General features: G+C 42.3%; 1 protein-coding gene across 1 annotated transcript; it reads left to right on the forward strand.

Annotated features, from left to right (window-relative positions):
* Positions 1 to 10,770: 10,770 nt before the first annotated feature.
* On the forward strand, positions 10,771 to 73,405 carry LOC124784628 (lazarillo protein). The gene is made up of 5 exons (XM_047254116.1): positions 10,771 to 10,918; positions 43,779 to 43,909; positions 59,083 to 59,314; positions 69,897 to 69,983; positions 70,926 to 73,405. The coding sequence occupies exons 2-5, from the start codon at positions 43,787 to 43,789 to the stop codon at positions 71,126 to 71,128; spliced, it is 645 nt and encodes a 214-aa protein (XP_047110072.1). The 5' UTR covers positions 10,771 to 10,918; positions 43,779 to 43,786; the 3' UTR covers positions 71,129 to 73,405.
* Positions 73,406 to 144,179: the final 70,774 nt, after the last annotated feature.

Here is a 144,179-nt window from a genome sequence, read left to right on the forward strand (position 1 = left end):
CAAGTCCTGTGTGTACAAGACAACAGACACATGGTGAACAGAGATGACTGAAATGCTGACCATTTCTGCAGAACATATTAATGTACGTGTCCCGTGAATATGAACATCCTGTCTCTAGTCGTTGAAGGTGCTCTGTTTTTTTCAGAACACGAGTGTACAAGAGAGGCGTTAAGCATCACGGAGTAGTCTACTACTGAAATTTCGTGAGAGTATGGTCCGGGACGAGCCGAAATACACATTAGTTCCTCCCACATACCCGTCGCGAGGTGACCACAACGAGGAATATCGAGAAATTACATCTAATACAGAGGTTTACCAACAATCATCCTTTCCACGTGTCATTTGTGAATGAAACATGGAAGGTGTTATCAGATAGTTGTACTAGAACTAACCTCCACCGCACACAGTCTGAGTATAGATGTAGAATGTAGTAGATGCCCTCTTCAACAGCAGAGTGATACCATTCCTGAGAGGGTACTACTACATTTTTCAGCCGTGGGACCAGCTCTTATACTATGCACGGTGACAATCTACACCAGCTTGAAACCGGAATTATGGCACCATGAGTAAAGCAGTATGTGCTGTTGGATAGTCCAGTACCACGCTCCTCTGAAGTTGACGTCGTGGTGACGATCTTCCTGCCTTCGTCTTGACTGCAAGCATTCGATAGTAATCACAGTGTGCAAGGGATGTCGAAGTTTGTGCGTCTTGTTACACGTTTTTGGCAAGCTCCTCAGCATATTCGCTGCCCCCTATCACCGATCTGATTCGGTATCCAATGGTAAGAGCCCAATAATCGCGGATCTTTCGGTGTAATAAGATACCGTACGACAGTGGTCGTCAAACTGCGGGTGGCAGGCCGCATACGGCTCTAATCGGGTATTCGTTCGGCCCGCGGTTGTCAGCGTTATTTATAATAACACGCGTTTAGCAACAACATCTGAATCCAAAAATGTCAGATTGGGCAAGCTGAACCAATATTGCTTTTCTTCAGCCACATATGTTAAAAATTTATGCACACGGTTTTATTCAGTTGAAAAGATTGAAACTGAAGTAGGTCCACTCATACAAAATGGAAGAGTCACCTAGATTCAGTCGTGGGTAAAGCGTATGCTAGACTTCGGCTCATTCTTAAGGTACTCGCAAAGTGCTTCGGTCTATAAAGGAGATTGCTTACAAAACACTAGTGCGACCCATCCTAGAATATTGTTCAGATGTGTGAAACTAACAAGGGATTATTGAACAAATATCCAGTGTGTTTAAAAATTCCAACCCCGTTTGTAGCCTACATGTCATTGTGTTGCCAGGGAATCTTCTTTACATTCGTCATTCGTCTGTACTTAGTGTGTCCATTACGTACGTATACTACAGGTAGTAAGTTAACGGAAAGCTTTCCGTTGTAACATGGAAAGGTATTCAATTCGTGAGTAGGTAGACATGGTTTTTATGTACGGCTGCGCGGATGGTAAGGACACGAGACTGTATGGCTGTGTCACGGCGTTTCCACACTGAAGACAGCCATGTTATCCAACCTTTGGTATTACATATCCGCAACACAACAGACTATTGGTCATACGTCTGATCAAGAAGAGTACGTTCTGCAGGCTGACGAAGAAGAGCGAGGTATGAGCGCAAGACAAGTGGGCCAGCCACATAGTGCATCGCCAACAGCAACATGCAGGATACTTCCCGAGCAACACATGAATCCGTTTCATCTTCAATGTGTGCAGGGGCCTTACGACTGCCAGTAACCCACCACGCGAGAACTTTTGCCGATGGTTTGCTCCATAAACTGGTAGTCCGTTGCCTGTCTCTTCAGTTTTGTTTACAGACGAGGCAATTTTTGGAAGAGATGGAATATCACATTTCCACAGCTAATACATATGGGCCGAAAACAGTCCTCATGCTACAGTACAGGCCAGACATCGGCATCTGTTTAATAATAATGTGTTTACTGGAATTCTAGCTGACGACCTGGTACGGCCATACATTTTTCTAGGTGCTCTCCAGGTGCTTGCTGTCTGTGGTGTCTAGGAAGCCTACCTACTCGGATCGCTAGATAAACACTCAAACAAATCCTATTCATGAATTTCATTACAAAAAGAAAATTGCAATACTTAACTTTGACAATATACAAATGTGTCGCAAGCAAAGGGCGACATACGAAATAATGAATCTTCTTCAGTATAGACACTTCCCGGTCTGTGCAACATAGAGTATAAGCGAAGTAACTATAGTTGATGCTGTTATAAAACTCGCTAATCTTGAAGCTTCTATTCAACTGGGCCGTCACCAATCGGTCGCGACGCTTATGTCCTCTTCACACAGGGGCCGCTGCCGTCACGTTATCGTCCTGGAGAGGGGTCGGTCAGCGTGCGATTGGCTGACGTCTTCTAACAGCCACCTCTTCTCTATTGTACTTGACTGGCGTGCCAGCGCTTGACTTTATGCCCTAACACTGACTACACGACTTTATTCAGAACATCCCCCAAGATCTCCTAGAAGATGTGCCCGCGCAAACAATAAAAAACATGTAATTTATGCGTAACGCAGCTCTAGAACATTTCAGTCTCAACGTACGAAATACACCGGCAGGTGTCTAGCCTCACAGATGGATAGTAGAGGACGACCGGTTCCATTGTCTGCAAGTTTTCTCCACCTCAGTTTTTCGGACCGTTATCTCTGGGGCACCTAAAGCAATTGATCCATGCAGCAAACCATCCGGATGCAGAAACTCTTCGTCGGTGTGCCATGAAAACCCGCGAAACCAGCCGAAACCGTCACAGAGTATCTGAAAGAGTGCAACAGCCCATGAGTCGACAAGTGCATGAATGTTTAGAAATATGACGACATTTAGAGCGTTTATTATGAGTTTGTGTGTTCATGACTTCCAGTCACTTAAATTTTAGATTTTCGTTAACAAATCGGAAACGAAAGATTTTCGAAAATATGTTTCTGTGAACTTTTTTCTTGTTTTGTTGGAAGAAATGTAAACGTGTTTTTGAAATACCCTGTACAGGTCATCAAGAATCGTCACAGATTTGTACAACTAACTGGAGAGCATCACGGAGATATTGAAAAAACTGAACTTGTAAACACTTCAAGATCGACGCAAACAGCCCCCTGACATTATTTAGAACTGCGGGCAACCGCAGCCAAATGTCCACATTTTCATAAGAAGGTCAAAAAAACTCCGTTATATCTGTAGAAAGTTGTTTTAAAAACCACCACCCGTTTCAAGCCAATTTAGGTGCATCATCAGGTGATCTAAGCAGGGTTTAGAAAGGAACTATTTTACAATCTGTCTTTTTTACACTGGCTTAGTAAATATTGCTGTATGGAGTAGTATAGTCCTGTGCATTAGGTACTTACACAAATCGTCTCTACAACATTATTTTACACGCCGTCCTGAAGCCTCTCCCCGTCCTTCATGCCACTGATAAATTAAAACTCGCTGGAAGCATTTGTCAAACTGATGAAAAGGGAGTTCCCTAAAACAGCAATATTTGGTGCGGAGAGAAGAAAATGAGTCCTACCAAGCGTGCGAAAATGTACATAAGCATCATTAAAAACACTCCATATATAGGTGATGCGGGCACGGAGATATTTTTGATTGAATAGGCGAATGTTTGGTTTCAGAAAACATAATTCTGGCTTATGATATTCCTATGAATAACTGCTAAAAATGTAAACAAATGGAAAGTATGCTTCGGGATAGGTTTAAGTTATCGGGTGCCTATTGCATCTCTTTTCAGCAATGTGTTGCCAAATATATAGGTCAAAGCGATAGAAGTTTTTCAATTCGGTTTAAGGAGCATACCAAGGGCGCGTGTTCACCGATCAGCAATAAGCGCGCATTTACGCGGTCCAGGACATCAGATCAGGGATATGCTCGACAGAATGCAAATCACATTTTTGGAGAATAAAGGTAACATCGTTAAATATTAGATCATTATAAAAACCTCCTGAGCTCACCTTGAATACCCACACAGAACTGAGGCATATGAAATATTTTAGGAAATTTTGGTTACCTAGAGAGACAGCCCATTGTTCGTGTTTTTGACAACTTATTTTACTGCACATACGAGGTATAAGATTTTATTGTTTATAAATTCTTTGCTGTTTTTCAAATTGTGTGATATAATATCCATTATAAACCTCAGTAGTCTGCATCATAGCCGGCCGGTGTGGCCGTGCGGTTCTAGGCGCTTCAGTCTGGAACCGCGTGACCGCTACGGTCGCAGGTTCGAATCCTGCCTCGGGCATGGATGTGTGTGATGTCCTTAGGTTAGTTAGGTTTAAGTAGTTCTAAGTTCTAGGGACTGATGACCACAGATGTTAAGTTCCATAGTGCTCAGAGCCATTTGAACCATTTTTTCTGCATCATATTGGAATTACGGTATTAACTCTCTGTCCACACACCGTCATGTTTTATATCACTTGCTAATTTAAACTGTAATTTATTTTTACAGAACCTCCCCCTCTTCCATGCTTCGCCGTTCGGTGCACTAGTCCCACATTCTCTAGCGCAATCTCGCCGGGTTTTCGGATACCACGGCCAATGCAATTGACCTCATGGCTGCTTGCATAGTTGTGTTCCTTATGGCAGTGCCCGCATCGGTTCGAGCCGATAAAATGTGTGTTTTTATTGGTGCTCATAAACATTTTCCTACGCTTTGTAGGGCTTATTTTATTTTCTCTGCACAAAATACTCGTTTTTTAAGGGCATCCACTTTTTATCAATTTGGCAAACGCTTCTAGAGGATTTTAACTTATAAATGATGGGTAGGATGGGGAGAGGTTTCGGAGCAGCGTAAAATAATGTTGTAGACACAATTTATGTAAGTAACTACTACACAAGTCTAGTTTACTACATATTTAACAATATTTACTGAGCCAGTAGAAAAAGAAATATTGTAAAATAGTTCCTTTCTAATCCCCGTTTAAGTCACGTGAGAATGCGCATAAACTGGCGTGAAACCGACCGTGGTTTTAATAGACAAAACTTTCTACAGCCAGAGTGGAGGTCTTTGCCATCTTATGAAAATATCCCGTGAAAGCCTACTTACAAATTTTAAAGAACGGGAGGAATCTGGAACTCACTACGCCTCGCTAAGACAAAGGTGGGCTAATTACCACAGAGATGTTTAAGAAATCATTCAACCCACGCTCCATGTTGTAGTAGCTCTGAAGTGGCGCGGTATCACAATGAGAGCTTGCCGCCCACACGATGCACGTGATACTGTAGTTAATTAAACTAAAGAGTTTATTACATCAATATTATACAGTGTTTGTTTGCTTTTACTTGTTGCTAGTATTTTGTGGAGGTTGGCGAACACTGAAGCCTGTATTTAGGGCAGCACAGGTTTATCACGTCGACGGCCTTTCACCACAAAAAGTAGCCTGAAGCTACACCACAGCTCCCACGGCGATTACGATCTGTCAGCGAAATAAAAGAATGAAATTTGATTGTAGTGTATGTCTGGAAGAATGTAATCCGTCGCTCACAGGCCACTCCAGAATAAAGTTCATTTTTTAGGGAATGAGTTCAGCCTTAGTATTACGTAGACTACCACTGTATATCGTTGGTGAAAATAAGCCCTATTTATGTAAAAAGCTACTATTAGTTGTATTATGCATACCACCTTATGTATCCCAGAGGCAGATTATTGCAGTTGTGGTTAATATGAAATTTTATACATGATAATGTTATTAAATTTTGAGAAATTATAAAAGTCAGTAGTATGGCTTTGGTTATACAATACTTCGACGATGTTATTTAAAAAAAAACATATTTTTGTATTACAAGGACATAAGAGATAGCAGCTGAATTCTGATGAAAATTCAAACAACTGCGAAATAATCCCATGGTACATTAATTTTTGAAATGTCTGAAACAGTGCAGAAACCGATTCACTAATCTTGTCAAGAGCCTGTTTAAGCTGCATCACACACTCTCTGCACGGCGGAGAAAATCAATGACTGAATTTTACGACAGCTTCTGGAAGTGACCAAAAAACTAAACTACGTCCGAACAGGCCATGAAGGCCCAACGGTACCGACCGGCCGCCGTGTCACCCTCACCGACGGGCGTCACTGGATGCGGAGATGGAGGGGCATGTGGTCAGCACACCGCACTCCCGGTCCTATGTCAGTTTACGAGACCGGAGCCGCTACTGCTCAATCAGGTAGCTCCTCAGTTTGTCTCACAAAGGCTGAGTGCACCCAGCTTGCCAACAGAGCTCGCCAGACCGGATGGTCACCCATCCAAGTGCCAGTCCTGACGGGAACCGGTATTACCACTGCGGCAAGGCCGTCGGCTCTGGAAGTGACCGTAGAAAGGAATATTCCTTTTCTCGCCATATTCTTCCTCAAACGAGACGAACCCACAGATAATCATGAAATAAATCAACGATATGCGGTCAAATTGTATGTACCAAATTGTGCTGGTAACTAGACAACACACACTCAGAATATCACGAACTGTACGCTTTACTAGCTTCACACAGGTAGCCGAAGTATCTATGGCTGGATCACATCTATATAATACAGTATGTAGTGAGGAGCAAGATAACGCATGACTCTCTCGATCAGAGTTACGTTACACCTCACTTTCGGTAGAAGTTTCCAAAGAGCGATTTAAAGCCTGATGTTCTCGAGCTGCAGCAAGTCTCTCCTCATGAACTTCGCTGGAGTCTTGTGGCCGCATAGTGCTCAGTCTTTTCAGGCATTGTAGGGCACTGAGGAGGACTCGACTGTTTTCTAGGCAGACTTATTGCTAAACAAAATTAAATAAAATTGTAATAATTAGCCATCCGAACCAGAAATCAAAGTCAATTAATTCGTTTTTTTTCTAGCCGAGAGGTCAAATATAAATAAAGTTTATCCAAAGTATCAAAGCAATTTTGTTAAGTTTTCAATAAACAATGTGAAATCAGGAAATAAGTATTTCCTAGGCAAGTAGATTCAGTGTTAGTTTGTATTTGTATATGTAAGATTGCTCCGCCTAATTCTCTTACTGACGCAGAGTACCGAAAATAGTTGTCACTGAGGTAATAAAACTAACAGCGCAATCTATTTGTTGTTTAGAGTACTACGAAACTAACAGTGTCATCTATTGGTTCTTTAGAGTACTACGAAAGTGACAGTATTATCTATTGATTCTTTGTTGTGCTACGACCTGGTGATTGTGTCAATGAGGTGAACGTTCGAACTAATAACAGGGGGAGGCCACGACATTGGGATCACAGATGTACTTCAGACTTTGTACACCTTTAGTAGGCCACTAAAACAACATAATATGCGCACTATTCTGGCAATTCCGAGAAAATCTCAAAAGAAATTTTACTCGTGTGTTATGTAACTGATGTACCTGTGCGTAGATGCTGGACGTTAAGAGTCCGTGGTGATCAAGCCGGCACGGCAGCTCAGCGTGTTCGGTCAGAGAGCTGGCTCGTCTCTGCAATAAAAAAAGCTGAGTCAACGAATCAAGAACGAACTTCAATGGATGTCATTTGATGTCCGCTACGACCTAATATACCGAAAAATAACGAACAAAATGTAAAAAAAAGGGCACATTCGGTCAGAGGGTTAGCTGCCCTCTGTAATAAAGAAATTGAGTGAATGGATTGACGATGTACTTGATCGGATGTCAAGGGACGTCCGCCCCGAATTTTTAAAAAAGAATTTGTTAGTGTTGCGCTACGTAATACGAGGCGACGGTTGGACTCTTGCTCAAGCTTAGGTTTTAATCTAAACTTTTTTCAGCACTGGTCATATTATTTAATTTATATGACATTTGACAGCTAATATAATAAAAAAACACCTACATTTCCTTGAAGTTTTAGTGAATTTTCGAAATTTGACTGCTTACTATTTTAATTAAATTTAATTATTAGAAAAAAACATTCACAACTATCGACAAGTAAATGAAGAAAAGTGTAGAGTTTTCCTGAAAATGTATACCTGTCATACTCTGCTGCAGACACAGAGGCTGCCCCATTTTGGATGATACCCTGCCTAACGGTGAGACGTTGCTAATGTAGCAATAACCAACGGTGCAGGTGCAAAAATTTTGAATATCACAGAATTTACACTTGTTCTACAAAAACGAATGTTTGAGTGGTAGTCGAACCGTCTGAAGGAACTCGAACCCCAACCAACATTTAAAAAAAAAAAAAAAAAAAATCTCATTTTGTCCGTTGTTGCTCTAACACGCTGAGCTACTGTGCTGGCTATAAACCACTTGACCACCATAGCTCTAACGTCCTGCCCCTATGCACGGCTACATCAGCTACAATATAAACGCGTAAAACTTCTCTTGCAAATTTTCTCGGTGTTGCCAGGGTAGTGCACTACATGCACGTTGTGTTGTTTTAGTGGCCTACTAAAGGTGTATAAAGTCTGAAGTAAATCCGTGACCCCAACGTCGTGGCCTCCACCCGGAAGCTTTTAGCTTTTAATTAAGATACCTTTTTCTCCCTGATCCGATTTTGATCAAATAAAGTCTGTATGTTGTCCCAAGCTATATTCAAGTAACTTGTGAAAGCTCCATGAAAATTCGTCTAGTGGTTTTGGAGACTTTTTTAAAAATAGTCTTAATGTATTGTGTTACACTCTGTGCATCATCTAATACCGGTTTTTGACAAATATTCTTAATGTATACACATGACAGTTTTACAGTTTTATTACTAGTATGGATATTTAAATCAACGTTTGATATTCAAAAGGGAACAATTTCACCTGAATATGTGAATGGAACAGGAAGAGCTCCAGATAAGTGGTACAGTGAGAAGTACCGTCTACCATGCACTTTGCAGTGGTTTGAAAAATATGGATGCAGCAAATAGGATGAAAATACGGTAAAATGATTTCTTTTGACGATTGTTTTATCAAAATGCGGATGACGAGGGTATGGCTGGTGCTAAGACGACGATGCCTACATCTACATACATACTCCGCAATCCACCATACGGTGCGTGGCGGAGGGTACCTCGTACCACAACTAGCATCTTCTCTCCCTGTTCCACTCTCAAACAGAACGACGGAAAAATGAGTGCCTATACGCCTCTGTACGAGCCCTAATCTCTCTTATCTTATCTTTGTGGTCTTACCGCTAAATATAAGATGGCGGCAGTAAAATTGTACTGCAGTCAGCTTCAAATGGTGGTTGTCTGAATTTCCTCAGTAGCGATTCACGAAAAGAACGCCTCCTTTCCTCCAGAGACTCCCACCAGACTTCCTGAAGCATTTCCGTAACACTCGCGTGATGATCAAACCTACCAGTAACAAATCTAGCAGCCCGCCTCTGAATTGCTTCTATATCCTCCCTCAATCCGACCTGATAGGGATCCCAAACGCTCGAGCAGTACTCAAGAATAGGTCGTATTAGTGTTTTATAAACGGTCTCCTTTACAGATGAACCACATCTTCCCAAAATTCTACCAATGAACCGAAGACAACTATCCGCCTTCCACACAACTGCCATTACATGCTTGTCCCACTTCATATCGCTCTGCAATGTTACGCCCAAATATTTAATCGACGTGACTGTGTCAAGCGCTACACTACTAATGGAGTATTCAAACATTATGGGATTCTTTTTCTTATTCATCTGCATTAATTTACATTTATCTATATTTAGAGTTAGCTGCCATTCTTTACACCAATCACAAATCCTGTCCAAGTCATCTTGTATCTTCCTACAGTCACTCAACGACGACACCTTCCCGTACACCACAGCATCATCAGCAAACAGCCGCACATTGCTATCCACCCTATCCAAAAGATCATTTATGTAGATAGAAAACAACAGCGGACCTACCACACTTCCCTGGGGCACTCCAGATGATACCCTCATCTCCGATGAACACTCACCATCGAGGACAACGTACTGGGTTCTATTACTTAAGAAGTCTTCGAGCCACTCACATACTTGGGAACCAATCCCATATGCTCGTACCTTAGTTAGGAGTCTGCAGTGGGGCACCGAGTCAAACGCTTTCCGGAAGTCAAGGAATATGGCATCCGTCTGATACCCTTCATCCATGATTCGCAAGATATCATGTGAAAAAAGGGCGAGATGCGTTTCGCAGGAGCGATGCTTTCTAAAGCCGTGCTGATGCATGGACAGCAACGTCTCTGTCTCAAGGAAATTCATTATATTCGAACTGAGAATATGTTTGAGAATCCTGCAACAAACCGATGTTAAGGATATTGGTCTGTAATTTTGAGGATCCGTCCTTCTTCCCTTCTTATACACAGGCGTCACCTGCGCTGTTTTCCAGTCGCTCGGGACTTTACGTTGGGCAAGATGATGATGTTTCTGGCAAATACGGCGATGTCAGCTCCCAGTAAAACGTGTGTAGCTGGGAAGTAAGTGTGGAGGCATGTTTCGTAGTTGTAAAAGTATAAAACAAGAAGCTATTTAAGAAATGAGCAGCGATATTGACATTTAAACCGTCGGAGTTGCATCTATCCGTTTGGTTTGGAGCCGCCCGCGACTACACAACCTAGCTTTCAGTTTCCCGTTGACTGTGATTTTTCAACCATTTGAAACTTCGTCGAGTAATTGAAAGTTTCAGATTTCTGTTATCGGCATATCCGACGAGGAAAGTAAAAAGCACGTGACGCGCAGTCATCCGGACTACGCACTTGGTGTCAAGACTTGGCGCCTGGTCGATGACAGGCGCCAGTCGACCAGACTTCCGACCCGAGCCGGCTCGATCCGACGCGACCCGACTGCGCCGACGGTCGCACCTCGGCCTGCGCGCCCCTCAGTCGCGCTCCGGAAGCCACAGGTGCAGCACGTGTTGTGCAACTGGTGCCACCTCAGCGCAACCGCCGCCCGCCACGCCCGCCCGCAGGAACGCTGCTAAAGCGCACAGGCCACCGACCGACTTCAGACCGCTCGGCCACCGTAAGTTTCGGAAGACTGGGCTACTTTAGCTAGTGACTAATGCAAGCTTACGTTCTGTCTGTAATAGCTTATGGTTAAAATTTTGTCTATGCCGTTCCAGTCATTACACAGTACGTGGAAGAAACTATTTTTTATTATAAAATATGTTAGCCTTTATTTTCCTTCCATTCAGGAATGGAAGGTGTTAAGACTGCGTGCCTACGTACTTTGTTATTAACGTAATTTGGACACATTTATAGTATGCAAACCACTGTGAAGTGCATGATTGAGGGTATTTCACACCGTACAACTCATTAGGGCTTTTCCCAGTTGCATTCACGTATAGAGCGCGGGAAGAAAGACAGTTTAAATATTTCTGTGTGTGTATTATATTGCTTTAGCGATCCCTAAGGGAGCGATGTTTATAGGAATGCAATACATTCCTACATTCCTCATATAAAGTAGGTTCTAGAAATTCTTTAAGTAGGCCATCACGGCATAGCTTACGTCTATCTTCAAGCGTCTGTCAGTTGAGCTCTCTCAGCATCTTCGTGACACTTTACCGTGCGTGAAACAAACGCGTGATCATTCGTACTGCCATTCTCTGTATCCTTTCAGTATACTCGGTTAGTCCTATTTGGTACGGGTCTCACACACTTGAGCAATATACTGGGACAGCTCGCCAAAATGTCGTATGCATTCTCCTTCTTAGATTGATTGCATTTCCCTATTAATGAATGAACCGCAGCCTGACACCTGCTTTGACTACAACTGAGCGTATGAGAGCTTTCCATTTCGTATCCATACAAATTGTTAGCCCAAGTATTTGTATGAGTTGACATATATCAGTTGTAACTCGTTGATATTCTAGTCAAAGGATACTACTTTTTTCCGTTTCGTGAAGCGTTTAGAACGAGTTGCGAATCTTTGCTCCACTTTGAATATTTATCAAGTCTCATTGATTATTTGTGATGCTTCTTCCAGACAGGGCATCATTATAGATAACTGCATCATTTGACCGAAAGTGAGAGGTTACTGGTCATTAATACAGAACACGAACAATAAGGGTTCCAGCACACTTCCCTGCTGGACACAGTTCTACATCTGTCGATGAGTCTCCATCCAACATAACTTACTGCCTCCTACCTACCAAAAAATCCTCAATTTAGCCACAAATTTCACTTGATACCTCATACAACTGTACTTTTGTTCAAAAACTTGGATCTCATGTTGACTGATATTCTTTTCGGAAACCCAGGAATACTGAAATACTGAATCTGACTGCCTGGTCCATGACTTTGTGTGTCATGTGATAAAAATTCGAGGTAGGTTTCACATTATCTGTGCTTTCCGAATCCATGAAGGTTGGCATGGAGGAAGTCCTTCCCTACGTGATACCTCATTATGTTTGAGCTCAGGATATGTTCTAAGATTCTACTACGGATGGATGTCAAGGATATTGAACGGTAGTTTTGTGAGTCACTTGTGCTACCGTTCTTTTACACGGACGTGACTTGTGCTTTCTTCTAGCTATTGGGCTTGGTTTTTATATTCGAGGGATGTAAGTAATAGTTGAAAGAGGGGCTAACAAAGCAGCAATTTGAGTACAGAATCTCATAGGCATACCATCACGCTCTAGAGATTTGTTTAGTTTTCGGGAACTGCCGTAACAGCATGTAAAGAACGCTGCATGGCTTATTTGAAAAATATCAAGTAACAGGATCTCTTTACCGGGGGGAATATTTCGAACAAAACTCTATTTTGAAACTTCCTATCAGATTAAAACTGTGTACCGGACCGAGACTCGAACTGAGGACCTTTGCCTTTCGCGGGGAAGTGCTCTACCACCTGAGGTCCGCTAGCACGACTCACGCCCCGTCCTCACAGCTTTACGTCTGCCAGTACCTCGTCTCCTAGCTTCCAAACTTCACAGAAGCTCTCCTGAGGAACATGCAGAACTGGCAGACGAGGTACTGGTGGGAGTAAAGCTGTGAGGATGGGGCGTGGGTCGTGCTTGCAGACCTCAGGTGGTACAGCACTTTCCCGCGAAAGGCAAAGGTCCCGAGTTCGAGTCTCGGTCCGGCACACAGTTTTAATCAGCCAGGAAGTTTCCTATCAGGGCACACTTCGCTGCAGAGTGAAAACTTCATTCTGAAAACTGCATTTTGCTTGTAATTTTTCATAAGATAAAATTTCTGTCAAGTGGTTCGCTTACTCTAAGATGAATGGTAATTAACTTTGCAATTTTAATTTGTGCTGTATTTTTTATTTTTTTGCGAGTTCGTTGGCTGTCGCACCTAGTGATGGTGCCATGAGAAGACACTGACTCACAATCGAGCGGACATTGGTTCAAACCACGCCGAGGCATCCACATTTGGTTTTTTTTTGTTTCTTTTTTGTTTTCCTAAAATCGTCAAAGACAGAAGCCGTGATGATTCGTTTGAGAAAGTTACGACGGATTTCTTTCCGTTTCTAATGATCCCAGCGTCGACAGAAGGATAAACTAATTTTCGTTAATGTGGTAGTGAAAAAGTGCTAGACTCGCATTTGATAGCTGGGTTGAAATTTGCGGCTGGCTATTCGGGTATAGTTTCTGGCTGGTTTCGTTGAATGCCTTGAGGGGAGTTTGAGGCAGTTTGTCCTCGGCCACGGTCGATTTCTTCCAGTTGCAATCTTTCCCAATTTAGGTCGCGTTCCATCTCCAATGAAATATCTCCCGAGATGCTGAGCTCTCAATTTCATAAATTCCTTTCGTCCTTATAAGCCGCTTCCTGCAGACACTGGGAGCGCGCAACTTTATTACCCTTTGTTTGGTTGCGTACCTGTTATTGAAAAAAGAGAAGATAAATTGACGAAGCCATTATGAGAAGTAAACCATATGTTAGAATGTGTTTTCCGCGAAATATTTTGCTGGTGTCATTAGAAACACGTAGCGTAAGCCCACACGTGAATAAAGTGTATCTCCCATTCGTCGGTCGCACCAGCGCATCGTTGCGAATGGCGTCACAGGATGTTCTGTGTGCACTGCTCAGGAAGTAGTTCACGGTTCCCGACAACAGGCTGTTGCAACTTCGGTGGAGTACTGACTAGTCATCTAACTTCCCGTTTGGAATAAACGTACCAACCGCCCGCAACTGCACGTTTACCGAGAGAGATGGCATAATGGATAGCACACTGGACTCTTATTCGGGAGGACGACGATTTAAATTCGCGTCTGATCACCCCGATTTAGGAATTCCGTAATTTCCCTAAATCACTCCACGAAAATGCGGGAACGATTCCTTTGAAAAGATACGACCAATTTTCTTCCCTATCCTTGAAACAATGCAAGTTTGTGTGCAGTCTCTAATGACCTCGATGTTGCGGGACTGTAAATCCTAATCTTAGTTACGTTCTGTAAGAGGTACCTGTGATGTTCTATAGAGACGATGCGAAAAAACTTGCTCATCTTCTAGCATCAGTTTATCGTATGTTACTGGGGCAGCGAAGGGTATCTAGCGACTGAAAATAAGCGCAACTCCTTCCCGTCTTCAAGAAAGATTGTCGAGCAGGCGCGCATAATTATACGTCTACGTCGCTGACGTTTTTAGACCTACGGAACGCGTTTTATGCGCACGGGTTATGACGTTCTTGCAGAACGAAAATCTCCCCCAAAACTTGGCCAGGTACGAGCAGGACTCGCTTACTGAGGGTTTCTTACAAACCTGATTATGTATCTAGATATTCCATCCATTCCAGGAATCGAGAATCGTGACGATTTTTGCCTGTTATCGACACTGATGCTGACAAGATATCGGTCCTAGGGATCTCAAGACTTTCGAGAATGTTTTACCTCAATGTTGGACTACAAATAACAAAAGGAGTACTTTTTTGTGCGATATAATTACAAATTAACAACTTTCAGATGTTTTTCCTTTACTTGTACTGAGAAACCTTTCTTCTTGCCAAATTTTATGATTCTACGTCAAGGGGAAGTGCCCTATTCGTTTTAATGAGTGAGTTTGCGAGCGTCAAAATATATTATATAAATGACCTAATATTTTGACTGCATCAACTTCGACACTTTTTATGCTTCTAGAGCACTATACGCCTCAGTATGTGACATGAATTTAAACTTGATACGTCTACTCACTCCTGAGAAAAAGTGGAGTTAAAGATGGAGGAACAGAGAGTCGGATAACAAATGACAAATAATTTTTTCCTGTGATATAATTAAAAGTTAACGGTTTCGGATTTTCCTTTTTACTTGCGCTGTGTAACCTTTCTTCTTGACAAATTTCATGATTATAGACGAACGGGGAGTAACTGTAGGTTTTGATGAGTGAGTTTGCGAAAATCAAACTATGACATAAGTAGCAGTATCTCTTAACTGTATTAACCCAGAGGATACAGTTATTTCGCCAAGGTACACAGACCTTACTACGTGATACAAATTTCAACTTGATATGTCTAACTACTCCAGAGAAAAAGGCGTCTTAACAGAGGGACGGCAGGCAGTCAAATAACAAACGTCGGTTCTTTTTCGCGTGATTTAAATAAAAATTAACAATTTTCGGATATTTTCCTTTGGTTTTAGTGTGAAACTTTGCTTCTTCGTAAATTTCATGGTTCTAGGTCAACGGGAAGTACGCTATAGGCTTTGATGACTGAGTTTGTGTTATCTTTTGATTGCACTGACTTAGAAGATTCACTTCTTTACATTGCCAAGGAATCGTAGACATCAAGATGTGACGCAATTTTGAACTTAATACGTTACCTGTTCCTGAGGGAAAGGGTTCTGAGCAGTCGGACAGACAGGCAGGCGTACGGATGGACAACAAAGTGGTTCTTTAACGGTTACGTTTTCACCGATAGAAGTACGGATCCCTAAAAATCAACATCTTACGAAAATGATGTAGTTCTCTCCGTTCATGGGATCCAGAGAAACGCAGACGAAAGGACTTAGTTTCATGCCGTGTTTCTTGAGTTCGGGCAGCCATTTCACAGTTCCCACACATCTTTTAATGAAAAGAATACGAGTATACCGAGTGTCGGACCAGAGTTGCGACTGCAAACAGGACTTGTTGCAGATAGAACTCAACATGTCGTTCTTAACGGAACAAAACCGATGGATGTAACGGTAATTTCGGGAGTACCCCAAGGGATGGCTGTACGGCTCTACAAACTACCACTTATATTCAGAATGAGATTTCCACTTTGCAGCGGAGTGTGCACTGATGTGAAACTTCCTGGCAGATTAAAACTGTGTGCCGGACCGAGACTCGAACTCGGGACCTTTGCCTTTCGCGGGCAAGTGCTCTACCAACTGAGCTACCCAAGCACGACTCACGCCCCGTTTATATTAATAATGTAATAACCGAGTGGATAAAGTTGGAATCTCCGTGTGGCTATTCGCGAACGAATTTTGTATAAGAAGGTTGCAACGCATGCGGAGTAAGGAAATGCAGGAAGCGGTCCAGAGGATTGACGGACGATAGGTGGCAGTTGACTCTGAACGAAACTAAATGCGACGTTTTGCACATAAATAGGTGAAGGGATCCACTACGGTACGATTACACTGTTGGCTACAAATCAGTGGAAACAATAACTACCGCAAAACCTAACCTAAATTAAAACAAATTGTACGAATAGCAGATGCCAGCCTGCGGTTCATTGGGAGAATCTCAAAGAAGTGTAATTCATCCACGAAATAAGTGACTTAATCTGGGTGCCCTTACCAAGGTGGACTAATGGAGGAGTGGACAGATCGAACGAAGAGCGGTGCGTTTCGTCACGGCATCGTTTAGTCGGTGCGAGTGCGTTACGGAGATACTCAACCCACCCCAGCGGCAGACAATACGAGCGAGACGTTGTGCAACGTGAAGTTGACTGTTGAAATTTCTTCAAGAGCGTACGTCCCAACAAGAGTCGAGCACCATATTACTTCTTCCTATACACGGCTCGTAAAATGATCACGAAGAGCAAATCGGGAATTTAATGTCGTACGGAACTTTCGGCATTCGTCCCACGCGTCATTCGCGAATGGAACAGGAAAGTGGAGAAACCAATAGCGGTACCAGAAGTACACTCCACGACACACCATAAGCTAGCTTTCGGAGTAAATGTAAAAGTGTAAGAAACAAAGAGGAACGGTTAATTCGCAGTAACATTAGCTACATACAATGTCATGTTGAAACATTCAAATAGTCAGAAAATGAGGAATAGCCTAATCATGTCTGCGACTTTTAATATCATTTCGTGGTTCCCGTGGGCCTACATACACTGCAGGCTCGTTCCTGGAGAAAATTTTAACGTATCTGTTACTGACTAGTTATGCGGGTTTATACCGAAACTTACGCTCGACGGCGTAGTTTACAACAGTAAGGTTGCCAGATCTCCCGTATTTTATGGGCCCTCCCGCATTTTATCCACGTTTTTGTACTGTTTCCCGTTGTTTCGACGTGTCTCCCATATTTTATTGGTTTTCCCTGATTTTACCCATCTAACGTCTTTCACGTTTTCCCTCGTGCTTCATACAGTTTTATTTATTTGTGCTAAATTTTCCGTACGTATGACATATTGCGTAGCTATGATTCTAAGAAAGTTGTTGTAATAAACTAATTGTAAGGGCCATGTACAGAGACGAATTCTTGTTAATTTTCAGTATGTTCTGTAATAGGTGTTTCAAATGTTCAGATGTGTGTAAAATCTTATGGAACTTAACCCCGTGCTAAGGTCATCAGTCCCTAAGCTTACACACTACTTAACCTAAATTATGTTAGGGACAAACACACACACCCATGCCCGAGGGAGGACTCGAACCTCCACCGGGACCAGCCGCACAGTCCATGACTGCAGCGCCTGAGACCGCTCGGCTAATCCCGCGCGGCAAAAGATGTTTCAATGTGTAATAATTTCTGGGAACAGTCATTATTCGTGTACATTTTATGTACAGTTGCAGATAACTGCCTCCTAAAGGTAGAAAATGCCGATAATGCCACAGTCGGCCTATTCCAATACGTCCCGTATTTTTAGCTTGAAAACCTGGCATCCCTTGTTTATGCTGTAATGAAAGTTCTTTGTTCTTTGAGAAGCAAAAATAATATGTAACTTTGTCGCACTTTATTCAACGAATGAACCATAAGAAAGCGTTTAGATTGTAGCATTTAAAAGAATCAAAACGTTCTGGAGACAGAAAAGGAATCAATTCCAAAAATATTTTATACAGTTTCCGCTTCAGTTTCCAAATGTCAGAGGAATGACGAAATAGGTTTAATAGCTAGTGATCATATGGATAGTATTCTGTAGTGCACTTCATGCCAGAGACATAGAAAGAAAAAGAAAACCAGTCATATCTTTAGCCGTATTACAGATCCCGCTTTAAACTATGAAGCTCATGTCAGAAGCACCTGAAAAGGATCAGTTGCAATTTTTTCGATCTCTTCATCTGTCCTGCCGCTTTTGTGGCTTGGTGAATCCACGTACGGCTTTTGTGGCTTAGTGTATCCGCAGTGAGACGTTCAGTTTTGACGATGAATAGGTTAAGAGTTTCTAAGAAGTGGGAGAGCAAAAATATTTTCCTCGGTGAAGCGTCGTTGCGAAGTCCACATGCCAAGAATCATCCGCTACGTCGTGAGTTACGTTTTAGAGTATACGTGCTAACGTGCAAATCATGTTCAGCTATTCAGCCTTGAGCAATTCCATGTCAGTATCTAGCAAGGTAGAAGACACGTCTTCAGATACAAGAAATGTGGTTCTCCTAACATGTGGTCATACGCCACGACTCTTTGTTTCCAATGCCTGGTCCTCTTGTTTTTGGCGTGGTACATTACAACATAGTATGCAAAACATCTACAGGAAACTGAGGCTCTTGTCTTTGAACCACATAAGCGCTATCGTCTGTTTACGAAGACAGCACTGGCATAAACTGGTACTGTAGGAAGGGAACAGAAAGAACGTAGTTTTTAATTGCCTTAATTGTCGCATGAATCTCTTAATATACACTGATGTCCAAAATCAAAGCAGCAGACCACTATTTCCCCGTCCTATGCCTAATTCACAATATAATCATACAAGCTGTTCACAGATATCCGTACGATCTTGTTCTGGACGGAAGATGACATTCCCGTCAAGGGGAAACCATGCCAGCGATGACGTCAGGGTACCTATCAAATCTACATATACATTCACACACCGCAAGTCACCTGAAGGTGTGTGGCGGAGGGTACCTTGAGTACCTCTATTGGTTCTCCCTTCTATTCCAGTCTCGTATTGTTCGTTGAAAGAAAGATTGTCGGTATGCCTTTGTGTGGGGGTCTAATCTCTCTGATTTTATCCTCGTGGTCTCTTCGCGAGATATACGGAGGATGGAGAAATATACTGCTTGACTCCTCGGTGAAGGTATGTTCTCGAAACTTCAACAAAATCCCGTACCGAACTACTGAGCGTCTCTCCTGCAGAGTCTTGCATTGGAGTTTATCTATCATCTCCGTAACGCTTTCGCGATTACTAAATGACCCTGTAACGAAGCGCGCTGCTCTCCGTTGGATTTCCTCTATCTCTTTTATCAATCCTATCTGGCACGGATCCCACACCGGTGAGCAGTATTCAGCAGTGAGCGAACAAGTGTGCTGTCACCTACTTCCTTTGTTTTCGGACTGCGTTTCCTTAGGATTCTTCCTATGAATCTCAGTCTGGTATCTGCTTTACCGACGATTAATTTTATATGGTCATTCCATTTTAAATCACTCCTAATGCCTACTCACAGATAATTAATGGAATTAACTGCTTCCAGTTGCTGACCTGCTATATTGTAGCTAAATGATAATCTTTCTTTCAATGTATTCGCAGCACATTACACTTGTCTACATTGAGATTCAATTGCCATTCCCTGCACCATGCGTCAATTCGTTGCAGATCCTCCTTCATTTCAGTACAATTTTCCATTGTTACAACCTCTCGATATACTACAGCATCATCCGCAAAAAGTTTCAGTGAATTTCCGATGTTATCCACAAGGTTATTTATGTTTATTGTGGGGTAGAGTTGTCGGGTAGTCTCACATCCAGAATCGCTGTGTGCAGTACGGCACAGAAGAGACACCTACCGGGGTGGGGCCATAGGAAATATGGAAGCTGGACAGTCGCAAACTGATGTGGCTCCATGGTTTAATTTGAATCGTTCTGTTGTTTCTCGGATGTGGCGACAGTTTATAGAGAACAAAAGCATAACCCGAAGACCAGGGTAGGGCTGACCACTTGTGACCTCAGAAAGATAGAATTGTTGTTTGGCTGTAAAGGCATAGCGCTACCGACTTCGTACTGCTCGGCAACTGGCATCTGACCTTGCAGCATCCACTGGACGTGTTGTATAGAGACAATCGGTGTACAGAATGCTTCGGGAGAGTGATCTTTATTGTCAGAGACCTGCTGTATGTGTACCTTAAACGCGTCTTCACAGAATGAATCGTCTAGAGTGGAGTCGTCAACAAGCCACGTGGACGGTCGCCACAATGGGCCAATTTTCTTTTCACAAATGAATCCCGATTTGCTCTGGAGAGTGATTTTCTACGGATTTGAATCTAGAGAGAACTTATGACACGATTTCGGGTCCAAATATTATGGAAAGAGACCGATATCGAGGAAGATTCCTATCGGTGTGAACAAGGATTATGCTGACTACTCGACCACCTCTTCATGAAATTGTACTGGTGAATCGGCAGAGTTTAACTGCTGTCAGGTGTCTTGAAGAGACCTTAGGACCTCGTGCGGTTGCTACGAGTAGCTGTGGACCCAGATTTTATATTCATGGATGACAATGCTTGACCTCATAGAGCACGGGTGCTTGATGTTTTCTTGGAAACACAAGATATCGCACACATGGCGTGACCTGATCGCTCTCCAGATTTTAACCCCATAGAGCATGTCTGGGATGCACTAGGGAGAAGGGTTGCATCACGTCAACATCCACCCACCACTCTACAAGACTTGCGAGCAGCTCTGCAAGAAGAACGGGCGCTATTGCCTCAACATGAGATTGATGACATCATTCGCAGTATGGCCCGTCTATGCTACTAGAGGTGGTCACACCCCATGCTCAGTACATTAACCAGTTGTCGGAATGAGTGTGAAAAGCCGTTGGAAAAAACGAACAACATTTTTGTCTACTGTTACGCATGTTGCAGTTGTCTGTTCTTTATTTTTTACGTTGTTTATACTTTACTGTTACCTATTTATACTGTTTCGTGGTAAAATAAGCACAACCTTGCAAAATTTCCGTTTGTTGCTTTAATTTTGGACACCACTGTATGTGGCGGTAAGTATTGGGACCTGCATGGTTCCATCCAGTCACTGGACTGTCACATCCGACAAATGTCGAATCAACTTTAGGTGTAAAAAGAATACAAAGCTCGTTGTGCAAAAGGTAATTTCAGACCAGATTCAATGGAAGAGTCGCCACTTGCCAAACTCGACTGACCAAGGTGAATGTGTCTAAGTAGACTGTACTGCAATATACGCACACAATTCTTCGCAAAACCTCAAGTGAAAGGAATCGAAAAAGTATGTTCGATTTTCAACGCAAACCAAAATTTAAAGCCATCGCTACTTTTCCGTCCCTTACAAGCACGTCAGTACATAAAGCAGCTTTGGTCATACGTAAAGTGATCACAACCTGCAGATTTTATGGGAGAGCTAAATCTCAACGAAGCACATGGCACGCAGAATGCACTAAATGAAAGAGGGTTGTAACTCTGCAAACATGGTAATTCGTTCGGATTTTGCCAGCAGGATTACAATAGTGACATCAGTTTGCTGTCACAACACGTACCGGGAAGTTTCAATGTGATTCTGTGCTCTGTTTCCAGAGATCGTTTGCATAAAAAGCAAACCATTGGTCAAACAGAACAAATACGGATAAGAAATGTTTGTTTGCAGATTCTGTACTTTTTAGAAGCGATATTCCAAAAAAATTACATGGTGACTTTTTGACACTTACACAAACGCACGCGCGAGGGTGTGTGTGTGTGTGTGTTTAATGGTAAAATAAGAGAGACTGAGCGGTTCCTTGTGTGTCTACTCTAATAGCAAACCGTTGGTTAACGTCCTCAGAATGGGGATGTGACCACCTCTGGCAACAGTACAGGCCTGACAATGACAGACCATTCTGCAAATGATGTCATCTGTGGTGTCACCGCCAGATACCACACTTGCTAGGTGGTAGCCTTTAAATCGGCCTCGGTCCATTAGTATACGCCGGACCCGCGTGTCGTCACTGTCAGTGATAGCAGACCGCGCGCCACCACACGGCAGGTCTAGAGAGACGTCCTAGCAGTCTCCCCAGTTGTACAGCCGACTTTGCTAGGAAAGGTTCACTGACAAATACGCTCTCATTTGCCGAGACGATAGTTAGCATAGCCTTCAGCTACGTCATTTGCTACGACCTAGCAAGGCGCCATAGCTTTGATAATTAATATTGTGAAGCATGTATCATCAAGAGCGATGTTCTACAAATGTGGATTAAAGTTAAGTATTACAGCAACTGCGTCCATTTTCTAAGTTCTCATTTCCTTTTAACTGTTCCAGACCTCACGCCAATCTGCGTGAGCTTAACGCGTGCCTTTCGGCTTCCTCTCGTTGTGACTTGGCTGTCGTGCTAAGTCACAACATCATCAATGTCCTGTTCAGACAATAACGCCCATTCTCCTTGCAGAGCTGCTCGAAAGTCTTGTAGAGTGGTTGGTGGATGCGGACGTAGTGCAACCCGTCTCCCTAGTGCATCCCAGACATGCTCTATGGGATTAAAATCGGGAGAGGGGTCAGGTCACGCCATGAGTACAATATCTTCTGTTTACAAGAAAACATCAAGCACCCATGCTCTATGTGGTCGAGCATTGTCGTCCATGAATACGAGATCTGGTGCACAGCACCTATAAATTGTCACGCCGAAAAGAACGTCCAATGCAGCGTCTGATGACCATTTCTATTTACTAATGTAAAGCAATTGCAAAAGAAGTTGCCAGTGTACCGGCGTTAACACAGCTGTCAGTGAAGGGGAAGGTACGTACGTGTGACTGTTCGGTGTTCCGTAATATGTAGTCGCCGAAGATCGTTGTGACAGTGCTGAAGTTAATTTTCTCTGCGAAGGCTGTAGCTTGTAAAACTCTTACTCGATTCTAAGTCATGAGAGATTCTCTACGAAAACAAGCAGATATAGAACAACTGCTTGATTAATGAAAGCTATGAATATTCACTACTGGTGTGTGGAGCTCACTAAAATGTAGTCAGGTCTGAATTATTGCTATAAACATTTAGAGAACCTGCTCAGTAGAATCTAAGAACCATGTACGTAAAACGGAGAGGCCATAGTATGTAAAGAGTAGCACAGCGCATTCAGATGGAAGAAAGACTTAAAGTTAAACGTCCTTTTGAAAGGAGATAGTTCAGGGTTTTCCTTAAGCGTTTTGGGGTTGGTCGGAACACTTCCCGAAGACGGGTCCCAGAGTAGAATTAGTGCCTCTTTACGCTAGGTTTTCTTAAGAATCGCGAATGGAAGGGATTAATACTGGTGGAAGGTGCCAGCTGAGTACACCACGGATTTCTTGCAGAACCTGAATGTACTAACAAATCTGCTTCAGTTCCACAGCAAAAGTGGTATACATTACAGAATATGGGCACCACCCTTTCGTACCAGTTTATTTCTTATGTGCTGGGTATTCACTGCCTGGTTGCTGAACACACATTATCAAAGAACTATGAAAACTCAAAGTGAGTCGGTCTGGAGATTTGTAGCAATTCTACAAATGCAACGTTGGAGAGGAAAAAATGCCACGCTATCAGACAAGTGATTAGGTACGAGGGAGTAGCTTAAAATAGCACCGTTAGTCACAGGCATGAGTCAGAGCAAGTGAGTCGGATACGCAGGCTTAACAACGGCAGAAGGAGGAGCTAAAGGGGTTGCACGTCACAAAGAGGATTAGTCATCAAATTAACACACACGTTTACGGGGAATATTCGTTGTCATCGCAATGCTTCGATTCAGTCCATCTCCCGAGTCCTATTTGTAAAATTGAATTCTGTCTGCCCGATAACATCTTATAGTGCAGCTGTGTTTAAATAAACTCTTAGGCCAGAAAATAGCGGTGAGAACGATCTGCTGTGGCAGCTGTTGAAGTGTCTCTGAATTTTAATGCTTGTAATCTGTATCTATATCTCATGGGATTTGTGGTTAGTAGCGTGGACTCGTTCAAAAGGAACTCCAGCGTTCTCTCAGTGAACGAGAAAGGAAATCCAATAGCGTTTTGATAACAATTCCTTAAGCACTATATGGGCAGGCATTCTGCTCTACCGACATCAGTGGTTAACGTTACATTTAGGATTTAGTCAAAGCTTCCTTGAGACTCGCTTCTTGTATTCCGTTCAAAAATGGTTCAAATGGCTCTGCGCACTATGGGACTCAACTGCTGTGGTCATAAGTCCCCTAGAACTTAGAACTACTTAAACCTAACTAACCTAAGGACATCACACACATCCATGCCCGAGGCAGGATTCGAACCTGCGACCCTAGCGGTCGTGCGGTTCCAGACTGTAGCGCCTTTAACTGCTCGGCCACTCCGGCCGGCTTGTATTCCGTAAAAGAGTCAACCGTGTGTTACATCCAACTACAAAATACGGTTTTCACTTGAGGTTTTATTAACCGTTTCAAGTAAACACCTTCATTAATAAAACCAGGAGCGTTCGTTTCCCATTCTTGTCGCTGTGCTACATGTTTAGTTTCTAATAAGTTACCATTCAAATCTTTTACTGTGTCTGATAAGTGAAACTCTCAGAAAGGGAGGAGAAGACGAAATGGAGCACCACGGCTTGATAGGGTTAGGTTACTGCAGTGATTACAAAATCGAGTCACATTCACAAATAACTTGGCGGTATGAGTCCACTCATAAGAATGACGTTGCACTCCCTCTGCTGCGTGCACGCTTAAAGCCGTTGCGTCCTCCTCTGAGGCGAGCCTGCCCACAACCGTTGTAACTGCCCCTTGATATTCTGGATAGAGTCCTTGGAACGGAGTTGACGTCCGACCCAGCCCCACACATGTCCTACAGGGGACAAGTCTGGAGTTCTTGCTGGCCACGAGAGTACTTCGCCATCACGCAGTCATGTTATAGCGACACGTCCCATGTGCGGACGAGAATAATCGTATTGAAAACTGGTACCAGAGTACTTCAGCACGAGAGGTAACGCTTGAGGACGTACCTTTGTGCTGTGACAGTTCCTTCAGTCGCTACCAGCGGAGGCCTGAAGTCGCACACCGCTCCCCAGTAAAACTGGTAGTTTTGGTACACTTCATAAATGACGTAGTGAACGGCAGTATTAACGGTAGAATTAGTAGTATTGGTTGGGAAAGAATGATAAATGAATGTGTAAGAGAGAAACTGGAATCTACTCTTTGCTTTTCCTTTGGTTTTATTATTTTTCACATGACTGGAACCGTACATCATTCAGTGTTAGTTCAGTGTGTTTTATATCCTTACAGAATATACTGAATTTTATAAGTAATAAACATTAGTCGATCGCACAACTTCTGCGCTTTTATGCAGCCAAAGCAATTACTTTTGATACAAGTACTGTTACGTGCACAACTATAACACGTAAAGCGGGGCTTATCATTGAAGATAATGCTACTCCAGTCAATGAGATTCCAGGCCGAAGACGTGTCTAGAGACCCTCCGGACAATAATGGGATACCAACGCGGTCGTCGCCCACTATATGGCCCGACAGCCAGGTGTGATGGTGTGGTGCGATTTCTTTCCTTAGAGGGATCCCTTTGGCTGCCATCCGCGACGCACTTACAGCACAGCGGTACGTCGAAGATATACTACGCCCCGTTTTATTGCCCTCCATGGGCAGGCCATCCTGGGCTTACATTTCAGCGAGATAATACTCGTCAGCAGACGGCGAGAGTTTCTACTGCTTGTCCTTGTGTTTGTCAAACCCTGCGTTGGCCAGCAGAGTCGTCGGATCTCTCTAGAATTGAGAACGTTTGAAACATTATGGGCAGGGCCCTCCAACCATCCCGCAGTTTTGACGATCTAACGCGCCAATTGGACAGAATTTGGCACGGTATCCCTCAGGACATTCAACAACACTGTTAATCAATGCTAGCTCGTATAATTGCTTCCATAAGGGCCAGAGGTGGACCAACGTGTTATTGACTTGCTCAGTTTGTGAAGTTCTTTCTCTTTAACTATTGATCCTATTTTTATGAAATTATCATATGTGTGTCTGTACATGAACATCACATCTACACATCGCCCCATTCGGATAATTCCTTCGAGATACGTCGGTTTTTTTTTCCTGGAGTGTATATTAATACCTTGAGGTACGTCATACGCTAACTTCGTTTTTTTGCGATTATTCTCCTTTAATAACGACGTACTGATTGCTGCAAACTCGGAGGTCTTAGACTGTTGCCCTTTTATAATACGGACATAGATACGGTTTTAAACGTTAGCTAGACATTTGAATGTAGCTCTACATGACTTTTAGCACGTATATACATTTATCACGCTAAATCTGTGTATCTGTTTGTGGTATTGGGATGGTAATGTTCGGTCATTGACCACACTTATTTGCCGAACTGAAGCACTTTTGCCGGCCGAAGTGGCCAAGCTGTTCTAGGCGCTATAGACCGGAACCGCGCGAACGCTACGGTCGCAGGTTCGAATCCTGCCTCGGGCATGGATGTTTGTGTGATGTCCTTAGGTTAGTTAGGTTTAAGTAGTTCTAAGTTCTAGGGGACTGATGACCTCAGAAGTTAAGTTCCATAGTGCTTAGAGCCATTTGAACCATTTGAAGCACTTTTGTAAACACAATTCCACGTTTTCTCATTGAAAAGGCCTGGAATACCAGAGAAGGAAGTATTGCAGTAGACCTCTGAGGTCGGTTTCCGCTTCGTATGTGAATGCGGTCGCTAAAGTTACGTAAAGTGGCCAGGCGTTTTACCGGCTTTTCCTGCTGCCGTGCACGTCTGATGGCCGCGTGTTTCCTTTGTATCGGCTCGGCGCAATGTTACTTCTGTTAGCAGCTGCTTACCTAACCTAGTCACGGCCTGACCTGAATTGTTTTCCCAAAGTCTCAAGTATCGAGTGCCCGTCAGCCTGCTTGTTTCTCCATACTCCTGTCTGTAAGACTTTTGGCTCTTTGCTCTGCAACGCAAACGAATTTTGGTAATCACCTCTGGGAGCCTATGACTGAGAAAGCCGGTAAGTGACTGTGCTAGCCCTATTTGGCTTTGAAATCTTAGGTAACTTGCGTGTTGCATCATCATTTGCCACAGCTGCTTCTCATTTGATCTCACGCGGTTGTTATTCGTCTTTCGGATCTCATAATCGCACAAAACTCTAAGGAAGTCTACTGGCCTCGAGCACAGAAATTGAGTTGTTGGCTAGCGTCCCTAACCAGTTTTCTGTATGTATGTCACTGAAAATGTGGTTCTTCGATACGGTATGTTCAAATACATCACAATATTTCAGTTCACTGAAATAAGTAACAATTAGTGACAATGCATAAAGAACAAAAGAGCGGATGCTGTAAATTATAGACCAATACTGGCAGTAAACATATTTCATAAGTGAGTGTTAACAGACGGGAAATAATTAATGAAATGTATATTGGACCATCAGCTGTTTTATTGAAACACTTCAGCATGAACCGGTTTGTGCGTTAGATCATCGTCAAGGTATAGAAGGTTAAAAACAATTTCAGTAAATACAGCTCTTTGACAGTGGATACATAAATGTGTTCTATGTGATGAATTTCAGTATAGTAAGTTCTTCACAGGACATTTATGGTGCACTCAGTAGTGATATCAGATTATATCAGTTAACAGGACAGTATATACACTAATGAGAAGGCTAGAAAAGTAAGTACTATCATGGTAAAACACTGAACTGTATTTGGGGACCTCTCCCCTAGTGTTCTAAATGTTTCAGTACAAAAATCATATTGAAGGCCTAAAATATGCGATCTGAAGGCGTTTCGGTGATCCAGTTTTCTACGGCAATTAAGTTTCGCCGCTCCGGGCATGAAACTTTCACAAGCAGCAGTCCGTCACAATCAAGGAAAAATTCATAATTAAAAAGAAAGTTCAGACATGCATTGAATTGAAAACAAATTTCACGTAATCATTCATAAGCTTAATGTATGTAAAAAAAATAAAAAAAACTTTGAACGGCAGAACACAAATATTCTTCTCTATATATAAAAGGCAATGTCCCGAACGACTAACTCACTCACTGCCGCATCATCTGACAGCGCAAACCACTACGGATAGAAACTTGAAATTTGCCGAGGATGTTGATTTTATACTGTAGGCGCCGTTTAAGAAAGGATTTTTCAATACTCCATCCCAAAGGGGATGAAACAAAAGATGAAAGATTTTTTGACATATTTGTTGCTATAAAGGCAATTTTAAGCTCGACCTACGAAGATTTTTATCTGGTTTCTCTGTCAGAAATAAAGAAATAAGTTTTTCAGCATTTTTGGAAACTTAACTCATGTAGGGTGAAAGTTTGTTTTGAAAATAAATCATTATTGAAGAGCTCCTTGGGTATTTTTAAAGCTACATCTATGAAATTTGGCATTTGACTTCTGAGTTGCAAATAAAAAAATACGTGTTTCATTGTTTTTGGAAATTCAGCGACTAGGAGGGTAAAATAGTGTGTGAAACTTATTCGACAGTAAACCATTATTAAAGAATTTCCAAAGCATTTTTAAAGCTACATCTTTGGAAATTGGTATTTGAGGTCTTGGTTAGAAATGAAAAAAAAAAAAAAAAACGTTTCAGTGTTTTTGGAAATTTAGCCCCCAACGGGAGAGAGATTGGGAATGAGAAGTTTTATAAAATTATTTCATTATGAAAGCATTTCCAACGCTATATCTATGAAAATGTACATTAGGCTTCTCTGCTGGAAATAAAAAAAAAATACATGTTTCATTGTTTTTGGAAATTCAACCCCAAGGGGGTGAAATAGGGGACGGATATTTGTAAGAAAATATTTCGTTTTCGAAAAAAAATTGAAGCTAAATTATAAGAAATTGTATTTCACTTTTCAATTAGATCTAAAGAAATGCGTGTTAGGGCATGAAAATTTCTAAATATCACCGTAAGAGCGCAAAAGGCATGACACAAAAACTTTGGACTCCAGCTACCAGAAATACTTTTTGGTCAGAATTACACCCGGAGAAGACCATTCTTCTACGGCCTTAATTAGCGTAAAAAGTGTAGAAGATGTTGCTATGTGTGGACAATATAAAAATTCGAGTAAAGAAAAACAGAAATATCTGTGCAGACCATACATTTTACCCGAGTGAAGCAGCGGGCTCTCAGCTAGTTTGCGTATATTCTGCAAAAATATTTAGTCACCGAGCCTCGTAATATTCGATCGTTATTTGGACTTCAAGTGAAATCATGTAACATTATTAGTAATAATTCTGTCACTGGGCAAATGAAATAATACGTCAGTCAGGAATGTATACGGGACAAAAGCTTAAAGACTTGTGTGCGCTTAAGTTTGAATCAGCTCTTGTGGCACAACAGCGTCTGCAGGCACCGCGCTGTCCGCCTCCTTGGCGCTCGCCTACCCCGCTGACGCATCCTCCGTCTAGGCACGACAGTCCCTGGAGTCTACATCTGCGTAACGTCTGGAACCTTCACAACATGTAACAAATTCTCCAAAAACAGAGAATTTTCTCCCGCATGTCGTTCTCATCGCACCACTCAACAAACGTTTCCAATACAGCATTCCACTTTTACGTTTAGGTGAGGGTAAGAATTCGAATGTAATCGGACCTTTATGCGCCTAAGTTCATTTACCGTTGTAACCAGGTCTGTGTAAAGAGAAATATTGTGCAATATTGTCAGACAAGTCGATGTGACTGAAAATTTCTCACCTGTCATGTGGCAACGACACGAAAAGAAGCAAAACGAGCGTTTTATTTCTTCTATTGCATTTTCAATGAATCAGTCTTTGATTTATACGCGATCCACTACCACAGATGCCCAGTGTCGGAAACTACCTAGTTAACCTTTGATGTTGACTCGTACAGATAAAATAACAGATAATATACAGTCAGACAACTGCACGTAGAAAGGATGTTATAATTTACAAAAAAGGAAACAAATTGTGCTAACTTTTAACGTACTGTAATGTCAACACCTTATTTTTCTCTTTTTTTTCGAAACAGATGACTGAGCTGTTCCTCTGATGTTCTGGCTAAGACATTTCTGGTATACGTACTTCAAACATCGACTGTGTGAAGTAGTTAACTTTCCTCCTGTACAATGAAAAACCGATTTCACGAGATGCTGTGTGTCTACTTTTGGGAGAATTTATTTTTTATGGTACATGTTACCTTTGTTTATAATGTCCAGTAGGTCGAGACAACAAATTTCGAGTTCAGTTTTGAACAGCCGGCCGGAGTGGCCGAGCGGTTCTAGGCGCTACAGTCTGGAACCGTGCGACCGCTGCGGTTGCAGGTTATAATCCTGCCTCGGGCATTGATGTGTGTGATGCCCTTAGGTTAGTTAGGTTTAAGTAGTTCTAAGATCTAGGGGACTGATGACCTCAGAAGTTGAGTCCCATAGTGCTCAGAGCCATTTTTTTGAACATATTTGTCCCTTATTTCCATTCGTTACTGTTTTGGCATAGTTCAGCATCGCAATACCGCTAACAAGGAGTACAGTCATTATGACGTAATAAAATCAAGTGTGTTTTAAGCTTTGGAGTTTTGGGTGAGGACATTCCTGTTAACATCTTCCAGCTTAAATTGAAAATAACAAACCACAGTGGAAAAATAGAAGTTTGCATCAGGTACTTAAATATAACAATGGAATGCACAGTGTAAAAGGACATATTTGTAGATTTTGCTAATTCACAATCAACCTATGATCTCTCAAACTAACTTATACTTTGGACTGCGTTAAATAACATGTACCATAATTTAAATTACATATAATTTTTTGTCCACGACCCGTCATGGTAGCCGAGAGAGCTAATACGCTGCTTCCTGGACTCGGGTAGGCGCGCTGGCCACAGATCGAATTTACGACGAGGGCCGGTATGCCGGCCAGCCTGGATATGGTTTTAGGCGGTTTTCCACATCCCACTAGGTGAATACTGGGCTGGTCCCCACGTTCCGCATCAGTTACAGGACTCGCAGACATTTGAAAAACGTGCGCACTATTCCATGGCTTACACTAGATGCAGACAGCTAGGGTACACTAATTCCGTCTGGGTGGGGAGGGGGGGGGGTTCGGGGTGGCGGCAGGAAGGGCATCTGGCCATTCTCTGCAACTAACATTGCCAAATCAACAGTAACACGGCCAACTCCGCGTTGAAGCGGGACAAAGGCCCCAAGAAAGAAAGAAAGAAAATAATTTTCAAAAATGGTTCAAATGGCTCTGAGCACTATGGGACTCAACTTCTGAGGTCATTAGTCCCCTAGAACTTAGAACTAGTTAAACCTAACTAACCTAAGGACATCACAAACATCCATGCCCGAGGCAGGATTCGAACCTGCGACCGTAGCGGTCTTGCGGTTCCAGACTGCAGCGCCTTTAACCGCACGGCCACTTCGGCCGGCAAAATAATTTTTTCAGCACCAAACTCTTTGATTATTTTGTATCATGTCGATATGCTTCCGCAATAGTTTTGGAGTATTTCATGAGATTAACAAATCTGTAGTACATTCCGATGTTGCTGCCTCCATGTCGTAGGGTCACTGTAGGTCGCGCAGTCCGTGACATGGCGCCTCAAACTGCGCGGCCACTCCGCGTGGCTCGTAAGAGTTGACGAATTACCACTGTAGAAATTCTCTTCTGCCTCGGGCATGGATGTGTGTGATGTCCTTAGGTTAGTTAGGTTTAAGTAGTTCTAAGTTCTAGGGGACTGATGACCTCAGATGTTAAGTCCCATAGTGCTCAGAGCCATTTGAACCATTTTTCTGAGGTCATCAGTCCCCTGGAACTTAGAACTAATTAAACCTAACTAACCTAAGGACATCACACACATCCATGCCCGAGGCCGGATTCGAACCTGCGACCGTAGCGGTCGCGTGGCTCCAGATTGAAGCGCCTAGAACCTCTCGGTCACAGCGGCCGGCATTCTCAAAGAGTAAGGGCAGCTACTGGAAGTGATCTACGTACAGTATGTACTTACCAGAGCGGCCCTTGTTTATTTGAAGTTCGAACACTTCATGCGTTGTGCGGCCCCTTTTTTATGGCTTATTTGGCCCCTGTTCCTGATTATACGTACTTTCTGCACCATTTTATGGGAAGATGTTGACCTGCACCCTGTTTGCATCATAGTCAGTTGCGAAGAAATCACATAGCTGAGTGCTATGCGACAGAAGATGACGCATGTACACTACACGATACCTACTCTACAAGCGAAATGACGCTTCGAGGCTCATTGGCATCTGTGTGCCCGTGCGTGTGACGTCAAACGCTCTTATTGGAGTGATTAAGTTCCAAGGTGTGAAGTGTCCGCTAACGAGTAAATTTAATCTGAGACGCTGATGACCTCTCTTGCTGAGCGCAGTAAGGTGTAAACAAGCAAATATAGGTGAAGTCTCTGTAAGTGTAATACTAAACTAGGCAGATTAGATTAGATTAGATTTACTTTCATTCCAATTGATCCGTAGTGAGGAGGTCCTCCAGGATGTGGAACATGTCAGAAAAACAACAATACATGACAAATATTTAAACTAAAACAAATAAGCTAATGTACCATTCCACAGGTCCCAAGTGGAATGATCGTCATTTTTTAATGAACACTAAGAGTCATTTTACAAATACTATTGCACTGAATTTAAAATAAAAAAGTTTTATATTTATTTATAAGGTAAGAAACATGTAATACAACTACTGTAATACTTATTTACAATGAACACATTACTGCACTGAAATGGTGCAGAAGTTAGATTATACTTACACACACACACACACACACACAAATTTTCAGTGAACACATTACTGCACTGAAATTGTGCAGAAGTTATGTTGTACTTATATACAAATCAGTTGGTTTTCCTCAGAAATTCATCAATGGAGTAGAAGGAGTTGGCCACCAATAAATCCTTTAGGCTTCTCTTAAACTGAATTTCATTGGTTGTTAAGCTTTTTATGGCTGCTGGCAAGTTATTGAAAATGTGTGTTCCTGAATAATGCACACCTTTTTGTACAAGACTAAGTGACTTTAAATCCTTGTGAAGATTATTCTTATTTCTAGTATTGATTCCATGAATTGAGCTGTTGGTTTGAAAAAGTGATATATTTTTAATGACAAATTTCATTAAGGAATAAATATATTGGGAAGCTGTAGTTAGTATCCCTAGTTCCCTAAACAGGCTTCTGCAGGATGTTCTTGAGTTCACACCACATATAATTCTTACTGCACGTTTTTGTGCCCGGAAAACTTTAGCTTGGCTTGATGAATTACCCCAGAAAATAATCCCATATGACATTATGGAATGAAAGTAAGCATAGTATGCCAGCTTTTTCATTTTTATATCCCCTATGTCTGACAAAATTCGCATTGCAAACAGAGATTTGTTAAGACGCTTCAGCAGTTCTGTGGTGTGCTCCTCCCAGTTGAATTTATTATCAAGCTGTAATCCCAAGAATTTAACACCGTCCACTTCTTCTATCTTCTTGTCATCATATGTTAGACATATACTCTTGGGACACCCCTTACAAGTTCTGAACTGCATGTAGTGTGTTTTTTCAAAGTTTAGTGACAAAGAATTGGCTAGGAACCAGTGATTAATGTCTACAAATATTTTATTGGCTGATCTTTCTAAGACTACACTTGATTTGCTATTTATTGCAATGTTTGTATCATCAGCAAACAAAACAAACTTGGCATCTGGTAATGTTACTGATGAAAGGTCATTGATATACACAAGAAAAAGTAAGGGCCCCAAAATGGAACCTTGTGGGACCCCACATGTAATTAGTTCCCAGTTGGACGATGCCTGATAGCTTGATACATGTCTCTTTCCTAATAACACCCTTTGTTTCCTGCCAGAGATATAAGATTTGAACCATTTTGCAGCATTTCCTGTTACACTATAATATTCTAGTTTACTTAAAAGGATATTGTGATTTACACAGTCAAATGCCTTTGACAGATCACAAAATATACCAGTTGCCTGCAATTTTTTGTCTAATGAATTAAGTACATTTTCACTGTAAGTGTAGATAGCCTTCTCAATATCAGAACCTTTTAGAAATCCAAACTGTGACTTTGACAGTATGTTATTTGAGATAAGATGGTTATAAAGACGACTGTACATTACTTTTTCGAAAATTTTTGAGAATGCTGGCAACAGTGAAATTGGACGGAAATTTGATGCTATTTCTTTATCTCCCTTCTTAAACAGTGGCTTAACTTCAGCATATTTCAGCCATTCGGGAAATATTCCACTGATAAACGACTGGTTACACAGATAGCTTAATATGTTACTTAGCTCAGAATCACATTCTTTTATTAACTTTGTTGATATTTCATCATACCCACTAGATGTTTTTGATTTTAAAGATTTTATGATGGACATTATTTCGGTTGGGGTAGTGAGGGTCAAATTCATATTATGGAAGTTACTTGAAATGTCTGGTCTAAGGTAATCCATAGCAGCATCTACCGAACCTGACAACCCCATCTTTTCAGTAACAGTTATAAAATGTTTGTTAAAAAGTTCTGCAACACTATACACATCTGTCACCAATGCATCATTTACTCTTAATGCTATTTGTTCCTCTTCATGTCTGGTTCTACCGGTCTCCTCCTTCACTATATCCCATATTGTCTTTATTTTGTTATCTGATATGACTATCTTTTCCTTGTAATATATTTGCTTTGACATCCGTATTACAGTCTTTAATATTGTGCAGTATTTCTTATAATGTGCTATAGCATCAACATTGGAAATGTTTCGGATTGACAGATACAGTTTTCTTTTTGTTTTACAAGATACCCCTATTCCTCGAGTAATCCATGGCTTCTTTGTAGACTTTGCTCTAACCTTGGTAAGTTTTGGGGGAAAGCAGTGTTCAAATAAGGTAAGCACTTTATTAGCAAAAATGTTATATTTTTCATTCATGCCATGAGCACTGTAAACATCAGTCCAGTGAATGTCTCTGAGGAGTGTCCTAAAATAATCAATTTTTGGCTTACTGATTACCCTCTTGAGCTCAGATTTAACAGATTTTATATCCTGTTCAGTATTAACATTTAACAGAAGGAACTGCATGTCATGGTCTGAGAGGCCATTGACTATTGGTTTTGTAATATAATTTTGTTCATTTGACTTTTCTATAAAGATATTATCAATGGCTGTTTGTGAGCAAGTGGTTATCCTAGTGGGGAACTTTACTGTGGGAATTAAGTTGAATGATAGTGTTACTAACTCAAATAGGTTCTTATTGGGAGAGTCTTTAAGGAAATCTACATTGAAATCACCAGCAACCACTATTTCTTTGTTTTTGGTTGTTAAATGGGCCAGTACAGCTTCAAGGTGGTTTACAAACAGATTAAAGTTACCTGCAGGTGCTCGATATACACTTAATATTATGAAAGATTTTTTGTGAAAATCTAATTCTGTTGCACATGCTTCCATATGCTGTTCTAGGCAAAATTTATGAATGTCTATGTTCTTAAATTTATGACAGTTCCTGATGAATGTGGCAACTCCTCCTTTCTCCATTTCTGATCTACAATAGTGAGATGCTAACCTAAACCCTGTAACACTTAAAAGTTCTATACCAGTGGTCACATGATGTTCAGAGAGGCAGATTATGTCAGCTGGGTTTGAAGACTCTAATTCATCTATGCAGATAGTTAATTCATTAATTTTATTTCTCAGTCCTCGAATATTTTGATGCAATAAAGATAGCTGACATTTCACATTGACTGACTTAAAATTGGATGGAGTTAAAATATCTGCTGACAGTTGAAAATTCTTAACCAATGGCTGTTTATGTTGATGTAATAAGCTGGAATTATGTTTTTTGATTTCTTTCTCAAACTGAAGGTTTGTCTCAGTTCTAACCTCTCTTAAAATTTGTTTTCTTTCTGTCCTCCCTACCCTAAAAAAGGGTCTTTTCTGAATCCTATAACCACTGGTATTTTACCACTCATGACAGTGCCTCCCCCCTTTAACTTTCCTGCTATTTCCCCAGCCAATTTACCCTTCCCCTTCCTGTTGAGGTGAAGGCCATGCCTAGTATAATCCCACCTACTGACAGAATCAACATGAACCACACCAATGTGTGACCCCGCACCCGACATGAGCAGCCGTTCCAGCTCCAAATTAACTCTCTTGACAGAAGAGTTCAAATGAGGTCGGTCATGGCGCCCAAGAACAGATACAAACTCAACACTGGTATGCCTCGATGCTGATGCAATCTTCGCCAGGTCACACTCTATGCTGTACCCAGGATCTCTGTCAATACTGTTTCCTGCCCCACCCACTATAACCACGGTGTCTTCCTTAGTGAAATCTTTGCAAAGTGATCCTAAATCCTCTGTCACCTGCTCCAGACCAGCACTAGGTTTAAAAAAATTGGTGACCTGGTATTCTGATCCTAGTTCATCCTGCAAGAGTTGGCCAACACCTCTTCCATGGGAACTACCTAACAACAACACTTTCTTTCTCTTTACTGATTTCCCTACATTCTTACTTTTCAATTTGCTGCTGAAAGTTTGTTGTGCCCTGTCTACACCTGTAACTGCTTGAGGCTCACCAGCTTCTAACTGAAGCAACAGGTCAAATCTATTTTCCACATTCACCATAAAGCTGTCAGACAAAGTTCTAGGCCTGTTCCTCCTGTTGCCTGTTGCCACTTCCCACCTCTCTTTACCCTTCTCCCTCCTTAACCTGTCAAGATCTCCCCTGGCCTTGTCTAACTCAGCCTGAAGGGCAGCAATTTTCCCCTCCTGTTCCAGTATCTTCCTATCTCTACTACAAATCCTACAAAACCACTGATGAGTCTCATTTACTTCCCCTATTCCCACGCCACTACAGTCACCCACATGGAAAAAACTACAGCACCCATCACACCAAAGCCCCGACCTAACAATTCTACGGCAAGTCAAGCACTTTTCACTCATGATAAACGTAATAATTTATTAAGAATAAGTCAGTTAAATTACAGATAAACACGAAAATATGGTTACACAAATTTGGCCTATACGCAACTGTGTGTAAACAAAAACAAAAGTGCAAAGTTTCTGAAACAACAAGTTAAACTTTACGCTACTTTCCGGAAATGCTAGTTAAATAATGAAGAGGTACGCTAAGTTAAATTGCTGGAGAGAGCAAGGAACAACTAAACGAAATTCTATAGATTTGCTGCAGCAGAACGTAAACAGAAAATACGACTGTACGGTCTCTTCGCGTTTTCTGCTATATTACGTAATGAGAAATGAAACCTTTAATGGTACACTTAAACGGCACACTAATACACTTATTTACCACGTAATCAGTACTAATCTATGTGTTTTATAATCTAAAATAACTTATCTTTACGAGAACACCAAACCTCGCGCTAGTCGCTTGGCTGCAGGGCTGCCAACCAATGCGTGTTGTTATTCGGAGGAAGATAACCGCCCGCATTAGTTTAAACCTTTGGACTACACCTGTTTCTGTTGGGTCTAGTATGGACCTGACACTCTGAATCTCTGAGTCCATATGCCTTGCCAGTGTTTAATGCCATCTGTTCCCAGCGGTATGTACCGTCCTGCAGCGCCTTTTCTATACACGATTGTTATAGTGAGATAAGAGAGACAGCGCTGTAAAAATGTAGTAACGGACTTTCCATATTAATAACGACTGTGTCCTTGAAACCTATATCCGAACTTGGTGCTTCATTGGATTGGGGCTTTCGTCCCCAATAGACACGTATTGAGGTCGAACCCAAATAATCGGGACCTTTACAGTACCTGCCTGTTCAGAATTCGCTGTACCTCTCGGCAAAAGCGATCAGGTACAGCACAGCTCAAAACGGTGCTGAGATACCCCATTTCTAGCCAAGCTGTACTCTAGACACTATTGTGAACAGGGCTGCAAAAAATGTACTTTTTCTTCACCGCCGGCCGGAGTGGCCGTGCGGTGCTAGGCGCTACAGTCTGGAACCGAGCGACCGCTACGGTCACAGGTTCGAATCCTGCCTCGGGCATGCATGTTTGTGATGTCCTTAGGTTAGTTAGGTTTAATTAGTTCTAAGTTCTAGGCGACTGATGACCTCAGAAGTTAAGTCAAATAAAGCTCAGAGCCATTTTTTCCTCACCGAGTATGTCCTCTTCCCTTGCGTGCTTCGAATGGCCACACCTCTAGAGCGTAAATCCGACAGAAGCCATTTAAAGACTTCAATTTTCCTTACGTGACACTATGCAATATCTAGAGGTCTGGAAAAACGCACAGCGCAAATTCCAGATTTTCGCCGTACGAGTACTACTACTGTTTCTGCGTGGGCTCTCACCTTAGTGCCGTATCAAAAATGTCTTACAATCTAAGAAGCACCTCGTTTGGTCGTGTGACTAGGGCCTCCCGTCGTGTAGACCGTTCGCCAGGTGCAAGTCTTTCGTTTTGGCGCCACTGCGGCGACTTGCGCGTCTATGGGGATGAAATTATGACGGTTAGGACAACACAACACCGAGTCCCCGAGCGGAGAAAATCTCCGACCCAGCCGAGAATCGAACCCGGGCCCTTAGGATTGACATTCTGTCGTGCTGACCACTCAGTTGCCGGAGGCGGACACCTCGTTTGGTTATACTTCTCCTCAGTAGCCCCTATACAACCTTCGGTATCTCTTCTACGATGTAGTTCTTACTCTATTAAACTGTTTACGTCTCTGACATAAACATCATATTTCTGAGCGCCGAATCGCAGGCAAAACCACCAGAAACCTCCAGCTTTGTACAGAGATTTGTGTAGCAATAGTGTACTATTCGCATATGCATAGCGGGCTGCATACATCACAATAGTTACGGATCGGAACGTACCTCATGTATCCTACCAAGCCGACTTTCGTATCTCGGCACTATACACAAATCAGTGCGTGTCTGCACTTTATACCTCACCTATTTTGCCGGCCGAAGTGGCCGTGCGGTTAAAGGCGCTGCAGTCTGGAACCGCAAGACCGCTACGGTCGCAGGTTCGAATCCTGCCTCGGGCATGGATGTTTGTGATGTCCTTAGGTTAGTTAGGTTTAACTAGTTCTAAGTTCTAGGGGACTAATAACCTCAGCAGTTGAGTCCCATAGTGCTCAGAGCCATTTGAACCATTTGTGCCATCACCTATTTTTTTATACTATGCATTGTATTTCAATGTCAACCGTGTAGCAATGTTAGGTCTTCGACCAGGAGTAGTCAGTCAGTTCCATAGTACTTGTGACTGCCTGGGGATACGAGCTTCAGAGTGCGACATTTTGCACTTATGTACTGCACAGTCTTTAAGGTTTCCATTCATCAGACGGAAGGTTTAGAAAGTCGCTCCACAACACATTATGGGGAATTTGGATTTCTTCAAGGATATCAAGTGGACTCATAATAAATACTCTCTGCAGTACCAACGCTGAAAAGAGTGTGGTAAGCACTAAGTGGGAGAGACGGAATGATACTACATTTTGGAAATACAAAGTGGAAGAGACGGGATGATACTACATTTTTAATAGAAATAGTTAAAAATTATATAAAAAACACATAATGTAGGACGTTCAGTGTAATTGCTGCGGTAAGATCAAGAGATTGCCATAGTATAGGAAATGGTGACGACAACGCCAAGCCAGTCAGAAGATTAACGACACAAAAGCATATTTATCCGCCTGGTGACCAGGAACTTCGTCATAACTTCATCTTCCTCCGCTAACCAAATGATAGTGAATTACTCCACCGTGATGTAGATTATCTTGGAGTCATGCGCATTAACGATATTGGTTTGGAAGACAGGTCTTAAATTTACGTAGTGATACTTGTCACCCTTCCTCTGTCCAAACGTTTGTCGTTCACTATTGCACTGTAGCCTAATGGCTTATTGCAGTAAGCGCAACCAATAAGTGCGGATAGTGGAAAATATTGTAAATGTTAAGTGTTACGCGTTCTAGCGTCTGCACGGGTCAGTAGTAAAACATTGTCAGATTTTACATCACAGTGGGTTTTCACTGTTTTGCACTACTTCTGTATTTAAATTTTGTTCTCTTTGCTCGTCTAAATAAATTCCGTAATATTCAGAATTCTTTTCAGTAGTCTCTCCTTCGCTCTCCTATTCTGTTACAGTGTAACACCCATTGCTGCGTATGTGATACACCTCTAAAGGGTCTAAATGTGTGAGATTTCCTAAGGGACCAAACTGCTTCCGTCATCGGTCCCTAGACTTACACACTACTTAAACTAACCTATGCTAAGAACAACACACACACCCATGCCCGATGGAGGACTCGAGCCTCCGGCGGGAGTGGTCGCGCAGTCCGTGACATTACGCCTCAAACCGCACGGCTACTCCGCGCGGCTAAAGGGAGTAATTTCGACTTATAGCCGAGAGACCGCGAGATTCTATAATGTAAGACCTGGTTAATTTCTTACGAGGGTCTTTACTTATTATCCACTAGCATATTACCTCTGGTTGACTGGTATTTACACCTGTTATTTCACATGAGATAAGAGAAGGAAAGGAAATCTGTAAATAGTACGGACACATGAGTAAATACGGTATATAAATTATGAAATTAAATGTTAGAAGTTAATTGTAATATTAATGTAACAACAAACATTCGACTACATAATTTTTCGGTTTTCCCTCAAAGTTCAAGAATAAATATATCTTGTGCGAATCCATTTTTGAGCAAGCAAGACGCATTACTATGCATTAGAGAATAATATTGTATATATTCGATTATTCTTACGTGTTGATTGCACTTCGCCTATAGAGTGTGCAAGAGGTGCCTTGCCCAAAGAGCGTGTATTTACAGGTAATATATACGTATACGTACCAAGTTTAGTTAAACTTACTTGAGTTCCATAGCTATGCTGGAACACGGAATCTAAGGCACCCATGGTCAGAAATTTACCGTTTGGATGTAAAACATGTTTGAGAATCAGAATCTCCCATTCCGCTGAGCACACACAAACTGAGAAGAGAGCGCCGTCGGTAAATCCCTGTTGTAATTAAGACATCACGTACCGATTTCGTCCGACAACACCGGCAGTGAGAAATGGGTACGTTTGCAACGAGGATGGTTGATTGGCGATCCATGGGCGCACCCCACTCTGAAGTGGGCGACGACAAGGACTCGAAACATTGCCCATTCCCTGTATGAAGTTGCGCCTAAAGCACATTAGTCACCAGTTACTTGCAATACGCCTTCATTAGTTATCCAAACTACACAGCTTGCCTGTGCGTACTTGCATACCTACTTGTCTTTACAAGAGCACTTGTTCGACACGTGTGGGCAATGAAAAATAGGTGGACACACAGAAGTAGTTAACACAGTGCATGGGCGGCCTGTAGTTATCTTCGGTAGTCAGCTATAGGAATTTGCGTTTTTCAGCTGGTTCGCATCGCTCGCGCTTATTTATTCACCTCAACCTGATGTGGCCCTCGGGTTACGGTTTTGTGCCAACCGTCATCAAAATAGCGTTGGCATTCCAAAGTCATTACGAATTATTTCAACAGACGCTCAATAGCACTACTTATATAGTGTAATGAAACGACACTGACACACTTAGAGAGGTTGTAGGGGGTGTCTTGAGACGCAAATTGAAACCATGTCTGGCCATCGACGTGCGCTACAGAGAGTCGACGTCTTTTGACCAACATTCCGAGGGCAAATATGAATCTGTGCATTGCCAGCAGCCAGCGGAACTCTTCGAATGGTCTGACAGCATTCAAGGTTGGATGGTGTCCTAACGCGTCCACTCCTGTCACACTACGATTTAGAGTGTGCAAACTCAAGTTTCTGCCGAAGGGATGGTCTAGTAACAGGTGATGCTGCTTATATGGTGCAGGAGACGGTGGAAGTGGGCGTATATCCTTAAGAATCGATGTAAATATAATGTTCGTTTGTTCAAAATCGTCCATCTCCGACAGTTCTTCACCCATTTCTTTGAAACTTTGACACAATGTTGCATTCGAATACGGGCCTGAATTTATATATCTACTGGACCACCATACGCTATGTAAATAAATATGTAGATTAATAAAAAGGATACGGTGTTAGCAAAAGAGTTCATGTCGTTTGTACTAATCATAAACCTCCGAATGTTCTTCACCGTTCCCTTGGAAACGTTGACACAATGTTTCATTCGAAGACGCACATGTTTTATATACCTGTATTTAAACATATAATATATATGAATACGTATGTTGAGTGTAAAGGGGGAAGTTATTCCTAAAAATCTCTAAAACTTCTCTACCAATTTACTTCAAATTTTTATACAGTACTCTAATGAACATTCGGACGGATTTAGGATATATATTTTTAATATACACAATACATAAATACATATGTAATATGTGAAAGGAACACGTTGTTACCAAAAATCTCGAATAGTACTCTACCAGTTTAATTCAAATGTTTGCATGTTTGTTTAAACGTTTTGCTAAATATAGGTCATAATTTTTTTATACAATCGAGAAATGTTGTTACCAAACAGGAAAGTGGTATTTATGGCTTATTAGCTTACGATTGGGATACTACAACAGAATTTGCCATAATAATAAACAAGGGTCAGGTTCAGACAGTGGGAGTAAGAGGAGACGGAGAGAGGGATGGGCCAAAATGGACGTAGAAAGGGGAAAGGAGGTGATCGATAGGTAGGGGGCAGGAGGAGATGGAGAGAGCGGTCGGAGGAGAAGGTGGAGATGACTAGGAGGAGGTGATGGACAGAGCGAGAGGAAGAGACAGGGGCAGGAGGAGGTGTAGAAACATGTGTTTTCCACTTTTCTTTCTCTTCCATTCTAGCAGATTGAGACACAGTAATGCGTGAACGGTAATAGCTAGGTTTCAAATGTGTTAGTTGATCAAATTTAATAATTCCGAGCCCATAAACAAGGTGAACTTAAATAAGGAATTCAGCACTCTAATTATCGAAATGCAAAAGTTAATATCTACACGTCAGAGCTCACGGCAAAATCAACTTTTATCCTGACAGCGGTACCCCCTGCTGTCGTACACGACCTGCCGTGTGCAGCAAAGTAAGAGATGCGCGTAACCCCTCCCACAGCAGGAATGCTTAACCAGCAGTGAAGACAACTGCTAGGCTGTGCAGAAATGTAACTGTGCCACGAGTTGCAGTTACACCGCACACATATTATGTCGACGGCATCGAGCGTCGTTGGAAAAAAGTTTCCACCCTGAATTTATTCTTCTCCACAATTAACTGGCATAAACCTACAGTACTCCATATTTAGTGTTACACAATTTTACAGGAACTACATTTGTAATTCATAAAATATTAACTGAAATATTAGGGGTATACATGCTACAGGGGCACTTAATTTATCACAAGAATAGAATCATTAGTCACATACCCCTGCAAAGACCTTTTTGTTTCTTCCTCAGTGCTGCAACTGTACTTTACCGCTTTTCATACTGCACACATTGCCTGTTAACGGTTTCGATTGCTATTGATTTCCATTACCTGAACCAACCAATCGAGTGATAAGACGATACACCAAAAATTGTCAGTCAGAGAGGTCGGCTGTAACCCATGCGCCACTATCCTGTGGGATGAATTCAATAGTTCCTTCATGATCTATACAGCTTTGATTAAAACTTATCTTCATGCTTTATATAGGTTTTCCCAAATTACTGAGAACTGTGTTGACGCGGTTGGTTTGCCGGCAGGAGGAACCATGATTCGCCGGAGCCGTCTTTCTGTGACCGCTGCATTGGTGCTGCTGTCTGTAAGCTGCTCGGCGCAGGAAACCATGGGGTGCGCCGACAGGAGCGCCATTAATGACTTCAACGCCACGCTGGTAAGGCTGATCGCACACAACTCGCAAAGAATGCATCGCCACATAACTTAACTCTACCAAAAATCCCCCCCTTCCACATAGATACACACAGAATTTAAATTTAATGATAACAACCTTCGGCGTGATGTCTTAACTGGTATTCTTAAATGATTCCAGTCGAACTTCATGACTGTGGATTATTTGTTCCTCTACTTCAGATCATACTGTAGAGTTCTTTCAACCATAGCAAAAAAAAGAAGAAATATACAATGCTAACATTAGGAATATCTCGGAATTATCTGCTAAGTACTTTCATATAAATTAAAGTGTGAAAGTTAAAAAAGGCTCAAGCTTTTCAGATGTGGGAGCGAACCGTTCGAGCTGTGTCACTTCCAATAGACCCCATCACAACCTGAATAGCCTCGTTTAGTGTCGCAGCTCATCATTATCTCGCTCTCTCTTCCCCTCTCTCCCCCCTCTCTCCCTCCCCCCCTCTCTCCCTCGACCCTCTTTCTCTCCCCCCTCTCTCTTTCTCCCCCCTCTCTCTTTCTCTCCCCCTCTCTCTCTTTCTCCCCCCTCTCTCTTTCTCTCCTCCTCTCTCTCTGTCACTCCCCCTCTCTCTCTGTCACTCCCCCCTCTCTCTCTGTCTCTCCCCCCTCTCTCTCTGTCTCTGCCCCCCCTCTCTCTCTGTCTCTGCCCCCCTCTCTCTCTGTCTCTGCCCCCCTCTCTCTCTGTCTCTGCCCCCCTCTCTGTCTCTGCCCCCCTCTCTGTCTCTGCCCCCTGTCTCCCCCCTCTCTGTCTCCCCCCTCTCTGTCCCCCCTCTCTGTCTCCCCCCTCTCTGTCTCCCCCCTCTCTGTCTCCCACCTCTCTGTCTCCCACCTCTCTGTCTCCCACCTCTCTGTCTCCCACCTCTCTGTCTCCCCCCTCTCTGTCTCCCCCTCTCTGTCTCCCAGCTCTCTGTCTCCCCCCTCTTTCCCCCCTCTTTCCCCCCTTCTTTCCCCCTTCTTTCCCCCCTCTTTTCCCTCTCTCTCTCCCCCTCTCTATATCTCTCTCTTTGTCTCTCTATCTCTCCTTCTCTCTATCTATCTCTCTCTCTCTCTCTCTCTCTCTCTCTCTCTCTAACTACCTCTCTCTGTGTGTGTGTGTGTGTGTGTGTGTGTGTGCTCCTGTCTCTTCTTCAGGTTAGTGTCTTCTACACAGTCTTTCCCTCCTCTCCTCTCCCCCCTTCCCCCTTCCTGGACCAAAAGGGCTGGGGATTCTTTTGTGTACTATGCACGAAGACTGCCGTGCCATGACATGCAGTAAAGAGAGGGCTGGAAGTGTCCCGGTCGGCTGGCGATAGCCAACTGAGACCGCCACCTCTTCGGAACGAAAAGGTGGATTCGCCCAGTGCCAAGGACAAGAAACTTAATTTTAACGAGCTGTACCGCCCATTACGTTTACGACTTGAGTAGTTGGTACAGCTTCCAGTCTGGCGCCATAGCCCAGCAAAAGTTCTAACGATTTATACGGATGGGCTTCTCTTGTGCACTCTGCCAAGGCTTCCTAGTTTGTCGCGCTCAAACACGAGCCATACACGTCGTTGCACCACGGTTCAACCAGAGCTGTTGAGGTAGTCATACAGTCAAGTTGTTTCGGGTTTCCTCTTCGACAGTGAACAGATAGTTGCCCTGTATCCGTCAGCTCAAAAACGATTACTTGGGGAAAGTTTGAAGCCCTTAGCAGTTTTAGACATACTTCTTGGGGTGCAAATTGCTCGTACAGGTTATCCGTTACTAGTCTTCTCATGGAAAGCAACAGGTACCAAGTATATGGTTCACTAGCACTGTCATCTTCAGGGGTGTTAGCCACAGTTCGTCATTTTGGGGCCTCTCACATGACTCGCATTGAGCATTCTCGTGAAAACCAGGATACTACATCTGCTATTTCGACGGCACCATTTGGTACTAAATTACGCATTTACCATCCAGAAATTTCCTAGCAATTCAAATTACCATTATTTTTCAACTCGGAGAATGGTTACACAATGCCCCTCCCCGTCTCCCCGACAATCGCCACGGAGTACACGCCTAAATGACTACTGATGGAAGATCAAGTGGACAAGCCTCCAAGCCTCACTTTTCTCAGAGAGTGCCTTTTATACTAGCTTCAACGATGCGATCATAGGTTGGTTAGGAGTGGCATAGTCGTGAAACTGATTGCCGCATATTGATGTTGAGCCTTGAAAGGGGGGGAGGGGGGTCGGAGGGAGAGGGAGAGCTTGGCTATTTGTGGCCCACTTACGCCTCGCCCTACTTCTAGCGACCTAATTATTTCAGGGACAGACAGGGTGGACAGGTTGAAATACACGAAGAAAACATTTAAAATTTCGAATATTGAAAATGAGAACCTTACACATTGCTGTTAGCAGCCCCCACAACCTATAGTTACTGCAACGAAATGGCGGCAGAAAATGTCATGCAAAACATTGGTAAACACGGGGGGAAGGGGGTGGGGAGGCATTATTTGTGAGCTTCTAAACAGGAGGTAGTAACAAAGCGGCAGGCAACGTGCCGTTACACTAGAGTTCTACCTCTGCACTGGTAATACTATGCAGGAAAGATTTAGAGATCAATAGCAGGTCGGAGAATTGAACACACGATAAAGCAGGCTCGGTGACAAAGAGAGAGGGTGAGGAGGAGCCAAAGTCTTCTTGGTGAAGCTGATGGTGGTTTGCAGCAGTCGATACCCAGCAGGCTGCAACAACGCTCCTGCGCGAAGTTGCCCTCTCAGAGTTAAGTGGCGCTTTACTGTGGGCGTCATTAATGTCTGTGACTAACGTAATGAACGGCGGTGCCATAACGAGGCTCTAGGCGGCAAGCGCCAGGAGCCGATCGCACCAGGTACGTGCGACGGCATAGATCCGAAAAGAAAATGGGCTGAGGCGGCCATACTTCTCGCTTTTATGATCTCAGAATGACCAGTCCCTAGAACTTTTTCTTTTTAAAGGACATTCCTTTTTAAAGGACATCATATTCGCCATTGAATGTACGAATTATTTATTTCACTATAGGATTGCAATTTCGGCCTGAAGATCATTACCAAGTGGTACCGCAAAAGATTTTGTTACAGCAAATGTAAAAACTTTATAATACATACCTACATGCCATCATCAGCGGATATTGTAGGATTATAAAGTTTGATATGTGCAGAAGCAAAATGTTTATCAATACCATTTGATACTGGCCGTAAGGCCGAAATTCCAACGGCGAAATAAATAATTTCCACAGTCAATGGCAAATGTGATGTCCTTTAAATAGTTCTGCATGACTCGGAACCCCAACCGTGAGGCGTTATTGACATCTGAGTGACCTTCTGATCCCAAAAAACAGCTCTCCTGCCAACTGCCGAAAGCGGCAGCGACATTGTTCAATCAGTTCAGATACAGAAATCAGGTCTCGATGTCAACCGACACCATGCCAGACTTTCTTTCTTAACAAAGCATCTCTTTGAAGGAGAAAGGGTCCGTTCAGAATTTTAGACTATTTTAACGGCTGTCGTATGTATAAAACACGATCTTTCGTTTTCCAGCATCAGTCGAATAAAAGTTGCTTCTCAGAACATTCTTTTATTTGACTCTGAATAACACGATGTATCTTCCTTTGTATGATATGATTAACAATTTTGACTATGGTAGCAGTTACATGGTGCAGGGTAGCGGTAGGTACTGGTTCCCGTGGAGTAAAGTTTTAAATACAATAACTACATTTTATTTTACAACGGTCTCCACAAAAGAAATTTAGCACAGCCATTTAAAAGACACATTTCAGGTGGTTAAACACAGAGTGAACAGAACACTCTGAACTAGCCAAAGTATAATTAAATAAGAAGAACTTTATTGTTGAAGCCAGCAATCAATTAAAATTAATAAAAATAATTTTAAAAATACTGCCCACTAAGGTTACAATCCCAAGTAAGCAATTACGAGTACAATTAACAAAACTTTTAAAACAAAAAAAGAACAAAGTAACACACTTCAATTACAACTTTAGTGATCTGATTATTAACAAGATTGATAGACGGGCAAGTGTCAAATAAAATACCTCATTCGCGAATCCTCTGTAGTAAGGGAACACATAAAATAAACTTGTCTTGGTACAGGTGGTGTGCGTGTGTTACAAGTTGCAGGCACCACTAGCAGCAATGGGCAACTTGACTACAATATACAGAATGCAAAGTTACACAAAAGCCATACACTTAAGTGTATATAAATATAACCACAGTAAAATATGAAATGAACGCCGAGAATAATTACTGATTAAGCTGAGCTTGGCTGTACACTGAACGCGGTAAGTCACAAGCGCACAACTATCAGTGCCTGGTCTGTTTTTACTTTAAGTTAACGAGCTTCTGGTAACCAACCAGAATATAAACTGGTTCCACAAGAAGAACATGCACTTAATAAAATGTTCAACAGAAATAAATCCCTTATCATCAAAGCACTGCCAGGGACAGGGAACTGAAAAGGAGTCTCCTACAGAAAAAGATGCGCTGGCTCAGATTAACAAATAAGTGCTCACCAAATTGAACACAATCCTCCCTCACAGATGGGGAGGCCATAAATCATCAGTGCATATGGCTCAGCAAGCTGCAGCCAAATTTAAACCTTGCCTGGTAGAAAATTTCAATGCAAGCCACGCAACATGCTGCCGTACGACATTGTTCGACAACATCGTTCCACGCGGTGCATCACACCATCTCTGCACTTTTCCATGCCGAGCGCGTACCAAAAAAACGCTGCAGCAACACGGTCTTTGACTGCTCTCGTCAGGTATCGAAAGGCGAGCCGACGCACGGCTCAGTTTATTTCTCATAAAATTTTCGAACTACTCAAATTGGTCCCTCACGAAATCTATTATCCGATTATGGTCTTTGGCGGTTATCAATGCTCAGCTTTGGTAGCAAAATTAGGGATAATTTGTTAATGTGGTTTCAAAATTCGTAACCGGATTTGTTACATGGATCTCAAAAGAGTCTTAGAATCAGCAAGTAAGCGTCAACGTTTTACTGTTGCCATAAATGTTTGTGTGTAAGAAAAAAAATTGAATTGAATTTACTTGATTTAAATTTTGGTTAGGGTCAAAATGTTTGTTGTTTGGCGTCACAGTCTACTTTGGTTCGATAATCGATCATGTTGTTGCATCTCAGTGGTTCCCAGTTGTCATAAGTTTGACACTAATCTCTTTTCTGCTGCTTTGCTACGCTTGCGTCTTTCTTACTCCCAATCGATATTTTGTGCTCACCAAATTGTTCACTTTCTTTAACATCTAGTTAACAATCCCTATAATTCTGCCTTCCGTAAACATTAGCAATGTGACCAGTTAATCGTATTATTTATATTGTTCCACCATGAAATGTCCTCCCGATAGCTGAGTGGTTAGCACGGCGGTCTGTCACGCCACGGACCTGGGTTCAATTCCCGGCTGGGTTGGAGATTTTCTCCGCTCAGGGACTGGGTGTTGTATTGTCCTCATTATCATTTCATTATCATCAGTGGAAGGCAACCTGACACCACCAATGGAATCACTTCTCTAGACGCTCATGCGGTGGATCACTCTGACGCGGCTCCCCCCATGACAAGACCTGACGTAAGGCAGAACACGAAGTTTCTTTTTTACCATGAAATTTGATTCTGTTTCTAAACTTTTCTTTTATTTGTTTAATTGCTTCTCCGGTATACGGACTGAACAGTAGACACATTTACTCCAGCCCTTACGTCCTTTTTAATCTGAGATCGGTTACCATGGTGAAAACCTACTGGAACAAGACACAGACTACATAGTCAATGACCGTGAAGGTGTCATGTACGTTACTTCCATCTCTGTACTGTCCTTCAGAAGGTGTTGCCATGCCACAGAGACTGTGGAGTTGTATGTTGTTTCCCTGATGCACTGGGTTCTGACTACTTTCGTGGATAACATTGTGCTTCCTCAAAGTATCTAATATTTTGCCCAACATGGCGGAAATAGGGTATCTGCAACTGTACTTGTCAATGGCATTTGATAAAGAACCCTACATTGCCTAGATAATGAAGAGTGATTTGCGTAGTATGTTCGTGAAGCTCTTTAGACTTGTTGCCTATGTTACCATCGTCTTCACGACAATCCTTTGGCTTTATAGGTACGGTACGTAAACTGATGTAGGTACATAAACTGAAATGGCTCTGAGCACTATGGGACTTAACATCTGTGGTCATCAGTCCCCTAGAACTTAGAACTACTTAAACCTAACTAACCTAAGGACATCACACACATCCATGCCCGAGGCAGGATTCGAACCTGCGACCGCAGCAGTCGCGCGGTTCCGGACTGAGCGCCTAGAACCGCGAGACCACCGCGGCCGGCTACATAAACTGAACACATGAAACGTATTCGCAGTTGCGAATATGGACAACTATCAGCTGTATAACGGAATGACAATGAAAATTTGTGTCGCACCAGGACTCGAACCAGGATTTCCCGCTTAGCGCCAGCGGTCGTCATACAGTAGGCCATCAGACTGCACGACTCGCGGCCAGACACAAATGTCCATATGTCGTCAACCATGTGTCAACAAACTGTTTTCGTATTTGCATCATATTTCTGAACAACGTAGGCGCTGCACTATCGCAAATGTCATATAAACTGCCTGCCGGAGTGGCCAAGCGGTTCTAGGCGCTACAGTCTGGAACCGCGCGGCCGCTACGCTCGCAGGTTCGAATCCTGCCTCGGGCATGGATGTGTGTGATGTCCTTAGGTTAGTTAGGTTTAAGTAGTTCTAAGTTCTAGGGGACTGATGACCTCAGGAGTTAAGTCCGATAGTGCTCAGAGCCATTTGAACCATTTCATATAAACTGCTCGTGGAGTACGTCTCAAATGTAAATGGTGCACTACGACCCCTTTGGAAATGCACTGATGAGTCAAAACATTATGACTACTTGCATAATTGCTTGTTTGTCCGTCTTCATAACGAAATGTATCATTGATTCTGCGTATCAGGGATCCGATAGTTTGTTGGTAGGTTTGTGGAGATAAGTAGCGTTAGATTTCTACGCATACGTCATGTAACTCGCGTAAATAACGAACCGCTGATTTTTGGTGGTGGTTAGTGTTTAACGTCCCGTCGACAACGAGGTCATTAGAGACGGAGCACAAGCTCGGGTTAGGGAAGGATGGGGAAGGAAATCGGCCGTGCCCTCTCAAAGGAACCATCCCGGCATTTGCCTGAAACGATTTAGGGAAATCACGGAAAACCTAAATCAGGATGGCTGGAGACGGGATTGAACCGTCGTCCTCCCGAATGCGAGTCCGGTGTGCTAACCACTGCGCCACCTTGCTCGGTGAACCGCTGATTTTTATACGCGGTGATGGTCACCCATAGCGATCCAGGTAGTTCCATAGGATTAACATCAGGCGAATATGGTCAACAAGACATCAACACTATAATGCTCCTCAAACCACTGTAATACCGTTCTGGCTCCGAGGTACGGACAATTATACTGCTGAAAGATCACATCGCCGTCTGATAAGACAGCAACCATGAAGGTAAATACAAAGAGTACTCTACGGCATTGGCCCCTGTATTTATCGCGAATCTCTCGCCCAGCACAAATTCCCAAGCGACTGCAAAAAAGGCGCTGCTGACTCCAGTATACATGAAGGGTAAGAACACGAACCCCCAAAATTAGACTAATATCCCTGTAACGTCCTTTAAAAATATATTGTCCTTGTTACAAGTGGCTCTTTTACAAGTGTAATGTTCTTTAAAAATAACTTTGTGCTATTCATATTTACTGTGTGACGTGTTGTTGAGCAAATGGTGTGCTTAATAACTTATACTGTAATCCGAAGAAAAATTAAACAACTTAATCTGGAAAACCAATATGTAACGCCTATAATCAGATCAGTTCTTCTGAAATTTCCTCAGTCTCGCGAGCACCGAGTTCTACGGCCCTGTGCAGTAAACTGATAAAATTCCCTATGTAAATAAACAATGAAATGTATTTTTCTTAGCTCCTGAGTCGCAACGGATGTAATCATGGTATTCTGTTCTCTCCACAGTAGGCATACAATATATTCAATCTTGTCTCAGAGAAGTGCAATGACGGCCGTAAAACAGCTTCTTACAAAGAATGTCACACGAGATGGTAGAGGATGAGGTACTGATAACAGGATATGCTACGACCTAATTCTTCAGTTCGAAAATTGTATTCAAAATAAAGTTCCTCCTTCACAAAATTTAATATGAAACATTTTACATTAACTTCAAAACCAGTGAACTTCCCAATTCTTCTACAATTCTCACTTATTGACGTAATTAAAGACACTTGGATTGTTACACAACAAAAAGTCTAACAACGTCTAACAAAATAGATTCCAAACTTTAACTTGTCTGTATTAGGATTACAAAACACTCAAAATATTACAAATCAGGTATACCTAATCAACCTACACATTAAATCTGATGGCAAATACTGGTTCCTACATTCAAGGGTCAGTACTGCTAGAAATAGTAAAATCCACATTGCATTGCTGCATACTTAAAACTAAATATACAAAATTTCATTACCTTACAAAACTGTATTATGCTGCGTCCATAGGCCAACAGTTAAATTCTCACAGCTAGCCACTAGCTTAAAGTCTTGCATCCTACCTTTAACAGAGTGCAACAGCGACTGCTACTGCGCTTCGCACGCCCCTGCTTACGATCGATTCTGCCACTCAGGCAGCATCTTTGATTCAGTGGTGTCAAAGATACAATCTCTTCCCCATGTGATAGCCATTTCATGTCATTTTTCATGAAATATATTGCAAAATCGGGCCCCGCGTACAAGTGGACCCCTCACATGCCTAAATTCTGTTTGTTGCAGAATCCTTGAACATTTTCTCAGTTCGAATACAATAAACTCGGGGCCGAACTCCACAATAACACTGGGTTCGGTATGGGGCGGCGGTGAGGTGGGTGGACTGCTGTGGCCTGTTGTGGTGTTGTGAACCACTGAGGGCTACGGCGGGACGAAGCCTCTTCGTCGTTTCTAGGTCCCCAGTTCAGTACACAATACACACAATCCTTGCAGGTGCAGTGGCCAGATTAGATTAAAATATTCACTGACAGGTTGAAAAAACCGATCAACCACACATGGCTAGGTCTGTCGTGACATCGAAATAGAACCATTCATTCCCAGTTTTAGAACATGTCATAGCTTACCGCAGAAGCGGTGGCCATCGCGCAACCTCACCGTTTTGGCACGGCTCTTGATTATATCTAACTCGTTAAGTATGCTATCAGCTATCAACGTCTGGCACTACGGAAGAATCTCAACATACACTTTGCGAAAACAATCCAAATGGCGGCTGATGTGCAGCGGAATGCAATTGCGCTGAACATTTTCTGTATTCTATCGCACCAAAGGTTCCATCAAAATGCAGGGACTTCAGAAAGTAATTTATACATACCACCTCACGCTAAGCCCTTTGTGCAACAAGAGTGGAGCATTGTCACAAGAGAGTACATGTTCTGGGTTCCCTGCGGACACAGTTCCTCAGAGCTACTGCTAGTCATTTCATCACAGTGTGCAAGTGAGATGGTGCGGCAACTGGAAACGTTCCCAAAAATTGATGTATGTGGCACAGCAAGATTTTTTTTTTTTTTGAAGAAACGTCTAAATTGCACATAGATTCACCGTGAAACTTTGATGGTCTACGGAGAGCCCCCGGAGGAATGATCAATATTCAGGGGTATGACAGGAAAGATCATTCGTAGCACCCTAAATTGCATACCGTAAGAGCTATGTGCACTTCGCTACTGTGAAACGCGTCTTCTACTTAATGCGTTAGATGAGTATGTGCCAAGCAATATCGTAAGAGATGGAAAAGAGCCACCGTGGTACAACAACCGAGTTAGAAAGCTGCTGCGGAAGCAAAGGGAACTTCACAGCAAACATAAACGTAGCCAAAGCCTTGCAGACAAACAAAAATTACGCGAAGCGAAGTGTAGTGTGAGGAGGGATATGCGAGAGGCGTTCAATGAATTCTAAAGTAAAGTTCTATGTACTGACTTGGCAGAAAATCCTAAGAAATTTTGGTCTTATGTCAAAGCGGTAGGTGGATCAAAACAAAATGTCCAGACACTCTGTGACCAAAATGGTACTGAAACAGAGGATGACAGACTAAAGGCCAAAATACTAAATGTCTTTTTTCAAAGCTGTTTCACAGATGAAGACTACACTGTAGTTCCTTCTCTAGATTGTCGCACAGATGACAAAATGATAGATATCGAAATAGACGACAGAGGGATAGAGAAACAATTAAAATCGCTCAAAAGAGGAAAGGCCGCTGGACCTGATGAGTTACCAGTTCGATTTTACACAGAGTACGCGAAGGAACTTGCCCCCCCCCCCCCCCTTCTTGCAGCGGTGTACCATAGGGCTCTAGAAGAGCGTAGCGTTCTAAAGAATTGGAAAAGGGCACAGGTCATCCCCGTTTTCGAGAAGGGACGTCGAACATATGTGCAGAACTATAGACCTATATCTCTAACGTCGATCAGTTGTAGAATTTTGGAACACGTATTATATTCCAGTATAATGACTTTTCTGGAGTCTAGAAATCTACTCTGTAGGAATCAGCATGGGTTTAGAAAAGGACGGTCGTGTGAAACCCAGCTCGCGCTATACGTTCACGAGACTCAGAGGGCTATAAACACGGGTTCACAGGTAGATGCCGTGTTTCTTGACTTCCGCAAGGCGTTCGATACAGTTCCCCACAGTCGTTTAATGAACAAAGTAAGAGATCAATTGTGTGATTGAATTGAAGAATTCCTAGATAACAGAACGCAGCATGTCATTCTCAATGGAGAGAAGTCTTCCGAAGTAAGAGTAATTTCAGGTGTGCCGCAGGGGAGTGTCGGAGGACCGTTGCTATTCACAATATACATAAATGACCTTGTGGATGACATCGGAAGTTCACTGAGGCTGTTTGCGGATGATGCTGTGGTATATCGAGAGGTTGTAACATTGGAAAATTGTACTGAAATGCAGGAGGATCTGCAGCGAATTGATGGATGGTGTAGGGAATGGCAATTGAATCTCAATGTAAATAAGTGTAATGTGCTGCGAATACGTAGAAAGAAACATCCCATATCATTTAGCTACAATGTAGCAAAAAATGAAATGGTCATATAAAGCTGATCGTCGGTAAAGCGCCAGACTGAGACTCATTGGAAGAATCCTAAGGAGATGCAATCCTAAAACAAAGGAAGTAGGTTACAGTACGCTTGTTCGCCCACTGCTTGAATACTGCTCAGCAGTGTGGGATGCGTACCAGATAGGGTTGATAGAAGAGATAGAGAAGATACAACGGAGAGCAGCGCGCTTCGTTACAGGATCATTTAGTAATCGCGAAAGCGTTACGGAGATGATAGATAAACTCCAGTGGAAGACTCTGCAGGAGAGACGCTCAATAGCTCGGTACGGGCTTTTGTTGAAGTTTCGACAACATACCTTCACCGAAGAGTCAAGCAGTATATTGCTCCCTCCTACGTATATCTCGCGAAGAGACCATGAGAGAGATTAGAGCCCACACAGAAGCATACCGGCAATCCTTCTTTCCACGAACAATACGAGACTGGAACAGAGGGGAGAACCGATAGAGATACTCAAGGTACCCTTCGCCACACACCGACAGGTGGCTTGCGGAGTATGGATGTAGATGTAGATGTAGCTCTTAAGATACACTTACATATTTACTGGACGTTTTTCTTGCTTTGGTCCATACCACTACTCCCAAAATAAGGAATCCGGAGAGCCTGCAGTAAAAGAGATGTTTTTCTCAGTATCGATGATGAAGCGCTCTTAGCTCTTAAGGTGCACATGTTACAGCCGACATTTACTAGTCTCGAATGATCGTTCCTGTCATATCCTTGAATATTGCCCATTCCTCCTGGGATACCCTGTATGTACCAAATACAATGTCGCATCCAGCCATAACGAAATGATGCCTATAGTTTCAGCGTGGCTGCACAGATGTCAGTGGATGCTGATCGCTGCACAGTCCAGATCTTCCTCCACGCTGTTTCAATCTTTTAGGCGCGTTGGAAGAACATATAATGACGACAACGACGACGACGATCACGCAGTGGCTCTTGAATGTTCAAATGGTTCAAATGGCTCTGAGCACTATGGGACTTAACTTCTAAGGTCATCAGTCCCCTAGAACTAAGAACTACTTAAACCTAACTAACCTAAGGACATCACACACATCAATGCCCGAGTCATGATTCGAACCTGCGACCGGAGCGGTCGCGCGGTTCCAGACTGTAGCGCGTAGAACCGCTCGGCCACTCTGGCCGGCGCTCTTGAATGTCTCCGTGACCAAGGAGCGTATTTTTGTCATTGAGGAATGGAACGAGTGGTAGAAAGTTCAGACTTTCAACACAGATATAATGACTGTTTGGAAGGCAGAGTCTCGCAATTGTTACACTTCGTAGTGCAGCATTCATTTATCTGCCATAGTATTGTGTAACTTACTTTCCAGGTCGGTTCATACCTCCTCACAATGGATGAGTTGCACACTACAGCTACTTGTACCATATGACAATTAACAGGTCGAAAGAAGAATGAGGTGTGCAGCCTCCTTCCCCCCCCCCCCCCCCCCCTTTCGCGTCACCCCTTTTACGTCGCCCCCTTCGGGTCGCCCCTTTCACCTCAAAGATAGTGGTTTAAAAGCTAAACGTGTGACACTGTACCTAAAGTTCATATGAATGTGTGTCCATCATGGGAAGTTTGCAACCATCTACACAGGACAGCAATCGGACTCACAACCTCGTTCGCGCCACTCGCTATGTGAGGGTAATTCAGATCAATCTTTTTTCGTGGTAGCGTCGTTTTGTGCAAGATATTAAACGAACTAAAACAGCAACTCCCCTCTTGTATCAACGCTATCTTACATCGAAAAATACAACGTACAAAATAATCACCCACTTTAAAAAAAAAAATGGCTCTGAGCACTATGGGACTTAACATCTATGGTCATCAGTCCCCTAGAACTTAGAACTACTTAAACCTGACTAACCTAAGGACGTAACACAACACCCAGTCATCACGAGGCAGAGAAAATCCATGACCCCGCCGGGAATCGAACCCGGGCGCTGGAAGCGAGAACGCTACCACACGACCACGAGCTGCGGACCCCACTTTTCCAGTCACTGCTTGATGTACAAACAAAGTCTGTTCCCACTGACTGTGAGAGCTTCTGGACAATACCGTCTGTACGCCAGATGCCATATCTGTGTGTTCCTTAAATTTTACTTTGCAGTAACCTACGTAAAAACAGAAGATAATGACCCAATATCACATCAGGTCCATTGTGCTTGTACTTTTACGTACATTTTTTCTTAAATCTGAAGTAAGTGTTTAGCATTTTAATACCACCTAATATGTACACTGTTTGAGCTTGGATAAATTTGGTTTAGTAATCGCATGTATTACTTTCCTAATTTGGTTCTGGCTGTCTGATATGTAAACTAAATGATAAAAATAAAAGTAAAATAGTCCAGGCATAGTTATGGGTGGGCCCTGTTCTAATGTCTATGTTTGCTCCTTAATAATTGCCAAGCAATGTCAAAATTGTAATATGTAAATGGAGTACTTCGTACTTTAATTTTTTGTACGATAAGTACAAGGAGCACAAACTATTTTTACAACCATGCAGCTATTGTAACTCTGGATATTTATTTGTCAGATATTACATTCCAGTTCTCAGCAACCATCTTCAAATTATGAGGGAAAACTATGCGGACTTCGTATTGTGAGGCATCATTAGAGGACCTGATACTTGTAATCAAAGGTCGATACTTTTTGTGCGGATGTAGCAATAAATGAATATATAGACGGTAGTCAATCACGGCGTATTTTTCGCTGACTTGAAGTCAGATTTGGAACCTTTTTCTGGTGTCATTCTCTAACAAATAATAGTTGCAACTTATAATTTAAGTTCGCTTTTTGCTTTAGGCATAGGACAACAGCGAGCACACTTTATTATTAAAATTTATTAAAAATTTAATTACTATTTAAAATCATATAGATAGTACTTTCTTTGTGGACTTCGACTTGTGTCATTTTGCATGGGCTACTGACCGTCACTGTTAAGTCGAAAGTAAGTAATAGTAGGTATAAGGGTGATATATATATATATATATATATATATATATATATATATATATATATAATGGTGTTTCAAGATACTAAACCATTTACATGAGTGAATGGTAAATATACTAATGAGTCCACTGTACGAGGTGCGAAAATTCCATTGAAGGTTGTCGAACACACATATTTTTCGTACCAAAACTGAGAAAGGATGTTCCGGACCAATTTAAACTTACGTTTTGGAATAACTGCGCTTGCACCTGCAGTGTCGTGATGCGATACTACCCAAGTATTGAGTAAAAACTGGAGTAGTTTTGCTTTATGACACAGTAATCAACTCCGACTGTGTCACAATAAATTTACATAAAGTAACAAAGTTCTTATTGAAGCATTCGGAGTAACGAAAATCACTTGGTTATCGTGACACTCGCTCGAAATAACATTAAAATTGGAAGGAAGTCCACAAAATCTTCCACTGAATCTTTATCATCCCATTGCGCGCTGAAGGTCTTTAAGTATTACTAATAAGTTAGCTTACACAGGGTCATTCAGCTGCCCCTATTTTTGCTTTTAAGCAATCCATAAAGTCTTCACATGCAAGATTTTCTTATTCTTTCGCACGCTATGTGTGAACTGTTAGTGCTACAGAAAATTGAACACGGCCGTTTTGTAGGAAATTTAGTGTAGTTAAATTTTGTACTGGGATAAGTTTTCGCTGGAGACCATAGTTCTCGAGTTACTCAAGAAAATCGTACTTAAAGATCGCTTTTGTAGGTTTTTTCTTGAGTAATTCGAAAACTACAGCATTTAGCGAAAACTTATCCCAGTACATAATTCAACTACATTACATTTCCTACAAAAAGGTTCTTCTCATTTTTTTCTGTAGATAGCGAGCGAGAGAATACGAAAATCTTCCATGTTGTATTTGAAGACGTCGCAGCAGCATAACACCCAGCAGTAGGGGCAGCTGAATCAGCCTGTTCATGAATAAATATTGTGTGGTTAAAGATGGTGTTTGTGGTTGATTTCGTAGTACATGGGGAAGTGGTACCAGTACGCCAAGATGGGCAGCATGCCCTACGAGGAGGGTGGCGTTTGTGTAACGGCAGAGTACTCCATGTCGAGTAACAACATCACAGTCGTCAACTCCATGAAGGACAACACGACGCACGAGGTGAACACCACCACGGGCTGGGCAGAGTTCGCGAGCGAGCTGCACACCGACGGGAAGCTCAGCGTACACTTCCCGAACTCTCCCAGTGTTGGTGAGTTTACCCTTACCTCCACACTGTAAACTGTCTCTAGCAAAATATGAAATTATTTTTTTAATGTTTGATACTTTAGAGTTAAAATACGCAATGCTCCCATAAATTCGGTATGGCTACTTGTACAGGTTACAGGTTTCGACGAGCTACTTCACCAAGCAATAGCCACTCCACGATCTGTGTAGTCGGCAAAACGATCGGGAGAGCGGTGTGTTGGCCACGATGACCCTGCATACCGCATCCGCATGACGCCGCAGGGCAGAGAATGACACAACGACCGGTAGACATTTTGGGCCTTTACGGCTTGGCGAGAAGATCCTTATTTCTACATTTCAGGGCGGAAAACAAATCAATGCATAGTCCGAATGGGTCTCATCTGTCACTCCTGTGGCAGACAAATAGCGCAATGGTGAAGGCATTCTGTTCGCATTCAGGAGAACCGCTGTCCCAATCATTACCCCGCTATCCAGATTTGGATCTTCCCTTGTATCCCTAAGTCTATTAAGGCGCAGGCGTTGGCCAGTTTCCTTCTCCATTCTTGAGCCGTTACAGCTGTGTTCCATTCTTACTACTGAATCAACATAGGATTGTTTTGGATCGATCTCTACAAACAGCAGTCGAAAAATGAGTATACAAACTGTGCCAAACTTCGTTGGTACGTCAGTCATAACGTAATATATTTAACTGAAGTTAATATTTGCTGATTACTTACGTCCCACATTACCACTGCAGAGTTCTGAGTTTCAATCCCAGACTAGTACCAATTTTCTAAGGCAATCAATTTCACCTCTGGCATTGCTTCGTTTGAGGCCAAGTTCCATTGAGGTTTAAATTCCGCGTGAAACTAGACCTGACTAAATATGACTGTACGTCCTATTATCAGATAGGATCCACGCAGGCATAAACCAATTTCTATACGACTATGTATATTAAAGCACTATGATGGCCAAAGAAACTCAAGCTTACTTTGTGTGACACTGAGTTAAGTATAAAATTGTTTCTACAACGAGTAAATGTCTTGAACAAATGACGGCGACAATTTGTCAATTTAGTACTTGGCTGCATTCTTGGGTATGTCGTTACAGGTATTCTGTCGTGAGTGGAAATAATTATTAAATATCGAGTCTTAGTTAGCGACTCTATGACTACTGAAGCCCTTTTTTAAGATACAATTTTAACGAATCGGTTGACAGCAGAATTGCTTCGGCATTACATGACTCATGTCTGGCTGGTGGAGAACGAAGACATCTAAATGTGCACTTGATGAACTGTTACTTCAGCTTCACATCTTGTGGCCTATCTAAGTCTTCCAGGAGTCTCCTAAATTCACTTGATCCCAGTGACATTCCACTGTTAACGTATGACGACACTTTTCCAGAATATAAAACGCCATTTGCAGTACACACTCTCAGAAATAAAGCCACAAATTATTTTATGCTAGCAATCATTTAAGAGATGTAAACGCTTCCCAATATGCAGGTCACGTCACTACCCCCCTCTTTCGATGATTGCCTCATTTGAGCAAAATATTTTTCCTGGAGAGCCGTTTTTTTATGTTTGGGAATAGAAATTACTAAGAGGCAGGCGGGGCGAACACGGGAGTGGTGCAAAAAATTTCCCGATGATCGTGCTGGTGCACTGTCGTGATGGAGCAGCACTTAAGTCTTTAATAAAGCGGACTGTGTTTTCTCAAGTTTCTTGCAAAAGCGGTGCAGTATGTCAAAGCAGTAGTCTATTGTCAAGTGATCGTTCTTTCTCCCCTTCTTTAAGACTTGAGTATGGACGTGACGTTCTCTATTAGCAAGTCGCAGCAACTGAAATAAATTTCTCGAGCTTTCTACAGCTGTCACCGCCATCGTCCTCAAGAATTTAAACTTCTGTCGGGAAAAGGGAGTCGACCGCCTCATATTCCTGAGGCGGCTACGAATGTAGTGCGGGACAATACGTTGAGAATGTGGATTTCGCGGGAGGCGTGCCAGAGATAAATCCCACCGTCGCGCTATCCACTGTGTCCTCGGTGGCTCAGATGGATAGAGCGTCTGTCATCTAAGCGGGAGATCCCGGGTTCGAGTCCCGGTCGGGGCACACATTTTCATCTGTCCCTGTTGACGTATGTCAACGCCTGTTAGCAGCTAAGGGTGTTCATTTCATTGTAATTTCAAATGTTAGGTGTTGAGCGTGCCGAGTGTCTGACGTCATAGCGTGGAGAAAACACGGGGCATCTGTCCGAACGCGAAGGGCAGTATCTGGCATGTCAGATATTATGAACGTGCTTTTGAACGTCACCCAGTGAGATGGAAGAACGCCACCTATGTCACATGATGAAATCCATATATAGCGTCTAGTCACCAGTAACTTGAGGATCTCTCAAAAACCCCTCATTAATGAGGTGATTAATTGTGTTGTAGTAAAATTACGGGAAATGCCGCATTCGTGGTTAAAGAATTATTGTAAATTGCATATTACAAAAGTATGCCGTTTCAAGCCAACAGCTCATTGAGCATTCCACAAAGGGAATTGTTTTTGTTACAGTTTGTTATAATTACTTAATAACACATTTACGGTTAAAGCGTTCAAGAGATGTTAAGATGTAAAATATGGTCGTTATACATTCATGGTTGGTGTAGCGCAGTGAGTAGAGAGGCAGAATTGTAGGGTAACAGGTGACATGTTACTGATTCGCGTCTCAGTGGCTCAAAATATTGTTGTACTGACCAATGCATTTTCAAATAGGTTGTGATTCCTTATTAGCTTGACAGAAGTATATAATTCGATGTTACGCAAATATAAGTGCTCTCTTTCTGAGGAGCGAGTTTGTTAGACTGGCTTTATGTACAAGACACCTTGCACTACTTGCAGTAAGATATTTTGCACTTCCTTGTTTGAAGTTTTGTATTTCGCATATAAAGATTCTGCTACTGAATAGGAACAGTGCTCAAGTAAGTATGACCTTAGGGTTTTGCTAAAAAGAGAGAAAGATGAAATAATTTTTATCTTACGCGGAGAACTATTTGCAATGGAACTTCCATAAGCTGATGTTCTTATTGACTGCACATGATACTGTTCCTTTCGCCTTATATCATGTTCATGAATAACGAAGTAGTTTTATATTTACGTATACTTCAGACTGAACAACATAACAGCATAGGTAAAGGTAGATTACTGCTTGCCGTAAAGAAGACACGTAAAATTGTAGGCAGCCTCAGTTAAGATACTTACACAAAGCTTTCGGGCACACCCCTCATCAGCAAAAGAGAAACACCCGCTATTCATTCACTCAAGCAAACACAGCTCACACACACATGATAATTCCAGCAGCTCAGGCCAGAATGCAACTGGAGTGGGATGACAGGGAAGGGGGGGGGGGGGGGGGGGAGCAAACTGTTGGGTGGAGGGTGTGGGAACAGTATATTACCATAGGATGAGGCCGGGATAATTAAGGGAGGGGAGAATTACTATAAGTAACAATAATTTATCTGTTCCTACATTGTTCATATTCCTACGTTGGAGTTTCTATTGTTTAATTTTGGCGAACAGCTTTTCTTCCATCCCATGACACTGTGATGTATTCCTTTGGTACTCTTCTCTATAGTATTACTCTTCTCATTATCCGATCTTTTTCTTCTTTCCTGTTTTTATGCACCGCCTTCCAAACCTCATGTACTTCCGAGCGACACTGTATCAACGATCGTCAGCGCACGACACAGGCTTCGTGACTGCACGGATTGTTGATACAGCTTCTGATGCCCCAAATCTTTCCTTCTGATAGTTATAATAATATTTACTCCTACTGACCCCATTTCATCCCTCATCTTATTTTCCGCACCTGCCAATGGCACAAGAAATTGTGATCCTCGACCTAACCCATACCTCCCTCCCCCTCTCTTCACTTATTGCAAGGTTTATACTCCCATATACCACCTGTTCCTTTTCGCCCGCGTTTCTGTACGTTTTAACGTATTTGTGCGTATTTTTACGTGGTTTCACGCAATTTCGCGCATTTGTCGTATTTTTACGTATTTTTCGTATTTGTGCGTATTTTTGCATGTCTGTGCGTATTTTTGCGTATCTATATGTGTTTCTGTGTGTCTTTACGTATTTCGTACGCGTCTTTTCTCTTATCCAGCTCCTCTCACAACCATTAACACCTATTTTGCCCATTTCCGTGTCATTCCCGGTTTTTTACTCCGTTCCTTCACAATGGACCCCTGCTCTATCTTTCTGCACCAGTTAAGAAAAGTATCCCATTCTCTGGCTAAAACCCAGCCCCACATTCTATTCCTCAAATGCTGCCTAAACCATGGAACACTCTCGCCCCCATGGCGTAACCATAAAAATTCCTTCCTCTGAATCCCGCCCTTCCTTTAAAAACGACCTTAAACTACTCAGATTCTGGCAGTCCCTGGCCCTCACAAACCTTGTACGGCAAAAACACATCTCCACGGTACAGGCATCCCAGAACCACTTCCGCTCCCTCTGCAAGACCCACTCCATACACCACATCTGTGAAATTTAGTTTCTTTCTGTCCAGGATCTGGAGGAGCATTTCAGACACCACCGCCACAAGTTATCTAACCTGCTGGCATCCTACTGCCACCTCAGGACACCACTATCCAGCCCATATCCTTCCCACAATGTTCCCCCTTGTCCACTCCTCGTAACACCTAAACTGTGTCACCTTTTCAACTTGAAGTATCCCCCAAAACTCCCATCAAATCCAGAGCCGAAACGTTCCCACAACATTGTTGGTAATCTTTCTACCAAAACCCTCAGCTCCACAGAAGTTTTTCCTATCCAAAGGCCTCACCTTTAGCCCTTCACCCAAATTAAATCATGAGGTTCCGCCACTGTTGTTATAAAACACGGTGACTACCTGTAAGAAGATGTCCACTAGTAGTCTGGTTCCTAGACCTATAAACTCTACCAGAGTGATCTAATCCCAGAAGTTTCTGCTAAAGCCTTAGGCCCTTCCCAGAACCTCTCCCCTGAATCACTCTCCCTCCTCACCCCTACGACACCCACACACCAACTCTCTATATGCTCCCCAAAATCCACAAACCCAACAATCCTGGAGCCCCCATTATGGTTAGTTATTTTGCCCCCACTGAAAGAATTTTGGCCCTCATTGACACATCCAACCAATTGCCTGTAATCTAGCCTCCCACATCAAAGATAACAACGACTTCCTTCATCAACTACCCATCACCCCCACCCCTTTGCCTTCTAGATCCCTACATGTCATTGATAGTGCCACCTCCCTATATACCAGCACCCTTCATGCCCATGGTCTTACCGCTACTGAACATTATTACCTCTCCCATTGTCCGTCAGACCCCAAAACCTGCAGCCTCATTCCTCATACACCTTACTAACTTTATCCTAATCCATGAGTAATTCTTCTCTGATGGGAAGGTAGACAAACAAGTCAACTACAGAGCCATGGGCACTGTCACAGCGCCCTTCTATGCCAATCTGTTCATTGGCTATATAGAGGAGATTCAATGATGGTATCTTCATGGTTTGGACTCAGGGCCAAGACACCATATCTTTGTTCCTTCACAATCTTAATGCCTTCTAACCATCCGCTTCACCTGGTCCTCTTCAACCCAGCATGCCACCTTCATAGACATTGACTTCCTCCTCTGATGGCTCAATCTGCGCGTCTGACCACATTAAACCCCAACAAAAGTACCTGCATTTCAACAATTGTCATACCTATTACGCCAAAAAATGCGTCCTGTATAGCCTGGCCACCCAGGGAGGGTGTATCTGCAGTGACAAAAACTCGCTTTCTCAGTATGCTAAGGCTATCACTGGTGCCTTCACAGACAGGCAATACCCCTCAGACCTAGTCTGCAAACAGGTCTCCTATACCATTTCCCCTCACATCCCCATCCTCCTGCCACACCCAAGGACTGGCCTCAGAAGATTGCTCCGTTTGTTACCCAGTACCAGCTTGGACTGGAACAACTGAACCATATCCTTCGCCAGAGCTTTGATTACCAATCATCATGCCATGACACAAGAGATATTCTATACAAGATCCTTACACCCCCTCTAAATTTATGTTCCATCGCCCAGCCAACCTCCACAACATCCTAGTCCATCCCCAGGCCACTCACAACCCCAATCCCTTGCCGCCAGGATAATATGCCTGTGGAAGACCAAGTGAAAGACCTGCCCAATCCACCCACCCAGCGCTTCCGTTACTGTCACAGCTTTATTCTATCCCATCAGGGGCCAGGTCACCTGTGAAAGCAGCCATGTCATTATGAGCGCTGCTGCAACCATTGTACAGCCTTTTATATTTGTGTGACCACCAATCAGCTGCCCACCAGGATGAATGGGCACCACCAATCTGTGGGCAAGAGAAAAGTAGACCACCCACTGGCACAACATGCAACTGAGCGTGACATGCTTGATTTCAATGGCTACTTCACTACCCAAGCTATCTTGATCCTCTCCTCCACCACCAGCTTTTCTGAACTGCGCAGATTGAAGTTACGTTTACAACGAATTCTCTGATCCCGTAATTATCCAGGCCTCAACCTTTGGTATTATATTATCTCCAAACCCTTCACCTAACAGTTTCCAACCCTTCTGTCTATCATGTCCTCCATATTCTCATCTCCCAGCCTCTTTGTTTGCCGCCGTCTGCCAACGCACCCGCCCATTTTTCCCTGTTCCTCTTTCTTTCACTCCTTTTTTCCCCAACCTACCTGCCCCACCATCTCTTGATACTGCGCCTATTTGCATTCTAGTCCCTGAACCCTTTGCCAGACAGTGTTCATCTCTCTCCCCATCCATATCCTACTATTCACTCCCTTTTCCCGCCCCCTCCATATTTCTATTGCCATCCCACATGGTAGAAGCATTGTAGACTGAGCTGTTGGAGTTGGTGTCATGTGTGCATGAAGTGTGTTTGCTTGTTTGTATGAATGATGTTGGTTTCCTTTTTGCTGATGAAGGCCCTGGCTGAAAGATTTGTGTAATTGTGTTTTAATCGCGCCTCTCTGCAACTTAACAAGTCTTCTTTATCGCACATAGCTGAACATCTTTTCCTAAATTGTTGAAATTCCTACATGGAGTTTACATTGTTCAACATAATACATGGAAAATGGCGGAAATGTGCGTTTTAATAAAGGAATTTTATGCCCGTCCATTTCATAGTGTGATTTACGAGCCAGATGGCTGATAAATGCCACTGGAGCGTGCTGCGATCGGCTATACCACGTTGGGACGCGCGTACCTTACGCAAAGTCGTATCGTTTCTGGGTCTTCAGCAGCACGTTGAACTCGCCACGCTCAACGTTAATGTTCAAAAGCATGGTTCGTATGCCGATGGATTTAGGCTCATCTCTCGAACGTTCTGGACGCTGCTGCTTGCCTAAGAGATATCTTTGCTAATTCTTGAGGACGACTGCCGTGAAGACTGTCGAAAGCTCGAATGTTTTATCTCGCTAGGCGTGGCATAAGAAAAGGACACTTTATTTAATAATGCCCTTTAGTATGATATCCGTACTATTCCTGACTGATTGGAACATTTTTATTTCCTTGGAGCAGGTTCACCAGAAGCAACCTTTAGCTTTGATTGTAACTTGGTTTCCGGATGTAATGTCCAGTGACGGTGACTACTCACTGCAAAGTGTCCTTTGTATCTCACTTAAATGTCTCCAAGCACGTATTTGGACTTGAAAGCCACACTCAATTATTCATTTGTACTCACGTCATCTGTAGAGCCGAAAATTTTTTCATTGCCAACCCATTGTGTAAAATACTGTCGTTCCCCTCGATACACATGTCTGCTTCTATTCGCACTTATGTTAAACGATCAGTGACACTCATGTCGTGGACTTGATGATTCCATCGGTAACCAGATATGCCGATCATCATCAGAAAAGGACTGGCGACCACCTTTAACTTCGTTGAAGCAATATCTGTCATAGATGGCGAAGGTCCACCGTGTACAGCACCCAATTTAGATTTTAGCTCGTCATAAGTTTCCATCCAAAAGCGAATGGTTTCACTTACTCAGTGAAACAGACTGCAGATTAAGATTCTTTGGAAACTATATAACAAAATTTGAAATGGCCGTTTAAATTCAAAGTGTCTTATTAAATTGTGCCTTTTTTGTGTTAGTAAAAAATGGAGACACACACTATTAACCTCCACTTGGCTTAATAGCGACATCTGTCACCAAACAGGGGTATGTGCTGAACCAACCTCGTGCATATGGGGTGAACATTAAGGGGGACAAACCTCATGAGAATTCATGACGGGAAAATGAATATGAATGTTGAGGCTCTATTACAATATACACTACTGGCCATTAGAATTGCTACACCACGAAGATGACGTGCTACAGACGCGAAATTTATCCTACAGGAAGAAGATGCTGTGATATGCAAATGATTAGCTTTTCAGAGCATTCATACAAGGTTGGCTTCGGTGGCGACACCTACAACGTGCTGACATGAGGGAAGTTTCCAACTGATTTCTCATACACAGACAGCAGTTGACCGGCGTTGCCTGGTGAAACGTTGTGATGCCTCGTGTAAGGAGGAGAAATGCGTTCCATCACGTTTCCGACTTTGATAAAGGTCCGATTGTACACTGCCGCGATTGCGGTTTATCGTATCGCGATATTGCTGCTCGCGTTGGTCGAGATCCAATGACTGTTAGCAGAATATGTAATCGGTGGGTTCAGGAGGGTAATACGGAACGCCGTGCTGGATCCCAACGGCCTTGTATCACTAGCAGTCGAGATGGCAGGCATCTTATCCGCATGGCTGTAACGGATTGTGCATCCTCGTCTCGATCTCTGAGTCAACAGATGGGGACGTTTGCAAGACAACAACCATCTGTACGAACAGTTCGACGACGTTTGCAGCAGCATGGACTATCAGCTCGTAGACCATGGCTGCGGTTACCCTTGACGCTGCATCAGAGACAGGAGCGCCTGCGACGGTGTACTCAACGACGAACCTGGTTGCACGAATGGCAAAACGTCATTTTCTCGGATGAATCCAGGTTCTGTTTACAGCATCATGATGGTCGCACCCGTGTTTGGCGACATCGCGGTGAACGCACGTTGGAAGCGTGTATTCGTTATCGCCATACTGACGTATCACCCGGCGCGATGGTATGGGGTGCCACTTGTTACACGTCTCGGTCACCTCTTGTTCGCATTGACGGCACTTTGAACAGTGAATGTTACATTTCAGATCTGTTACGATCCGTGGCTCTACCCTTCATTCGACCCCTGCGAAACCCTACATTTCAGCAGGATAATGCACGACAGCATGTTGCAGGTCCTGTACGGGCCTTTCTGGATACAGAAAATGTTCGACTGCTGCCCTGGCTAGCACATTCTCCAGATCTCTCACCAATTGAAAACGTCTGGTCAGTGGTGGCCGAGCAACTGGCTCGTCACAATACGCCAGTCACTACTCTTGATGAACTGTGGTATCGTGTTGAAGCTGCATGGGTAGCTAGCTGTACATATACATGTACAGCGATGCCCAGGCGTATCAAGGCCGTTATTACGGCCAGAGGTGGTTGTTCTGTGTACTGATTCCTCAGGATCTATGCACCTAAAATGCATGAAAATGTAATCACATGTCAGTTCTAGTATAATATATTTGTCCAATGAATACCCGTTTATCATCTACATTTCTTCTTGGTGTAGCAATTTTAATGACCAGTGGTGTATATGTGTATATACTGTATATCCAGTACTCTTCAGACGACGCTACCTGTGGTAGAGCTGGTATCATACACCAGCTCAATACTCTGTTCGTTACAGTAATTCTGGGGGATGGTTCAATCATGACATCAGGAATTATTTAATTTCAGTGTTCAGGTAGGAATTTTGGCTTCCCTACACTTCGATCGTTTGCTTTGTTTGCCATAACGCCATAAAGGAAATAAGTATGAGGTCACCTCGATCATCAGACTTAAAGCTCCCCAGTTTTTACTGTGAGGGCATCTGAAAAGCGTAGTGTAAGCTGAACCAGTTGCAGGCCCTTGAACTGTGGTATAGCTTGTGACACTATTCGGTTACAGCCTGGAACATTCGAAAGCGGCAATCCATTATGTGGCATGTGAAAGCTTGCACTGCCTGCCATGGAGATCACTTTCAAGATCTTTTCTAACAGGAAAGAAATTCCTGCTATTTTATTTACTGGTATTGTTAACTGCTTTATTGAGACTCGCCATCCGTTTCTGGAGAGACGCCGATATCAACTTTTTGTTCCTTTTTCTGTGCGGAACAATCTTCTTCGCTTTACTTTTATTCATTCCCGTATATGAAAAGGCATAGCTGCTTATTTCCGTGATTATCAATAGGCTTGTTTTTTTTGTAATTGCCATAATTTTGAGTGGACTCGAAACTCTAATCTTCCTTCTTTCAAGCTAGAAAGTAAGACCACCAGTGGAGTTTTTAGGCAAATACTACCAAGCAATAAGGACAAATACTGGTGGGATATCTGTCTATCTGAGTAGTGACATTATGTATGGCAAGGTGGTATACTATTCATGAAGTTGTCACTGTTGACTACAGGAGGTAATGGTAATGTTGCAGGTAACTACTGGATTCTGAGTACAGACTACGACAACTACTCCATTGTGTGGTCCTGCGTTAAGCGCCCGGACAGTGCAGCTTCTACAGGTCAGTCAGTTAGCTTTATTGTTGTTCAGCACAGTCATGTTTCTTTCTCCATGAATCTCCTGATATAGTTCGTTTATTAAATGAAGTCATTTTTCCAGTATTAGTCATCCTCGTTTACAACTGCACATACATAAACCACCATTCTTGTTAAGACACACACACACACACACACACACACACACACACACACACACACACACTTTAACTGAATTAATGCCATTCTCGAGTGGATTGTTATTGTTAAAAATCACATTTTCTGTGTACATTGTGTGGTCTTCTGATACTGTGCACTACTGTGACTTACCACTTCATGTGAGTAATGCTGGGAGTGGAGTAACAGGCACAACTTCTGAGACACTCTCAACAGTTCTTTCACAAAGTGTAAAACTACATTACATATATTGCACATTCAATTATGCAATGTAAACAGTCTGATGGGTTATTCAAGAAGCTTTAATAATCATCTCGAAAAAATTTTATTTTTATGGATGCAGGTATATGCGTGCAGTTTTGGTACATGTTGAAATCACTGAACCATAGTATCGTGTCATTCTGCTACAACTGTCCTAAACAAAATGGCACAGCCCATCTCCATTTAATAATTTATTTTGCCTCCTTAAGTGGTGTGCTATGGTACTGTGGCCAGGGGATTTCACTTGGTACCAGGATGCAAACAGAACAAAGAACTGTATTATGTACCATCATCTCGAAATATTTAAACTGAAGTTATGAATTTATAAGTTATCTTGCATTACTTATATACTGTAGCAGCTCACATACAACACACATTATGTTTGAGATTTGCTAGCACAAGAAAGTTGGAGTAATTTCTTCAAAAGAGTTCTATGTGTAAATGACAGCCTCATATGTTTGTGCTAAAAACAAAAACAAGACTTTTTTGTTCTGTTACTCGTGAATCAAACCTCTTCTTTCTCTGTGCAGAAATCTCATGGATCCTATTACGATCACGGAACTCTTCGAACATGACGCTGGAGAGAGTGGAGGATGAGCTGAAGAATCTGCAGCTAGACTTGAACAAGTACACGAAAACGGAACAAAGTGCAAAGTATTGCGCTGGCGCAGAGCACGTGGTGGGGGCAATGCTCAGCGTTGCGATTGCGTCGCTGTTCGCGCTCCTGCACTAGAGCCAGTATGGTCAGCGAGTCATGACTCAGGTCAGCGATGCTGGCTCATCGCTCCTGGACAAATACTGCACACGTCAAAGATAAACTACTGTGCAGCACAGAGTTACAATCTCCACTCTTCATGGTCTAAGGTTGCGACACATTCTGCATTCCAAAGTTCATATTGTTTTCCAGGTGAACATCACTGCACTCTTGTGAGATTTTCGATCCACATTACCTGGGATACAACAGCAGGGACCATAAAGTGTATCAGACCATCAAACTTGTGATTTGAAGGAGTGGTCCGTGGGTTTTCTCACTTTATTGTCCACATTGTTTCAGAAATGAACATACACTGATAACATTTTCATTAAATAAAACACACAGTTACTTCACTGTAATGTAGCACCATTCAACACATATATTTGATGACTTTTTTCTTATTTTTGCTACAGAATGTGTCAAACTGATGTTTCCTCTTCTTAATGATAAAGCATTGTGAAAGGTTCCAGTTTATTGTCTACTTACAGAAAATGTTTAGAAACAGGTTATGAGTTATGTAATCAACAAGGTGACATTGACCTGAAAATGTTCATGCATACTGTTGTCAATAAGTGTAATATCTAGTCCTTAGTATTGTATATTGCTCTTGCTTTCCTTCTCAAGATGCCCTACTATTTCCAATGAAATATGTTTCTCGTTTTCTTTTTACGATGTTTGGCTGTGGGTGAATATTTGTTCTGGCAGATTTGTAATTCAAATTAATTTTCTGGGGCAGGTATCGAATCTAGTACTCGTCAACATCTTATCAAATGTGACATCACAGACGTTAATAACTGAATAGCACAGCTCCTTACTTAAATAACAGGTGGCAGTCTGCCCTACTGTGGAGAACTCTTGATGTACTGAACAATCAGGCTTTCATAGATGGTATGATTCACTTGGCAAATTTTCTAACTTTAAACCTTATAAATGTTATCTGCAGTGTAAATAATATACTCCTTTTCTGAAAAATTTCTTTAATTTAAGGGTTACATTCTACATAATCTTGTACTGTGCAAGAAGCTTATGAGGGTAATTTTTCATTTGGGAAGAATCGTCCAAATACGAACCTCAAGGGTGATGGTGCTTTGTAGGCACATTTAGTATTTCTCGTTTCCAAATTGATTCAACGACATTGCTCATGCTTCATAATCTCAAATATACTTACTGTTAACTTGAGTGCTTTCTGGAGGCCTTTCTTAGTCTCTTGAATTTGGCGACCTTTAGAGGATTTGGAAATTATGATCAAAACTTACATGCTATAGTATTACTGATTTTCTACCGTCCTGTTTTGCTGTAATATGCTTCTAAAAGAATTGTGTGGTTAACAGTTTACATCACAAAACCAAAGAAAGTAAATGGGATCATGTAAATGTATGATGGAAATTCAGGCACATTGAGTGATTACACAGCTATTTGACTGCTATCATTTTCATGATGTGAGTCTAGAGTTATCTGGCTACACTAAAACTAGATATAATATCTTTAGAGAAGGGACCAAAAAGAAGGCACGTTAATCCACAATGTGGCTTTCATTTTAATGTAAAGCTATCAACCCCACAATAGAACCAGAGCTTCAAAAGAGGATATGACTAAATTGTTAGAAGAGAACTGTGGCAGTCAAGAACCTGTGCAATCGCAGGAGAAAAATCGTTCTTTGATTCTTCTAATTTCTAGTATCCCATCGACTATTACTTTCCGGGAAAAACTAAAAATAGTAGCTTTTTATTCGGGGTACTTAAAAGAAATGATCATCTGCATGGCGATAGTTCTGTGAATTACATTCTCTTGCATCTATGGTTGCAGCCACGTATAAATTGTCATGGAAATAATTGAAATTGACTGAAAGACTTAAAACCATTTTCTGTTCTATCTTTTTTAAATGCACAAATTACAATGTTTAAACAGTTAAATATTTCAACACTATATTAATAATTATTTATTATGTGTAGGATTGTAAGGTTATCTTCAACAAACAGCTGCAGATGCTACAAGTGTTTTTTTGTTAAAAATGTAAATATTTCTTTATCATCAAAGTTCTTGTCGATTCCTTGTGTTTATAGTTGTGCAGTAGCAAGTGTTCTTCAGCTAATGTAGGTGTAATCGAATTTGTCTATATAGATTCTATCATTTTATTCAGTCGTTTCAGTCCACATGTGATTACAGTGTATTTTGCACAAAGAGGAGAAACATATTGCGTTAATTTATCTTTCGTGTACAGAAATATAATAAAGTTTAATGTGTAGTTCACTAAAATTTCTTCTACAAAAAAATTATTGCTTTTTCATATGCTACATCCAGAACCCGTACATGCATCATCTTTCATTTGCATGAAGGTACAAAAAATCTCGAAATCTTGAGAGAGAGAGAGAATTAAGAAGATTTTAAAAACTTAAGAACAATTCATTATAACTGTTATTTACAGGTTTACATACAAGTTCTACACAAATGTATGTAATTCATCAAACTATTATTAAAGTTAAGTAATCAGCAATCCAAAGTCTTGTTTGTCACGGTATCACAATGTGCTCAGCTTCTTGAAATAAAACTGTTCGGCATTGTCACCTAGGAATAGAAAGATAAAGTGCATGTCTCGAGATGCTTGGTACATTTCTAGTAAATCATGAATCAAAAGATCAAGAAATATAAGCACGCTTCTATCGTCAGTTTTCCGCGGCCCTCTGACAGTCAAAGGGTAATAATAGATTCGGATGTCGTACTGTATGGACCAGTAGGCTGAGTCATAAACAGAGGTGTGGTTTCCAGTCACAGCGGAAAACATACGTGTGATACTGTAGCTTCACAAGTTCAAACACACGAGGAATATTGGTTCACTTCATTTGATCTGTGTCATTCGTCTGGGGTGAGTAGGTAAGAGATGTTTAAATTCAGTACTTGTAGTGCGTACTGAAGAAAATGGAGAGGAAATGTGCCTCGCGGAGTGGCCCGCGCGGTTTGAGGCGCCATGTCACGGTTTAACCGCGATATTTAATGTTACTTGTAATCCGTCTTGATTGCAAAATGTTTATTCACATGACCGGTTTCGGTTCCTCTAGAACCATCCTCAGATCTGCAATTTAGGTTACAGGAGTAACCCGTCCACACAGAGCAACTTTCACATACAGCGACGCAGCACGTGTGAATAAACATTTTGCAATCAAGACGGATTATAAGTAACATTGAATAACCAGTTATTGCGGTATCTCATCAGACATTATGTCTGTTTTTGCAAATGTGCGATATTTCTTGATGGCGCGGTGAGCACCGAACAGTACATGAAGGTTTTGGAAGATGATTTCATCCCCATTATCCAAAGTTAACCCGATTTCTACAAGGTGTGGTTCATGCAAGACGTATCTCGACCCAATCGAATCAGGAGAATGATGTCCTGGAGGAGCTCTTTGGGGATCGCATTCTGGCTCTGGGATACCCAGATACTGGCATGGGCCTCTATTGGCCATCGTATTCTCCGGTTCTGAACACATGCAACTCCTTTTTAATGGGGATATATTAAAGAAAAGATGTACAGGAATAACCCCAAAACCACTGCTGACCTGAAAACAGCCATTCAGGAAGTCATCGACAGCATCGATGTCCCGACACTTCATCGGGTCATGCAGAATCTCGCTATTCGTCAGTGCCATATCATCGCCAGTGATGGCAGGCATATCGAACGTGTCATAACCTAAATCCGAATATCTGTAGTGACATTTACATGTTGAATAAAGTAATTAATTTACTTTTTTCATATAGTTGAATAAATGTCACCCTGTGTCAGCATGACAGGGCACCCTGCCATAAAGCAGCGTCTGTGAGGTAATGGTTTGTGGACAGTAACGTTCCTGTAATGGACGGGTCTGCCCGCTGTCCAGATCTTAGCCCGGTGGAATCTTTTGAGTACTGAGTCGGAATGTCGTCTTGGCTCCATACACCAACGTCCAGCCTGTCTTCTCTGTATTCGGCAATGAACTGCCATTCATCAACAAACATTCAGACACTTGAAGGGAAGCGTTCCCAGCAGAGTACAAGCATTCATGAAGCCTCTGTGACTCCACTAATAGGTCTCTGGATACCTTTGATCAGATAGTCATTACATTGTCAAATCATTTGGAATGCTCAGACGGTAAAATTTTGGTATGGAGGCAAAGTGAGCTTCCACATACGACTCTTTCCTCGCGTAGGTCAACACAGAAAACACTTTGATCCTTCGCATATACGCAGTGAACGGAAATAACACACACCAAAGAAGTATGCTCGATCACACTGCGAACAAGGAATGACATACACACACACACGCCCCCCCCCCCACACACACACACACATTTAAGCGACACACCACCGGCCTCCTTGTCCGAACGACGGGGCACAACTCCATGCAGTGATTTTCAAGGTACTCTCTCCCGCGCAATGCCATATCAGTGCTTGCGCCTTACGGCAGTTATCTGTAGATTAGTACTAACTGTAGTCACGTCACGCTTTGCACACAGTATCCACTTAAACCACTCAATGTCCCTGCAAAATCACATCATTGCAGGAAACATAGTCCAGGACAAAAAAGTTCAAATGGCTTCGAGCACCATGGGACTTAACTTCTGAGGTCATCAGTCCCCTAGACGTAGAACTACTCAAACCTAACTAACCTAAGGACATCACACACATCCATGCCCGAGGCAGGATTCGAACCTGCGACCGTAGCAGCAGCACGGTTCCGGACTGAAGGGCCTAGAAACGCTCGGCCACCACGGCCGGCATAGTCCAGGACATATGACATCATAAACATGTTTGAAAAACAAGCGTTTACTAAAACGGAGTGCAAATTTGCCAGCCTATAGTGACAGCACTTAACGATTTCCAGAAAATTTTAAACATGATTTCAAACCTTTTCCAAACTTTTCCTACGTTACATGCTTAACATCACGTATTTATCAGATTAACTCATCTGCAAAGCAACCAAATGTTTCCAGTTGTTTTCAACATGGAAGTTCGATGCATCAAAGAGCAGGAAACTGGATCGAGAAACGAGACATAAGAAGAATAACGGAGGTCTTTGACGTTGATGAGCGGACTGCGAGACTGAGTTGCCACGGAGCAGGACACGAGGCCAGGAGCAACTTCAAATGGTCCAAACACTCACTCAGTGGCCTCCACGGGACTCTAAGCGAAGCGTCGGAGTCCTCTGGTGACATGGGGGATACGACAACCAACAACATGCAGAAAAAAACTGGATCCATACCGCCCAGCAAAGATCAAAATGGAAATCTTTGTAAGAAGCCTACGTCCAGGAATCGATATCTAGAGACTGAAGAAGAAAAAGAGTAAATAGAAAGAGTTTCGCACCAAGTGCAGCACTTCAGTACCGTATTACCTCAACATAAAAAAGTGTGTGTGTCAGACCAAAATTCTAAAAGTTTACGTTTCAATCTCCAGTCGGTCCTAGGAAGTTTTTGGTATTGGTTCTTCCTTTCACCTGTGGCAACGATACAATAATCTGAAAAATGAGAAGTTACACATTGGTTCAGAGACCCCTTTAAACTTTGTAACCCTGTAATCGGTTGGGTAAGTCAGTTATGTCGAAGAAAGACAAAGGCATACCACTGCGCGTAGGAAAGCAATGTGGTGTTCAAGGTAATCTCAGATAAGAAGACAGCTTTAGTTGTTCACTGCATCATATGGGAGTTCAAGAAAACGAGAATGCAGATGAAGCTGTTGAGAATGCCTGCATGAGACACAGTGATCAGCAATGTCCTCCCTTCCCACTACATTTTGTCATCTCACGACTGAGGCGTGGGACCATAACTCGACTGAAGGGAGAATGGAACTGAGCGACGACACACCAGAATTAGTTAAATCAATGAGTTGACCACTAATCTCTTGTTAAGTGAAAAACTATTATGTAGTTTTAACACTCATCCAGAGGCACTATGACACGTAAGTTACATGTCGGGCAGGAAGAAAACCCGTTACTGTGAGTTTGCATATTCCACGTTATAACACATTCTGACTACCAGCAGAACAACCTGTAACTCAGCTGACAATGAAGCGAATACGATTTTTTTTAAATATGACGTCTTCTACAGTTCTGCTACCAGTTTGTAAGATAGGAAACGTTAACGTATTTTGGTTCTTTCTTTTTGTGTTTGATGGACATCCGATGGGTAACAAAACATGTGAGAACGTACGTAGCTGACAACGGATCGTAGCAATACGTAATGGTAACCGACAAATAATGCAATTCTTACAGATTTTTGAGAGAGAATAGGTAAACAAAGGTGTAGATAGAAGAGCTGCAGTAAAATTGCAAAAGAATCTCCTAATTGGATTATGGCTTCCACAAGGTAAGCAATAAGCAATTGATGTTCTTATTATCATACGTATCAATTATAACAAATGCAATAGACATTAAAACAAAAATACACATATGTAATTATTCACGCTACATAAACATCAAACGGCCCAGACGACACACCTCCGTCGGAAGACTGAATCCAGTGTAGCGTCTCTTTGGATGCTTCGTGTAGACTCTTGATGCTACCAGGGAATTGTCTGCAAGGACACTCATTTACGATGTAGTTTATTGTCTGAATGTCACCACAGTCACACGTACCGTCAGTGCAAAAACCCCACTTGGGCCTGTTGTATTTGCGCATACCTTCTTCAGTCAGGTACCTACTAAGCTCTATCCACACCTCTCTCGGAAGATGAAAGTCAGGAACCTTAACAGTTGGTTTGTCAATAAGTTCGTGCTTCTGGATTTCCCTGGTTGCTACTCACTTTTCCAAGCAGCATCGGGTTGAATCCAGTGAAGAGCATTTGGACTCTTTCTTCATAGGCTGGTCTTCTAAATTTGAAGCGTTTTCTAGGCAGCGAGAATAAACCTTTCTGAAGAGCGACTGGTTCATTTTTATAAAGTTGTTGGCAAAGATTTTACAGAGCCATCTTTCGACGAAGACGAGCTGGACAGATGTTCGACAGTATTGGCTGCCATCATGCAGGTGTAGATGTGACTTTGCCACTAATGGTTCTTACAGCTCCGTTCAAATAAACCTCAGCTTTCTTCACACGAGCGTTGCGGAGCGAAACTGGCGCGCAAATTTTCTGCTGCCGAGTGTATCGATACAGGAAATGCTCCACGAATAACTGATATATTTGCTCTGCAAGTGCCACCTGCCACCTTTCTCACCATGTTCATTTGTGCTTGTTCCTTCTTAACTGTGTTGGGAGGCTATTCATGATGCGTCATCCTTAGGCAATATATCGGGGCGTAACCATCATCTGTCCAGCAGCCCTTTGGAGAGTACAGAAGTTCTCTTTTGGGATTTACAATCCATGATGATTCTGTGAGACGTATCTTGTGCATGGACAGTGGTAACAGTATTGGCAAATTTTTGTTTCAACTTGCGGAGTCTTCTTCTTAGAGTAACTTACTGGTCGTGGTTCCTTTCACACGAAAAAATGGACACGTTGGATCACCCAGTAATGTTCACCCACACGATCAAGTTGGGAAGTCTCCGACGCTTGTTCTGAAGGGGTGACAGGTGAAGTACTTCTGACGTATGCGCATTGTGTATGTTATCAACCAGCCAAATTGTCGTGAACTATTCTTTTAACATCTGTTGTGTCGTGATGTTTTAACACACTCATTTAAGACAAAGATTACATTTATGTCTTAGTTTCATATGTTTGGTGGTAGACCAATGTACAAACGTGAGAGAGACTAGGAGAGAAGTTGTGGGTTTTTAACAGTTGTAATAATGCTCGCGTCTTCTACTTATATTGTCAGAAGATGCAGATTTCGTCCTTTTTCAAATGATTAAAGTATAGGAACAAACAGTTTGACCAGGTTCTTCACTGGAGAGAAAGGATATCACAAAAAAATAGTTCGAGATAAACGGGGTATCATTAAATATTGTCAAGGGTCAGTAGGTTATTTTACGATTCAAAACGCGTCATTAAACTCCACTAGCTATGAAACAGTCTACTCAGGCAATGACATAAAGACTTAAAAGGCGTTACGGTTTCAGCACTTAGAATTTCCCCTTGGTTGAAATTGTTTCCGCCTTTCCTTTTGATAACAAAACACTTCTTACCTCTTCCCATGACTTGATTTGGTTACGTTATCGATTTGAGAATCTGAATGTCATATAAATGGAATGACAATACATTATGAAGACAAGTCCAAATGGTTCTCGTAAGTCACCTCATTATCTATTTCTCCACAATTATCTCATAAATGTTACACTGATTATTTTAAATGCTCACAGTGGCGTCGGACTTCTTGTTAGTTCGACACTAACCCGAGAGTAGTTCAATTCTCTCATTGATTTCAAATCTTATTCCTGACAAATGAAAGGAAAGTGAGCTGGTAGTAGATGAACAGATGCTCAAGTGATTTTCTAACTGACAGCGAAGTATAGCAAGACAAAAACACCTAAACACAACTGTCAATCACAAAACTATACAGATTAATTTCCACTACAGCCAGGGGAGGTGTAATATGACAAGGCCCCGGCTGTGTTATAAATCAGTCCAGTTACACTTTCGTCCTCACATAATAGTGTATTTGTTTGCTTTCTAATTTCTTTGTTTAACAGAATTAAACTCGTCCCTTAAAATTTGTCTGTCGAACAGCAATATTCCTCACTGATCTTTCAATACACAATATCAATAGCAACTCTTTAATGAAAACACAGTAAAAAACGTAATAGCGATTCTCAACCTCAATTAATTATGGTAAACGTGTGGAGAATGTGTGGAAATAATTTTTAGATATTGCCAATGTTTTATAATTGCAGTCATCATTCTTTTTAAAATATTGAAAGGAATAGAGGTGTAATACTACAAGAAATATAACAATTTAATTCACACAATTTTTCATTAATTTTCATAGGTCAGAATATTTTTTGTAGTGAATTACGACGACTTCAGTGTCTCTTTCCTCCCAACATTTACCACTGCTAGCGACATGAAAGACACCTCCAGAAACTGTATCGCAGGATGTCATGTATCTGAGGAGATTATCTGAACTTACAGTATTGTACACATTTTAATCGTGGACAATTACAGATCCTATGAATACATACTAAAGAAGTGAAATAAAAACAAAGGAAATTACTTTTAAAAAATTTTGGGACCACAAGACAACTAAGATAACAACTGGACAAAGAGGCGAAATGAAGATCTATACAGAAACATAGAAACAATCACAGTCACAATAAGGAAGAGGAGATTAAAATCTTACGGTCTTATTGGCAGAATGAATGACAACAGGCTAACAAAGAAAATTTTTGGTTTCATTTTCAAATTAAAAAACTCCTCAGGATGGATAAAAGGGACAAGAAGGAACTTAAGAAGACTTAAAATCACAGAAGACTCCGTACAGGACAGGGAAATTTTACGCTACTGATCAATACTGCCAAGTTTCCTGTCCAACAACAGAAACCACAGCCTAGGAGAGTGAAGTCAACTGAGCAAAGGCAGGCCATCAGCCAACGCACGATGTAGTTCTAGGGAGGTAAGAAAAACTGTGGCAAATTCTGTCTACAATTGGCCAAATTCCGTAATTAAAAAATAATCATAAAGCATTAATGACACTCTTTTTTTCGTGTCATGAAGTAAAATTTCTCTTGTCATCATAGTTCATCATCCAAGGAAATTTACACAATTTGGAACTATCACATTAAATGATGAGGATGCTTTCATGAGAGATAAAATATCTACTTAGACACACAGCCTACCTCACTCGTGCAAGAAGGATAGTCAGAACAAAACACGCTTCCAGAACATAAACAAAATTCCTAGGCACCTTTAGTGAAACACACTCCATTTGTACGTCGAGTGCACAGTTCGGTCGTCTATCATTTGTCGCCATTAGTGCCACCGATTATGCTGGTTTGAATCTCACGTAACACTAGCAGTTGTAGGGGAAATAACGAAAAATTTGTCAAAAATGATGAATTTTTTTGACACCATATAGCTCTGTAGCAAGTTAAAACATTGTCTGCAATTTTGAGAGTTTAATACGTGCTACATGTGATGTAAAAGCCACCTTGCTTCAATCAATGCGCGGTGCCACACCCCACTTTTCTGCACAACTCTGTCCTTTTTTGCGATATTTTATCATTTCCTGCCATCAAAGAACACATCTGTAGAGTATAAAAGGCTGGGAGACCATTTATAATGCGATTAATTACGATTTTTTTTAAAGATATGCAGACTTGGTTGAACACAACATCTGAACGAAAGCTTCAATAACCTCATTTATAAAATACGACCAAAGACAATATTTCATCCAATTACTATTATTAAAATTTCATCACACGATGCTTGTATGATGTTCAATGGTGGTAACAGTGGAATATTAAGGACCCTTACGACAGGTATTTGATGGAGGTTGCTACTCTGAAATCTTATTGTTACTAGTTCTGAAGTGTCACTGAAACACATTGAGAAAAGGACAAACGAGAAGGAACAGACTAGAAGAAAAAAGCTAATGCAGAGAAAAAAAACAAAAAAAAAAAAAAACGTATGCTCATGGTCAACATTAAGGTACTTGCCTCTAGCATAAATATTAATAAAATCTTTTTCCTGCCTGTCCCACAACTTTCATTTTTCACCGTGTAAGGAACATTTTCTGCTGAAGTATTGCAGATAAAAAGGTGAAAGTTGCCACAGACTTTGTCATTACAAACTTCCTATGTTTTCAAGACAGGTTCAAATTTTTCAGAATGTATTACTGTCTACTTATTTAAACTTTGTGAAAGATAAATAGTTACATATCATACACGTAAATTTAAAACACTGTTAAGAGTGTTCTAAGAGTGGTATTGAGAAACTAGTATACAGATTTGTTTATCTAATTACTAAGAACAACTTTTCACATTAAGATAGTGATGTAATGCATCCTGCAAGTATCTAGCAACGTCCTGAACAAATCATTTGACAGAAAAAATTGAAAAAAATTGCACATTATAGCCAATAACTTAATGACAATATATACAGAATTCGGTTCCTTTACCTCTCAAACAGTAAAAGTTATACGTAACCGTGTATTTTCTCATACGTCGCCCCTTAAGACACAAGGCCCACTAGAAAAACTGGCCGCGGGGCGTACGTCACTGTGGTAGGCCTGAGCTCGCTCGCTCAACTCAGCAGACAAAATGCGTTTCGAAACCCGTTAACTCGCAAGTGGGTGTATACGTACTAACGAGAATAGCATCTTCTACTGGAATCTGGTATTATGAAGTCTTACTGATTACTAATGGTACAACAAAATTTAACATCATTTCTCTAAATAAATCGTATAAAGACTTCTTTGTAGCATTTAGTCTCTTCTGCTTAACAGTTCTCATTTCATACAAGATGTGATGTAATGACAATCATTTTGTCATGATTTTAATTTTATTGTACCCCAGTACAGCCGTAACAATTGTACCCTATTACAGCCGTAACAAATTATTAGTAGGCCTATGCACTTCCTATCGTTGTAGGACTAATAATAGTAGCATTCCGTAATAATGGATTCCAGTAGAAGATGGAATTCTAGTTTGTACGTACACATCCAGTTACGAGTTAACAGGTGTAGAAACACAGTTTATCTGCTGAGCTGAACGAGTGAGAGAGCGAGCGAACCCGGCCTACCATCGTGAGGTACGCGCCGGGGACTGTCTTTCTCGTAGGCCTCGTTAAGACAGCGCCACTATAGAATTCGCCTTGTACAGCAGTTTGAGCCGGCCGAAGTGGCCGTGCGGTTAAAGGCGCTGCAGTCTGGAACCGCAGGACCGCTACGGTCGCAGGTTCGAATCCTGCCTCGGGCATGGATGTTTGTGATGTCCTTAGGTTAGTTAGGTTTAACTACTTCTAAGTTCTAGGGGACTAATGACCTCAGCAGTTGAGTCCCATAGTGCTCAGAGCCATTTGAACCATTTGAACCAGCAGTTTGAACAGGCGTGCGCGCCTACTCGACATAAACGTTTTCGTCCAAATTTATGCTACATGCAGAGCATGACCGGAAATGAAAGTAACAGAAGTAAGAGCTGCAGATGGCCAAGTGTTTTTGAAAAAAAAATAGCATATCTGGCGTGGGCTGGGCACGGCTTTTAGCCCTGTATGTTAGCGCAGCGGTTGGCCCAGCAGAAAGAGCACTGAACGGTACTACATGGGTCATGAGAATGTATCTCTGGGCAGATTTTATTTTCAATTTTTATGTTACTTTTACTGCAATTAAACTGAAATAATACTCAATAGTTTACATTTTTAACATTTTCCTAAACGGGATATAACGGAATCGACGGAATGAGTCGTAGCTAACTTTGTCCCCAGCGGCCGACGGGCCTATTTTACCTTCACCGGAAAGCTACTGCTCGTGTGCAGATGCCGAGGGCTGCTCGAAGGTCGCAATGAAACTAACAGAATACGAAGTCCTATACGCTTTAGTTAAATCCGTTCTTGGAAACTTATTTGCGGAATTCTCGTGGACGCTGTAAGTGTCCTTGGAAATTTATTTGTAACCCCCAATTTTCCTTTGCCTTTCCTTTCCCTGCCTTTTATGAAAATATTAATAAATACAATACATTTAGCATTATTTCGAGATGCAATGCGTATTCCGAAAATTAGTTCTGATCGGTTGTGAAATGGAAACCACGGTGAAAATAAAAAGTGTTTTATTTGCAACAGTTAGCTATAGCTTCCAGCAACGTCTCTACATAGTCGCCGCTCCGTCTGAGACATTCGTCGTAGCGTTGTACCAACTTTAGAATATCCTCGTCATAGAAGGCAGCCGCCTGCACTTTTCGCCAGTTGTCTACGTTGATCTGCAGTTCATAGTCTGTGCCAAAACGTCGATTTCATAGCCAGCGGTTTATGTCAGCAGAAATGAAAATCAGAGGGAGCAAAGTCCGGGCTGTACGGAGGGCAATCAAACACTTCCCATCGAAACCGCTGCAAGGGTGTCTCATTGCCCCTGCAGAGTGTGGCCCAGAACTCTCCTGGAGGAGGAAATGCACGAAATTTGTGTTGCGTGGGCTGCATCTAATCAGGCGATATCTCTCACGGGCACTCATACTTGGCGGGAGAGAGAGTTTTCTAGCCATCTTCATGTGCTCACTATGCGCTCAGAACTGAAAAGACAGACGTGACGCAATCAACGGACATACTAGAGACTGCCCAACACACCTATGCAAAGATTTATCGGATTTTCCCTGTGGTTTTCATTTCACCACCGATCGGACCTTACTTTCGGAATACGCCTCCTATTTGCAGTATAAAAGTAACGTAATAATTGAAAATAAATAAAGATCGGCAGTGGGATTCGCCCCATGATAGTCGGATTACTGTTGTGTACTCGTTTCGCTGCGCCAGCCGCTGCCTGGAAATTACGCCAACTAAATGCCTCATGCCTCCCCCGGCCCGCACCAAAAATGGTTGATTGGTTGATGTGGAGGGGGGGACCAAACAGCGAGGTCATCGGTCCCATCGAATTAGGCAAGGTTGGGAAAGGGAGTCAGCCGTGTCCTTCCCTGAATCGATTTAAGGAAATCACGGAAAACCTAAATCAGGATTGTCGAGGGCGGTTTTGAACCGCCGTCATCCCGAATGCGACTCCAGTGTGCTAACTACTGAGCGACTTCCCTTTGTTGCTAATATGCTTTTGTTTTTTGTCACTTGGCCATCTGGAGCTCTCGCTTCAGTTACATTCGTTTCTGGTGAAGCTCTGCACGCACAATAAATTTGGAGGAAGTCATTGACGATCAGCAGTTGCGATCCCCTTGGCAGTTTAACAACATTCAGTCTGCTGCAGTTCAACTGTTCACTGCATAGCTATTACGTGTGGTGCTGTGTTTGTCGTCGTTTAATATACAGCATTACTGCTTTGCGCGCGAAACTACTGGCCTTCGCTAGGACAGCGTCGTCAGTGTGCTGCAACATTCTGCTCCGTGTGCACCTTATTTCACTGCTGTTCACACAGGTAAGTACTTTGCACTGCACTGCTATATGAATGATCTTGCAATTGTTCACTGCGTATCAGCGATTAATCGTTCTGCAAAAATCATTCATCACCAACTCCTCAGTAGCAACAGCAGAACACAAATACTACATAAGATGTCTTTAAATTTATAGCAGAATTTAATTTCGCTTCTTAAACCAAATACTGCGTTTGTAATGCAAAAAAACTGAAATAGTAATTTTCTGACCTTAAGCGTCTTCTGCTACATACAATCAAATTTTAGATCCATCTCATAGTTGATTTTTACATTGCTAACTATACTTGAACATCCTTAGTCAATCTCAAAATTACCATTGGCACTTCCAATCTATCTCAGGAAATCATAAAAGCAGAACTAAAAGACGTCTCCTTTATGCTTCCAATTGTACCACAAATTTCCCTAAGAAAAGTCTTAAATAAAATTCCAGTCAGTCACATGAGCTATGTACACATTGCAAAGGAAAACAAATTACCTATGTATGATAGCATATATTTCCATCAACCTTAAAAGAAACGCATTGTGGAACACTTATACTTTAATCCTTTGCAGTCCGACGCTTTAGACGAAATGGTTGCAGTCGTGTCCCGCCTGGATACTGTGACACTTTCCGGAAAGCCACAGAAGATGGAGAGGTTTTGAATTCTGACTCGGTCTGAAAGAGTTATCTTATTTAAAGTCTGACTGCTCAAGGACGACGCCGAGTTATTAGGTCCTGAGACGAACTGGAGTGTAAAGGCCTTCCAGCAGTCTTCTTTGCCGTCTTCTTTGTGGCTCTAGCGACGTTCCCAATGCTTTTTTCAAGAAAATGTGACATTTCAACTGCCAGGAAACCAGCCATAAACACTAGTAGTTGCCGCAGCGGTAGACGGCGTGAGAACGTCGCTTGAATTCTCGCGATACACGGTAGGCGCCGTCCAGGGCTAGCAAAATTGGAAAGGTTGTCATCTTGTACCGTTTCAGAGAGGACGTGGTACACACGCCCATCATTCACTGGATGACGAAGAATTTGAGTACACTATTGATAAGACAATGTAATAAAGAATTCAGCACCCTTAAGGACAGATTGGGGAAAAAATTGCCAAGTAGGTGCAGTTTGGGGTCTTTCAAAGCAGATTGAGAAGTCGTTTGGAGGCCATTCATAGTTCACAGTTTGGTCTTTTGGGGTTCATTGTGAGTTCACACTCCGAGTCTTAGTGAAGAACATTCTAACTGGAAGAGTATTCTGATGCGTTTGGGAATTCATTCACTACTGGTTCAACAGTCGCACTGCGGGTCCTTCCCAAAGATTTTAAAGCGTCATGCTAAGTGATTCAAATGCTTTTTCGCAAAGGGCATTCTAACTTCGTCTTCTGGAGGTATGTCAGCCTTCATTCTACTCATTTTCAGGGTTTGCCTTTGATCCCTGCGTTCATTCTCATGTCCGCTATCACTTGTGTCGTTCTCATTTTCCATTCCCTCTTGGATGGCCTTCCTGCAGCTTCTATGCTTGAGTAAATATGTGACTGTATTCCCACGATCGAATCCGAAATTCCTTGGACACTGCTTCTGAAGTGTGATTACTGCAGACAGTAGACGTTGCACGTGTAATGGGAACTGGCGAGTGACTGCCCTGGAGAGTAGAATAGAGCTGCATCGACAGCTTGATTGCGCAATAATATATCCATTTCACTGGCTGTTGGGTTCCGTGGCTGTGCATTGTATTATTTTAATAAATACAGCAAACAGCTACTCGCTTCTCGTTGTCAGTCAACAGCCAAACGAGACCGCAAGGGATTCACTAGGTGACTGACATGTCATATCAACATCACACTAGCACTCCATTTCTGATGAGATACGTGTCCCGTCAGATTGATCCCTGCGGTGATGGGAGGATCGGCTAATGGCAAATCAGCACGGAGAGCCGTCTCCCCATCTAGATGTAGGTTGCGGGTGTGGTGGTGGCTGGAATGGTACAGCGAACTGTCAGCACAACATCCCTGGTTATAACAGTTCTTTATTCATGTGACTTACATGGACTGAGACATAGTCAGGGAGAAGGTTATTGGCCTCGATGACGCACAGGGCCGCGAGCGTGCAGTTTGTTGGTGTCGGCATTTCGCTTGCCCTGCAGGCAACACGTGCAGGGGGGCGCAGCTGCTGATATCATGCGACAGGGGAGAAACCTGGCGTAAGCGCCGCACCGACCGCTCTGGTTTACTGTGGGCGCTGCTCGTGGTTCGGCCACAGTGACGACAAAGTGAGGTAAATGGTGTTAACCCTAGTGTTCAGCATCATCAAAGATGTCAGTTTGAGCCCACCCTGGGAAATGGTCAGCAACAATGTAAGCTCATAGAGGTTGCATGATAGCGATAGCGTAGCTGGGCAGGCTTGGACTTACGACCCACTAGAGAAGAACCTGACAACGGAAATTAGTCACTCAGCTGGTAAACCAGCGGAGTGAAGGCACCAAGTTGACTGCATGCAACCCACAGCTTAGGCAGCAGCCAGCAGCTGTGCTGGCGTCAGAGTCCACGGATTGGAGGTGGCTGAACCATTTTATGCCGCAAGTGGTCTCTGTTTGTTAGTCTTTAAGTTGCACAGACTGCATCACTCACCTGAATACCCTGGATATATCAAACATCTGAGAAAGTCTAAAATTCGCGCACTCGGAATTCGCCGCGTGATTCCTCGCATACTGGTAATACAAAAATGTCTCCACAACATTTCGTCCTGCGCATATTGCGGGCGGTAAATGGATGTTAAAGACTGGCAATCTGACAACACTGTAATCACGTGTATGGTAAGTACCTCTGTCAAGATATATCACCATACGCACAGCAGTGCACTTTTTACTGACATAGTTACCGTACACTTGATTACAGTGTTGCCAGATTGCCAATCTTTAACGTCCGTTGACTGCCCGAAATTTTGTGACAGACATTTTTGCATTGAGAAATCGCACTACGAAGGCCGAGAGCGCGAATTTTTCTTCACCCTGTATAGGGTGGCCCACTTAAACGTTTCAGCGAACAGTTATAGATATTGAAAACCGATTTTCACAGTTATGAATGTAGGGCAGTGGCTCATGAAAGTAAATACTATACGACATTCTAAAATATAAACAAATATTATTTTCAACACAAACTTACGTTTTCCTTAATGGACACACCATAATATTTCTTATACAATCAACAACATAAAACACCACAAAAAGTGGCGTTGGTTTTATAGCAATACATCAATTACATATCGACAAACTTCAAAGCGAAGTTGAAGCTTCAAATAATCGAGACGCGTCACTGTTGCACATCCTGAGACGCAAGCACGAACCCCAAGTTGCTCGCAATCGCGATGTGATTGACCTACTACGATGCAACAAACGTTGTACTTATTGCTGTTTACACTGTTATTCTGTGGATTGGGAACAATACTTACATCCACTTACACAGAATGAAAAATGAGGAAAAGGTTTACTCATTCATTATTGATCTTTACTATAGTACTACAATGGACATAACGGTAACGAATATCCGAATATCACCGGCTAGGGTAAACGTAAGTAATGGCTCACCAAGGATATAACAGAGGAGTAAATGGTAGTTATATGAAGTTGTGTGACTGGACATCTGCACTGATTCCAGTCAAATGAATAACATTGTCAACAGCAGTAAGTACAGCGTTAGTTGCATCGTAGTATGTCAATCACATCGCGATTAAGGGCAACGTGGGGTCAACACTTGCATCTCGGGATGTGCTATAGTGGCACGTTTCGTTTATTTCAAGAGCCAATTTCGCTTATCAGTTTCTCGGTGTATAATTGACGTATTGCGATGCAACCAACGCCTTTCTTTTTGTGATTTTTCATGTTACTGATTGCGCAAGAGATAATACGGGGTGTCCATTTACAAAAAACGTAAGTTTGCGTTGAAAACAATATTTGCTTACATTTTAGAATGGCTCATAACACTTATTTTCATGAGATCCTGCCTTACATTCTTACCCATGAAAGCCGTTTTTCAGTGTCTATTGTTGTTGCAGAGATATTTGCGCTGAAAGATTTAAGACTACCACCCAGTATTTCCCTGAATAGCAGCACTCATAGCAGGCTGGAGCGTACAGGTGTCACCAATGGGAGGCAATGACTTCATTTGTCCCAGTTTTCTTGTTACATCACCTCCTCCAGAAGTCCTGCCCTATCTGTAATATCCCAGAACCTCCCCTTTCATAGGGGCTATCTGGTGTCTTTCGTTTTGTCAGGGTACTGAATGAGTGATCTTGCATTCTCAACCCATATTCTAGCTCAATGGTGCTTGGTCTTCAGATTGATGGCCACTTCTCCCTCTCTGACGTAGTCATACTGACCGACACACGAACAGTTCATCAGCACAATGTATGTGACCTCTACTAGAAAGCCCTATAGAATTTAAACTAAACCTATAGCAGATGTGTAAATGTGAAGTGTAAAGAAAGCACTAAACTGAGTATGTTTCTGTCGATAAAAACTGTAGCTAATACGACAGATTGGTATAAAACCCACAGCTCCTTAATATGATATTTTTTGTGTTAAAAATAACAATAAAATATGTATTTTAGTATCAGAGAGTAACTATACAATGTAAAGACATTCTTTGTAACCACGGACATCCTATCTCGTTAAGGTTATAAAAAGACTTGATTCAAAGATGAAATTCTACTTTTTGTCTCTGCTGTTGAAGAAATAAATCGCTTAGCTGTTCTGACGCACTAAGTATTTGATGTACGTATTTTCTGTTACAATATACGGTAAAACGTGAATTTCTCCTGTTCTTATTCAAAACCGCCCCCACTCTGTGGAAACATTTAAGTGAAAAATAATTATTTAAAGTGAGTTGTGTAGAAGATTACTCATCTGGCTTTCTTTTGTCGTAATGGCGCACAGGCGGCCATTAACTGGAATGTAATTAAATATTAAATACTGGGCTTCACCCTCAAGTTAACATAATAAATACTTTGAATATTGCTAATAATTTTCAAGCATTAATATTTGCAAAGTTCAATTCATCAGAATTTTTACGGAATTGCATCGATATCTTTAGTTACAAGAGTCAACAAGGCTTAGGTTTACTTCATGATACCTTTGAGTTTGCAATTAAATTTATTTCTGTCAAGGAAATGCGTAATCTAGTTTGATATCAATGAAATTATTTATCTTGCGTAAAAACTCTTACGTCACGTAGGGGGTTATATCGCTTCTCTCTTCGCAGCACTTAATTTAACGGCCACTAACAGTAATAGTTTCATGCTACTTCTGATTGTCCGTGAGCCATCCGCGAGTTTAGGTAACGTAATTAAACCATTACAAGCAAAACCTTGATTATCGTCGGCGAATGTGTAAGCCGTATTTACGAGCGCGCAGAATATACGCGACGCCAATAGTTTATTAAATATCCTTTACCTTTTCCCCAACAGTCACGAACACATCTTATATTAACATCAAAACCATTTAGTTCCAAAAAAGAGGGAGGGACGATAAAGTGGTGCCCTAACGCGCGGCTCTAATCTACGCAAAACACAAAGTTAAATAGAAACCATTATTTTATTATATTGTATTTTTCTTGTATCTGTAATTAATTGATTAATGTTTCCTGATTCGAAAATTATAATTTCAAAACCTTCCTTGCATTGAGAGGAAATTATAACAACAAGGAATTTACATACCTGGACAAGGATGCATAAGGTACAACCTGGACCTATCGCTGAATTAACTAATGTAAGGCCATTTGTCAGTGTATCCGGTCATTTACATCAAAAGTTTTTGGCGCGTCCTGCTCAAGGTTTCGACCGAGTGCCAAAAAAAGTTTATGACTTCACATATTATAGGTGAAGCCGCACTTTTGGCAGCGGACAGCTATCAAACATTCGAAGAATTTGAGAAAATTTCCTTAGCAAAATATTGGAGTACTTGTACGCAAGAACGTCTAAGACAAGAGGTGCACAATCCTACTGTGTACAAAACGAACTTAGGTAGCGCGAGAAAATACATAGAGAGTTACACTCCTGGAAATTGAAATAAGAACACCGTGAATTCATTGTCCCAGGAAGGGGAAACTTTATTGACACATTCCTGGGGTCAGATACATCACATGATCACACTGACAGAACCACAGGCACATACCCACAGGCAACAGAGCATGCACAATGTCGGCACTAGTACAGTGTATATCCACCTTTCGCAGCAAGGCAGGCTGCTATTCTCCCATGGAGACGATCGTAGAGATGCTGGATGTAGTCCTGTGGAACGGCTTGCCATGCCATTTCCACCTGGCGCCTCAGTTGGACCAGCGTTCGTGCTGGACGTGCTGACCGCGTGAGACGACGCTTCATCCAGTCCCAAACATGCTCAATGGGGGACAGATCCGGAGATCTTGCTGGCCAGGGTAGTTGACTTACACCTTCTAGAGCACGTTGGGTGGCACGGGATACATGCGGACATGCATTGTCCTGTTGGAATAGCAAGTTCCCTTGCCGGTCTAGGAATGGTAGAACGATGGGTTCGATGACGGTTTGGATGTACCGTGCACTATTCAGTGTCCCCTCGACGATCACCAGTGGTGTACGGCCAGTGTAGGAGATCGCTCCCCACACCATGATGCCGGGTGTTGGCCCTGTGTGCCTCGGTCGTATGCAGTCCTGATTGTGGCGCTCACCTGCACGGCGCCAAACACGCATACGACCATCATTGGCACCAAGGCAGAAGCGACTCTCATCGCTGAAGACGACACGTCTCCATTCGTCCCTCCATTCACGCCTGTCGCGACACCACTGGAGGCGGGCTGCACGATGTTGGGGCGTGAGCGGAAGACGGCCTAACGGTGTGCGGGACCGTAGCCCAGCTTCATGGAGACGGTTGCGAATGGTCCTCGCCGATACCCCAGGAGCAACAGTGTCCCTAATTTGCTGGGAAGTGACGGTGCGGTCCCCTACGGCACTGCGTAAGATCCTACGGTCTTGGCGTGCATCCGTGCGTCGCTGCGGTCCGGTCCCAGGTCGACGGGCACGTGCACCTTCCGCCGACCACTGGCGACAACATCGATGTACTGTGGAGACCTCACGCCCCACGTGTTGAGCAATTCGGCGGTACGTCCACCCGGCCTCCCGCATGCCCACTATACGCCCTCGCTCAAAGTCCGTCAACTGCACATACGGTTCACGTCCACGCTGTCGCGGCATGCTACCAGTGTTAAAGACTGCGATGGAGCTCCGTATGCCATGGCAAACTGGCTGACACTGACGGCGGCGGTGCACAAATGCTGCGCAGCTAGCGCCATTCGACGGCCAACACCGCGGTTCCTGGTGTGTCCGCTGTGCCGTGCGTGTGATCATTGCTTGTACAGCCCTCTCGCAGTGTCCGGAGCAAGTATGGTGGGTCTGACACACCGGTGTCAATGTGTTCTTTTTTCCATTTCCAGGAGTGTATATTAGTAAAACTCGTTATTGGGGCGAACCCATGAAAACGATAGAGATGTCAAGAATATTAAAACCGAAATTACCTATTCCAGTCAGAGAGTAGTTAATTAACGTCCATGAAACTTACTTGGCAAGAGTGCTGGATATTGTGCATTCACTAGATCTGATCCATGAAGCTAGAAGAAAGGTTAGATCCAGTAACGGCAATCACCCTCCGCAGAACGGCGGAATTAATAATAATAAAAACGGCAATAGTAACGGAATCAGAAAAACGAACGATTACCATACCAACAGTGATCATAGCAACGGTGATTGCAGGCAACTACAACAGAATGCAACGTACACGAACTCAAATAGGAACGGGTACGTCAATAATCTGCAAGAAAATAACAAGAAGAGACCCGGAGACATCATGGGGGACAACTACCCAAATTCCAACATCCTAAAAGTAGTCGATATAAGACCGACACGTGGGGTGGGCTAACCAAAAGGCGGTTCAAGCGAGTCAAAATTGGGGCCCACCTGACGGAAAAATTCAACACAGAAATAATTCCGAGCACAATAATGTGCAGGAACGAAACAGTCGCTTGATGCAGCAGCATCACGATGAACGAGTCGGAATAATAGGGATTGTGGACGAAAGCCAACCTGGCCCGTGCCTCCCGGTAGTGGCCAAGGAGAACTCTGCTAACATGTTGCGTTACAACAACTGCGTAGCAACCGTAATTAACGTCGGCGTATGTGTAAGCCGTATTTACGAGCGTGCAGAATATACGTGACGTCAACAGTGTATTAAATGTCCTTTACCTTTTTCCCAAAAATCCCGGCTACACGTTACATTAAAATCAAAATATTTTAGTACTAAAGAAGAGAGTGACGATATCGAATATCGGTGCAACAGCCCTGTGATTGTTCTATTGACGATTGTGCATAATCATGATAAATGAAAATGTTTCCATGCTTTTTCGTATTGAATTTGTTTCATTTACTTACCAGTTACATGTCATTTCCAACTCAATATCCAAAATGTTACTCCAATACAAAATTATTGTCACTGCTTGGCAACTTTCTGTCTCTTCTTCTTAAATGTAAAAACATTCGAAATCTTGTTAAAGAAATCATCGTCTAATATGTCTTGAAGTTGGCTAACATACTAAATATGCTCCAGCATATGATATGCAAGCAATCCTATACTGTACATTTACAACATTTCCCTTTTTTTAGAAGCCTCGCTATGAGTGGTGGCTTTATTAATTCTGTATACGAACTAAATCTCAAACTTTACTGTCGCACTTGTGTAGTATTTTCCTGTCATAATGCTCCTTTCCTCCCATCGCCAACGACATATATATTGAATTTCATCGTTTATATTCGATCATTCGGACCAAGTTCTTGGGAGGAAGTAACGTTCTTAAGGCTTCGTTTTAAGATGACATCAATAAGACAAGTCATTCTGAAAATTCATCCGAACAGCTATACCGGGCATCTTAAGTTCTTACTTGAATCCGAAATTTAAGCAAGCTTGTTCTTTCTTGTCCATTTTTGCGAGTACCTTTCCATTCAATTACTCCATTTCTTCCTGGTGCACATCTTGTAGTGGTCCATTTTCACTATCTAGTGCTTGAATCAGATCACAGAACACTGCTGGGTATTGTTGGGTCTTAGTAAATCGACATCTGTTTCTTCTCTCTCAACGAACAATTTTAACTTTCCGTCCTGAAGTCGATCTGTGCATCCTTCATCCTTGAAAAAACGAATCAGAAAGTCCAGTCACCTTTTAAAGGGGATGTTCCATTATGTTGTTATTCAGTTCCAATTCCATACGGGCTTCCATCTTAACTACCATCGCGTTGTGATTAACGGATCCAATTAATTTAAAGCTACAAACTGAAAAGTCATTATTTCCTCTTTTCCCTGTTTTCTGCTTAAATAAATCAATAGAAAGAATACTAAAATCCCCCCTTGTGTTGGTGATCGCTACCAGCATTATTCCTTTTACGTTGATGTTTGTAGCTGATTGCTTCGTCTTATTCACTGTACATTTATTCGATCCTTTCTTAGTTCACGTTCTTTCTTGTTCTCTGTTATTGTAGAGCAAAAGTTTTATTTCTCTTCCTTTGATCATGCCTTTAGTTCCAGCGTTAGGTTCAGGGCTAAGACTGACTTCCCTAGTTTTCCAGTCCGTTAACGTCAGTCGTCTTTCCTGTTTTCATTGTTCTGATCCTATTCTTGTTGGTTGTGAGGATCACTGTTCCACGGTCTCATTTTCTGTTCATTCCTCCTTGGTTTCCATTTATATATCCTGGGTGTATCTGTTGTCTTACCACGACTTACCAATGTCTCCTAGTGTTATCTGAATTGTGAACTTGTCTACAGAGTAAGTATAGAGAAAATGGCCAATGGTGATACAGACACTGATTAGCTTAGAGCTCAGAAACCCGTTGTGTTTACTGTGGCTTTAGTTGCTATTGGAGACCAATTATAACGTTTCCAACACCTACTCCGAGGCATAATTATTTGCAGGAAGAAATACGGTAGGTCTTGGTGCACTTATGAACGTCCTTTGTTGGTTCATTTTACGTAAGCTCTCATCTATAAAAGTATCATGTGTACAGTCGAATCATCGACGTTGATTGTCGTATTATATTCTGACACCATTTTTGTAGACTAAATTTTGATGGATGTAACTAATAGGGATCACGCAGTGTTTAAGGACAGTACAGAATTATTCCACGCTGCTTCGCTTTCGACTGTGTTAAATCTAGTGAAAGTGACTTCACGTCGCTAGCATTTCCGATAAATGAAGTAAGACGCAAACAATGGGCAGATATAATTAACCCGGGAAAGTTCGTTTGACGAAACCGACAAATTATTCCTTTCTGTGTAAAATACGTATTATGTGCTGTGATATGCCGTTAGGAATGCCTCACCGTTTACATTTCTTTGTGATTACTACAGCTACAACGTCATTAGGTGTTCTAGTGTATAATTTCTGTGTTGCTTGCACAACAACCAACATAAAAGCCATGTTTTACTGCTAAAGAGTTGTCATACAATGACTTACGTAGTTGTTTACAATTACACTTAGAACTATTCATTTAGTTCATAACACACCGCGACTAACAAGTATTTAACGTCATACATTGGTCTGTGTCTTGATGGCTAAGTGGCATAGTGTCTGCTTAGTAATTCAAAGACCTTGGGGTCAGTCCTTCGTTAATTCCACAGCTCCATTCATATCTGGCAGTGATTTAATGATGTAAGAAATTTGATTTGCGCCATATGAGGCATACTTGTAATAATACATACAATTTACAGGCTGGACATCTCTTTTTGTTTATTAACATACACAGAGGAAATTATTTTTTCTGGTAAATGAAATGCAAGGAATATAAACCTGACAAAGCGTATTTTGCTAGTGTGTATAACGCTGATAAGCAAATCCTTATTAGGTCCAGAATGACTCACTGAAAATATATTACGCGGGGACGAAAAAAGATATTCAGATAACTTCAACGATGAAAATCGCAACAAGAAAATGTGAACGGTTTCAAAACATATGAAATAAAACAAATGAAACGTACCTGGTCGATTCTCATTGTTCCCAGAATGTCAATAAAACTGTAACAAATGGCTGAAATACACCGCTGGCCACCGTAAATGCAACACCAAGAAAGACAAGAGGTAGCACAACAAAATTTATTTTGTAGATAACATGTTGACCAAGTATCAAATGATTACGTTTACAGACGTCTGTGACATGTGGTTCCTGCTAGAATCAGTAGCCAGAGTAGCCGCCATTGTTGGAGATCACCGCTGCCACACGTCTCGGCATTGAGTCAAAGAGACGTTGGATGTGTTCCTGGGGTACAGCAGCCCAAGCAGCTTCCACACGTTGCCAAAGATCATCTGGTGTGGCAGCTGGGGATGTAATCTGGGTCACTCGTTGAGCAGCCATGGACCACATATTTTCTATCGGCGAAAGATCCGGAGAGCGAGCCGGCCAGGGATGCAATTCAATGTGGTTATTGACGAAGAACCTTTGGACAATGCGTGCCACGTGTGGTCGCGCATTATCCTGTTTAAATATGGCTGTGGCCGAGCCCTGAAGGTAAGGAAGGACAACTGGCTCCAGCACCTCGGATATGTAGCGCCGGCTGTTTAAAGTACCGGCAATGCGTACTAGAGGCGTGCGAGAGTAATATCCAATACCGCCCCATACCATAATACCCGGTGCAAGACCAGTGTGGCGGTGCATAATGCAGCTGTCCAGCATCCTCTCTCCACGGTGTTTCCACACTCGAATCCGACCATCGTGGTGCTGCAGACAGAAGCGTGCCTCGTCAGTAAAGACAACGTCATTCCATTCTGCCGTCCACATCCGTCTGTCATCACACCATTGGGGACGGAGACGTCTGTGGTTCTGCGTCAATGGTAGACGAAGCAATGGACGTCTTGCGGACAGACCACTCTGCTGTAAACGGCGTCGAATGGTACGCGCAGACACTGGATGATGCGTTACAGACGCAATGTGCTGTGCTATGGTTCGGGATGTCACTGAGCGATCCGTCACTGCCATGCGCACAATTTGCCTATCAGCACGTGCAGTGGTGCATCGAGGTGAATGCGGTCGACCACGTCGGTCCATCGTACCCTCCTGCATCCAACGGTCACATATCCGCATTACAGTTGTTTGGTTTCGTCCAACACGACTAGCGATTTCTCTGTATGATAATCCACAATCTCGGTAAGCCACTATCCTTCCTCTGTCGAACTCGGATACTTGATCAAACGATGTTCGCTGTTGTCTACGAGGCATTACTGATCGTCTTGTGAAACAACCACAAGGTAAACACACGTACCGAACGTACACTCGTCGAAATCGCCAAGCCTTAAATGGCGCTATGAAGTGGCGCCACAGGCGCGCGTGATGTGCGTCTGCGCTGAAATTCTAATCAGTTGCATATCTCATCGCTGCAAATCCATGGTGTAAATTTCACTTGATTCGGATGCTTCCTTCAGGGTGTTGCATTTACGGTGGCCAGCAGTGTATCACCACTCTTGGCGTTCAGTATACCCCACTTTAAATGCGTAACCATTATGAACGATATTCATCTCAGTCACGTACCAAATAACAAGCTAGCAGTGCCGCTTTGGTGTTTTTATTACTGCTGACAAGCGACTGAACTTCAACTTGCGACGCTGCCCAGTTGCTCATTCCTGCAAGCATTCTCCAGCCGTTCTCACGTCGTCTGTCACTACGTTTCAACTTCGCGATTCTCGCACTTCTACTGTTCCCATCGTCTATGACGTCATTTCACGCCACTCGGCAATTCTAGCGATTTGCTGCTCTTCGATTCTTCACTGTCACGTCTATGTTATCGAGAACTACCAAAAAATCATATTATTAATACTTATCACGAGAAATGAAGTACCGATTTTTAACCTTCGAACTGGCGCGCCGTGTTTTATAACACGAGCGGGCGCGCTGTGCACTTTGTACACATATATAGAATAGGTTTCCTTATGTTACCAAGGTAAGTCACGTATCATCAAAATCACAGTTTAATCCTAGTTTGGAAGGAGAATCAGCATTGGTCGTATTTTTTTTATTTACACTCCTGGAAATTGAAATAAGAACACCGTGAATTCATTGTCCCAGGAAGGGGAAACTTTATTGACACATTCCTGGGGTCAGATACATCACATGATCACACTGACAGAACCACAGGCACGTAGACACAGGCAACAGAGCATGCACAATGTCGGCACTAGTACAGTGTATATCCACCTTTCGCAGCAATGCAGGCTGCTATTCTCCCATGGAGACGATCGTAGAGATGCTGGATGTAGTCCTGTGGAACGGCGTGCCATGCCATTTCCACCTGGCGCCTCAGTTGGACCAGCGTTCGTGCTGGACGTGCAGACCGCGTGAGACGACGCTTCATCCAGTCCCAAACATGCTCAATGGGGGACAGATCCGGAGATCTTGCTGGCCAGGGTAGTTGACTTACACCTTCTAGAGCACGTTGGGTGGCACGGGTTACATGCGGACATGCATTGTCCTGTTGGAACAGCAAGTTCCCTTGCCGGTCTAGGAATGGTAGAACGATGGGTTCGATGACGGTTTGGATGTACCGTGCACTATTCAGTGTCCCCTCGACGATCACCAGTGGTGTACGGCCAGTGTAGGAGATCGCTCCCCACACCATGATGCCGGGTGTTGGCCCTGTGTGCCTCGGTCGTATGCAGTCCTGATTGTGGCGCTCACCTGCACGGCGCCAAACACGCATACGACCATCATTGGCACCAAGGCAGAAGCGACTCTCATCGCTGAAGACGACACGTCTCCATTCGTCCCTCCATTCACGCCTGTCGCGACACCACTGGAAGCGGGCTGCACGATGTTGGGGCGTGAGCGGAAGACGGCCTAACGATGTGCGGGACCGTAGCCCAGCTTCATGGAGACGGTTGCGAATGGTCCTCGCCGATACCCCAGGAGCAACAGTGTCCCTAATTTGCTGGGAAGTGGCGGTGCGGTCCCCTACGGCACTGCGTAGGATCCTACGGTCTTGGCGTGCATCCGTGCGTCGCTGCGGTCCGGTCCCAGGTCGACGGGCACGTGCACCTTCCGCCGACCACTGGCGACAACATCGATGTACTGTGGAGACCTCACGCCCCACGTGTTGAGCAATTCGGCGGTACGTCCACCCGGCCTCCCGCATGCCCACTATACGCCCTCGCTCAAAGTCCGTCAACTGCACATACGGTTCACGTCCACGCTGTCGCGGCATGCTACCAGTGTTAAAGACTGCGATGGAGCTCCGTATGCCACGGCAAACTGGCTGACACTGACGGCGGCGGTGCACAAATGCTGCGTAGCTAGCGCCATTCGACGGCCAACACCGCGGTTCCTGGTGTGTCCGCTGTGCCGTGCGTGTGATCATTGCTTGTACAGCCCTCTCGCAGTGTCCGGAGCAAGTATGGTGGGTCTGACACACCGGTGTCAATGTGTTCTTTTTTCCATTTCCAGGAGTGTATTATTATTATTATTATTTGTTTTATTATCCGCAAAATCGATTTTCGGTCACTCAGTGACCATCCTCAATGCTGTAATATACAATTAAAATTGGTAGGCACTGGTATCAACACATAAATGTGATCGCTCTAAGCTTGTTGATACCAGTGCCTACCAATTTTAATTGTATATTACAGCACTGAGGATGGTCACTAAGTGACCGAAAATCGATTTTGCGGATAATAAAACAAAGAAATACGACCAATGCTGATTCTCCTTCCAATTATATCCATTATCTGGTCGTGGTGCACAGAACACTCCATGGAGTCGCCAATCAATAATCTTAGTTTATTTCAACAAGGAGAAAATAAACTTGCATAATATGAGCTAAACTACTGTTTTATTAAACAATAATGAAATAAATTTTCACTCCAACTCTCTGTTGCCTAGGATAGGTGTTAAGTAATGACGCATTCGAAGTATTAAGCAGTGCAATTGCATCAGATCTCGGTCAGCTGCTTATTCGATCACTAATTATCTCGTAGACAACTGCCTCAAGGTGGGATTATGTTGCTAGTTCGTAACTGGGGTCATTTTTTTGAAGTGATCGTAAATGTTTTTTCTCGCCTAGCTCGCTTTGTATTATGTATTACTGCTGCTCACTTGGAAGTACGACAACACAATTTATCGCTGTGTTACCTGAAGCAATACTGAAGGAATTGGTATAGGTTTGCAGTTGTGAAACAAAAACATTTTATTTTTGCTTGGCTCACTTTATATGCAGCTCGAGGGTTAATATTAATTGTACAAGGAGGCCAATGGAACTTATATAATTCGAAAAGTACTTTGCCATAGTTGTGCACAAAGACAAAACCATGTGTGTATGTAGCCGTGAAGAGAGATAAAAGGACGTAGATGTTTCTGTATTTGTAACTCTGATGATACCTTCTCTGTCACGCATTAAAATCTCCCGACACACGTAAGCAACAAAGTTTCGTGGATCGCAATCTAGGGACGTTCATGTTTATTTGGTTCATTTGCAGTAATACAACCATACCGGGCAGCTGCAATGTGACAACTCCTAGGGCGATTGATGTCAGCAGTGGAAATTAGATATCGTAGTAACGACGTCTGCAAATAAAGTTGTATATAGACGTCGTTATTTCGCTTCCTTTTACTCGTATGTAAGAGTAACTTTGTGGTCATTTGCCACCTTAACCACAAAATTTGAAGTAAGTACCTGATTTTTATCTTCTTCATTTTAAATAACAATGACTTCCAACTTCCCTTATTATACGGAAACTATGTTTGTTTTAGACTATGGCTACAAGAAAGATGCTGACAGTTCGGAGTAAAAACCGCAGAGCTAGTCTGACAATTTTTGCGCAGAGAAAGGGAGAGTAATGTGGACACTTATAATGACAGTGCATCTAGTTTATTGTACGATCACAATATTAATACGTGAACATCAGAAATTGAAGAACTGATTTTTAAACTTAGTTATACACGGAGGCCAATGAAACTTATATAATTAAAAGGTACTTTGCCATGTGCACAAAAAATTATGTGTGTACATAAACATTAAGACAGGCAAAAGGAAAAGTTTTCCTCTGTCTCCCACATTGCTACCGGTTTCTACCAAACGTACCAGTCAGGTTTTGAAAGGTTACTACTTTCCTTATAACATGGAACTGTACGTACTAACGAGTCGGAATGGAGGACAATTTCTGTGTAGACAAAGTAACAGGAATAATGTTGACGTTGGTAATAATAATCCTATAGTTGTTTTTACAGTTACATTTAAATGTGCATTGAACGTAACGTCAAATAATTTTGAGTTTTGTATTTTCGGTCTGATGAATTTGTAGTCCAGATAAAGTAATGCATATCATTTGGCGTCTGATGTTACTTTGCGCGACTACCACGGCATTCACATTGTGTTGTCATAAGTTTTGTTGCCGCCATTAACACAAACTTTATTTTTCAATGCACTGTATCAAGGACTCACTTCGAACGATCAAACAATTAGACAGAAATCAAAGAATTATTTCAAGAATACTCATATCTAAAATGCAGCATTTGCTATGGGTTATTTATGATAGTGAAATTTCAGAGATCTCGGTGGAATATATCACTGTAAGATAAACGACTTCTTTTTTTATCTCGGATGAGGCGCACTGATTTAGTTGGTCGAATTTCGAGCGTAGGCGATACTAGTCGTAGCACTTCTAAATCATTGTCCAGAAAGGTTCATAATTTTTCATGAATTTCAAACAGTTTCAGTTTGCCTTTCAGAATCAACATATTTTAGTATCAACTCTTTTCTTTATTCAAATATTTCTCAAAGTAGCAACGAAACCTGTCTTGCTCCGTGTTGTACGTTTCTGGACTGGAGACCTACTGCACTCCACGTGACCAATATGTCTATAGGTATGCACTGCCGAATTCGTCATGTGTCTGTCTTGTGTCGACGGCTGTTATTACCCACAATGCAGAATCTCTTTGCATACACTATCCGATCAAAAGCAGCCAGTCATCTATTAGTGGACATTAATACGGGCTGTGTTCAAACCTTCGCCGTCACGACTTCTTGCAGTGCACAACAAATCTGTTGTTTTGAAATTCTGCCCCATACTTCAGCAGTATGACATAGAAAGATTTTTTGGAAACCGCTGGAAGTACTTCAAATTTTCCTAATACTAATGTGCAAATTCTGACGATAACGCAATGTACTGCCTTATAAGACGTCCGCCTTTACAACTGGTTCTTGAAATTTTCCTCCATTGTTTTGTGAGACTTCCTTAACTACAATCTCAGCTGCACACCCAACAGATACAGGATTTCTATGGTAGAAATGGGCAATTCAGACTAGATACATCTTATGTTGTCGAATCATCGACTTTTGACGTCTGGGAACTTATTTCTTTCACTTGGACTTTAATTCCACTAACACCCTGGTTTACATTGTCCATGTCATCAAATTGGAAAGTTGTGCCTTACCGGACAGAGCCAGGATTTGGTTTGTGACACAAGAGGCGAACATGCACATTCTACATGATAAAATATAGAAATTAGAAACCAAGATTAATTTTCGAGCGAATATATGAGAGCCGATTAAATAAACAAGTGATTCAATCCCATCCAAAGAGCAGAAGAAGAGGATACAGTCCAAGAAGTCCTGAGAATGGTTAACAGTGATTTTTCCATCGCATTAATCATCGGCGGAGAGGTGTCAAATAAAGTTTTCAGCAAGCACTTATCAGAACACAACATCGCACGTTTTTCGAATGGATCTAATCACAGTGTGACACAGATAATTATAGGCAGAATTAACTGCGTCGTTAGCAGTGTGGGCACCTGGAGGGCGTGGTGTGCGTGAGGTTCAGATCGCGTGCCGCCCTCGGCGGATTTCGTTACGCTGTCCCTACATGGCAGGCACATCTTCCATCACCACGCGCTATGCACGCCAGCTCGTGCGCGTCAGCTGTTAAGCCTCTTACCTCCAGAGCCGGTTTTGGTTCATTAGCGACTGATTAGCCTGGCATTATCCAATTAATGGACACGACCTCCAGTGCCACGCGTCACTAAAATGTAAAATCTTCTTGAACCATGAAGCTTAATGCAAACATGTGCGAATGGGGTTATAATGACGAAGACCTAGGAAGGCATCCAGTGGCGTCTTGTGGAAATCTTTATATTCTTATTTCTTCATTTATTTCGTGATATCATTAAATTTGGTTTCCTGTAACACCGTCTTTGTCTCATACAACGCCATGTTGTGGGAACTAACACTTTCACAGCAGCTGTTAAAATTCTGAGGATTGCGAAGTTTTACTTTTATCAGTGACAACTTACAAAATAAGTTTAGTGATAATTAAAAAAACTTTCAGGGATACATCACTATGTCACTTTTTTATAGCGTGCGAACTCGTTTCGCGAAAATATCTTAGATATAGTCGATATACACTCAAGAACAACTTACTTATGCATCTGTATCTAAACTCCAGACGCCACCTTATTGTGTGTGGCCAAGGACAATTTTGTGACCACTTAAATATCCCTGCTTTCCTGTTCGGTCAGTAGTTGTTTGTTGTTGTGACCTTCAGTCCGAAGACTAATTTGATGCAGTAATCCAGGCTACTCTATCCTGTGTGAGGCTCTTCATCTCTACATTGCTGCTACAGCCTACATCCGTTTGAACTTCCTTACTGTATTCAGCCTTTGATCTCCCTCCACAGTTTTTTACCGATCGACAATTCCTAGACGCCGCCTGTCATGTAAACCAACAGGCTAGATGTTCTGTCAACCAGTTATGCCAAATAGTTCTTGTTTTACCAATTCTATTCAGTGCCTCCTCATTATGGTTCAAATGGCTCTGAGCACTATGGGACTTAACTTCTGAGGTCATCAGTCCCCTAGAACTTAGAACTACTTAAACCTAACTAACCTAAGGACATCACACACATCCATGCCCGCGGCAGGATTCGAACCTGCGACCGTAGCGGTCGCGCGGTTCCAGACTGTAGCGCCTAGAACCGCTCGGCCACTCCGGCCAGCCCTCCTCATTAATTACTCGATCTATCCATCCAATATTCAACATTCTTTTGCAGTACCAAATTTCAAAAGCTTCTATTCTCTTCTTTCCTGAACTGTTTATCGTCGATGTTTCACTGTACGAGGCTACATTCCAGACAAATACCTTCAGAAAAGACTTCCTAGCCTTAAAGTTTATTAGATGTTAATAATTCCTTTCTTTTCATAAATACTGTTCTTGCTGTACACCATCTGTGTATCTTATATCCCCTATTCTTGGGCCGTAATGTTATCTTGCTGCTTAAGAAGAAAAACTCATCTACTAATTTCAGAACCTCATTTACTAATGTAATTCTCTGAGCATAGCCTCAGTAAATCCCACTATGTTCTACTAAACGTATTTTACTTTCGTATATGCTCATCTTAGAGCCTCATTTCAAAACAATCCTTTTAGTTCCTCTTCCGAGCTGTTTGCTATCTCCTACGTAATTAGAAAAAAAAGAAAAAACGAAATGGATTATGGGTTCTCGTCTTACGTAAAGTCGTCCGCTTGTCCACTTTCACCCATACGAACCGCGTAGCACGCCGTGTCCTCTTCTTCAGCTGTGGGTAACAAGCATGTCCACTTGATGGCCCGCATCTCGTGGTCGTGCGGTAGCGTTCTCGCTTGCCACGCCCGGGTTCCCGGGTTCGATTGCCGGCGGGGTCAGGGATTTTCTCTGCCTCGTGATGGCTGGGTGTTGTGTGCTGTCCTTAGGTTAGTTAGGTTTAAGTAGTTCTAAGTTCTAGGGGACTGATGACCTGAGAAGTTGAGTCCCATAGTGCTCAGAGCCATTTTCCACTTGATGCTTCTCCTAGTATCCGGAGGTAGTTGCGAGCTGCTATGACCGAGGTACCATTGTGCATTCTCAGCTTGCGAATCAGTTACTATTAACGTGGTTGAGGACAAATAATTATTCCTGGCTCATACAATATTCGTTACCTTTCATCCGAAAAATGGGTGATGTTAAACGTATATAAAGAGATAAATGAGCCCAAAATAGAAAATCAGCTAAAATCGCTCAGGAGTGGAATAGAAATTAACATGTAATCCGCAAACGGAGATCTTGCGAAATCCAACTGTCTCTATTAGACTATCAGATCCAAAGCACCGAAAACAATGGCGCCCAAGCTGAGGCCATGTTCTTTGATTCCACACGATATTGTCTACAGTATCGCAGTGTACTTTGGCGCTAAAACTCAAAACGTGGATCTTAACGGAACGAAATCAACGAACGCAAAAGGTAATTCTGGAATGATATAGGGCCGTTACTGTTTACAATACACAAGTTATCATAAATGGTTCAAATGGCTCGAAGCACTATGGGACTTAACATCAGAGGTCATCAGTCCCCTAAACTTAGAACTACTTCAACCTAACAAACCTAAGGACATCACACACATCCATGCCCGAGGCAGGATTCGAACCTGCGACCGTAGCAGCAGCGCGGTTCCGGACTGAAACGCCTAGAACCGCTCGGCCACAGACGCCGACCAAGTTATCATAAAAAGGTATTCAGTACACTCTAAGACACAAAAAATGGTATTTTCAGAATACAGAAGCATATTTTATTATAAGATTTATGTTTTGTGTTAGTTACAGAAAACCCAGTGAGATGATAAAGGCGCGGGACATAGACGTGTTTCAATTACGTCGACTGTGGGCCGGATGCGACAACCAGCTTTTAAGATAATTACATTCGAGAAATTGTGATTGGTGATAAACGTTTCACTGAAGTGTTGAATAATTAACGGGCTTAATTATCGATCTTTTTCAGATGGCTTCTGTCGACAACTAACCTGCTCTACTCAATAATGCGGTTTCTCTGCAGTCTGCACCGACTCAGAGCATTAAGAAAATTGGAAATCTTTTGTTATTGATATCTGTGAAGGCGTCTTAACGGCATGCTGATTAATACAACCAAAGAATATACGTACCTTCATAACATTTCATGACTAAATCGGTGATCAGCAGTGTTTAAAACCAGTGAAAGAAGGCAACACAAACACGCTCACATCTAAGACAAACATTAATTTGTGAAATGTAAACGTATTGTATCGTATTAAACCGGGGACCTAGAAACAACGGAGAGGTTCGTCCCGCCATAGCCCTCTGTGGTTCACAGCTCCACAACAGGCCACAGCAGTCCACCCACCCCGCTGCCGCCCCACACCGAACCCAGGGCTATTGTGCGGTTCGGCCTCTAGTGGACCCGCCGGAAACGTCTCATACCAGACGAATGTAACCCTAAATGTTTGCGTGGAGAGTAGGGGGACACTGTTTGCGCCACAATCGCCAACACAGTGTAAATGAGGAGGAATAAGGGGAACCAGCTCTCATTCGCCGAGGCACATGGATAACCTCCTTAAAAACAATCCACAGGCTGGCCGGCACTCCGGACCTCGACACTAATCCGCCAGGCGTGTTCGTGCCAGCGACCGCGACGCCTTCCTGCTCGGGAAGCAGCACGTTAAACCGCGCGGCTAGCCGGGTGGGCTAATGTAAGCGTAGGTTATCGCTGTCGCCATTACTGTCAATAAAATTCTTCAAGGTATGTGACCACATTATCAGTATGTAAAATTCTCCAACGTTTCGGCCACTGTTGCAAGTGGCCTGCCTTAGGGTGTTATCCTGACTGCTGAATGAGAGAAACTTAAGTTTTTGTTTACTTTCGAAACAACCTGTTTTCGTAATCTGATAGGGTATTGAGGAAGAGAAGGAGGAGGGGTGTTATACGTCTCAGTATTAACGGGGCTACTGGACGACAGCATTCGCAAAGCAATCCACACAAGCGCGCGTGAGACCGCAGCGTCTGTAGGTACACTGTGTACTGGCACGCCTCTGCTACGGTCGCAGGTTCGAATCCTGCCTCGGGCATGGATGAGTGTGATGTCCTTTAGTTCGGTATAAGTAGTTCTAAGTCTAGGGGACTGATCAAAAAAATGGTTCAAATGGCTCTAAGCACTATGGGACTTAACATCTGAGGTCATCAGTCCCCTAGACTTAGAACTACTTAAACCTAACAAACCTAAGGACATCACACACATCCATGCCCGAGGCAGGATTCGTGCCTGCGACCGTAGCAGCAGCGCCGTTCCAGACTGAAGCGCCTAAAACCGTTCGGCCACAGCGACCGGTGGGACTGTTCACCTCAGATGTTAAGTCCCATAGTGCTCAGAGCCATTTGAACCATTTGGCACGCCTCAGCCGGCACTAGGCAGCAAGTAAACAGCGCTACGTCACAACTGCCACCCGTTTCTCATTCGCCTGTTTTCACCAGTGGCCAGAAATAAAGCGAACACCAATAAAGGATGTCTAACACTCGACACTGAGGAAGGCCATTTGCTACAGTGGCCGAAAGGCTGAAGAATTTTATATATTGACAGTGCGGTCACATACCCTCAAAATTTTATTGATATTAATTCGTTTATTCCAAGGCCTCGAGGACATCGGCATGAAAAAAAAAACCTAAGCTGTCAGCAATAGCACATTGGCATTCGTATGAGATCTACTTAAGTTTATCTGAAATGGCAGCAATGTGGATCTCCACTAATAACGTAGAATCCCAGTTTCACTACTCATGCGGATGTACTTATTTTGGTGGCCGCTGGCTATCCAGGGCTACAGGCCCAAGGATCCACTTTATGTTTACCATTTACTTTATAACAAGTATACAAAAACCTTGAGTAATGTTTTGCCTCGTTCATACTAGACAAAAGCAATATCGAGCTATCTTGCCTGTAGTTGTCAAAGCATGTGCTTGCTGCTACTGTCGGTAGCGTGCCAAGACTGTCACCATAACTGGCTGATTACCCAGGTTCAGATGAGCCTGCTGCTTTTATTCCAGTGGCACGTGACGTCATTCCCAAGGTGTTAAACAGGTCCTATGTCAGAATTACGACGTCACTTATGAACGAAATTAAGTTTCATGTAACTTTAAGCTATGCTGATGGTCAGTTACTTGGATAATTCTCTAAGTGACATTCAGGCTCCCTAACAAGCTGCCAGTTCTGTTCACATGTAAATCCTGTTGATGATATATGCATTGAACCACACTGAAACAAGTATGGAAGTGCTAAAAGACACAAACACAAAAATCATTAGAAAACTGCCAAAATAAAAATCAAACAGAATGTTATCGTGATGTAAATCGAACGACTTCGTTTGCTCAAAAGATTGCGAAACTGCAACAGGGATTTATATACGCAAAGTATACTGGGATTTATGTAGACAAAGTATTACGAGAGTTATAGACATATTAATTAATTAACAGAAATATGAACAGTGTTCTCATATCAGGCTTGGCACACTTAGTTCATAGATAGACAGTATTGGAACAACCTGTATCCCAGCGCAAAGTACCGTAATCCAAGATGGCGGCGATGACGTCATCCAAGATGGTGGCCTGTAGACTTTGCAACAGCACATGACATCATCCAAGATGGCGGACTTTGGCGGGAAGTTTCAATTTTTGCGAGAAAGTGCCACAACCCTCTCGCCCAGAAAAATGGTGGGAAGTTAAAATTCCAAAAGGATAATCGGGACTTGTCTTTATTATGTAACCAATTTCAAGCAAGTGTGTTCTCCATGAGCTCTAGATGCCAACTGGCTTAGCTGATATCGTCGCCACCATAGAGCACACCCATGACATCATTCAAGATGGCGGATTTTGGCGGGAAGTTTGAATTTTGGCGGGAAGAAGGTCAATTGTGATACCTCCACTAACCTAATACCCCACCCCACAGGAAATGGTGCGAAGTTCAAATTCTAACATGATAATGTGCCACACCTCATAAAATCGCAGGAAGATAAGTCACTTGATGTTTCGCTGCTAATCTAAGAAAATCGCAGGAAGAAGGTCAATTGGGCTCCCTCTTCTAAACTAAGTCACCCGACCGCCACTTCCTCCTACGAAATGGCGCCAAGTTTGAATTACAACAGGATAATGCATCACACCACTCTTATCTCTACTAAGCAAAGAAAATCGCGTGAAAATAACTCACTTGGCCTACCTCCACTAACCTAAGTCACCCGACCGCCATCTCTTCCTACAAACTGGCACCAACTTTTAATATTGGCGGTAAAAGAAATTCATTTCCGATATCTCTATTAAGCTAACAAAATGGCACGAAAGAAAAGACGTAGTAACCTCAGTCACCAGACTGAAACCATCTCCTTAGGATTTGTGGGAAAAAGACTTGGACGTAACACATTATTTAAACAATTCCATGCAGGTGTGTTCACCACAAGGTCAAGACTCCAACTGACTTAGTACACATCGCCACCACCAGAGGGCGCTCTCATCTGTGATGTAATCCAAGATAGCGACACCCAGTGTATTCACCACTAGATCTGGACTCCATCTCACACAGTAGACAGCGCCACCACCAGAGGACGCCACTGTTACATCAGATCATGACGCAAGTACTGTTATTCAAGATGGCTGCACCCAGTGTGTCCACCACCACAAGGTCCAGAGTCCACTTCACATTGATGACACCAGAGAGCACCACCAGCTGGCCGGAGTGGCTGTGCGGTTCTAGGCGCTACAGTCTGGAGCCGAGCGACCACTACGATCTCAGGTTCAAATCCTGCCTCGGGCATGGATGTGTGTGGTGTCCTTAGGTTACTCAGGTTTAATTAGTTCTAAGTTCTAGGCGACTGATGACCTCAGAATTTAAGTTGCATAGTGCTCAGAGCCATTTAAACCATTTTTAAAGAGAGCACCACCTTCATATCAGAATGTGATGCATGTACCGTTGTTCAAGATGGCTTACACCACAAGGTGTAAGATTGTACACTTGGTCTACCTCCACTAACCTAACCATATCCCCAAAAAAATCGTGCGAAGTTCAAATTCCAACTTGATAATGCGTCACACCTAAGAAAATAGCGGAAAGACAGGTCACTTGTGCTTTCGTTACCAACCTAAGAAAATTGTGGGAAAGAAACGATACTTGTACTAACATCAACCACCCGACTGCCACCACCTCCTAGGAACTGGCGCCAAGTTTGAATTCTGGCAGTGATGAAAGGACACTTCTGCTTTCTCTACCAACATAAGAAAAGTGTTGCTAACGAAGCTCTCCACCGTCACTAACCTAAGTCACCAGGCCGCCTAGGGCCGGGTGGTAAAAGGACTCATCCTGCACTAGGCTGATGGAGAGAGGAATGAGTGTACTTTATTTATTTTGGAGAAATTTATTTAGGGGTGGAGTATATTTATCACAGAACACACGCTCTGACATGTCCCACAGTATACAGACCTGCAACACGCTTGCTAATTGTGAACCGTCAAAAATAACGCATTCCACAGCCTACAGACATGCGAACCCCTCCTAAATAATGCAATACATTTACGTCCAAATAGCCAAACAAATCTTAAATAATAATAATAATAATAATAATCCCCGTGTGGAGTTGATAGTCTCCCATCGGGCGCCTCCCCAGGTGGCGGATAGGGGAATGCTCTCCAGATATGGAGGGTACCGGGGAAACAAAATACCTGGGGTGGACCAAAACTATCAACCGAAATCCACTAACGTCTGCCTGGTATCCAGCGGTTAGGGGTCAGCGTCTGTTCACCTAGATGGTGCGGCTGCAGCAACCTTCTTGATCTCAACAATCAAGTCGTATTCCTCGTAATCTTTCCTCGGAAGGACCACCACCAAGTTAGTTTTCAACTTGAAAACCAAACATGATGAAAGGACTCAAACAGTTTGGTACAGCATTTGTAGTTCACAAATCTATCAGCGACTCTGTCATTGATTTCCAGTCTGTCTCAGAACGTATATCAACGCTCTCCGTGAAATCGGCCAACAAAGCATATACCTTGATCAACGCACACGCACCCACAAATAACTATAACATGAAGAACCGCCAGAAAGTGGATGACTTCTGGAAATACCTTGAAGAGACGACAAACAAAATTGCCAAACACCATGTAATAATCTTGTTAGGCGACTTTAACGCACAATTAGGCAAAGAGAAAAAATACAGGAAAATCACCGGAATCCATACAGCTCACAAGAAAACTAACAATAATGGGGAAAGATTGATAAGCTTTTGCGAAAATTTCGGCCTCGTAATTATGCCAACACAATTCAAAAAACCCAACAAGAAACTGTATGCTTGGAAGTCACCCAACACAATGTTGGGTGAATTCCAGATAGACCATGTGGCCATCTCCAAGAGTAACACAGCAGAAATTCTGAATGTGCAAACGAGAAGAGGACTTTTAGAATCAGACCACCATCTACTATAGATAAAGATCACATTACAACCCAATAGAAAAAAAAGCCAAAACTAAATAAGGTGCTGAGACCAGACCCCGAATACATAAAACACATCAAGGAAAACATCTTACAGGAAATTAGTCAGACAAACACCACAAACTGGACAGAACTTGTGGACGTCCTCAAATGCACCATGAAATTGGGTCAACCCCCGAGAAGGAGAAAACACAGGTGGTGGAATATGTGACCAAGCAATAGAAGAAAGGACCAATGCCTGGAAAAACTTCAATAGTCACAAAACATCAGAAAAATGGCAACAATTTCTATTAATCCGAAAACAAACATCGAAAACTATTCGGAGGGAAAAAAGAAATTATGACAAACGGCGACTAGATGAGATAGAACAAGACTTTAAGAAGAACAACACCAGGAATTTTTATAAGACGTTTAAAGAACATATTGCAGGATACCAGCCACCCAATCTTTGCTTCAAGAAACCGGATGGCTCAATAGAAACTAACACGAAGAATAACTGCCAAATCCTCGCAGACTATTTCAACAAACTTCTCAACTGCGAAAGACCTACAGAGGGTATTCACTACCAGACGTCTACACCAAATCCCGACGCTAAACCGCCAACCATCAAAGAAATAGTAGAAATTATCAAGACACTGAAAAACAATAGAGCCCCAGGAGAAGATGGACTTATTGCAGAACTATGGAAATTAAATGATGAAAGATTAACAGGAAAAATTCACAAAATCATATTAAACATTTGGGAAACAGAACAGATCCCTTCTGAATGGTAATGCGCACTCATCCATCTACTGCACAAAAAAGGAGACAAAACTGAACGAAATAATTACAGGGGTATCTCACTCGTACCGTACACATGTAAAATCCTATCAAAAGTTCTCATGAATAGATTAGAAGAACAAGCTGACCCACAAATAGGAGAATACCAGGCTGGTTTTCGCAAGGGACGATCATGCATAGAGCATATCTGGAATCTGAAAATGATTCTCCAGATGAGAAACACCCGAAACACAGTGGTCACTTTTGTAGATTTTAAAAAGGCCTACGACTCAATAGACAGAGTAGCGCTCTGCAAGACGCTGGAAGAATTCAGCATTGACAGAAAGACAAGATCAATCATTCAGCAAACATTAACTGACACAGTCTCAAAGGTTAAATTTATGGGGGATATCTCTGAACCATTTGAAATCCAAACTGGAGTGCGACAGGGTGACGGACTTTCTTGAAAAAATTATCAGGACATGGGAAAAAGAAGTCAAAGGAATCCAAATCGGCATTGGAAAAGATAATAGATTCAATGTGAAGTGTTTAGCTTTTGCAGATGACCATGCAATCCTCACAAATAATAGAAAAGAAGCCACTAACGCCATAGAGAAGTTACACGAAATTGCACAAAGAACTGGCCTGCAAATCTCATATGAGAAAACCCAGTACATAGAAAGAGTGCCACAAGGCAAATTGCCTATTGTGAGAACACATGGGAAAATCGTACAAGTACCACATTTTAAGTACCTGGGAGAAATCATCCAGCCATCAGGGATCAACCTAAAGGCCAATGAGGAAAGAATAAAAAAACTACAGAAAGCATATAAACTCACCTGGAACTATTATAACAAAAATTCCATATCCATTAACGCAAAATTGAGGCACTACAACACTGTCGTACTTCCGGAGGCACTGTATGCATCTGAAACAACACAAATAGGTGGGCAAACTAAAATCAAAGAAATAGAGAAACAAGAAAGGAAAATTCTCAGGAAAATTTTTGGCCTGATACAAGAGCAAGGAATCTGGAAGAAGAGACCAACAACAGAATTATATAAATACACAGACAAGATTATGGATACAATAAGGAAAAGTAGAATGCAGTTCTACGGAAATATCCACAGGATGAATGAAAACAGAATTTCAAAGCGAATTCTTAAAGTCATCAACTCAGGCAGGGGAAAAACAAAATGGATAAACGAAGTTGAAGAGGACCTCAGACAAGCACAAATAACAGTAAACGATGCAGAAAATAGAACTGAATTCAGGAACATCATCAAAAAACATAAATTTGACACCCAACACAGAAGAGACCATGATGCAAATGGACAGCGAAGCGAAAGAAACAACACCGTGAACACATGAAGAAAATTTGGGCTCAGAAAAATCATAAAGAATCATCATACAGGAATTCAAGTTCAAACGCTCTCTTAAATGGGAATAATCGATAATAATAATAATAATAATCCCCGTGGAGGCCCGGGAAATGAATAGGCCTCCGGCATGTTCTGCCAGTCGTAAAAGGCGACGAAAAGAACAAACCACTAATAGGGCTAACCCCCCTTTTAGTGTGATTAGTTGGTTCAGGACAGAACTAATGAAGCCTCGGACAAGCGGTGTCATGGTTGGGGACAATGCTTGAACCCCATGCCCGTCCACAATGGTAACGACACTGCTAGCCACACGGAAAATGATTTAAATCCAAATAGAGGTGTTTTGCAGGACATGCTTCCTGCAACCACCCTAGAAGGAAAACAAAGACAGAGGATGAGATGGTCTGATGAAGTTAACCGACACCTCATGTTCTGTTATTACCAAGCAACAAACTTAGGAACCAACACAACTGGATACAGATCACAAATATACACAACATTTATTACCAGATACCCCGAATTAAAATTTTTAACAGAACAACGACTAGCTGATCACATCCGTGTAATAATCAAAAATAACATGATACCCCAGTCAGAATTAGAAAACATCAAACAACAAGTACAACAAATACTGGAACAAAATAATGTACAGTTAGAAGAAGAAGAAGAAAATACAGTAATGGACTCAAACATCCCAGAGCAAACAAACCGAGAACAACACGCGTCAATTAAACAATCAGAGGAAAACGAAATCTTAAGACAGCCACCAGAATAAGCACAAATAGAACACGAAGTGACACACATGTTAGATATAGAAGAAAAATTTCAGCTGACATATATAGAATACAAAGACACAAATACAGACATTAGACCATTCTTGCATAGACCGCCAAATAACCCACAAGTCGAAACAACAATAACAACTATCAACACAATCATACACAACAAAATAAATAAAAATACAACTATGGAAGAGTTACAACTACTGGTTTATATAGGAGCACTTACTACACTAAATATACACACTAGGCAGAGATCAGAACCAACCAACACACAGAAGAAACCTACAAAACCAGCATGGAAACACAGGCTACAGATCAGAATAGAAAAACTTAGAAAAGACATCAGACAGCTAACACAATTTATAAGAAATGAAATATCATACAAAAAAACGAAAAAGGTTAGGTAAAATCGCACAACAAGAAGCGATAGACCAATTAGATGAAAAGAAGCAAAAATTACAAGCATTGGCCAAACGACTTAGAAGATGCAAAAAAAGTGAAAATAGAAGGAAACAAAACCAAACATTTAACACAAACCAAAAGAAATTTTACCAGACAATAGATAACACACACATTAAAATAGACAATCCACCAAACATAACAGACATGGAACACTTCTGGAGCAACATATGGTCAAACCCGGTACAACATAACAGACATGCACAGTGGATACAAGCAGAAACAGACACATACAAGATAATACCACAAATGCCTGAAGTGGTAATGTTGCAACATGAAGTCACCCAAGCAATTAATTCTACGCACAATTGGAAAGCCCCTGGAAAAGATAAAATAGCAAATTTCTGGCTAAAGAAGTTCACCTCAACACATTCACATCTAACTAAATTATTTAACAGTTACATTGCAGACCCATACACATTCCCTGATACACTTACACATGGAATAACCTATCTGAAACCTAAAGATCAAGCAGACACAGCAAACCCAGGTAAATATCGCCCCATAACATGCCTACCAACAATATACAAAATATTAACTTCAGTCATTACACAGAAATTAATGACACATACAACAGAGATCAAAATTATAATTGAAGACCCAAAAGAATGTTGCAAAGGAGCACGAGGATGTAAAGAGCAACTGATAATAGATGCAGAACTGACATACCAAGCTATAACTAAACAAAGGTCGCTATACTACACATATATTGATTACCAAAAAGCTTTTGATAGTGTACCCCATTCATGGTTACTACAAATACTGGAAATATACAAAGTAGATCCTAAATTGATACAGTTCCTAAACATAGTAATGAAAAATTGGAAAACCACACTTAATATCCAAACAAATTCAAATAATATCACATCACAGCCAACACAGATTAAGCGTGGAATATACCAAGGAGACTCATTAAGTCCTTTCTGGTTCTGCCTTGCTCTGAACCCACTATCCAACATGCTAAACAACACAAATTATGGATACAATATTACTGGAACATACCAACACAAAATCACACATTTGCTATACATGGATGATCTAAAACTACTGACAGAAACAAATCTCAACAACTCAACCAATTACTAAAGATAACAGAAGTATTCAGCATAAATATGGCTTTTGGAACAGACAAATGTAAGAAAAATAGCATAGTTAAGGGAAAACACACTAAACAGGAAGATTACATATTGGATAACCACAGCGACTGCATAGAAGCGATGGAAAAAACAGATGCCTATAAATATCTAGGATACAGACAAAAAATAGGAGTAGATAATACAAATATTAAAGAAGAACTAAAAGAAAAATATAGACAAAGACTAACAAAAATACTGAAAACAGAATTGACAGCGAGAAACAAGACAAAAGCTATAAATACTTATGCTATACCAATATTGACCTACTCATTTGGAATAGTAAAATGGAGTAACACAGACCTAGAAGCACTCAATACACTTACACGATCACAATGCCACAAATATAGAATACATCACATACATTCAGCAACAGAAAGATTCACATTAAGCAGATAGGAAGGAGGAAGGGGATTTGTCGAGATAAAAAACCTACATTATGGACAGGTAGACAATTTAAGAACATTCTTTCTAGAACGAGCAGAAACTAGCAAAATACACAAAGCAATCACGCATATAAATACATCGGCTACACCACTGCAATTTCATAACCACTCCTACAACCCTTTAGATCACATAACAACAACAGATACGAAGAAAGTAAATTGGAAAAATAAAACACTACATGGCAAGCACCCGTATCATCTAACACAGCCACACATCGATCAAGACGCATCCAACACATGGCTAACAAAAGGCAACATATACAGTGAGACGGATCAAACAATAAACACCAGATATTACAGCAAGCATATTATTAAAGATCCCAACACCACAACAGATAAATGCAGACTTTGCAAACAACAAATAGAGACAGTAGATCACATCACAAGCGGATGTACAATACTAGCAAATACAGAATACACCAGAAGACATGACAATGTAGCAAAAATAATACATCAACAACTTGCCATACAACATAAACTAATAAAACAACATGTTCCCACATACAAGTATGCATCACAAAATGTACTGGAGAATGATGAATACAAATTATACTGGAACAGAACCATTATAACAGATAAAATAACACCACATAACAAACCTGACATCATACTCACCAATAAAAAGAAGAAATCAACACAACTAATCGAAATATCCATATCCAATACAACCAATATACAGAAGAAACCAGGACAAATATTGAAAAATACATCCAACTGGCTGAGGAAGTCAAGGGCATGTGGCATCAGGATAAAGTTGACATTATACCAATTATACTATCAACTACAGGAGTCATACCACACAATATCCACCAGTACATTAACGCAATACAGGTGCATCAAAATGTGTATATACAACTACAGAAATCTGTAATTATTGATATATGTTCAATTACCCGAAAGTTCCTAAATGCAATGTAACATATACTGTACAGTTAAAAGGAAGTGACGCTTGATCAAGGTCCGCGTCACTTTCCATTTTTGACCAGACATAACGTCTGAGAAAAGAAAGAATAATAATAATAATCCATGAAAAAGACTCTGCTTGCTATTCCTCAACTGTCGAAATCATTCGCCATCCTTTATTTAAACAATTAGAGGCAGCATCACCACCAAGTGTATCCCCCACTGAGTCCATAGCCCAACTGACTTTGTTCATATCGATGCTACTAGAGAATGCTGTAGTGACGCAAGTACTGTAATCTAAGATGACGCTACCTAGTGTGTTCACCATGAGCACCAGACCCCAACTGTCTTAGTACATTTCCTCGCCATCAGAGGATACCACAGCGATACCAGCTGATGACAGAAGTACAGTTATCCGTGATGGCGGCAAACAGTGTGTTCTCCACGAGGTCTATGATGCTGTCGTCCGTTTCGTGACGTAAACCAAGATCCTGAGGGAAAACGACTCAGCCTGCTCTGGGGATCTGAGGGGAGGAAAGAAGGAGTTCATTCTATTTATTTTCAAACATTTTCTCTATCGATCGCATATATTTATCACACAGACGCAAAAACACTCACCATATTATGGTTGGGGTCACAATACACAGTCTGCAGACACACAAACTTCCCGGGTTCGATTCTCGGAGGGGTCAGGGATTTTCTCTTCCTCGTGATGACTGAGTGTTGTGTGATGTCCTTAGGTTAGTTAGGTTTAAGTAGTTCTAAGTTCTAGGGGAGTGATGACCATAGATGTTAAGTCCCATAGTGCTCAGAGCCATTTGAACCCATTTTTGAACACACAAACAACTAACATTCCGAAGTAATTTCAGTACAGGCCTGCAAACTGCTCCTAAATAATACAGACCATTGGTTTGTAGACACGCTAAGTACTCGTAAACTATCCAAACAGCGCATATCACGGCCTACAGACCAGCTCTCGAAATAATGCAATCAATGCGAGCAAGCACAGTCCACAGCCCCCTCTCCATTAGAGTACAGAGGAGGTAGTGGTAAGTGGTGCATCCCTCAGATGAAAGCCGCGCACAATCCCTGCTCGGCTTCCGCAAGCATGAGGTGGCGGCTCCCCCATTCATACGTAACACCTGAGAAATTCCTATCCTAATACGTGTTCACCTACACACACCTGCTGTCGTGATCGGGCCGGAGCGCAACTGCGAGCTGCAGCCGAAAGCAGGCCTTAGTTGTGTGTAGGCGCCATTAACGACTGGAGGTTTACTTACACAGCGCGCAGTTCAAGCAGAGCCGCACGCATTCGGCGTTCCTCTGTACCCTCACTCTAACTGCGGTCCGGCAAAGAGGCTGCAGAATTCCGTTCCACAATAGCAGAACCTGCTTTCTTCTGAGCGATGCTGACGGACCCTACCCCACATTTGACTCACGCTTCGCCGGCCGCGGTGGTCTCGCGGTTCTTGGCGCGCAGTCCGGAACCGTGCGGCTGCTACGGTCGCAGGTTCGAATCCTGCCTCGGGCATGGACGTGTGTGATGTCCTTAGGTTAGTTAGGTTTAAGTAGTTCTAAGTTCTAGGGGACTGATGACCACAGCAGTTGAGTCCCATAGTGCTCACAGCCATTTGAACCATTTTGAACTCACGCTTCGCTGCGCTTAGCTACATACCATTGCAAACCCATCTAGCAATGTTATCAATCTTATATTCAACTCATACTAACAAAGAGATAGAGGGGCTGGCCAGTACCTCAGCTCAGTACAGCCATTAGATACACAAAAAACAGAACCGAAAATTTACGTTCCTAGCTTTCGGAACAAATGTTCCTTCATCAGGGAGGAGAGAGGGGAAAGAAAGGGAAGAAGGGAAAGTGGATTCAGTTACTCACAACCCAGGTCATGAAGCAACAGGGAAAGGAAAACAGGGAGGGTAGCAAGGATGGAGGCATGGTTGTCAGAGGGAAGCCAAAGATATTCTACTGTAAGTACTGTGCCAGCTTCAAACCAAAGAGGATGCATACAGAAGTAAAGAGGTATATAGTATAAAGATAAACACAACTATGTAGGATGAAAAGATGCGTCAATGGCTAAAGAGGAAAGGGAAAGAGGAGAAGACTGAAAAGTAAATGGGAATGAGGTTGTTTAACGTAGGTTCAGTCCAGGGGGATGGCGGGATGAAAGGATGTGTTGGAGTGCAAGTTCCCATCTCCGCAGTTCAGAGGGACTGATGTTGGGTGGGAGAAGCCAAATGGCACATACGGTGTAGCAGGTTCCTTGGTCCCTAGAATTATGCTGGAGGGCATGCTCCGCTACTGGGTATTGGACATCTCCTAGGGAGGAGATCCCGCCATCCCCCTGGATTGAACCTACGTTAAACAACCTCACTCCCATTTACTCTTCAGTCTTCTCCCCTTTCCCTTTCCTCTTTAGCCATTCACGCATCTTTTCATCCTACATAGTTGTGTTTATCTTTATACTGTATACCTCTTTACTTCTGTATGCATCCTCTTTGGTTTGAAGCTGGCACAGTACTTACAGCAGAATATCTTTGGCTTCCCTCTGACAACCATGCCTCCATCCTTACTACCCTCCCTGTTTTCCTTTCCCTGTTGCTTCATAACCTGGGTTGTGAATAACTGAATCCACTTTCCCTTCTTCCTTTTCTTTCCCCTCTCTCCTCCCTGATGAAGGAACATTTGTTCCGAAAGCTAGCAACGTAAATTTTCGGTTCTGTTTTTTGTGTATCTATCGGCTGTACTGAGCTGAGGTAAGTACTGGCCAGCCCCTCTATCTCTTTGTTAGTATTTGTTTCACATCTTTATATGAGATTTTCCATTAATCATTTATATTCAGCTCACATTGCTATCTAAAATAACAACCATGTCCAAATCTACTAAATTTCATAGCCCCCCCCCCCCCCCAAAGAAATAGATAACGCTCACTTTCTTATTGTCTCAGCTTGTATGCGCCAAAATTCCTGTCCTAACAGAATCTGTTTACCAAAATATCGCCCTATCCAGTCTTCCTCCCGGACATAGCGTGATAACCTTCCTGCTCTCAACATACGCAAATGTCTCACAGCTCTATATCCCACAACAATCAATCGAGCATTTTCTTTCTTGGGCTTTCTCTCGTTATTTTGCTAAATTGCACAGACAGTTACGTCAATTTATACACACCCAACCTGATATTTCTACAGACGCGACATTGAGTGGTAATAAACTATTTTACACTGATCACCATTTTGCACAGACAACTAAACATCGCAAAGTTGTTTACAGGTCATGAAATACAAACCATACTCGCGAGAATATTGGATCATCAAACCGATCTCCAACCAGCGAATATATCACAGAGTACCGTCAATTTTTGCTGTACTTCTCGATATCAAGAACACCGCACTAGTCTCCCGATCGCTAACGCAACATGATGCACAACATTTACACTGTAAATTATTGCTCCACAAACACCAAAATTTAGCGAGGTTCAGCGTGCTGTAAACCGTTGACTAACTAGAAACAAGTAGAGTAAACTGATATTCGCACTCTCGAACACCGAAGTCGGTCATCTATCATATTCGACATGATTGATATTGTTTACAAACCAGCTACGGTCTTTCCCATCTCTAGAGAACAGGCACGCGCGTGTCCAACACACCACAATCGATATTTCCTCAACTGAATAAAGGCACCACATGTGCAGAATCAATCGATGGAACAATTTACATGGGTAGGAATAATGATCCACTGCAAACGCACCATCTTGTTAAAGTTCAATTGATCTACAAAGCCGCCCAGCACATACTTAGTTCGCTATTTGGTCGTCTAGAAGATGGTAAAGTTAACTATCATACATTCCTACACTCCAACAGGCCTCTGCATTAGGAAGACTGCTACCATTAACATGGGAACGCGAATCAATACCACCACAGATTCTGCATACACGAACACATTCTCGAAAACCCCTCACATATTTCTTTTATCATTATAATTGCAATTAAATGTTGTGATCACGGTCTCAATTGAGCGGCATTCGACAATGGGCAAAGTATCACTGCTGTCGGCAGTGGCTCTGGAAATAGAAATATCAATACCATTGTTATTACTTGACATAGTCTTCCCTTTGATATCACAGTACTCCAAGTCAAATCCATACCCTCCCTACAACAGCACATAGATATTTCCTTTACACAAATACATATACTTTATAAACCTGATGCTCAAATTCGAACATATCACACACCCAGCACTAATATCACCTCGTCAATAACTGGATGCATACGATACCAAATAATACTGACAGAAAATCAACGATGGGTGTGCATGTCTCGTATGTTTTTCCTGTGAGTCATACCGCCATGACATAAACGTAATTGAGCAGATGTTAAAGAAAAAATTCCGATGCCGACAACTACTGCATGTTACTCTCACAAGCGCTCTTGTTTCTACAGGTGCACCCAAGTATCTGTGTTAAAACCTATACCCGCTTTACGAATCGAGGTACGATATTACCTCTGAATGAGGTGGTGTTTTCCAGACAAATACCGTGACAGTGATGGTAGAAATGTGTTAATTAACAGCCAACTATGCAACCTCGTCATATTAGCTATGTGGTCTTTCCAATTTAAGTTGCTCGTAATTGTAATTCCTAGGTATTTAGTCGAATTGACAGCCCTTAGATTTGTGCGATTTATCATATACCCAAAATTTATCGGATTTCTTTTAGTACCCATGTGGGTGACCTCGCACTTTTCTTTGTTTAATGCCAATTGTCACTTTTCGCACCATACAGAAATTCTCTCTAGATCGGTTTGTAATTGGAATTGATCGTCTGATGATTTTACTAGACGGTAAAGTACAGCGTCATCTGTAGACAATCTAAGGGGGCTGTTCAGATTATCACTTAGATCATTTATATAAATCAGGAACAGCAGAGGGCCTATGACACTACCTTGAGGAACGCCAGATATCACTTCTACTCGATGATTCACCGTCTATCACTACGAACTGTGACCTCCCTGAGAGGAAATCAAGAATTCAGTCACACAACTGAGACGATACTCCATATGCACGCAATCTGATTAATAGTCGCATGTGAGCAACGGTATCAAAAGCCTTCTGGAAATCTAGGAATATGGAATAGATCTGAGATCCCTTGTCGACAGCAGTGATTACTTCATGGGAATAATAATGCACAAAAACGATAGTTTCTGAATCCGTGTTGGTTATGCATCAATAAGTCATTTTCTTCAAGGTGATTCATAATGTTCGAGTACAGTATAAGCTCCAAAATCCTACTGCAAATTGAGGTCAGTGATAGGGGTCTGTAATTCAATGGGTTATTCCTATTTCCTTTCTTGAATATTGGTGTGACCTGTGCTACTTTCCAGCCTTTAGGAACAGACCTTCGTCAAGTGAGCGGTTGTATATGATTGCTAAGAAAGGCGCTATAGTGTCTGCATACTCTGAAAGGAACCTGATTGGTATACCATCTGGACAGGAAGACTTTCTTAAGTGATTTTTGTTGTTTCGCAAAACCTAAGATATCTACTTTTATGTCACTCATGCTAACAGCTGTTCTGGCGACAAGAATCCAGTATTCGGGAGACGTACAAAACTGGGACACAAAAAGTCAGAACGCAGGGAGGAGAATCCTGTATGCTGTATACCACACAAACACAGAAATAGATGACGCGGTAAGGCAGGGGGCCATACTGTCCTACATATAAACAGCTCTACGAAAGACAAATAGAGCGCACCGATTACGATGTTCTGGACAACGGCCATTAATAAAGAATGCTACCATAACTGTCGGCAACCCACCCCCTAACACACATAGGAACAGACGTAACTGCCGCGCGGTGTAGGCGCGGGGTCTCAGGCATCTTGTCACAGTCCGCGCGGTTCCCCCGTCGGTGGTTCGAGTCCTTCCTCGTGCACGAAAAAAAAAAAGACGTAACTAATAACGCAAACAGGCAAAGGTACAAATCGCCGTCGACTAGGAGAGAGGCTGGGGGCTAGCCGTTGCCTAGCGTCAACACAAGGGGTTATTACAACCCTCAAATGCAGATATTACAATACTAATGTAAAGCCTCAGTTCTGGGAGACAATAACTTCAGCATTACTGACTATATAGACGATTTGTACCTGCAGGGCACAATTGAATATGAGGTGGCCAGGCACCCGAAACATCACATTTTTGTTTTGGCCATCTTCCAGGCTGCTCTCCTTTTACGAGATGACGAACTGGCAGACGAAATACTACGAGATAAAACAGAGAACTGTAAAGACATCCTTAAACATTCTGCGAATGAAGACGTCGTAAAGTTCACAAGAAACGCAACACCACTGGCAAACACAAACAAAGACGATTGCACACTACCAGCACACCAAGTAGAATAAGATACAACCAAATGCAGACCCTATATTACTCTAGTTCGCTTTGTCTACGGGGGTAGCACCCACAGTCACTGTGAAAAACAAAACAGTAAGGTAGGTGAACAGAAAGACACAACCTGCACCGGCAGAACACTAGACACAACTACCCCAGAAACGGACACACAACAGTCAGCTTTCACGAACAAGTTTCCCAACAACAGAACAAACTGACAGGATGATCCTAAGAGTTGAAAATATCGCAACGAACCAAAAAAAGCTATGTAAGCTCTTAGGGGAGGCATGGGCGCGAAGGGGAAAGGGTCTAAACCTAGGGAAAGTATACATGGAGTTCGTGGGGACACATGGACGTGTGTCTCTGGATTTTAAAGAAACTACAACAACGTGTTTTTCCTTCATTAGATACCCCTTCCGAAGGTAATACAACCAAACTGACAGGGTAGTACCCTAGTAAACAAGGAACTATGTAGGCTCTTAGATAAAACAAAGGCAGACATCGCCTGCGTTCAGGAAACCGTTCTGCGAGGCGAAAGCCACGATAATAGTTGTTAATAAGAACTTCATTGTAACACAGATCACCTAATTCTGCTCTGAACACATTGCCCCAGCAGAAATAACAGACGGAAAGGATGTATGACTCATGTCGTCTGTATACGCTCAATACTCGTATGATATAGAACCTTTCCTAGAAAAAAAATAAAAGACTTTGCACAACACTCAGAAAGAGAAAGGGTACTCATTCCAACCGATATCAACGCAAAATCCAGCTTGTGGAATTCAGGTAGAACGGACGACAGAGGACAACTAGTGCTTGACGTAGTAAATACTCAATGTGAAGGGACCGCCACCCACCTTCTGCGGAGACGCCGGGGGCGTAAGTAGCATAATATTTCTCAAGGGAACGCAAAATCTCCTCCACCAGTCGACACATGGAGGGTATTAGAACCACACAGAGCTTCCACAACGCAATCGTCACAGCCACAGACAGATTGTAAGTAGGCTGTTTCTGTTTACCTTTTTGGTAACGCCACGTAGAGATCTGTATGAAAATCACTGGCTGTGCTGTGTGCAGTCTGTGGCTAGTTTGCATTGTTGTCTGCCATTGTAGTGTTGGGCAGCTGGATGTTAACAGCGCGTAGCGTCGGGCAGTTGGAGGTGAGCCGCCAGCAGTGGTGGATGTGGGGAGAGAGATGGCGGAGTTTTGAAATTTGTAAGACTGGATGTCATGAACTGCTATATATATTATGACTATTAAGGTAAATACATTGTTTGTTCTCTATTAAAATCTTTCATTTGCTAACTATGCCTATCAGTAGTTAGTGCCTTCCGTAGTTTGAATCTTTTATTTAGCTAGCAGCAGTGGCGCTCGCTGTATTGCAGTAGTTCGAGTAACGAAGATTTTTGTGAGGTAAGTGATTTATGAAAGGTATAGGTTAATGTTAGTCAGGGCCATTCTTTTGTAGGGATTATTGAAAGTCAGATTGCGTTGCGCTAAAAAAATATTGTGTGTCAGTTTAAGCACAGTCATGTTTAATTTTTCTAAGAGGACGTTTCATATGTCGACCCTTAGCTGAGGATACCTCACTGGAATCTTCTGATTTTTTCTTGTAGTTTGTGTAATTAGTGTAGCTATTGTTAATTGCTAGCTCGTAATTGTAGAGAGAATCTCCTTTGTAGTGGCAGTCTTTCATTGTTGTTGTGGCATGCATGTAGATTTGCACCAAGTATTTCGCAGCTGCACTTGCAGTTAACTAGATATTATTTTCAGTGCTATGTTAATGTGTTTTCTTATTTTGCTCTTCAAATTGTGCTTTTCTGTGTTGTCGTGTGAATATTGTGACAATAATGGCGTGCGAAAAACGTAATACTAGGCTCCAAAGTAAACTGAGAAATGACAGTGAAGACGAAAGCAGTGTGTTAGCGCCGCCGAGTAATGAATTAACTAATGTTCAAAGTAGTAATTTGGTAATTGTGCATAGGGAAATGGAGCGGGCTGCAAATAATGGTGTAGGCAGTGAAACAATTAGTGAACAGGGAAGCATTATCGATCGATCGGTCGGCAACAGCTCGCCTCAGGATTCCAAAATGTTAGGAGACAATCTTGCAAATACTGTACTCGTAGATTCAGGTTTTGCGTCCTCACCGTTTTCTCAAATAAGCCAAGACACATTTTCTGCTTGTCAAAATGTGGATGTTGTCGGTGCAACTTCACTGCCGAAAAGCACTGAGGAACATGTTTCAGACACCGGTGCATTGTTATTACAGTTAATGCAACAAATGGGACAAAGGCTACAAAAGTTAGACACAACGCTTGAACAAAATCAGAAACAAATGGGACAAAATCTTCAAAAGTTAGACACAATGGAACAACACCAGAGACAAACACAGCAACAGTTAGACGCAATGGAACAAAATCTTCGCACCACGCTTGAACAAACACGTGAAGATTTAACTACTGAGTTACATAAAATCGAATCGAAATGTCAAAAAGTCTGTAATGACGTAAAAACACAAATTTGTGAGCATTTCCAACCTATTTTTTAGCGTCATGAAAATACATTACAGAATCACGAAGCAGCCATAAACTAACTGCAAATTATTGTTCATGAAAATCATGAGACTTTGCAAGCTAAAATTGACTCAGTTGCATCTACCGATTCGGTTACACAACTTGCAAAAACTCAGGAAAACTTAAAGGACACAGTAGATACTCTGAAATTTGGTTCAGAAAGACACATGGAGGAAATTAGTCCATTATCAGAGAAAGTAGTTGAACTTTCGGATGAGCTAAATAATTTATCTACGAAGGTAGATGATAATCTGAATGACACAAAACCGGTAGTCTTTAATGACACAGAAGAGTGCGAACAAATTAGGAAATTCAAACAAAATCAGAATCAAATTAATACGCAACACCAAAGAGAAATCTGGGAAGTACAAGATCAGCTGACACAGGTAATACAAGAATTACGTATTTCAGAGGACACTCGCGCCCCAATACGGGAAGAGGGACATAGAAATACGGAACAGCCACAAAATAATAACACAGCGCATTTCGGAAATTATGAAAGAAATTGGCAAGGTGCTCCGAATTTTGAAATGGAACCGCCGAAACGACGTAACAATGACCGATATGCGACAAGCCGACATGATGATTTTGACTATAAGCTGTTCATTACTACACGTAAATTCAAAACATTTAAGAATTCTGGCAACAACATTCATCCACAAGCGTGGCTCCATCAATTCTCTCATTGTTTGCCTCCCAACTGGTCATTAGAGCACAGATTAGAATTTATGTGTGGCTATTTAGAGAATGAACCAGCTGTAAGAATGCGATCGGTCATTCACGAGTGTCACAGTGAAGGAGAATTTTACCACCGAGTAAAACACAGCATCATAATGATGAAACTTTTCGAACAATCTGAATTTTCCAGCCTTGTGAAATGTTTTGAAGACATGTTGCACAAGAATCAGTACCTGTCAAACCCATACAGCCCCTCAGAACTCATCCGCATTTGCTTAATCAAATTACCTGAACATTTACGACATATTATTTTGGCAGGACGTTGCAAAGACGACATTGAAGCTTTTCAGGGACTCTTACAAGAATTAGAAATTGACTCTGAGAATCGCGGAACGCGAAAACAGGAGCACAACAATTACAAGTCACATCCGTCGCAATTCCGCGATGAAATAAATAATAACTGGACACGACGAGGCTATTCTCACAACACAAATCGTGACCAAATCAGACACCACCCGTATGACAACCACTGGCAGAGTAATAGTTACAGAGAAAGTTCGCATTTCCGTAGTAATAAATATGACAGAGACAATCATAGAAACAGACAATATGATAACCAGAACTATTATTACCAAGGGAGACAGAATAATTTCAGACGCAACAGTTCAGCACGCAGTTACGATTCAGGGAGAAATTCTCCACCACATGACCGACAAACAAGAAACTATGTAAACTACCGACAAAACGACAGACCTGAATTCCATCGGAACTGGCGAGCTTCAAACAGGGCAGGGCCTTCCCGTCAAGGTGAATTTGTAGAAGTTAGGTCTCCTAATCCCAATAACGGCGCGCGCCAACAAAGAGACAGACAATGACTTGCACCGCAGGCAGCCACGTGCGCTGGCTGGCTCAGAGAAAAATAACATAGATGCTAACCTTGAGAAAAATTCCAGTATTCTTTACCGACATATACCACACGATGATTCTGTTGAAGCTGGAGCTCTGCATAGTCGTAAGAGTAAAGGTTTACACCACATTTCACATGTAAAACCGTTTATTGAAAGATAATTTGCTTTTTTAGCTTTATCTTTGCCATATAACTTTTCACTTTACATTACTAGTATGCTTTGTCAGACTTAAAATCTGTTAACATGCAACAATGTTTGAAGTTAAATATCCAGTGAAGAACCAAGAGAACTTATTTAAACAGAAATTACGAATGCATTGCTATTGTCAACAGACGACACAGTGTTATTGTGTGTGTAAATTCTTGCTTGTTAGTTGCACGATTATGTTACGACTATAAGGCTCACATACTTAGAACATTCACCAGTACTGCTTATGAGATTTTAATGCAACATTTTGGTTTACTTGAAAATACATTCTGGATTTAAAGTACTTTCTGTGAGATACCAGATGACACAGTGGTTAGTTTATGTGACAGCTACACGATTTTATCACGACGCTACTAATGAGTGACAATTTACAATGTTGCTTTTGCGGTGTTTCTGTTTTATATCTGCACAGTTTTTCTGTATTATTCTGGAAAGTAAAACATGTTTTAGTAGTAACTTTTGTGGTATAGCTACAATGAGACAGCCTTTTCTGTAGCACAACATTACGTTACAGCACAGTACTTTCTTCATCACGGCAATAAGCGTAATAACTAAGATATCTATACGCAAAGCATTTCACTTTTGTTTATCATGAGGTAAGTACATTGACTTTTGCGGAACTTAGCTCTCGGAGGACGATAACTACGACACTTCCACAGAGATTATCTTACAACAAGACGCACAGTTTAGCGCTACAGTACACGTATTTGAGTGATTAATTTTGTACTTAAAACATTAATTTTTAAAGATATTTGAAGTACAATGATTCAAAGGTTTTCAGTGATACATTTCATTCCATTGCTGTAATCTGTAACACCTGAGGGTATAATTACATTAATCCTCAGGGGGGTACACACTTACTTTGTGTACCATGTGTTTGGCAAGCACAAGGAGCCCTAGCTAATATGGTATTGGCTTATACAACTTTACACATCGGTACCATATTTCTCTAGCACACAAATTACACAGTTATTTGATCATTTAACTGAGAGGTAAACATTTTTTTACTACATCAGTGACACATGTTTACGCAATTACACAGTTGGGTAACTTCACACTTATGAAATTGTATTTTGTCTGTACTTTGTGAACTGTTCATATTTTTTCGGAACCATTGTGATACTATGAGAGCTTTGAATGATGTATTTGGTAAGGGTGCATGATTTTAAAGTACGTTTGAGGTAGATGACACTATTGAAATGAGCAGAGAATTTTTTTTAGGTTTTGACATTATTGCAGAAAGCTACAACGTTTTTGAGATTTGACTGAGGTGTTATGATATTATTTTCACAACGATGATGTGTATTATGCTGTTGAGGTATGTTTATGATCAATAAGCTGATGATATATGAGGAATTTGATTATGCTATGTATTTATTATGATGAAATATTGAAGAAGTGTCGACGAATATGTATATGTGTAATAAGGTAAGGAATAATGATTAGTGGTTAGGGACTCTGGTTTGTGAAAAAGGATGTTGGAAACCAAGAATCGTACTTTAAGAGTTATGAAATGTGTGTAAATGCGTGAATGTACCACAATGCCGACGAAAATTTTTTGGACACTGTTATATTTACAAGATTTTGTTTCTACAGATTTGTAACGCAAATATTTCGACCTGTGAAATTTTATTTGTATCCAACTGTCACTGTAGCGGAAACTGACGTCGTAAATATTTCGGTAGGTCACTGTAAGCACCGAGCTGCGCGACAGTCGCCTGGAAAAAAGCCATTAGTGTGTGCCTTTCAGAGGCACAGGTGGAGAAAAAAAAAAGAGGCCTTTAACCTCGCTATTGACATTCCTTTGTAGAAAGCATCGCAAATACGACACCCTCATTACTTGGAAACATGATTACTCGTACTTTGTGCTACTTACTGAAATGCTTATGAATTGATGGGAAATATTCGTACACCTGCACACCTGATTATGACAAGTGTCTTTCTACGAGAATTGAGAGAATTTCTACTAACTTATGAAATGTCAAATGACTATTGAATGATATTTTTATGCTTTGTACATTGTTGCTTATTTCATTTGATATGTTTTCCAGCTGTGTTGCAGCATTGGTTTTATAAAATAAAATTAAATTCATTTGCTAATGTGAACACTTTCTGTCAACAGATCTATTAAATAATTATTTTATGATCCACATTCTTCGAAAAAGGAGCTCTTGGAATGGAAAGAACAATAAGAAGGGACTAATAACAGTAACTGCATATATAATTTTCTTTTCAAGTACTTGGTAATTTTTTGTAGAATTAGTTTTTGTGGTGCACCACTTTAATTACATAGACATTAAGATGTGAATATACATTTCCCTTATCTGCATTGTTGTCTTTAGTGTACTATTTTTTCTGCTTGTGGGTTTGTCATGTTTAGAGATAAGTTATTACATTTACTGCTGCTAGCTTTGCCAATTTCCATTTTTTTGTTGTTGTCATTGCTGTTTGTGTTAATTGTTCTGTGCTGCTGCATTGCCTCATCCCTTAGTTTAGCATCTGAGCTCAGTAGATTTAAGCGGGTAGACTATATAAGAGAATGAGTTGCGATGAATTGGAAGAAATGCATTGAGAAGTCATACGAAAAAAGTACAGAAAGCAGGTATAGATAGGACTTTTTGGAAATAATGAAGAACGAAGGGAGATCTCCAAGAAGTAAAGAAAGTTTTGTTTGCAAAATACTGCAGTAAAAGGAACCCTGTCCTTTCCTTGTGTTATCCCACTATGTGTTTGTGTTCCCTTGTGTATTTGTGTTTTTCCTGTCTTTATGTGTTTAGCTGATGTTATGTTGTAGAATTTTTCTAATACTATGTTATTTACTTTGTAAAGATGTTTAAACATTATTTGTTCTGTTTTGTTTTAATGCTCATGTGTGAAGTTGATGTTTCAAAAGTTATTCTGATCTTTTATGTATTTACTTATGTCATAATTCCTGTAACACTGATGTATATGTTTATTTCTATTCTTTTGTAAAGCCCCTATTATTACAAATGTTATCTGTATTGTTATGTTCTTTAATGATGTATTCTGTAGCTTTGTAATTGTATTCTTATGTTATAAAATTGTAATGGACACTAGTTCATCAGATTAAGTAACTTGTAAGTTACATTTCACTGCACACATTTCTGTTGGTCATAATATATGGACAATATGTGAGAAGTATGGACTGATAGTGTTTGCATGTGTGTTAATAATTCAGCAAGGGACTGGTTAACAGCATTGCTGGTTCTAAGGACAATTCCAAAAGCTTTGTGAGTGCACAAGTGGTGGTTTATGGACTTGCTATATTCTCCGCAAGACTCTTCTATGGTGATTGTGCACCTGCACAGTCGCAACAAATGGCTGCTGGCCGTCTCTACATGGACTACAGTGGGTCTGCATCTTTGATGGCCCACCAATACCATTATTTCTACAAGCACTGCAGTTGGTCTGCACCTCTGGTGGCCCACCAATACCATAATCTCTACCAGGACTACAGTGGGTCTGCTCTGTGATGACCTACTTACCAGTATTCTTCAAAACTTCGAATGACTCTGCTGTAGCTTTGCTCTGTTGTGGCCCATTACCTGTCTGCATGTCAAGAGTCAGCACTGTCTTTCCGTTGGAAGGACAACACTACTTCTTCAAGACTGCATGGAAATCCACTACTTCTGTGTGCATTGTCTTTTACTGCTCAGACTTTGAGAAAAGAAACGATAGTTTTACTGTGATGAATGATCAGGACTGTCTTTATGGAGTGTGAGAAAATTTTAGCATTTGACGAACATTGTATCAATAAGTGCATGCATTTGATTTCTTTGTTACTGTAATTATGAAAAAATTTTTAACAAATATGTATTGGCCAGTGCCCAAAACAATTTGTAAAATTTTTTGTGGGGAGCATGGGGGCTATGTAAGTAGGCTGTTTCTGTTTTCTTATTGGTAACGCCACGTAGCGCTCTGTATGAAAATCACTGGCTGTGCTGTGTGCAGTCTGTGGCTAGTTTGCATTGTTGTCTGCCATTGTACTGTTGGGCAGCTGGATGTTAACAGCGCGTAGCGTTGGGCAGTTGGAGGTGAGCCGCCAGCAGTGGTGGATGTGGGGAGAGAGATGGCGGAGTTTTGAAATTTGTAAGACTGGATGTCATGAATTGCTATATATATTATGACTATTAAGGTAAATACATTGTTTGTTCTCTATTAAAATCTTTCATTTGCTAACTATGCCTATCAGTAGTTAGTGCCTTCCGTAGTTTGAATCTTTTATTTAGCTGGCAGTAGTGGCGCTCACTGTATTGCAGTAGTTCGAGTAACAAAGATTTTTGTGAGGTAAGTGATTTGTGAAAGGTATAGGTTAATGTTAGTCGGGGCCATTCTTTTGTAGGGATTATTGAAAGTCACATTGTGTTGCGCTAAAAAATATTGTGTGTCAGTTTAAGCACAGTCATGTTTAATGTTTCTAAGGGGACGTTTCAAGATAAGGCAATACACACAACATGGACTGCGAATATCAGCATCTACTCATAGGAAGGACCGACTGCCAAAATGATCGATACATTGTTGAGGCGTCGTCACTACACAATGTTCATGGCAGTATACATCACAAAACGCGTGTTCTGACAGAGTTCCTACAAAGAACTCGGGAAGCAGCTAGACCACGGGCAAAAACTGAGTGGGGACAGAAACAACCGTGATCGACAGCACTGGTAAGAAGAAGATAGTTTCTGTGTCTTAATATGGGTAGAGGTCATTGTTGGCAACCGGAATAAAATAATAATTGGATCCTGTTACTTACCTCCTAGTTCAGATGATACAATTGCTGAATGGTTCAAAGAAAAATTGACTCATACGGTTATAGTTGGTGGTGACTTTAATTTACCCTCGATATGTTGGTGAAAATACGTTTAATTCCGAAGGTACTCATAAAACATGATCTGAAATTGAGCTAAACGCATTCTCTGAAAATTATTTCGAGCAGTTAGTTTATGAGCAAATGCGAATAATAAACGTTTGCGATAAAACACGACCTCTTAGCAAGAAATAATCCTGAGATAATAACGAGCATGAAAACGGATACAGAGATTAGTAAAAGCGGAGTTGTCGTAGCGAGATTGAATATTGTAACCCCCAAATCCTCCAAAAATAAACGAAAAGTATACCTCTTCAATAAAGCAGATAAAAATTCACTTGAGGCCTTCCTGAGAGACAATCTCCACTCCTTCCAAATTTACTTTGTAAGTGTAGACCAGATGTGGCTCGAATTAAAAAAAAATAGTATCGGCAGCAATTGAAAGATTTATACCTAATAACTTAACAAACGACGAAGCTGATCCTCTTTGGTACACAAAACGGAACAGAACACTGTTGCAGAAACAACGAAACAAACATGCCAAATTTAAACAGACGCAAAATCCTCAAAGTTGGCGATTTTTTACAGAAGCTCGAAATGCGAGATGCTTATAATACTTTGTCTCGAAACCTGACAGAAAATCCAAAGAGATTCTGGTCGTATGTGAAGTATGCTAGCAGCAAGACACAGTCAATGCCTTCTCTGCGTGATAGCAGTGGAGATACTATCGAAGACTGTGCAGCCAAAGCAGGGTTACTAAACACAGCCCTCCGAAATGCCTTCACAAAAGAAGACAAAGTAAATATTCCAGAATTCTAATCAAGAATAGCTGCCAACATGAGTAACGTAGAAGTAAATATCCTTAGAGTAGTGAAGCAACTTAAATCACTTAATAAAAGCAAGTCTTCTGGTCCAGACCGTAAATCAATTACTTTCCTTTCAGAGTATGCTGATGCAATAGCTCCATACTTAACAATCACACGCAACCGTTGGCTCACTGTAAGATCCGTAGCCAAAGACTGGAATGTTGCACAGGTAATATCAATATTCAGGAAAGGTAGTAGTAGTAAGCCACTAAGTTACAGGCCCATATCATTAACGTCGATATACTTCAGGATTTTGGAACATGTGTTGTGTTCGAACATTATGAATTACCTCGAAGAAAACGGTCTATTTACATACAGTCAACATGGATTTAGAAAACATCATTCTTGTGAAACACAACAAGCTCTTTACTCGCATGAAGTGTTGAGTGCTACTGACTAAGGATTTCACATTGGTTCCATATTTCTTGATTTCCGGAAGGCTTTTGACACTGTACCACATAAGAGGCTTGCAGTGAAATTTCATGTGTATGGAATATCGTCTGAGTTATGTGACTAGATTCGTGATTTCCTGTCAGAGAGGTCACGGCTCGTAGTAATTGACGGAAAGTCATCAAGTAAAACAGAAGTGATTTCTGGCGTCCCGCAAGGTAGTGTTATAGGCCCTATTCTGTTCCTTATATATATAATCGATTTGCGAGACAATCTGAGCAGCCGTTTTCTGCAGATGACGCGGTCGTTTACCGACTAGTAGAGTCATCAGAAGATCAAAACAAATTTCAAAAAGATTTAGAAAAGATATCTGTATGGTGCGAAAACTGGCAGTTGACCCTAAATAATGAAAAGTGTGAGGTCATCCACATGAATGCTAAAAATAATACGTTAAACTTCGGTTACACGATAAATCAGTCAAATCTAAAGGCCATAAATTCAACTAAATACCTAGGTATTACAATTACGAACAACTTAAACTGGACCGAGCTAGGTGGCGCAGTGGTTAGCACACTGGACTCGCACTCGGGAGGACGATGGTTCAATCCCGCGTCCGGCCATCCTGATTTAGGTTTTCTGTGATTTCCCTAAATCGCTTCAGGCAAATTCTGGGATGGTTCCTTAGAAAGGGCACGGCCGATTTCCTTCCCCATCCTTCCCTAATCCGAGCTTGTGCTCCGTCTCTAATGACCTCGTTGTCGACGGGACGTTAAACAGTAATCTCCTCCTCCAACTTCAACTGGAACGAACACATAGAAAACATTCTGGGGAAGGCAAACCAAAAACTGCGTTTTATTGGCAGGACACCTAGAAAATGTAACAGACCTACTAAGGAGACTGCCTAACACTACGCTTGTCCGTCCTCTTTTAGAATACTGCTGCGCCGTGTGGGATGCTTACCATATAGGATTGGCGGAGTGCATCGAAAAGAAGGGCAACACGTTTTGTATTATCGCGAAATAGGGGAGCGAATGTCACTGAAATGATACAGGATTTGCGGTTGACATCATTAAAACACAGGCGTTTTTCGTCGCGGCGAAATCTTCTCACGAAATTTCAATCACCAACTTTCTCCACCGTATGCGAAAATATTTTGTTGACGCTCACCTACATAGGGAGCAACAATCACCATGATAAAATAAGGGAAATCAGAGCTCGTACGGAAAGATATAGGTGTTCGTCCTACCCGATAATAAAAATTAACAGTATTTATAGCAAAACCGAAATTGTCAGTTTTTTAATTCAGCTTTTATTCGAAAATTGTTGATTTCTAAAGTCAAACAGCCTGTCATGGAAAAAATAAAGAAAACAATACAGATACATCAAATAGCGTTAGAAAACGCATATATATAGCGTTTTTTTTATTTTACCCTTCATAGAGGAAAATGCGTTTTCTAACGCTATTTGATGTATCTGTATTGTTTTCTTTATTTTTTCCATGACAGGCTGTTTGACTTTAGAAATCAACAATTTTCGAATAAAAGCTGAATTAAAAAACTGACAATTTCGGTTTTGCTATAAATACTGTTAATTTTTATTATCGGGTAGGACGAACACCTATATCTATATATATATCTATATCTATATATATATATATATATATATATATATATATATATATAGGGTTATTACAAATGATTGAAGCGATTTCACAGCTCTACAATAACTTTATTATTTGAGATATTTTCACAATGCTTTGCACACACATACAAAAACTCAAAAAGTTTTTTAGGCATTCACAAATGTTTGATATGTGCCCCTTTAGTGATTCGGCAGACATCAAGCCGATAATCAAGTTCCTTCCACACTCGGCGCTGCATGTCCCCATCAATGAGTTCGAAAGCATCATTGATGCGAGCTCACAGTTCTGGCACGTTTCTTGGTAGAGGAGGTTTAAACACTGAATCTTTCACATAACCCCACAGAAAGAAATCGCATGGGGTTAAGTCAGGAGAGCGTGGAGGCCATGACATGAATTGCTGATCATGATCTCCACCACGACCGATTCATCGGTTTTCCAATCTCCTGTTTAAGAAATGTCAAACATCATGATGGAAGTGCGGTGGAGCACCATCCTGTTGAAAGATGGCCGGCCGCGGTGGTCTAGCGGTTCTAGGCGCTCAGTCCGGAGCTGCGCGACTGCTACGGTCGCAGGTTCGAATCCTGCCTCGGGCAGGGATGTGCGTGATGTCCTTAGGTTAGTTAGGTTTAAGTAATTCTAAGTTCTAGGGGACTGATGACAACCGATGTTAAGTCCCATAGTGCTCAGAGCCATTTGAACCATTTTTTTTCGTTGAAAGATGAAGTCGGCGCTGTCGGTCTCCAGTTGTGGCATGAGCCAATTTTCCAGCATGTCCAGATACACGTGTCCTGTAACGTTTTTTTCGCAGAAGAAAAAGGGGCCGTAAACTTTAAACCGTGAGATTGCACAAAACACGTTAACTTTTGGTGAATTGCGAATTTGCTGCACGAATGCGTGAGGATTCTTTACAGCCCAGATTCGCACATTGTGTCTGTTCACTTCACCACTAAGAAAAAATGTTGCTTCATCACTGAAAACAAGTATCGCACTGAACGCATCCTCTTCCATGAGCTGTTGCAACCGCGCCGAAAATTCAAAGCGTTTGACTTTGTCATCGGGTGTCAGGGCTTGTAGCAATTGTAAACGGTAAGGCTTCTGCTTGAGCCTTTTCCGTAAGATTTTCCAATCCGTCGGCTGTGGTACATTTAGCTCCCTGCTTGCTTTATTCGTCGACTTCCGCGGGCTACGCGTGAAACTTGCCCGCACGCGTTCAACCGTTTCTTCGCTCACTGCAGGCCGACCCGTTGATTTCCCCTTACAGAGGCATCCAGAAGCTTTAAACTGCGCATACCATCGCCGAATGGAGTTAGCAGTTGGTGGATCTTTGTCGAACTTCGTCCTGAAGTGTCGTTGCACTGTTATGACTGACTGATGTGAGTGCATTTCAAGCACGACATACGCTTTCTCGGCTCCTGTCGCCATTTTGTCTCACTGCGCTCTCGAGCGCTCTGGCGGCAGAAACCTGAAGTGCGGCTTCAGCCGAACAAAACTTTATGAGTTTTTCTACGTATCTGTAGTGTGTCGTGACCATACTTGCTCCGGACACTGCGAGAGGGCTGTACAAGCCATGATCACACGCACGGCACAGCGGACACACCAGGAACCGCGGTGTTGGCCGCCGAATGGCGCTAGCTGCGCAGCATTTGTGCACCGCCGCCGTCAGTGTCAGCCAGTTTGCCGTGGCATACGGAGCTCCATCGCAGTCTTTAACACTGGTAGCATGCCGCGACAGCGTGGACGTGAACCGTATGTGCAGTTGACGGACTTTGAGCGAGGGCGTATAGTGGGCATGCGGGAGGCCGGGTGGACGTACCGCCGAATTGCTCAACACGTGGGGCGTGAGGTCTCCACAGTACAGCGATGTTGTCGCCAGTGGTCGGCGGAAGGTGCACGTGCCCGTCGACCTGGGACCGGACCGTAGCGACGCACGGATGCACGCCAAGACCGTAGGATCCTACGCAGTGCCGTAGGGGACCGCACCGCCACTTCCCAGCAAATTAGGGACACTGTTGCTCCTGGGGTATCGGCGAGGACCATTCGCAACCGTCTCCATGAAGCTGGGCTACGGTCCCGCACACCTTTAGGCCATCTTCCGCTCACGCCCCAACATCGTGCAGCCCGCCTCCAGTGGTGTCGCGACAGGCGTGAATGGACGGACGAATGAAGACGTGTCGTCTTCAGCGATGAGAGTCGCTTCTGCCTTGGTGCCAATGATGGTCGTATGCGTGTTTGGCGCCGTGTAGGTGAGCGCCACAATCAGGACTGCATACGACCGAGGCACACAGGGCCAACACCCGGCATCATGGTGTGGGGAGCGATCTCCTTCACTGGCCGTACACCACTGGTGATCGTCGAGGGGACACTGAATAGTGCACGATACATCCAAACCGTCATCGAACCCATCGTTCTACCATTCCTAGACCGGCAAGGGAACTTGCTGTTCCAACAGGACAATGCACGTCCGCATGTATCCCGTGCCACCCAACGTGCTCTAGAAGGTGTAAGTCAACTACCCTGGCCAGCAAGATCTCCGGATCTGTCCCCCATTGAGCAAGTTTGGGACTGGATGAAGCGTCGTCTCACGCGGTCTGCACGTCCAGCACGAACGCTGGTCCAACTGAGGCGCCAGGTGGAAATGGCATGGCAAGCCGTTCCACAGGACTACATCCAGCATCTCTACGATCGTCTCCATGGGAGAATAGCAGCCTGCATTGCTGCGAAAGGTGGATATACACTGTACTAGTGCCGACATTGTGCATGCTCTGTTGCCTGTGTCTATGTGCCTGTGGTTCTGTCAGTGTGATCATGTGATGTATCTGACCCCAGGAATGTGTCAATAAAGTTTCCCCTTCCTGGGACAATGAATTCACGGTGTTCTTATTTCAATTTCCAGGAGTGTATATATATGCTTTTGTGTATATAACGTTAGTAGTACTTGCATGAAAAGTAATTGTTTTGGTGACATAAGATCGCAGAAGTTACGCGATCAACTAATTTTAATTTGCTTATAAAATGCAGAGTATCTTGTGAAAGAATATAAAATGTGCAGTGGAATAATAATGAATGATGCGTTGTTCTAATTGTGTCGAAAACAAACAAAGAAACGAAGAGAAGTCGTCGGTTCCCAGTTTCTCTCTCACGCATTCTTTTATATTTCTGTCGCTACCAATCCTACCGATCTACCGGTAATCCTACCATTTAATGCATCGTTTATGTAGTGTACCGAAACTATCGAACGGTGGTTCTCATAGAGCACAACTCTAAAAGTAATCAGTGCCTGCCCTCTTGTTCGCTAGTCGCTTGAGGCCGTTGAGATCCTGTATGACGTCAAGCATGGAACTTCTCAACCCATCAATTCTGCATTCGAATGACACTCGTGGGATCCCGACCATTGCGAAAAGCAACATCGCTGAATGATTAAACGAAATCTTGATATGCCACAATCCTGCAGCTGTCGAATCCTGACACGTGGTAGCAGACGTTTCTCTTTCTTACATGAGGCATAACACGAGCTTCTCACAAACAACCATTCAGCTATGATTTCTGAATGAGAGACCTGCTGTGGGATGTTTCTTTACACACAGCATGTAGATAGCACTATCCCAACCTATTATTTACTGTGGTGGTGAAATGCTGGTTTTTCATGTGCAAGCATGTAGTGTAATTATCCCAATTTGACATCTGTTTCTGCAACCATCACGGTGTTCCAATTTCAACGCCGAGCAGTGCCATTATAACCAACAGCCTTGCCGCAGTGGTAACACCGGTTCCCGTCAGATAAGCACTGTCGTGCGGGCTGGCACCTGGATGGGTGAACCTCCGTGTCTACCGAGAGCTGTTGGCAAGCGGGGTGAACTCAGTCCTTGTGAGACCGACTGAGGAGCTGCCTGACTGAGAAGCAGCGGAAACTGACAACGGCCGGGAGCTGACCGCATGCCCCTCCTATCGGCTGCAGATGACATGGTGGTCGGTCGTTCCTGTTGAGCGTTCCGAGGCTTGTTCGGAAGGAGTTCCGTTGCAGGTGAAGTTGTAGAAAATTCACCAAATTTGGTTTTGTGATACCAAACCATCTTGCATTCTTGTTTCTTTCTTTTCTCTAGCGTCGAGTTCGGTTTGCATGGGACGCATATTTCCAGGTTTTGACAAAATCTATTTTATTATTTAACTTTGTGGTCAGATGTGCTTCCTGACGTCACAGACGTCAAGGTAACCTGAGGGAGAGACGTCATGTGTGCCACCTGTCTGTGATACTTTGTTCTGTGTGTTAACGTATTTTCAACTCTTTGTGTATGCTTTTCTCTCAGGTGGAATGGGAGAACCAGCCGAGCATTTCCTATACGAGCGTGAGAAAGCGCTTAGAAGTCAGAACCCAGGCTAGCCGGTTTATCAGCAGAACGTATCAGCCGCACGGATTCATTCCGTGGCTGCCTCACCTCCTTGTTTCGCCCTCTAATCCGCCGCGTGTTACAGCGGACGATCACGTCACCGAATCGTTCTCCATAATGTGGCTTGTGCAATGTAATGAGATGAATATTCCAAAACAGAATGAATATTAGGTTATAAAATTTTACTTGGCCGCATGCCACTTTATTAAAACAGATTACCAGTTTCTCCTTTCCCGTCATCATCACATCTAAAAAAAGAAAAATGACCATGTACGAGTAGGACTGGAGCACTGAGGGTTCCGTACAAACATCGTTTTGTACGACAGTGAGTAAAATGAAAACCTTAAACATATTTTTAAATATTATTTATTGTGCAGAAGTGGTACAAAGCTGTATCACTTTTCAACATAATCTCCCACACGCTCAATACAAGTCCTCCAGCGCTTACAAAGTGCATTAATTATTTTAGAAAAACATCCTCTTGGTAGTCCGCGCAACCATCATACACCGCGAGGCGTACCTCTTCATCAGAACGGAACTTATTTCCTCCCATTGCGTCATTGAGTGGTCCAGACATATGGAAATCACTTGGGGCAAGGTCTGGTGGATGAGGAAGACACTCAAAATGCAGGTCTGTGATTGATGCAACTGTTATACGAGCAGTGTGAGGCCTTGCATTGTCATGTTGCAAAAGGGATATGGCAGCAAGAGAGGGGAAGAAAACCAATGTGCAGTCCGTGTGCATACCGGGGGGAGTCATTCCAGATGTGGAAAGGGTCCTTCCGGATGCCATGAAGGGTACAGGGTGCACCCATCTGCAGGTGGTCGCTCATGTCGGCACCAATGATGTGTGTCGCTATGGATCGGAGGAAATCCTCTCTGGCTCCCGGCGGCTATCTGATTTGGTGAAGACTGCCAGTCTCGCTAGCGGGATGAAAGCAGAGCTCACCATCTGCAGCATCGCCGACAGGAGTGACTGCGGACCTTTGGTACAGAGCCGAGTGGAGGGTCTGAATCAGAGGCTGAGACGGCTCTGCGACCGTGTGGGCTGCAGATTCCCCGACTTGCGCCATAGGGTGGTGGGGTTTCGGGGTCCGCTGGATAGGTCAGGAGTCCACTACACACAGGAGGCGGCTACAGGGGTAGCAGGGGTTGTGTGGCGTGGACTGGTCGGTTTTTTAGGTTAGATGGCCTCGGGTAAGTACAGAAAGGGCAACAGCCCCAAAGGGCGTGGGGCAAAAATCAGGACATGTGGGGACCAAGCAGCAATCGGTATTGTAATTGTAAACTGTCGAAGCTGCGTTGGTAAAATACCGGAACTTCCAGCGCTGATAGAAAGCGCTGAAGCTGAAATCGTTATAGGTACGGAAAGCTGGCTGAAGCCAGAGATAAATTCTGCGAAATTTTTACAAAGGCACAGACGGTGTTTAGAAAGGATGGATTGCACGCAACCGGTGGTGGCGTGTTTGTGGCTGTTAGTAATAGTTTATCCTGTAGTGAAGTAGAAGTGAACAGTTCCTGTGAATTATTATGGGTGGAGGTTACACTCAACAACCGAGCTAGGTTAATGATTGGCTCCTTTTACCGACCTCCCGACTCAGCAGCACTAGTGGCAGAACACCTGAGAGGAAATCTGGAATACATTTCACATGAATTTTCTCAGCATGTTATAGGCTTCTGCGGAGATTTCAATTTACCAGATATAGACTGGGACACTCAGATGTTTAGGACGGGTGGTAGGGACAGAGCATCGAGTGACATAATACTGAGTGCACTATCCGAAAATTACCTCGAGCAATTAAACAGAGAACCGACTCGTGGAGATAACATCTTGGACCTACTGATAACATACAGACCCAGCGCATAACAGGGAATCAGTGATCATAAGACCGTAGCAGCTTCCCTGAATGTGGAAATAAATAGGAATATATAAAAAGGGAGGAAGGTTTATCTGTTTAGCAAGAGTAATAGAAGGCAGATTTCAGACTACCTAACAGATCAAAACGAAAATTTCTGTTCCCACGCTGACAATGTTGAGTGTTTGTGGAAAAAGTTCAAGGAAATCGTAAAATGCGTTTTCGACAGGTACGTGCCGAGTAAAAATGTGAGGGACGGGAAAAACCCACCGTGGTTCAACAACAAAGTTAGGAAACTACTGCAGAAGCAAAGAGAGCTTCACTGCAAGTTTAAACGCAGCCAAAACCTCTCAGACAAATAGAAGCTAAACGATGTCAAAGTTAGCGTAATGAGGGCTATGCATGAAGCGTTCAGTGAATTCGAAAGTAAAATTCTATGTACCGACTTGACAGAAAATCCTAGGAAGTTCTGGTCTGACGTTAAATCAGTAAGTCGCTCGAAACAGCATATCCAGACACTCTGGGATGATGATGGCATTGAAACAGAGGATGACACGCGTAAAGCTGAAATACTAAACACCATTTTCCAAAGCTGTTTCACAGAGGAAGACCGCACTGCAGTTCCTTCTCTAAATCCTCGCACAAACGAAAAAATGGCTGACATCGAAATAAGTGTCCAAGGAATAGAAAAGCAACTGAAATCACTCAACAGAGCGAACCTGACGGGATACCAATTCGATTCTACACAGAGTACGTGAAAGAACTTGCCGCCCCCCCCCCCCCCCTTCTAACAGCCGTGTACCGCAAGTCTCTAGAGGAACGAAAGGTTCCAAATGATTGGAAAAGAGCACAGGTAGTCCCAGTCTTCAAGAAGGGTCGTCGCGCAGATGCGGAAAACTATAGACCTGTATCTCTGCATCGATCTGTTGTAGAATTTTAGATGATGTTTTTTTGCTCGCGTATCATGTCATTTCTGGAAACCCAGAATCTACTATGTAGGAATCTACATGGATTCCGGAAACAGCGATCGTCTGAAACCCAACTCGCTGTATTTGTTCATGAGACCCAGAAAATATTAGATACAGGTTCCCAGGTAGATGACATTTTCCTTGACTTCCGGAAGGCGTTCGATACAAAAAAATGATTCAAATAGCTCTGAGCACTATGGGACTTAACTTCTGAGGTCATCAGTCCCCTAGAACTTACAACTACTTAAACCTACCTAACCTAAGGACATCACGCATATCCATGCCCGAGGCAGGATTCGAACCTGCGTCCGTAGCGGTCGCGCGGTTCCAGACTGTAGCGCCTAGAACCACTCGGTCTCCCCGATCGGCCCGTTCGATACAGTTCCGCACTGTCGCCTGATAAACAAAGTAAGAGCCTACGGAATATCAGACCAGCTGTGTGGCTGGATTGAAGAGTTTTTAGCAAACAGAACACAGCATGTTGTTATCAATGGAGAGACGTCTACAGACGTTAAAGTAACCTCTGGCGTGCCACAGGGGAGTGTTATGGGACCATTGCTTTTCACTATATATATAAATGACCTAGTAGATAGTGTCGGAAGTTCCATGCGGCTTTTCGCGGATGATGCTGTAGTATACAGAGAAGTTGCTGCATTAGAAAATTGTAGCGAAATACAGGAAGATCTGCAGCGGATAGGCACTTGGTGCAGGGAGTGGCAACTGACCCTTAACATAGACAAATGTAGTGTATTGCGAATACATAGAAAGAAGGATCCTTTATTGTATGATTATATGATAGCGGAACAAACACTGGTAGCAGTTACTTCTGTAAAATATCTGGGAGTATGCGTGCGGAACGATTTGAAGTGGAATTATCGTATAAAATTAATTGTTGGTAAGGTGGGTACCAGGTTGAGATTCATTGGGAGAACCCTTAGAAAATGTAGTCCATCAACAAAGGAGGTAGCTTACAAAACACTCGCTCGACCTATACTTGAGTATTGCTCATCAGTTTGGAATCCGTACCAGGTCGGGTTGACAGAGGAGATAGAGAAGATCCAAAGAAGAGCGGCGCGTTTCGTCACAGGGTTATTTGGTAAGCGTGATAGCGTTACGGAGATGTTTAGCAAACTCAAGTGGCAGACTCTGCAAGAGAGGTGCTCTGCATCGCGGTGTAGCTTGCTGTCCAGGTTTCGAGAGGGTG

This window comes from Schistocerca piceifrons, chromosome 1, assembly GCF_021461385.2.
Source record: "Schistocerca piceifrons isolate TAMUIC-IGC-003096 chromosome 1, iqSchPice1.1, whole genome shotgun sequence".
Lineage (NCBI taxonomy): Eukaryota > Metazoa > Arthropoda > Insecta > Orthoptera > Acrididae > Schistocerca > Schistocerca piceifrons.

Coding starts and splice junctions, on each gene's coding strand:
- LOC124784628 (XM_047254116.1), top strand. CDS start 43,787: ATGATTCGCCGGAGCCGTCTTTCTGTGACCGCTGCATTGGTGCTGCTG. Junction 43,910..59,082: donor ATGACTTCAACGCCACGCTG/GTAAGGCTGATC, acceptor TTGATTTCGTAG/TACATGGGGAAGTGGTACCA. Junction 69,984..70,925: donor GGACAGTGCAGCTTCTACAG/GTCAGTCAGTTA, acceptor TTCTCTGTGCAG/AAATCTCATGGATCCTATTA.